Source organism: Neovison vison, chromosome 1, assembly GCF_020171115.1.
Source record: "Neovison vison isolate M4711 chromosome 1, ASM_NN_V1, whole genome shotgun sequence".
NCBI classification, from domain to species: Eukaryota; Metazoa; Chordata; class Mammalia; order Carnivora; family Mustelidae; genus Neogale; species Neogale vison.
The window spans coordinates 118,875,892-118,994,756 of NC_058091.1; the positions used below are offsets into that span (position 1 = coordinate 118,875,892).

Below are 118,865 nucleotides of genomic sequence, written 5' to 3' on the forward strand. Positions count from 1 at the left end.
TGAGGGAATGGATGAAGATTAAAACTACTAGAAGCTCAAGAGTGCCTTGAAATGAATTTGTATTTTGGTAATCACAGATGTGTTCGTGTCCATGTGAGAGGTTATCACACTCTGAGGGTCCTACTGCTCTGGTCTGAGGATGACGCTTGTGGTGGCGTAGGGTTAGGAAGGTCGTGAGGGGCCCGCTGGTGGGAGCCCTTCACCCTTGGCCCCGTGAACCCACACTGCTGAGTCGGCCTCTGGACCCTGTCCACCGGGTGTGAGCTCCAGGGAGGCAGGCCACAGCAGCACAAAGAGTGGAGAGGGCCTCGGATGGGACCCTGGCCCTGAGGCCTTTAGAGGAGAGGGAATGTTCTCTAGCTCCCAAGTGTGCCAGTGGCCTTTGCCATCTCAGCCCCTCAGTTTCTCCACCAGAGATGGGGACTTCAGAAACGGAGATGGGGACTACAGAGCCCGTGACCCCAGGATATGCTTCAGAGGAGCGGCTCGTGTCATACAGGGTGCATTTCTACAGGAAGTCTTTGAGTGCCTGGTTCCAGTGGGATCCCTTGCAACTTCCGGGCTCCCTCCTCTGGACATCCGGCTGTGGGCACGAGGCCGCCAGCCTCACAAACCAGCCCCAAGTCGCAGCGGCCTCTGAGAGCAGAGATGTACCTCTCTGTCAGGCTACACACATATCCAGAACGTTCCAAGGCAGGCCAGGGAGAGAGGATGCAGCAATGGCTTGCCCTCCAGGATCCCACCAGCAGTGGCACAGGGCACTCCATCCGCATATGTCAGTGGAAGCAAGTCATGGGGCTGCGCCTATCCTCCAAGGGCAAGGAAGTGCAATCACACCACATCCCCGCAGGAAAACCCGAGTGTTTGTGAACAGCACCAACAAGGACCACAGTCAGCGAGCTTGTTTCCAGATTACAGGATTTCCTAAGACCAGGTTCATGACGAACTTAGTCTAAGTTAGAGCCGGTAGAAGTCTGATTGGTGGCCTCATCTGCCATCTTGCCTAAAATGCGAGCAGCAGGCTGGAACAGGGGCTTATCTTCTGTATTTCTAATGAACTCGGGTTCAGCCTGGGGCAAAAGATTACATACACACAGATTCTCGGGGAAGAAAAGGTGCCAGCTGTTAGTGATAAGCCAGAGGCATTCATCCACCTCGGCCTGGTGGCCTCTGTCCCTGTGTCTGGCATCACTGATACCATCATCTGTCCCCACTCTGGAAGCCAAACACAACTGCAGGCCCTGCTGTCCGCAACCTTCCTTTCAGACCGGGGGCAAGCTGGCTGTCACCCGGGCCCTGTGGGGCTGCACAGACACAGACAGCACCATGGGGCCTCATTCAACCACCAGCTGGACAGTGGGGCCCATCAGAAATTTCAGCCCTTGAGTCTCCTGGAGTGAGCCCAGAGTTATTTCATTCAGGATACAAGCCAGTGACAGGATAGGATACGGGGACCTGGGCCATTTGTCCTTGACTCCTGGGGAAGGGGGCTTCTAGCTGAGCTCTTCTGGCTGGGGGCATCTCACTCTTTCCCCTCCCTCCCTTGCTCTCTCCCTCTTCTTCCTCCCATGGAACACCAGGGCAGGATGCTGAGTGAGGGTCCAGCTGTGGGGCTATGGAGGGAAGTGTGGGCTGGAGAGCAGACATTTGTCTCCCTCTGACGCACTGAAGGGAGACCAGTGTACTTAGCGAGGGTGTCAGAGGGGGCGTAAGGTCCTGTCTCAGGCAGGCGCCTCACCTGCCTTCCCAGCACCCGAGCTGAGTCAGTCCTGAGAATAACCCACGCAGTGACAAGCCTCGAGGGGTGGGGATGCTTGGGAAAAGGACTCCACAAAGGAATGCTGTGCGTTCTGTCATCTGAGCATCGTGACAAGGCTGTGGCAGTGGGTGGGAAACCAAGACTCAGACGAACATTACCAAGTTCATCCCAGGGGCCTCAGCAAGCTGGTGGGAACACTTGGGAAAGATCTGGGTTCCTGACTCCCTGCCCAGTGCTCTGAGGAAACAGGGCATTGATCAAAGGCCAAGGCCCACACCGATGACAGATGTACCTGTGTGTGGCAAAAGGAAGGTCTGGGTTGAGAAAGATCTCTCTGCTTGAATTATTTATTTGGAACTTAAGGGGGAGGACTGAGAAAAATGGAGGTCTTCCCTAGATCATTCCCATAGAGCAGAAGACTATACCCAGTGACAGAGAGACAACCTTGGGAACAGAAGGTCAGCATCAGTGCCAAGGGGCAGCCACAGAGTGCCTCCATGAGCGGCAGCAGAGCCCACCTGCCTAGCTCAGGTACCGATGCCTCTGCTCCCGCTGCCCCTTCCCGCCGACCCATGTCAGAACTACAGACCACAGAGCTCAGGAGCAGGATGACCCTCAGAGATCACCTCATCTGTACCCTAAGGTGAGCCCTGACAGAAATAGCCTCAGTTTCCTGACCTGCTGGGTATAGACTTTTTTTTTTAAGGAAATTCTTTGCACAACATGGGACTCAGACTCACGACTGCAAGATCAAGGGTCACAAGCTCTACCGACTGAGCCAGCCAGGTGCCCCAAATCTAGATTTATTTTAGAAGTACAAGCTGATTACCCAGCAGACATCCTATCACTACCGACCCACCCTAAGTTTGCATTAGGGAGACAGGAGCATGGGGAAGAAGGGTACGCAGGAGGGCTCGCCTGGGACGCGGCCTGGAGGTGTCAGCACGGGTAAGCAGTCCTGGCAAGGCCACGCCTGGTTGGTTGGTGCTGGGCCACCTGGGCTTTTCTCTCCTACCTTCCTTCTTGCCTTCACCACATCTGCCAAGTAGGACTGGGTTTGCCAAGCAACTGGGCTACCTTGTCCTGTATCAGCTTGTCCCTGCACTGGTTTCAGATTTGCCTCTGCATCTAGATGCCTCCTACTGACTTCTCAGCTCGTGGAACAGGCTCCAAGTGGGGCTCCCTCCGTGCTATCTGGGAGCAGACCCAGGGGGGAGGCCGAGCCTGCTGCGTCAGCACAGCCCCTTGCCATCAGGCCTCAGGCTCCCCTTGCCATCAGGCCTCAGGCTCCCCCTGCCCTGGCCGCCTGGCCCGGCCACCCTAACCTCCCCAGTCCTGCTCTGGCCACACATGCAGCTCTCAGAAGCCTCGTCCTGCACCCAGCAGAGCAAATGCACACACCAGACAGAACACCTCCCCCTTCCTAGAGGGGCACTCTGTGGCCTGAAAAACAGTAGCCAGTGAGAGAGAGAGAGAGAGAGAGAGAGAAACCCCTGGGGGGCAGCAGGGGGTCTCTCTGAGCTGGGATCCTGAACAAACTGATAGGCACTCCACGCATGGAGTCGGCTGGCCATGCTCATGGTCTGCACTGAAGGTCGTTTAGAGCGTTAATCATGTCCAGGGCTGCCTAGCTTGGTGGCATCTTTGGCCGGGAGTCCAGCGGAGGAGAGAGTATTAATAACTTGGCGGTGATGGGCACCCCTGTGGGAATATCCTCTCAGACGGGACAGGACAAATGTGGCCAGAAGATCCTCCTCTCACAGTGTCTCCTTGGGCACTAAGACAAAGTCAGGGTGTCTTTCGGGGCTGTATTCCCAGCCCAGAGTTCCAGCAAGCCTGCCCTTAGGGAGGAAAAGGGAGCAGAAGTTCGTAAGGAATAAGGCCCCAAGACCAGCAGTCCCCACTTCCTCCTTTCTTGCCCCTGGCCTGCACCAGAGCCCAGTCAAGGCACTGCAGGCCCCACTTCCCTTTTGTGCAAAGTGCCGGTGAGAAACACGGCCTTCCTTCCAACCCAGAGCTGTTGGAAAAATATGATCACCAAGGCAATAAGGCTAGAAATAATTACAACAAATCACATTTATTGAGGACTTAGCTCTGGGCCCTCAGCCAACCTTTTCATGGGCTTTATCTCAATATTGTCCTATGTCCATAAAGTATCCTTACTATTTCACTTTACAGATGGGGAAACTGAGGCCCAAAGAGGTTTGGTAACTTCTTAGAGTCACATGGCAATTATGTCTTGAAGATGTGATGCAGACGGGTGTGCACAGCTGTGCTGACAAAACCAAAGCTTTGCTGTGCCCCCAGGCCCCTGCGAGAGACCAAGCACCCTGACAGCAGAAACTTTGCTCTCTCCTTGGGCCTGCAACCAACGTTCCCAAAAGCAGGCAGGAAACACGATATGAGGAGTTAAACACAATCTCGGCACTCTGGAAGCCTACGGTTGTGTGTGTTATTTGATTTTTCAAAAATGCTAAACAGGATGGGGTTCAGAGAAGTCTATCTCTCATCCTGGCTCCCCAGAGCAACCACAGTACCAGTTTCTTGTAATGGATTATTCTAGAAGTGACGGAAGCCTCTGTACAGTCTGTTCAACTACCAGTGGGTCATGGCTGGGAACTGTGTGTCCTTCCACTCCTCCCAGGACCCTGTCTCCCTCACACCATTTCCACCTTCCTCCTCTGCTTTCCAGGGGCCCCCTCCCAGGCCAACAGACAGAGGGACAGCTGTGCTATGACGGGGATCAAGGCCACTAAGGAGACAGCTGAGCCCCACTGACGGCCCCACCCCCTGTACCGGAGCTGCCCAGGCCTTCCTCTCGTGGACACATGGTTGTGCAGGACAGCACAGATGCTGGGGAGGCCAGAGTGGGCGTGCGGCTAGAGCCCTTCCTGCACCAGGTCGGGGGGCACCTGAGCGTGATGAAGTACGATGAGCACACCGTGTGCAAGCCTCTCATCTCCCAGGAGCAGAGGTTCTACGAGTCTCTGCCTCTGGCCATGAAGCGCTTCACCCCGCAGTACAAAGGTGAGTGTCCCCGGCAGCCGGCTGCAGCTCTGTGTGCCATCGTGGCGCCATTGTGCCGCCATCGCAGGCCAGGCTCCTGGACGACCCCCCAACCCCCACCGCCTCCCCAGGTTGCCATGGAGACAGGCCCCCTCCCCACAGTCTGGCTGGCCCTCGCTGTCCTAGTTTCTCTGAACTCTTCAAGCCTCCAGGCCTGGAGTCTAATACCATTTGGCATCCCTACAAACGAGCTCAAGGCACTAGGCTTCGAGGAATCGAGCGTGGGGTGAAATGATACCCCGGCCCCACCCTGCTCTGCTAGGGAGTCTGCTCTGTGGTTCAGGGGTGCCATGGCTGGGTCCTGTGACTGGGGCTGGGGAAGACAGGGCGGGCCACGGCCTCTTGTCCCTCCATCTGGAGACCCAGGTGGATGGATGGAGCCTCAGGCCTGGGTCAGGGCGTGAAGGAGCAGGGACCTGACATGTTTAAGAGACAAGAATTCCTCATTCTCACCTAGTGGCCAAGCCGGGGCCATGGGCTGCCTTCCAGGTAGAGCTGGGGAAGCGGGGCACAGAGCTGTGTGTGTTCTAGATCTGAGTGCAAGGTGGGTTCAGGAGGGTGAAGGCTGGCTGGGGAGGGCCGCCATCTGTGGGCCTCCAGGCAGAGGCCCTCTGGGCAGCTGGCCAGCATCCACGAGGCAGGCCTTTTGTCCACACCCAGCCTTCAGTAAATGCGGCTCACAGGGCTCAGGGCAAGATTGCCTGCCTTGAACCCCTCAATGGGACGAGTCCCCAGAGAAAAGATCTCTTTTAAAGGTTTTAAATGTTGTGACTACAAGCTTCTGCCCTCAAATAGGCATCTGCAGTAAAAGTAATGATAATATCCAAACAAGTCAGTCAAAAACTTACTTGCATTTCAATGATCAAAATAACAAGGAAAAATGGGGCCTAGCTCTGTGGGTGTTTCTTAGAGTGTGCTCTGGGACTGACCAAGGCTGGTATAGGGGTTCACATGCAGATTCCCAGGCTCCTATGAACCAGAACCCTACTCCTATGAACCAGAACCCCTGAGGGCAGGGCCCAAGAATCTGTATCCAGCATTCAGACTGAGACCCACTGTTGGGAGCCAAGGCCTTGAGCCCAAGCACCGCTTCAGTGCCGGCTTGCGAAGACCTTCTGAGAGTCTGAAATGAGGCCTGTGAGCACCACATGCTGGGAGAGAGGGGGGCGGGTGGCTGGTGCGCGGCCTGTGCAGGCCTCCCCTGGGGCCTCTGGGGCCACAGGCCGGGGTTGCCCATCCGTTGTGGGTCACTGCCCATGTTGTCAGAGCACCCACTGGAATGAATGTCTGTCCTTTCACAACGGAACTCAACCTACCAAAGGGGTGGCAGGACCCCGCGTGGGGGGGCCTCCTGCCCACAGCATTTCACGCCTGTTGGACATGGCTCTGGAGCTGAGGCAGATGGCCGGGGCAGCCACAGGCAGAGCAGGAAAGTGAAAGAGGCTGCTTGGTCTCCAGGACCCCATTCCAGGACCCCAGCCCTCCCTGGGTCCTGTCTACAAGTGCCCATTCCTCTGAGGGAGGAGGGGCACCCCTCCAGGGCACTCTCGGGCACTAGTCTACTGTCCAGACCCCTACTCTAGCCTGCCTCCCAAGCTAGGTCAGGGGGTCATCTAGCCCAATAAGGAGGGGATGTGCCTTACCCAGAGTCACTCAATGAGTGACCTCGGGTCAGGGGGACTTGAATGCCCACAAGCCTGCCACAGGGGGTTTCCCCCAGAGAGGGGCTGTTTCTGTAGTGGCCACTGTGTGCCATGGAGCACAGCCTCTCCCTTCTCATTGCTCTGCACTGTGATGAAATCAGAGAGCGCTGGGCAGGGACATCACTCCCAAGGCTAGCCTCCCCATGCCAGGAGCTTGCCCAGACCTTTTGCTGGGCTCCTTGGGCAGGACAACATTTTGGACCTGCATCTCTCTGCCTCCCAGTGTACCTGTCAGCTTTGGGTGAGCAAAGACATACTCCTAAGTCTGGCTGGTTAACAGACGAGCCAGATTCATATTATACACGCCGGCAAATAAATGCTCTCATGAGCTTAAAAATAAATACATGACAGAACATTCCCGGAGGCTGGGGAAGCTGCTTGGCCAAGCCGAAATTGCTGAGATGCTCTGGGCATGGCAATTGTGGCAGTAAGCACTCTTGTCTGCCCGGCTGGCGTGACTGCAGGCAAAGCTCTGGCTGTCCCCCACTTACCCCCAGCCAGGCAGAGGCGGCAGAGTGTGGGGGGCCCATGTCCCTCTGGGCCTAGCTCCCATGGACACACAAAGCAAGCCAGAAGCCAGGCTGGGACCAGCACAATCTTGACTAAAAACCAAGCCAAGCCCCAACGCGTCTGGATTCCAATGACCGGCTGCTTCGGTTTAGAGAAGCAACCTGAGATCATCTGCAAGGCAGCAATCGGCTATGCATCTCGGGCTTCAGAGCAAAGTCTGGGCTGAGCTGGAGAGAGATGTGGGAGAGGGAAGAAGACAGGTGGAGACACAGAACCAGAGGCGTGCAGGAAGACGGAGAGGCAGGGACACGAAGTCTGGCTGGGTAGCTCTGACAATATGAGAAATAGAAATGATTTTTGGATTTTATTGGTTTTGGGTTATTTTGCACCTCTCCTCGCCTCCATTTATTGAGGCAGTCAGATCTGATGAGATCAGACAAGAGCTGGAGCCTAGAGAAGCAGGAGAAGGTCACGTTTCTTGTCCTTCCAGGGAGGCCTTCTGGGCTGGGGCTCCCCAAGACAGTGGTTTCTGGTGAGCATGTCCCAATCCCACAGTCCCACAGCAGAAAAGGCCAGAGGGTGAGCCGAACTTTACAAAAGACCCAAAAGGGCCATGCCCTTGGCTGGCCCACCGTCCTGGACTCCCCAGCAGCCACGAGGCTCCAAGCTCCCCAAGGACAAGCTCAGAGGCTAGCGCGCTCTCCTTTCCCCACGGTGGAGGGGTGGGCTCTGGGGCCAGCGCCAGCTTCCAGGTTGGCCCTCCCTGGAGCAAGCAGAGTGGCCCTCCTGCCTGAAGAAAGAGGAACGGCAAGAGAAACGCCGCGTCCTTAGGCTTCTTGGCACTCCCACCCCTCTGAACCAATGACCTTCTCAAAACAGGTTTCTCTGTTCGCTCCCATGGAACAGAAGGGCCGAACCAAATGCGATGAGGACACAGCAGGAGCGTTCCTCATCCACACACAAGTAAACACAGCATGACAACACTGGAGTTTCCCAATAAAGTCCTTGGCTCCGTGTTACAGCTTGTTCCCTCTTCCATAGCCATGTCTGCTGTGGCCCTTCTCAGAGCTCCGCCCCTTACTGTGTGACCCTGGGCAAGTCATTCCATCTCCCCGAGTCCCCGTGACCACAGGCAAGGGCCTCGCAGGCTTGCTGTCACTCAGTGGTAACAGATGAACACGGCACTGATTAGCATGACTGCAGTTCCTTCCCCGACCTGCCATCAGCCCCCCATTCTCCCAGGTGGAACCCCTGGGTTCAGGTAAACGACAAAATGCCAGGTTCAAGGATAGTATTATTAGTTGTATCATTATTAATTCACAAGATTCAGGGGCCTGAGATGAGCTGAGGCAACGCAGAATTTTTTTAAGGAGCTGGAAAGAACTGAATGTCACTCTCGGGCTGCGAAATTAGGGCACTGGGAATCTGAGATGACAGGACTAGCCCAGAGAGGCCGCTGAGCTAGGCACAGATGGCCCTGAAGAGCGACTTGCTGAATTAGAGAGCAGCCCTGGAAATGAGCGTCTGCACTGACCAGCCTGGGCAGGGACGCAAGCAGGGAAATCAGCTGCCTTGAGCGCTGGTTCAGCAAAAATTACCACTCGCGCTGAGAAAGTGACCAAGTGGCAGGGGAGAAAATAAAGACCTGAGAGGGACCTGATCACATGCAGCCCCACCCAGGTCAGAGTCCCAGCAGGCAATAAGCGGAGTGCCAAACGGGCTTTAAATGAAGAGAGTTTTCAAAAGGATGGCTCGTAGACATGCACATGGGATTAAGGGAACTGGGGGTGATGAGGCACGCAGGGACCAGCACCCCTGAAAGGCTGTGACCACCCCTAGGCCTGAAGGGAATGGGGTCACCGACCCAGTGAGAGGGAGGCCGCAGAAGGACAGGACCATGCTGTGGCAGGAAGGAAACCAGGAAGATAAACACCTCGATCTTTCTCTGGCCCCAGTCCATCTCCTGCCGATGTCCTTCGTTGGCCCAGCCCCTGGGAAATCAGGGGCACTGAAACCACTGGTGCACTTCACAGGGTCAGCCTGCCAGGCACAGAGCAGGGTGGAGCCAGGTGCCGGGTGGCCTGGAGGGAGAAGGAGCCACTGGAACAGTCAGGGATCAGCTGCAGGAAGAACAGGGAACCGAGGACTCCAAAGCTACCTGTGGGGCTATCTCCCTGCCACCGCCAAGAGCATAGCTCCACCTCCAGCAGAACTCGGGCGAGACTGGGCACCCATTTAGAGCAGATGCTGAGCCCCATGGGGGAAGGCCTGGACTGTGCCGCCAGAGCAAGAAATCCAACAGGGGTGACCATGGAGCCGCTGACACGCATGCCAGACCTAATTACCCAACCTGGCCCCTGTCCCGGAGAAGCCAATTAGCATGTTTGTTCACTGGGTCTCCTCACACTCTCCACGCTCACAAGCAGCCACCAGAGCGGGCTCCTATGCCTTGATTACAAACTCGATGGGCAGGAGTTACCGTAGCTGGAGAAATCCCAGCAGCCTCCTGTTTTCTATCAGAGAACCATGTTCTGTCAGTAATATTCATAGGCTGTGGGTCTAAATGAAGGAGATGGCGGGCATCCGTGTTGAAGCCAGGATGGTGGATATGGGAGAGGTCTAAAGGATGGGGACAAAGAGGCCAAGCCCAGGAAGGGTGTCTGAGGCAGGCTTCCTGGAAGAAGCTGGTCAGACAGAATGGGAAGGGAGAGAGAAAGGATGATGAAGGAGGCACAGGGAAGTTATGGGATGGGCCCCAACTTCCCTCACGGCCTCCCTGAGGCTCAGGGGCCCTCTTGGCGGAAGACCGGCTCCAATGACCCTGGGTTGGGCCCCACTGGAACAGCTCTGTTGTGCCTGGGAAGGTGCCAGTGTGCACCAAGGAACCAGAAGGTGAGAACAAAATGTACGGGGCTGGCTTTGTTCAAAGCTCAAAAGGGCAGAGAGATACAGGGAAGGAGAGCTAACGCCCTGTCCAGCCCAAGGCTATTTTCTGCAGGCTCCGCGGCCCTGGGCTCATTTTGGAACAGTCCCTGTAGCTCTTCCTTGAGAAAGCAGTTAGGGAAGGGGGGGGTGTTGATCAGTGCCCTTAAACTGCAATTCAGAAGGATGTCACGCCTTGCAACATGTCCACCAGGTAAATTCCATCTGGTTTCCCCCTTCCCCTCCCTCTGTGTGCTCTGCAGGCACCATCACGGTGCACCTCCAAAAAGACAGCCGAGGCCATCTCAGCCTGGTGGCCACCCCGCTGAAGGAGAACCGGGGGCCCTTCAAGGTCTCCACGGAATCGGCGGCAGTGGCAATATGGCAGACGCTCCAGCAGACCACCGGCAGCAGTGGTGGCGCCCACCCCCTCGTCCAGTGGCAGCTGGCGCACTCGCTCGAGGAGAGGTGAGGGCCACATGGCAGGATGACAGCTAACCTAGCAGGGACCAGCTCTGCTCCCACCTGCGCCAAGGCCCACAGCTTCCCAACAGGGCCGAGGAAGTGACACATTCCCAGGAATCTCCTTCTAGAAACATCCAGGCGACCAAAGGAAGGCATGAGTTTTCCTTTATGTGGTTTCAGAGGGGGGACTCCACAATGTATTTATCTCAGAAGCTGCCACATACACAGGGTCCTATACGGAACAGGCATTTCAGCACATACTTGTTTAATTAAATACTTATTTTACGGAGACCGTGCAGTATCTCCGGGTGGGGGTGGGGGGAATACAGAAACCCAGAGAAGTTGACGCAAGGGAGAAATGGCTAATGGCAGTCCGAAGTCACCATTCCCCAGCAGTCAGGAAGGGACTAGGAGAGAGGTCAACACAATCCCCCTGCACCCCTCACCCCCACCGTGGGATCTCAGAGACCAGGCAGCTCAGGGCACCCAAGTTCCCAGAGAAGTCTCCAAAACCTCTCTGATAATGTTAGCTGACCTTTCTCAGATGAAAAGGACCCCTGGGGACTTACAAAACATTTATAGGAAACAAAAGGGAGCTAATACAATGAAAGTGCCTCCTTTCCCCCAAGGAGCACAGCAGATCTAATTACGTTCTCTTGGCTCAGAATCAGGAAGCCGGTACATATTATCACCATTTCACAGATGGGGAAGCCGAGATGCAGAGGACTAGAGAGAGGGCAGACCAAAGATGCAGGATTCCCGGCCCTAAGGGCATTTTGAGGTCTCAAGGAAATAGTGCCACAACACACTCACAGCCTAAAACCCCAGCCTTCTGATTCCAGGAAGGGTTGCGGTCCCCACACTGCATCACCTCGAGAGTGCAAGAGGAATTCAGATCACTTATGAGTGAACTTAAACCACCTCAGCCCTCTGAGGAGGCTCCAGGCTCTAATGAATTCTTCTGGGGTTCGGAGAGACGCCTGCCAGGGCTGCAATGTGGCCCGATCTGGTGCCCAAGGCCTGAATGGGGCAGCAGGGGCACTCTGAGGCCCTGTAGGCAGCGTGGAGAGCAGCTAGGGGCTGTCTGCATCAGAGCCCAGCCCAGGAGAGCCCTGTCCGAGGGACGGGCACCTACACCCAGCCCTCCGGCCACGGCTGCTGGCCATGGCTGCTCTGACTGCCGTGTGCTTCCCTCTCCCACAGACCCGCCACGTCGCTCTTGAGGTCCGAGTTCCATCTCAATGCCCCAGTCTCCACAGTCATGGAAGACGCTAAAGGGAACCAGGCTGAGAGGAGGAGCTTTAACCCATGGGGACTGCAGTGCCACCAGGCCCACCTGACCCGCCTGTGCACCGAGTACCCGGAGAACCAGCGGCACCGTATCCTTGCCGGCACTCCCTGCTGCCTGTCAGAGGCCAGGGCGGCGGGAGGAAGGGGGTGACAAAGACAGGCAGACAGGGGAGCAGGGCCGGGAGGGGGAGACACAGACATGGGTGCCAGGATGGGGGGGGCAGGGAGAGACAAGTTCAAGGGAGACATCGAGGCACAAGCCCTCAAATCTGGGACCTAGAAGATATCTAATCCCTCCAAAAAATAAAAAAAGAAAGAAAAAAGAAAAAGAAAATCAGAGATTATGGGGGAAGTCGGACTGGGAATTAAGCTGAACACAATGCCCATGGCCAGGCCGCTGGCTGTGTCGCTGCTCCCACCTGGGCAGAGGGGCTGGGCTGAGGGTGTCTGTTGGCAGACAGGAACTACGACAGCCATGCTGGGCGGGGGTGGCAGGGGGCTCAGAGGGCTGGGTGGGTTCCCCACACCCCAGCCTCCCTTCTAGCGCTCCAAATTCTCCCGGCAGATGTCTCCCTGTGGAGCTGATGGGGTGTGGGGGTGCAGTGCCCCCTCAGGGCAGTGCCCGAGAGGGAGACTCTTAGGGGAGGCACTCCCCACTACCACCTCAGGCTGCCATGTTCTCAGTGAGTACATTTAGGCTTGAAATACCCCTTTGTCAATGCTGGGCTCCTTCCTGCAAACGGGTGACTGGTTCCACAGTATTTACTAAGACACATCTGCAACCCTAATCCCTAAGAAGCTTTTGCAGGATAATTACTCTGCTGAAATTAATATTCCTGCAACTCATCTCCAAAGCTAACATCAACCCACTTCTCCCAAAAGGTACTGGCCCATTCAGTGACTCAAGGTTTTAGCCTTATGATTTTCTGCCGTAAAATGTAAATTGGGCATGGCCTGCCAGGGATTTCACGCCTGCATTTAAATTTCAACCTCGGAGCAGAAAGGAAAAGGAGAAGAAGCTCCCGGAGTCATAAACTCCCCCTAAATAAATGGACTTCTTAAAGCAGCCTGCTAGGCTAATACTTTGCATTCTTAAGAGGGGTGATGGGCTTGTCCGTGCGAAGCAGGGGGAGAAGGAATGGCACTCTGATAAGGGGGTCCCGGGCAGTCATGGGGCCGTGCGAACTGCCTCCATAGGGGCCACAGCTTTCCAGTCCACAGAGCCTTCCTGAACTTAGCCTGACCAGGGTTTCTGCTGCTGGAAAATGTCGTGTCACAGTACAAGCACCCCTGTATCCTGGACCTGAAGATGGGGACCCGGCAGCACGGGGATGACGCATCTGAGGAGAAAAAGGCTCGTCACATGCACAAGTGCGCGCAGAGCACCTCGGCCTGCCTGGGTGTGCGCATCTGTGGGATGCAGGTAGGCGGCAGAGGGCCCGTCGTGGGGCTGGGGGTCCTGGTGTGTCCACTGCGACACCACCGCCCACAAAGCCAGCCACACAGGAGGGTTTGCGGTAGGTGGAATTTCCCAGGGGCCACGTGGGGCCTGTCCACATGGACAGCAGACCTCTGGTGACAGTGTGTGAGCAGGGGCTGGGGAGAGAACAGAAAAAGAGCTTCTCTGTGCACTCCGTGGCTTCCTTGGTCTCTGGAAGGGTAGAGCTGAACACTCTCCTTCTCAGGGGCCATAAGGCACTCTGCTCTTCGAATTCCTACTCCTTGTCTTCTGGGGGTTTTTTGCTGTCTGTTCTGGTTAAAGAAGTGAGAAGGTCGTGGCCTGCTCAGCTGAGGCAAAGGAACAGTTAATTTTTTTTATTGCCCAGACTCTACCCCATTTTTGCAGCTGACGTGGCTCATGGCAGGGGCTGCAGAACCGGAAGAAATCAACTTTCCCCCACTCGTTTGCTCTTACCGTCTATCTCCTCAAAGCAAAACCAGACACTGATTTGATGGTACACGTTGAGGCTTTCCTTAATTGAAACTGCCACCCCTTGAAGCTGGAAGTGGAGTCTATAAATTTGTTGCACAGATGTCCCTCGGAAGGCTTGGAATGCAGTCCTCAAGAGAATGGAGTGTGATGATTTGGGGTGTAAACGGAATCTCTCTCCGGACCTCCAATCTTCTGAAAACGATCTGATTTATTTAGATAGTGACAAGTGTCATGTGTTTATGATGGCTAATTTAACAGCCCATCTCCCGCCCTCCAAAGCAAGTCTAGCATAGCCTTCTGATTTTTTTTTTTCCCTACACTGGTTTTCCATACACATACCACGTAATCTGAAGGCGGGAAAGACTTGAGAAACTGTCTTGGCCACATATGGGCTGCCCTTTCCAGGTGTGCCAGACAGAAGTAAGCCAAGTCATGGCCACGCCAGCCACTGGCCTCAGTACAGCCTCTGAATGAATGGGAGCAGCTGCCACTGTCCCCCCATCAGCATCTTCTCCATCTGCTTCCTTCTGGTGGCCAAGACATGACGGGGGGGGGGGGGGAGGAGCTGGTGCCAAGTAGGAGCCACCAGCCCTGCAGAGCTGCTACGAACCTCTTCCCCGTTCCATCCAGGTTCTCCTCAGCAGCACTGGCTGCTGGAAAACCCCATCCCTTCCTCATCCAGCCTATCTTCTTATCATTTTATCTTCAGTCAACCCTGCTCTACCCCAAAAGCCGTGACGGTTTCCTTAGAATCTGCAGAGAAAGGACTTTACAAACTTTACTGCGGAAAATTGAATCTAGTTGGCTTTCCAAGGCCATTGGCTGCGATCTCAGATTCCTGCTAAAGCGTTCTAGCTTGGGTTTGCTAATATTTGAATTGAAGAAGGCCAGGAGCCAGGGTTTAAATCACGATTTGGATGACACTAGAAATTTACAGCAAAGGCGATCCAGAGCTTTTTGTTACGGGTGGAGGGTCACCTTCATGGGGTGAAGGATATGTAGACCTTGGATTCTTATTAAGGGCTTGCAGAGAAAGCATTTTAAAATGTGAAAGTTCCCCTGGCGCTTGATGGAAGATCATCCTTCCATTCATTTCAGCCATTCCTGCCCTGCATCTCCCGGAAATCTGTTTATATATCAAGCTAGCTTGTAACCCTGCAACCACAGCAGTGGCAAGCTTTCTCTTGAGTTGGCAATTCTTCACGTTTTCTTTCTTTTTTTATTATCAGGTTTATCAAGTTGATAAGAAGCACTTTCTCTGCAAAGACAAGTACTATGGAAGAAAACTCTCTGTCGAGGGCTTCCGACAGGCCCTCCATCAGTTCCTGCATGACGGAACCCGCCTCCGGATGGAGCTCCTGGAGCCCATCCAGTGCCAGCTCCGTGCCCTCCTCTCGGTCATTAGGAGCCAGAGTTCCTACCGGTTCTACTCCAGCTCTCTCCTCATCATCTATGATGGGCAGGAGCCACCAGAAAGGACGGTCCACGGCAGCTCTTCTGGAGGTGTCAGCAAAGTTGACATCCGGATGATCGACTTTGCCCACACAACATACAAAGGCTCCTGGGACGAGCGCACCTCTTACGACGGACCAGATCCAGGCTATATTTTTGGCCTAGAGAACCTCATCCAGATCCTGCAGGACATTCAAGACGGAGAATGAGGCTTGTTGGGCCTATCCAGATTTTTCTAGAGTATAGTTCTCACAAGGGACCTACTGGTATCCAGGGTACTCCAGACACGGTCAGATGTCTTTTTGTGATAATGCTAGCCACATTCAAGAGCCACACAGGGCAGAGGATATTAATGGCTGCTACAGAAACTAGCTCTGGAGGTAAGTTCACATCCTCTGGCATCTTCTGCTAATGCCGGTTATCCAAGGCTGGACAGCCAGAGTGGAATGGCACCATCATGGAGTACACTGGAGGGCTGTGGCATGAGGGAGAAGCCAGCGTTACAGTAAGATTCTAGAGAATTTGCGTTGAAAAATGCTTTTTTGTTGTTGTGCTGACGTCTTGGCAAGCTATGAGGCAAAAAACTCTACTTGAAGAAGACCAGAAGAGTGAGGTCACGAGTGAATGGTTTTTTCTGCTCACACAGGCAGCCCACCCCAAGAGCAGACAGAGCTCACGAATGACTGTCTCTTACCTTCCTAGGAGGCATTTCGGTGGGGCAGGAACACATGGGACTGATCTGCCCGTCTCGCCAGCTTCCTACCCAGGGTCTGAATGGGCAAGAGCAAACCACACAGTCCTGGCAAATCGAGCCCTTGGGTTCTCCATTTCTGCCTGAGGAGATGAGGGTCTCTTTCTAGACTTCTGGGTACCTATTGGAAGTGATGCCTCTGTGCAGTTCTGGCCACAAACCAGCTCATAAACCGCAGTTCTGGTGGCAGGGGGGCTGCCGAAAGGATGAGCAATGCTGTTAAATCACACTATCCGCTTTCTATTTATTTATTTTGGGGGCGGGGTGGGGAGTCGGGAGAGAGAAGCCTGAAGGGCCAAGCAATCCAGGCGCAATGTTTACAAGACTGGTGGACAAGTGTAAATACGGAACAAAGAGCAAACAGTTCTAATTAATTCCTTCTTCTGCCTCGTGGAAACCTATTACAATGCCCTTGAGTCGAGCACGAAGATACGTTACCCAATTAGGGAAATAAATTTGTTAATAAAATTGCTGAGGTCACCAGTGATTATTTGGTGTACCTTATTACTCTTTCTGTTTGTTTATTCTGATGATCACACTGTATGGCATTTCCACTTTATGGGTAACTAGAACAGTTCACCGATCTCCTGCAATCCTTTGGGGCTCCCAGGGGGGAAATGGGAGCTAATCAAATATTTCCATGTATCTACAAGGCACGTACCAGACCTCATAAGTTGTCCTTTTATCTAAACTTTCTACAATGCAAAGTCAAATAATTTTTATATTCTCCTGGCTAATTACAATCAACCTTCAAAAAAGCCACACTCACAGAAGGAAAGAGTCCTGGATTAAAAAATATATATATATATTTTTGTTGTTGTTTAATTGTAGGATACATTATATGGATTTCGAAGCAAGTTAACTTCCCTAATTATGTTTGGCTGAGGTAACGACATGATTAATTTGCATTTTCTGCACCCATGGTGGGAGAATTGAGTCAAAGTACATTGGGTGGCAAAAAGGAAGTCAGCCGAAAACTAAATATTTGCTAATGACAAAATGGAGCCCTAAATATTGCTTTTACTATGCCACTTCCTTGCTTGAAAATCTGCTTCAACTAAGTCCAAAACTTCTGCTTCCTGGCCCCGTTCTCAGCCCTGGGCGCTGTGGGACCTACCTGAGGATGGGGGTCGGGGGGGCAGCAGGGGGCAAGGACGAGCGTCAGCTAGAATGGAAGTCTTTTAGGGCTGGTTGGCCCATGTCCGTAACTGTGCCACACTCACCCATCCATGTGACCCATCTTCCCTCAGTTCCTCCTTTATCCAACAACGCCCTTCACAGGAGCCCTTCTCCCCACTCTGCCAATCCCTCCAGGTCCAGACCAAACCCCCACATGCCCCAGAGGATGTAGCCAACAAAAGTGCAGTTTGCTACGAGGCGCAAAGCTGGTTCCAGGCTGTGCTTCCCAGACCCCCGGGCTCAGAGGGGTTGCTGCTGTCTGGAAATGTGCACAAGGTTTTCCTGACTCAGCTGAATGAGTCCACCCAAGCACTGCAAACCCAGGCCAAGAACAGAGAGGTACGAGAAGAGAAGATGGCAGGCATGGATATATTTGATCGTCAGAGAGAGTTCACGTTCAAATGGCAAAAGAGGTGAGGGGGCCCTAAATATCCAGTACCCGGCAAGTATACACCAAACTAGGCAGCTCTCCCCTGCTGATCTTTTTGCCAAGCACTGGCGAAGATCCAGCACTTGGGAGTGAAGATTCTAGGCAAGGAGGCAAAGGTTCTGCACATGATCTGATAACAAACCATACAGAGACAGTACCCTGGGATACAGAGGACTCATCTGTGTGGTACAGAGGATCAGTCCTACACGCTGAAGAGGTCAGCCCACAGCCAACAGAGAAATACACATCACCTGACAGCCGACCCTCATCACAAAAACTGTCTGTGGAGGTTTCTGAAGGAGGTGAGACTTCACTTAGGCCCTGAACAGTGACAAGAATGGATAAGGGGCTGGCTGAGCGGAGGGAAGGAGAAGACCAGCCTGCTCAGTAGACTGTGGACAGACCAACCCATCCAGAACGGGGGTTTGGTGGCTGGGAGTAGTAGAGCAAAGAAGAGAGAAACGGAGTGAGCCCAGAGGGTGGAGACACTTGACAATCTGGCTGAGGAGCTCATGTGTTTGTGATTACATTAATCTGTCCTTCCTTCCCTCCATTCATCCAACCAAGGAATATTCTCCGAGCACGCGGTACATATGGCCCAGTGCTGGGACCTAGGCAAGAAAAAAGGAAGGGTGAGGGTCAGGTCATTATCCTGAAAAAACCTTATGACTTAATGAGAAGATGAAGACCCTCATGTGAAAATATCAGGAGTGCTTCAACAAGGCCTGGGAGCCGTTTGCTCAGCCATCCAGAGTGCTGGCCAGGAGAGACAGTGAGGTCTCAGTGCCACATGGGGAGATGACAGAGGTGGTGTCTGAGCTGTGCCTTGAAAGGGAGGCAAGACTGAGAGGTGATCAAGAAGGCAAGCATTAGGGACAAACAAAGCAAAAGTAATCAAGCATTTTGCTCAGGGAACGGCAGGGTCGGGACTGGCTGCAGGGTTGATGTGAAGGCACCAGGAGAGATTAAGATGAAAATGGAGAAAGCCCAGCACTGAGGACAGTCAGGGACCTCCAAACCTTCTGCTTCTACCACTCCCTCTTGTCCAGAAGCCTGGAAGGGCATCCTCCCGCCTGGCCTTCCCTCCCCCAAACTGGGGAGCTCTCTTCTGAATTAAGAAACACAGGGGTGTTAGTCAGGTTGGACTAACTGTTACAACAAACAATCCCCAAGCAACAGTAGCTTTGCATTCCAGTTGGGTTTGGTCAGCAGAGAAAGGGCCTCAGCTCTGCACGGTCACCCACGAACCTTCCATCTCGTAACTCCAGCACCTCCAGTCGACCATGAGGCCTGAAAGTCAGACGGCACCCAGGAGGCACACCCCCATTCTAGAGGCAAGAACCAGCCATGGACCCTGCCCAGATGCCAGCAGGCTGAGATGTCGTTTAACCATATGCCTGGAAAAGGAACTGGGTTTGATGAGAAGCTAGCCAGTCTGTTATGACCTCCAAAATCCTCAAGTCGAATTGATACCTAATTTAAGGAGGGAGAAGGAGAGACATAAAGAATGAGTGAGGACGTGGAGGGGCAGAAGCAAGGGCCTGCCGGTGCCAGGGCTGTGGGCTCTGACGCAGATCCTTCCCCTTCAGCTGCATCCTCCGACCTGAGTCCAGAGAGCTGACAGACTTCTTCCCGTCTCCCCACCTCAGTTGCCCCATCTGCCCCCCAGAAACTCTCACTTGGTCCCTAAGACAGGTGCTGAAGAGCGGCAACCACTCTTGCCCTCCCCAGCAGGGAGGCCAAGGACAGCCAGGGAGATAGTCACCCAGGCCTGCCTCCTCCCTCTGGTGCTCCCCGTGCAATGGAAGAGGAGGCTGAAGAGCAGAATGTTATTACAGCTTTTCCATGATGCAATGTCATCAGGAAGCCCTGGGCCTCTGGGCAGCACCCTGGCAGGTCCCATCACTCTTCCCAGCTGCACAGAGCCTTGTAGCCCATGCTGGAAAGGGCAGGAAGCGGGCTCATAAAACAAATGGCAAGGCAGGACCACTCATCAGCAGCTCTTCAAAATGATCTAAACTTCTGACTTTTGATTTAAATCTGCATTCACTGTGGCCAAAAACATAAAACAGAAGATGAGGGAAAGAACCAGAATGAAGGCTTGGGTGCCAAGAACTAGAGGGGAGGGAGGGAGGCATAGACAGCCCTGGGACAATATCAAGTTGAGTGCCAGCCAGGCGGGCTGACTTGCAGCCAGGTTGGGTCCTTTTCATTATGCATCACTCAGAACTTCTCCCTTCTGTTATGAGTCTGCCGTAAAATGGGACAGGAGCTTCGAGAGCTAATCTGAGGACCAAATCCAGACATCTACCTGCTGCTGATGTGCCCTTCACCTTTCTCCCTCAGACCTCTAGAGAGGAGTGTCTCACGGGGGCAGGTGGGGAGACCCGGGTCCAGACTCTGACGTGACCTGTTCTCTTCAGAGGCATTTAGTGGGAGAGCCTCTGTCTGAACCTGTTGTCAGAGAGTGGCTAGTGTTCTACAGGGACCCAGAGTGGCAGGGCCACTCCTTGAAATGGGCGACAGGGAAGGCCTCTCTGAAGGGACATCCACTAGAGCGAAAGGAGCGAGGCAGGGCCTAAGGTAGATGACAGATGTCTCCAACAAGTGGTGGGGCTTTGGGTACGCTGGGCTGAGCTTTAGGCCACTGTGAGCCTACCCTGGAATACCGTGAACACCTCTGAGTCTTGAAAAACAGTTCCCCTCCAGACAAAGGCAGCTATCTCCCACTGGCCTGCCCCTTCCGGTTCAACTTTATGCGGGGGCAGGAACCTAACTTCTCCCTTGCAAGTCCATGCCCATTTTTTATGGTAACAGCTGGAATGGGCAGCCGATCATTTCCTCCGGTTGAATAAGTTGAAAGAAGAAAAATCAGGCAGTCATGCCCCACAATACAGCTAAGTATTTAATTCGTTTTGAATGTTTACATTATTAACACCAGCATTACAAAACGGTATTTTTACTTTCAATGTGCAATGATTTAAATGTGCAATTCAGTGTCTCAATTACTGGGATCGTTAGAACTTGAAACACTGAAGCCGTGCTCCCTCCCTGAGGTGCCTGTTCCTATAAAGAGCTACCAGAGGACAACGCGGAGCTGAAATACCCGCCCCATTCCAAATGGATCCGGAGGTACAGCCCTGGTGGGGGACTTCAAGAAGCCAGGGGAGCTTACATTCAGTGTAGAATGAGTGACAGTCAGCAGGTGGGTGTTAAATGGTCATCAACTCCCTGGGGACTGGCCCTGCCAAGTCATATTCCAGGCGGTGCCTATAAATGTGTCCAGAAGGGCACTGGGTGACTGACAAGCCAGTGGGCCCGGACTCTGGTTCCAAACACCCACACACATGAGAAGGCGGGGGCGGGGCGGGGCACAGGTAACACAAGACTGGAGAGGGCCCTAGAGCCCCTTAGGAAACTATAATGCATCCCGAAAGACGCCATTCACGCAGCTCCTGTGAGGATACTGAAGGGGCATCCTGATGGCGAGGGTGAGAGTGTAGGCTCTGGAGTCAGTTGGCTGGGGTTCGAGTCTAGGTTCCGTCACTTACCACCCAGTGACGTTGGCAAGTCCGCATCCTCTCTTTACCTGAGTCATCACCTCTGTAAAATGGGGATAATAGCAGTCCTTCTCTCTGAGAGCCATATCAAGCACGAATGAGTCACTACTGTATGAGGCATTTAGAACAGAGTCTGACACAGAGCAAATAGTCAGGTGTCACTTTATCATTAGAATGCCTGTTTTTTTAAGACGAAGAACTGAAGATCAGAGAGATTAAATAACCTATCATATGCTGGCTGTTCTGAAGGCTTCTGTGCTCCCTCTGCCAGGAAGCCACTCTTGCTCCTTCTGTGACTAGGGTCTCTCTCATACACAGGCCTCCTCCAGACCACCCAGACCCACCCCTGCCCCAATCGCTGTGGACCCAGCACCCTGCTTTGAATCTCTCCCTAGCACTTATTGTATCTGAAATTATCTTACTCACTTACTAAATGACTTAATATATATAAAACACTGTTATTATCATTATTATATGTCTGTTCAGTTGTTGTCTGTCTCCGCCCACTTACATGTAAACCCCACGGGATCAGGGCCCTCGCCTGTCCTGTCCACCACCGGGAAGGAGCTCAGGGGCTGCTTCATGGGTGTGTAACCTCTGCAGTCACACAGTGCTCTGAACTCCAAAGAGCCCCACACTTGGCTTAATGCTCCATGGTTACTGTCTCAAAATTCCTTTTTTTTTTTTTTTAAGAGATTTTATTTATTTGAGAGAGAGCATGCAAGAAAGCACAAGTGGGGGGGGGTGCACAAAGGAAGAGGGAGAGGGAGTAGCAGACTCCCCGCTGACAAGGGAGCTCTACACAGGGCTCAATCCCAGGACACCAAGATCATGACCTGAGCCAAAGGCAAATGTTTAACTGACCAAGTCATCCAGGTGCCCCTGTCTTGAAATTCTTACTATTTTAATAAGGACCTTTCTATTTTCACCTTCCACTGGGCCTCCACAAATTACACAGATAGTGTAATCAATGAATGGATGAAGGAATGAATGGGCAAGCCCACATTCCAACCCAGGTCTGTAAGACTCCAAGGCCTCACTCCTGAACCACCAAACCGAACAAGCCTCCAGTGGAGGTAAGAGAGGTGGGCAGGGCAGTCTGAACTGGGAACAAGCACAACCCACCTAGAAGAAGCTGTGCTGGGGAGGGGAGAGCCTTAGAAGGAGGCACTGACTTGAGTTTCCCGGATGTCTAGTTGTTCTTCTCAACCTTCATTCCACTTGTGCCTCAAGTGGAGTAAAGACCATATGCTGCTACCTCACGATACTCCTCCTCTCACTGAAGAGAGAGGGACCTCAGTCCCTGCGTCCTAGGGACACTGTCAGGCAACAAGGTGCTCTTCAAAGCCACAGCTGTGGTCAGGCCTCAAGCAGAATGACAAGGCCTCTAGGCACCCAGCACAGCCCTAGGCGCCTGGAACTTGACAGTAAACATGTATAATCCTTGACCTTTAGGTCTCATGGCAGCCATCAAACCTTCGCGGCTGGGGTGCCTGGGTGGCTCAGTGGGTTAAAGCCTCTGCCTTCGGCTCAGGTCATGATCCCAGGTCCTGGGATCGAGTCCCCGCATCGGGTTCTCTGCTCAGCAGAGAGCCTGCTTCCCTTCCTCTCTCTCTGCCTGCCTCTCTGCCTACTTGTGATCTCTGTCTGTCAAATAAATAAATAAAATCTTTAAAAAAAAAATACTTCACAGCTAAACAGCCAGCTGATGAGGAAGATAGAGCTGGGAGGTACTGCTGGACTGGGAAGGAAGGCGGGGTGCCCCCCAAAAGCCTCATTTTCTACTCCTCCTGAGCTCTCCTAACCTCAGGCAGGTACTACCTGAACTCATTTACCTCAAGTGGACATTGCACACCCCAGATCCCCAGAGGTTCTCATTCAATAATAGGTCTTTACTCTTATGGCCTTCAGAACACTTCAAAGCTGATCCTTGTTAAAACCACCCATTTATCTTTCCTCAGATTAAACCCGTTCCTCCTCTTCTCTCTCCCATTCCTCCCCCAGGCCTGGCTCTTGCTGCTCAAGAACCTTTCATTCCCTCTTATCCAGATCCTAACCATCCTTCATGGTCTGGCCCAAATGCCATCTCCTGCAGAAGCCATCTCCCATCTTTCTTCCCTTATTCCCCTGAACATCTAGAAGTAGTATTTCTTTCTCCAAACTCCCCAGCATTCTCTGACACTTCCATTAAAGTCCCTGTCACTTTGAACTTGTATTCGGGTTGTCTATCCACTACTCAACAGTCCACTCCTTGAAGACAAGAGTCTCCTGGATTTACCTTTACAAAGTAGGCGGGTAAGAAGGAAGAGGTTTGGGGAAAGCTGGGTGTTGTATGCATTGGATGGTCCTGGCTCAATGCAGGATAGTGAAGACAGAGCCCGACTCAGCTTAAGGAAACTGGTGGGGGTATCTTGAAAAGAAAAATGAGGACATCCCACATGATGCTGCAGCTGGAGATGTATAAGAAAAGAATTGGTAAAACAAGTTTCCCAGGCTGAATCAACCCAGCTGACTTTGCTCAAGCTGGGAAATCTGTGCCTCCCAGGGACACGTGCCCAGTGTGGGGAGGGGAGCTCTGAAACGATACTGAAGGGCTGGGGACAGAGGAACTAGAGCTAAGAAGCAGTACCTAGTGGTAATGACAAGCACAGAGGCTGCGACAGGAGAGATTGGGAGGCGAACAACTTGCGCGTGCTATGTGATTAAATTTATACACATCTTCATCGAATAACAACCTGTATTTACATGCAAATGTATTCGTTTATGCAAATTAGCAGAGGTCTCGGAGGAAGTTTGTTAGTCTGGAGCTTGTGCAAGCACTGAAAAAAGAGAAGCAAACCTGTCCCTGGGGTACACCGTGTCTGACGGGGCCCCTGGGAGCTGAGCCGGTTCCAGAAGGAGTAACTGAATTAGCTCGGCTCGCAGAGACAGGAGAGCAGCGCCCCTCTCCGGAGAGCGCGCGGGCGCCCGCGAACTCACGCATGCTCACTCCTCCTTTCCTGACCCCCGCCCGGGAAACTGGCGAGCCTATGTGCGCAAGCGCCAACTTTCGCTCCGACTCCTCCCTCAAAGGGCGGGGACAAACGGGGCCCAAAATGGCGGCCAGCCGTTATCGGCGTTTCCTTAAGCTCTGTGAGGAATGGCCAGTGGACGAGACCAAACGGGGCCGGGACTTGGGCGCTTACCTGCGGCAGCGGGTAGCACAGGCCTTTCGGGAGGGAGAGAACACCCAGGTGACCGGACTGTGGGGTCCGCCTGCAGCGGGGTGGCGGTTGGGGCGAGGGGCGGAAAGGACGAGGCACGGGCGGGGCTGACGAGCGGGCAAGCAGTGGGGTCCACGCATGCGCGAGCCTTCCCTCCCTGGCCGCACGTGCGCGCGGACCCTCCTGTACCCCCCACCCCCCACCCCTCCCGGAACTTCAGAGAGCGACGACCCAGCCTTTTATTCAGTGTTCTGCTCTGGCTGCACTGTGGAATTACTGAAGACGCTTTTAAAAAATATAGGTGTCCGGAACCGTACAGCCTTATTGAATTAGAACCTCTGGGGTTGGGGCCTTGGCCTCAATATTTGGTAACTTTCACCAGATGATTCTGGGTGCAGCCAGAGTTAAGATGGTGTCTGTCGCAGGCTTAGAGCTTCCCTGACATGGTGCTGTTACCTCGCAGTGTTGTGCAGTGACTGAGCCGAACCTCAAGGTCCTCTGCAGGGCCCCAGCTAAGCCTTTGTATGCTCTCTGGGCCCCTGTAAGTCCATGCAGCAGGTTTGGACCTCAACCCCCGCCCCTGTGTGAGTCATAGACCCTACCTTCTCGCTCTCCAGGTTGGTGCTAGGGCGGCTGTGGGGCTCATTCATACAGGGCTCATACTCATCGATCACCTGCCATGTGCTGGGAACTGTGCTAGGTGCTGGGGGAGACAGCAGTGAATTAATTAGAAGAGGTCGTGTCCTCTTCTGTCCTCTTCAGCTTCAACTGAAGTGAAGTTTACGTTCTCGTCTGGGACACAGTAAGCAAGTAGACAATGGTAAGAGAGTCCAGATCAGTCCTGTGTTGGATGTCAAATAGAGTAGCATGATAAAAGAGTAATACTGGTTCAGATACAGAAGGCCTGCCCCAGAAGGTGACACATAGATGACACATGAAGAAGATGAGCTGGCTGTACACTTGGTGGGAAGGGCATTCCAGGCAAAGGTCCTAGGCAGGAAGCAGACTGGCATGTTAAGGAACAGAAAGGAAGCCAGAGTGGCTGAAGGGGAGTGAGTGAGATGGAGTTGCTAAGAGTTGAGGTCAGAGGAGGACAAGAGCCAGGCGCAATAGGGTGTTAACAGGCTCTGGTTAGGAGTTGGATTTTATCATAAGGACAGTGAGAAGCCATTGGGGAGGTTTGTGAAAACTGACGTGACCCAATTTATTTGTTTTAAAAGATCATTCTGGTTGCATGTGGTGAATGGATTATAGCGGGCAAGGATAGGAACAAGGCAGCTGGAGAAAAGGCTACTCTGGCAAGAAATAATGGTGGTTTGGATGAAGGAGGCAGCACAGGAGACGGAGTGGTACACTGTGAAGGTTGCTTCAGTGAGACTTGCTAATATAGTGGATGTGACGTAAAGGGGTAAAGAAACCAATGAGAACACCTAGATTTTTTTGGCCTGAGCAGCTGGGTGGGAGGAGGTGCCGTTTACTGGGACGAGAAAGACTAGATGAGGAGCAGGTGTGGGAAGAACGTCTTGAGTTCGGTGTTAGACATGTTAAATTTGAGATGCCAAGTGGACTTACCTCCAAGTGGAAATGTCAAGGAGGCAGTGAGATATTTGAGCCTGGGGCTCAGACAAGAGGTCAGAGGTAGGAAATATGATACATAAACACACAACCTGAAGAAATGACTTTTGCCAAAGTTGGCCACTACCTGTCAAAGCAGGAACATGTTTTTTTGCAGCTTAGCCCCAACAAAGAGCCAAGCCAGACCACCTCCAGGAGCAAGAACATGCCCAGTGGTGTCACTGAAACCAAAGTTCAGACTTGGGGGAGGGCATGGATGAAGTGCCTGGCTATGGGCTTGGGGGAAGGAGTGAGGGGCCACTATGCTGACACACCTTTTACACTGGTCTTCACTGTTCTGACATAAATCAAGATCTTGAAGGCAAGAATTGTTATCTAGTTCCAACTTTACAAACTTTTCTAGGGCTTTGCTCCCTACGTATTTTTAGTGTGCGCCTCCTGGGAATAGAGAGGGTGCCATTTATTTTCTCCCCCCGCCCCAGTGTCTAGCATGGTTCTTGGCACATAAAGGACAACCAGTAAATGTCTGGATGAACAGATTGAATAAGTGATCGGTTATGACTCATGATACAAAAATCATTTGAATACAGTTGCAGGTGTGGCAGAGCTAGGTGGAGAGAAATAGCGAAGAGTGAGAAGGAATAGTTCTGTGTCCTGAGTGGTGAGAATTTGAAAGCTTGCTGTGTGCGGGGACTCCAGAAGGGGGACAGAGCCTGGTCCTTACCGTCAAGAAACTTACCAGTCAGGTAGACATGCAATTTACTGGACTGAGATTCAGGTGGTGATAGCAGCCAGCAGGGAGGCAGACAGAGACCAGAGGAGGTGAGAGAGTGTGACGTTTGCCTACTTGACTTAGTGTTAGAGGACCCAGAAAAGCTTTCTCTTTTGGAGTTGTCATCTTTTGTCATCACCTGGGGAGATAGTTCTAATCAGCCGAAGGCCCACCCAGATTGGAGTCATAGTTTTAAATGCAAGTCATGGCTTTGTCGATGGTTCTGGAGCCGCTGATGAATGCATCCCTAGTAAAGCGAACCAGTATATGATGGGGGCAGCAAGCCCATTACTCAGGACCATTGTCATGGTACCTCATCCTCGTGGCACCTGAAAATGCTCCTGGGCTTAGTAAATCTTGGTGATAATTTGTAGAGGGAGCAGCCCCTTGCCAGAACGGAGAACAGCACTGTGAGTCACTCCCACTGACACCCCGGATCATTTATAAAGCTTGAGAAAGAAAGGAGGTTCTGGTAAACTCTTCATGAAGCTGGCAGCCGGCAGCGAGCATTAGACCTAGCTGGCCGATGGGTGGGGAGCTCCTCCTTGGTTATGCCAGTTGCCAGAAAGATCGGACTAGAGGTGGATGCAGCTCTACTCCCCAGCCTCCTTGTTCCTGTCGAGGAGAGAGGCAGGCAGTCCTGTCGACCTCCTGGCTTCCTGCATGTTAACAGTACCACTGAACACATGGCCTGGCATGCTTTTGCAGGCATATTCTCATTTAATTTAATCCTCAGTGCAGCTGAGGAAGGTGGCCATCACTTAATTCCCATTTTGCAGACAAGGAAACAAAATCAGAAACCTAAAACAACTTACTCAGGGTCCTCGGGGAGTCAGTGGCGAGACAAGTAAGCAACAGAGCCAGCTGTGCCAGTCCTGATCCGGCGTTGCCTCCTTGGTGCCTCCTCTCTCCTCAGCTGCCTTTTCACGCGAGTTCTTTCTTGCTGAAAAGACCCTTTGTTCCGTGAACATGAAGCCACCCCTTTTCCCTCATGCCTTCTTCAAGCCAATGACAGTTTTACCAAAGAAGTAAATATCTCCTGCTTGTTTACCTACCTGCTTTGCTTTGCCCCAGCCACGAACCCCCTCGTGCAGATTGGAAGAAAGATGACCCTCAGGTAGGATATCAGTGCAGAAGGGCCGGACTCACTAGAAAGCAAATCAGTCATTCAGACTTGAATGCAGAGTACAAAAACCTCCGCCTCCATTAATACCACTTCACTTTGCCCTTTGGGGAGCCTCACGGTCCACCCAGAACCCACCAAGAAGGAGGCGATGGTGGGAAGCAGGAACACACTTAACACCTCTTACACCCTTGGGCCTTTTGTGCAGTATTTTGAAAGTTAATGGTTATGGGTTTTGCCCCCTCTGAATGCAGTTTCTTCAAGGAAACATGTCCCCTGCAGCACCAAGTGCTCAATAAAAGAATCACGATGTGGGGGCAGGTGGAAAACAACTCTGATTGTTGACTTAAGTACAGGGAAAGGGGCCAGTCCTTCTCGTGAGTTCTTTAGGCGCACAGGCAGCTTCCTGAAAGATCCCTGACTGCACACCCACACCCACTAATCTAGCATGGGGCATGGCTCTGGGGAACAGCCTGGAAACATGGCCACCCAGGAAGGGGCTCACCCACCATTGAGTTCGTGCATCATACCTTTAAATCCTATCAGCTTCGTTTGAGAAAAGTTGAACGGTGTCTTGGGTTTGCAGTAATGTAAGTGATAGTTTCAGGTCTCAGGGGAGAGTGTAAAGGTTGTATGTAATTCTATAGTCTCGGTCACCCGGCGGAGCCCTGGACTCTGGCTTTCCTCAGTGTGGCAGGGAGCCAGCTCCATCCACCATTGCCTGGCCGGTGCTGGTTGCGGGGACAGCACCTCAGCCATGCCCATGCCCATGCCCCGCTCTGTGGGGCCCCAGAAGGCCAGTGTCCGAGGCATGGCCTAAGGACAGATGGTGCTATTTTTAGCTACAATCTGGAACCCACTGCAAAACTGGAGTTGTGAGGAGACTCATCTGTGAGAGGGAATGCAGACGTCTCCATCTTTTTCCTCCTCTCCCAGTTCCAGGCAGAGCTAGAGCGACCCAAGGTAGTGTTTAGGCTACGGGATGGCAACTTTCTGTGCTCAGTTAAAGATACAGGTGCTCGTTCTCCTAGAGGCATAAATTAGGGACCACTTTAGGTGGGTCCCTGCTTTACTTGGAGCTCTGTGGGTCTGCCTGTTGCCTCCCCGATGAGTGACAGGCAGGTATGTGAGGTCTTCACTGTCCTCTGATCATTCGTGCCAGCCCGTGTTCTGCTTCTCACCACACGGCAGCCTGTGACCTGGCCTCCATTGCCTCCCAAATGGGCTGCCATGCAAGTGGTTCTTAACCTCAGAATCTAGTGCACCGTGGACACCACCCCCCAAAATGCACAAGGCTTGCCAAGATTTGCTTCCCCTGCCCCAACCCCGGCCCTTGAAGCACTCCTTGGCACAGCTTAAGAAGCTGCTTTGCCTAAAACATCCTTGTCCCCTGCTTTTTCACACGTCCTCCAGCCATTCCTCTGATCCCCATTCCACCTACCCCCAGCTCCTTGCCTCTGCGCACTGTGGGACTCTGGCTCTCCCTCTGAACTGTCACTGCGCTGAAACTCAAGACCCCTGTCAGCCAGGCCTGGTGACCTGCTCCCACCCCTGATGTCCTGTATCCTGGTGCTCAGTTACACGCTACCCCTGGGGCCATGTTTGATATTTAACGCATGCCTGACTTGTCTCCTCTGCTTGATTTCCAATTTCTCCAAGGCCGAGGCTGGGTCTTTATTGTCCCCTCGCAGCCCCCCAGCAGAGCACTCTGCCTAGTAGGTGCTCAAGAAATAGATTTGCACTAGAATTGAAGGGGGCAGGCTCCCATAACGGAATGAACTCATTTCAGAAGTTCATTACCAAGCCATGAAAACCTTTTTCATAGATCCTCCTGGACCGAATCCAGCTCTACCTTAATTAGCAAAGCAATTTGCAACACCCTTTCCCAAAAGTGCTTATGCGTCCCTTTGTGTGACTAGAATCCCGGCCGCTGTGTGGACCGATTGCAGTCACCACCCAAAATTCAATTTTGAAAATCGAAATCAGTGCCTGCGGCACTGATGTAGATTTGTATGTATAAAAGTTTAATATGGTAAAGAGAAATTTACTGACGACTGAGCAGGGGAAATGCAAAAGGAGCAAAAATAGAGCTATAAAGGACACTATGTCAGTTGAACATCTATTTCATTCACATTTAGGGAGCAGAGCTGAATTTTTCATAATGTCCCACGGCTGCCTTCTTCAAACCCACAGCTGCTATTAGTTCTAAAATGTCCGTAATCTCATTAGGTGTGAATGCAAAATCAGGTAATTTAAAGCTTGTATATAAGAATATTTCTAAAAGTGCACAGAACATTTCATCAGGCAAACTGTATATTTCCAAATTCAGAAACATTTGTGCTGGAGTCTGTGAATAAAGTGTAGGATGTAGGAGTGTGGCAAGGCTTCTGGAATCAGACAGATATTTCTACCGATAATCCTTTTAAATGGTAAATAAGACTTTTTTCTGTGGGGAGCTTGGGTTGGATGTGCCCGGGACTGGAATTGGCTGGAGCCGCATCTGCCCTTAGGCAGTCACACCTGGCCAGAGATGAGCACTCCGGCCTTATCACCTCCTCATCACCTCCTTGGAGCTGCTCTTACAGCCTCATACACACACCTTCTGGCCTCAGATAAGAGGTTGGGTGACCAATTCATTTTTTGGTGTTTGGTTCTTGTTAGGTGTTTGGTTCCTTCTCAGATTGTTAATGGAGCACGGGGCATTATATAAAATATCTAGGAGGCTGTGTCGTAAATACTGAAGGAATTTTAAGAGGTTGAGGGAGCTCAGACCATCCCATTGTTTTTGCATTCAGACCCTATGCTCTTTGCCCTCCTGGGAGCAGTGCTCTACAGGGGTGACCCCGGCCTCCCTCTGTGCCCCTACAGAGACGGGAAGGAAGAGGACACCTCATTCTCAAGGCTTTAGTAGAAGGTTGCCAAGTTGCCCCACGGTCACCATTAGAGAAGTTGGAGGAGAAGCAGGAGGGGAACTTGCGTGGAGTGATCTCCCATGCCTCCATTACTTCCATGCCTAGCCACACCCCGGTGGTCACATCGGTGAGGGCAACACTGATCTGCGGAGGACACCCTCACTGCCTCATCCCCCCCAGGGTGTGTGCTTTCCAGCCGACCCCCTGCCTGCAGAGCCCCCGCTTCCTTCAGGTAGCCCCTGCTCGTCCTCAGCCATGACCCTCCTGCTGGCCAGTCTCCCCTGGCAGTGTCCACAGCAGTCCTCATTGCACTGCCACCAGGATTACCTGTCCCCAGGGCTGTCCCGAACACTTCCGCTCTTCCCCTTGTAGTCCGTGAGGTGGAGACCGGCATTGCCTGCCAGAACTGTTCACTACCACTAACACTAAGAAAAGCGAATCACTCACATTGATCAGCGTCCCAGGCCCCAACTTCAGAGCAATCCAGGCATCGCCTCGTTTTTCCTCACACCGCCCTCAGAAATAGGGACTATTATTATCTTTCCTTTTAAAAGGTTAAGTTGGCGGGTATGCTTCAAAAATGTCAGTGCTTGAAAGACAAAAGGCCGGGGAACCGTCCCGGCTGAAAGGAGAAAGCTACATGACAGATAAATGCCGTTGGTGATCCTGGGCCAAAAGGAAATTTTTTTTTTTTTTTAATGTAAGGATTATAATGGAAACAGTGGACAGAACTGGAATATGGCTGATGAACTAGATAAAAGTGTTGCATCAATGTCAGGTGTCCTGAATTTGATCACTGAACCGTGGTTATGTAAGAGAAATGCCCTTGTTCTCAGGAAACCCACGGAAATATTATGGCACGAAGGAGCGTCACGCTCCAACTTACTCTCAAATGGATCAGAAGGAAAATACGTATATATAGAGAGAGTGATAAAGCAAATGTGGCAGGTTTTTTCTAAAGTGTGGGGGACGGGGAGATTGCATGATTTGCCCAGCATCCTGGGTCTGATAAGTGAAGGAGCCAAGATTCCAAGGCAGGAGGTGTGACTCCACTGCTCTTCACAGCCACGGAGACCTGCTCATACACAGGGCCGAGCACACTGCAGGTTCTTGGTGTATGGTTTTTTTTTGTTTTTTTTTTTTAAGATTTTCTCTCTTTCCTTTTTTTTTTTTTTTTAAAGATTTTATTTATTTGACAGATCACAAGCAGGTGGGGAAGCAGGCTCCTACTGAGCAGAGAGCCCGATGCAGGGCTTGATCCCAGGACCCTGAGACCATGACCTGAGCTGAAGGCAGAGGCTCAACCCACTGAGCCACCCAGGCGCCCCTTGGTGCCTTATTTTTAAATTTGTAAGTGAGCCCATCCACATAAGAAGACCACAGGCAAAAGATGAAATGGCACGATTTTCTTTTGATAATTGACATAATATTTAAAACTTGGTGCTGGCGTTATTCTGTTTGCTTTTGTGTCTCGCACACTCTTTTCCCCCCTCCCTGTTAGCTCGTGGGTTATGCACGTTCCGCTGAAACCACAATGTTTGAAATGCTTTCCTCTGAAGTGTGTGCTGCGGAATTCAGTTCCAGCTGGACTTCCCCTCTCCCCCGCCCCAAGAACGCTCCCCTGCAGGGCTCAGGACCCAGTCCCATAGGTTTTTCCATCCCTTCCTTTTGTTCAGCCCTCTGTGCCAGTCCACCCAAGTAATGCCTTTGATTATTACTCAGCGAACCCTGGCTACCTCCTCAGCCCCAAATCCTCTCTCTTCTGATGTGGCTACCTGGGCCTTGTCGTGGTGAGTGGCCTGAACCCGGGGATGGATCAGGTAAAATTACATGATGGATTGTCTTTTTTTGTTGGCTGTGAAGGGGGGGACCTCATTTGACACGTGCACAGAGGCAGAAACAGAGCGACCTTATTAAAACACTTAACTACTGGGGCGCCTGGATGGCTCAGTGGGTTAAGCCGCTGCCTTCGGTTCAGGTCATGATCTCAGGGTCCTGGGATCGAGGCCCGCATTGGGCTCTCTGCTCAGCAGGGGGCCTGCTTCCCTTCCCTTCTCTCTGCCTGCCTCTCTGTCTACTGTGATCTCTCTCTGTCAAATAAATAAATAAAATCTTTAAAAAAAAAAACACTTAACTACTGATTTATTTATGCTTTGCCTTCTTCGAGAAAGGATTTAAGTTGGAAAAATCCATCATTTGAATTCTAGGGAAAAACATAAACGAGAAAGTTTTTTTTTTCAGGGGAACTTTCAGAATTCTTGGAATCGTGCAAGGAACCATAGGTAAAAATAATAGTGAGGGCAGAAGGAAGGGAAAACTAAAAAGTGGGATGAACAGGGGCAAACCACCTCACATCTACACGTGTCCATGTTTCTTGCAGTTTCCAGCAAGGGCACTAGGGTGTCCTGATTTTTCTCCCTCTATTTGCAAGGCCTCAGTGTTTGCGCCTTCTCCTTTCTAGCAGGACCTAATTGGACTCTCCCTCTGGATTCTCAATTCAACTATCTCATCTTTAACTACTGCCTTCATCATGTTTCTTTCCTTGTAAAATTGTAATGGCTCACCATAGATGAAAGCTCAGACGATTTTTTTTTTTTTGCCTTTCATAAAAGAGTATTTAATACATTTCATATTGAAGGTTTAACTCAAAAAACTCTCGCTCTTTCTTCCATCCAAGCTCTTACTGCATATTCAGGCCATCAGCCCGACTGATCTGGTGTGAAACATAGACAGCATCCAGGTCTCTTGCTCACACCATCCCTCCACCTAGAAGGCCTCGCCGCTCTCGCTTCTGCTCCCCAACTCCTATGCATCCTTCAGAACCCAGCTCAGTCTTACTCTCACCATACGCTGAGCCTGTGAATCACCCTTCGCCCCCCCACCCCGGTTGCTTCTCACACCACCATGAGGTTCACCCTTCTGATACTATATTTTCATTGCCGTGGCACCCACTGCCGCTGGTGTGGTCGTCCACTAGTCACAGATGCTCAACAAACATTTATTTGCCAGTTGATGGAGTTTTTCCGCAGGCTGGGGAGCGGATGAGGTCGAGCCATCACGGAAAGGTGATTTCTAATAGCTTTCTCATCACTGGAGCTGGAGGCCAAGTTGGCTTCCCACGGAGGGGAGAAGCTGGTGCTAAGCGGCAGGCTGCTTCATTTGCATTGTGGAAGCAGGGTCCTTCCTGGAGGTGCAGAGGCAGGGTGGAAGGGTGGAAGACGGCTTGTTTGCTTACTTCCTTGGGGGGCTCTTTGTTTTTCAGATTGCAGAGCCTGAGGCCTGTGATCAGATGTATGAGAGCCTAGCACGACTTCATTCAAACTATTACAAACACAAGGTGAGTGGGCCAGTCTTTTTTATATCCCCAGCCCTCGGACTGGAAATGACCAATGAGAGTGAGTGAAAAATCTGATTATATGGTGCTTTGTAAAGAAGTGTGGTTTTGCGCCTTTTAAATGCAACCAGTAATTTCAACCAAGCCAACAAGGGCGCCTGGTAGAGGCTTTTAGGTCACCTAAATAAAAGCTGTTTATAATTTTGAGTAACAGCCATGTGTTTTATAGACCAGTGTGTGCTCAGGGTGTATCTGACGCCTGTTGGGCCTTACCCGTTATTTTCCCATCTTCTCTGATGGAGCTGGCATTTCCCCACATTCGTGATAAAGATGGGTGCTTCGGGAACGTCCTGTCAGACAAAGCTGGGCTTTTCCTCAGCCCTGATGTGATTACTGTCAAATTCCGTTCAGCGTGCTTTTCCCCAGACTGGAACAATGTGTTCAGTAACTCTATAGAGATACACACACCCAAATGCCTAGCCTACAGGGAAAAGGGATTTCTTCTAAATCCTCGCAACTCAGAGTGGGGTCTGTGAGCAACCATGCACGCATCTCCCTGCCCCTGCCCCCAACTGGTTAGAAATGCAGAATTGGGGGGACCACACCCAGACTTCCTAAATCACACAGGCTTTTCCCCCCTGGCTTCTTGGATCCGTTCAGGCGAGGCCAAGTTTTTGACCTCTAGGTGGCGCCGCTCTTCTAGCCGGACCCCTGGCTAAGAGTAAGGCTTCTCAAGGATCATCAGGTCTCTGACGTTGTGCTGCAGAACTAATCTCTCCCCCACCTTCTCTGTCCTCTCTGCCCCGTGTGACCAGTACCCTCGGCCCAGAGACACAAGCTTCAGTGGCCTCTCTGTGGAAGAGTACAAGCTGATCCTGTCCACAGGTATTGACAGCCCCGCTGCCCTGTCTGGTCGGTTTGCAACTGATTCTTCGAGTTCGAGCAGCCAAGGGGAATTGTCTAATAAGACGACGCTGCATGATGGAAAGTCTTGTGGAATAGCCTAGAGGAAAATCTGAAGCTTGAGGGCTCATGCTTTTTGGCCATGGAATATGAAGAAGGTCAAAGGCATTATTTTAAAAAAGAAAATCCATCTTTAGAGCTTTTAAATTCAAGCCTGGGCAGCAGGGAACAGGGGAATTCATATTTGCCAAATGGAAGTAGTTGAAATCAGGATGGAAGGAAAATAATTTTATTTTTATGGTCCTAAGGGGGCCTTATAAACAATGAGGGTTTTAATTAAAACAAAAAGCCATTCAATAAACTTGTATGGGGATATCCGTTGAAGAGTTATCTGACCCAGGGGACGTGGTTTGTGGGTTAGATATGGGTTTAACTAGGTACATTTGGGAGTTGTTGACAAACCTCAATTAACAGGAAAGGAAATACCTTGCCTAGCCGTCCCCTCCTTACTTCCCCATCTCCATTGTCACCAAAAGGGGAGTTGAGGGTAGTGGCAAGGGGAGCCTGGGTAGAAGTAGGCAGGGTCTGGAAAATTACTATTTTTATTGCCAAGGATACCATATACAAAAATAGGCTAACCTTTTCTGCAAGGGCACGGCCCTGAAACATTTGCCTTCTGGTACCCTAGAAACTTCTCTTTCCTATTCCTCTGGCAGCCTTTCAGTGACTAAGTTTTGGGGATTTGGCCTTCTAGAGAACGCTTAACCTTCTGAACAGAAGTGGTATCACCTGCTATCGTATGTCAGCTCTGATCCTATTTTTGTTACAGTACTCTGGAAAACTGGGGTAAAGATATTTTGGCCAGGCAGAATTACTTTATCGACAGTTTTTAAAAATACGTACATAAATGTATTCCCCTGTCCCTAGGCCCATGCAGTAACCAGCATTGATGTACTGTGTCACTCTGAGGGCTCCAGAGGGTTTGAACAAAGTTTGAACTTGAAATTAGAATGGAAATAAGTTCCAGAGGCCCAGCCTCCGCCCTTAGCCCCTGGACACATCTGCAAGTGGGGCGGGAGGTGAGGAAGGGGCGACAGACTTTGCAGCAAAGGACGGGGATTTAGAAGACTTCCACCACTGACCTGTGGTTCCAACTTGTTGTGGCTGGGAGCTCGGCTCTGGGAAATTTGCTGATAATTTGTTTTCACAGTAAGCCTCATATATTTTTGTTGCAACTGTTTGGCATAAGCTCCTGATTGTTTCTTCTAACAAGGCAAGAATACACACCTTACAGTGTTTGAGGGCCTGGCGAGTCCGAAATGTGGCCAAGGTCTCGGGCCCAAGTGTGTTCCCCTGGGCTTGGGGTCAGGGTAGACTCTGAGAGAGTCCTCGTGGCTCGCAAGTGGGCGGGGACCCCTCGGCCTCCCACTTTGTGCCCACAAGACAACCTAGACTTCTGGAAAGATTTCAGTATGGGATGTTGGGCTCATGGCTGAGGTAGAGCATATGTCCTCATTTAGTCAAGAGCCCATCGACCATAAATGTAAGTTGCCTTTTTGTTCAGAAAAGCTCTTCTTTTTCTTCTCCAGAAGTTTTGTTAACCAAGGAAAATCTAGGCTATGAAATTAAAACAATACTATGTGAAAATCTAAATTTAAAGTACAGATAAAATTAGGCAGCATAGAACTTTAGCCCTAGAGAGCCTTTAGACGGGTTGTTGGTTGGGGTGGGGGGGTTGCAAATCTGCCACATGGCTGTGTGACGATGTCTGGAGACATTTTTAGATGTCCCAGCTCAGGGCCTGGTAGGGGGGCTGCTACTGACATCTAGTGGGGAGAGGCCAAGTTGCTGCTAAACGTCTTAGAGTGAGCAGGTCAGCCCCACAACAAAGGGCTTGGTGACCCAAAAGGTCAGTAGCACCGAGACTGAGAAAGCTGGTTTTGGGGTCTCTGGGATATGTGTGTGTATGTGTGTGTGTTGTGTGTGTGTCCAACAAGGGCCCCACTAGTTCTCACTGACCAGCTCCCTGCCACCTTCATAGCTGAGAAGATGGCCAGCTTTTCCTGAGTGCAGGCCAAGCGCCAAGCAGATTTTCCTCTTAATTTCTTTAGTCCACAACTTTGGAGGCAGGTGTTTTGACCTCCACCTTACAGATGAGGATTCTGAGGCTAACAGGGTTGAATCATTTGTTGCCCAGTGAGGAGATGATTGGTGGGGATCCCGGGTCCATCTCCCGCTGCCCCCTGCCCTGGGCCTGCTCAAGCCCACAGCATATGGTGGGCCCACTCTGCCCGGCTTCATGTCCCAGCTCTGCCGCTTCTGAGCTGTGTGACCTTAGCAAGTTACCTGGCCTCCCTCAGCCTTAATTTCCACATCTGAGAAGTGGAGACGGTAAGGCCTGCCAAGTTTTAAGAGGAGGCCTCTGGGCCCATGGGATGTGTCACTGATGGGATGGTGCCATTCCTTTGCTGGTCCTGTGGAACTGGGCAGCGGGGGGGGTGTGTAGATGTAGGCAAAGGGCACAGTAAGGCACAGGGTGCTTCGTGTGGGCCTGCTACGCAGATACTCCCTCTCACAGATCACAGTGTAAAAATCAAGGTGTGCTCAAATGGCAAGAGCCCGTGGGGCCAATTTACATAATCATATTGCTGACTTCAGTCTATTTCTTGTGTTCCCCTCTTGCAGACACCTTGGAAGAGTTTAAGGAAATGAATAAAGGCATGTGGAAGAAACTGCAGGAGAAGTTTGCCCCCAGGAATCCCGAGGAGAAGCAGAAGGCCTGGGCTCGGCCCTTATCTCGCCCGCGCACCTAAGTGTGGAGTCTTGTACATTGTCATCATAAATAAAACTGCCCTAATTTCCCCATCGTCACAGTTTGGGAATCTCCTCAGCCTCACAAGGAAGGAAGCCCTTGCTGCTCTAAAGAAAGCTGCCTGAGAAGGGATGCCGTCGAGCGTCCGCCCTGCCCGCCGGTCAGGGTGGGGAAGTCTCCAGAAGAGAGGAAATGTGGGTCTCTGTCTGGGCCGGAGAAGGGAAGGTGCCGGGACCTCTGGGCAAGGTGCTTCCTGCGCAGCCAGGGGAGCCCCACCTGCCAGCGGGGGTCTGGCTGGCTCCTGGCGAAAATCTCAGGCTCGCTTTTATTGTAAGAGCTCCTGGGGGAGAGCCAGAAATAGTGGTAAATCTCGAAGAAGGCATCCTGTTGCCAGCAGAGAGCAGCAGGAGGTGGTGTCACGGAATGATGAGAAGAGCCAGCTTGGCCCTCGTTCCCACTGACGGACTCAGAAGGACGGAGCCCAGTCCTCTGCTCCTGACCTTGCAGAAAACCCATGTTCCTGGTTGGCTTAAGGGCCAGAGTAAAGCTATGGACGGGCTTTGGCCAGGTGGGGCCTCAGATCACTGGGCTTAAGCCCTCTGGGCAGGTTGTGTGGGAGGTCACAGGACAAAAACCCCTGGGGCCGGAGCCACACGGGGTCACCTTATTATTCCACAGAACCTTAGCTCTTCCGTAAATGTTCATGTTCCCCAATTGAGCTTTCTTCTGTAAAGCACAGAGCTGAGAGAAGGGATAGGGCAGGGGCTGATGGCACCCCTCATGGGGAAGAAGTGAACATGAGCTCTTAACCCCATCTGTACCTAGACTCCTCAGTGTGTGCTGAAGTACAGACAATAAAATACACCCAGTTCTCCTGCAACACAGTTCTCCGGCAGTGCTGCAAGATGGGATGCACTCAGGTATCTACCAAGAGCCCGAGGTGAGGCTGGGTTGGTGGGCAAGGGCTCATATTCTGTCTCCTGCCCGTGTGCCGCAGAAACCCGCACAGCCCCCGTGGAGCATAGGAATCAGCATCCTTTCCCCACAGCCTGGAGTTCTATTAATTTATTTAAGGCAATTAACATATTAGTTCTTAGGCCAAAGGATTTGTAAAATGTTACACCAAGAGATAAAACAAGCAGTCCAAAACCAGCCACTCAAACACACCCAGGCCCTGTCATGTGGGCCAGCGACTGTTGTCAGCAGGCCTACTAGGAAGGGGCAGGTCCCAGGAGCAAGGCTCTTCGTTCTCAGGTCAGTCTCCTGGGGGCAGAGCCAGAGGGGTGGCCTGAACGATGAGGTCTTCGTGCTGTCCACAGCAGATCCGAGGCCCAGGCATGGCCCCCTTTGAATAAGTTAAATACCAGCACTAAAATCACTAGCAACGACAGCATTACGGCACCTCCCTGGGGCGCGGGCAGAGGCCAAAATGTAGTGCTTAGAACAGAGAGGGGACCCCACTCCTAATGACCCCCACAAGGAGGAACACAGGAATGTCAGTTACTGCTTTAAGGGACAAAGCGATTGTCTTTCAAGACGGCTTCTCTTCCTCTAAGGCATTAAGGTAAGCGGAGTCCCAGGGAGTTCTGAGTTGTCTCTAACGGCTCTAGGCAGGACTGGCAGCCCCATGGCCCCCCACACTGCACCGGCCAGAGCCTGGGATGGCTCGGGGGTGTCCAGCAGAGTGGGATCTGGAGGCTGAGAGGGCCCCTGGCCTGGAGAGGCTGGCAGACTGGCCGGGCCCCCTGACCCACAGGAAGGGGCAGCATTCCAGTTGCCACTGTGTGATGACCATCCCCCATCGGGGCTTCCAGCGGCTCTCAGCGGCTCATGCAGTTCTGGACGTCCACGAAGCCCAGGCGTTGCCTGCGTTTCCGCTGCTCTGTCATCTAGGATTAAACAGGCCCACGCATCCGGTCAGGGAGCCTGGCACTCACTCCCCCCATGGGCACCGGGGAGGGGCCAGTGCCCGCCCCCCACCCCCTGCCTAGTGGGCCCAGCTGCTGTTCAGCGCTGGCAGCAAGCCAAGGCCCCCCCAGGGTGCACTGAGGATGTCAGCCCCAAACCCTTGTCCTCAATTAGTGCATCACGAACCCCTAATGTGGTGCAGCTGGGGAACCACCCCACCTAAAAGAGGGGCTGCCTAACCTCATTTAGCCACTGCCAGATGGCAAGGAGGATGCTCTGGCAAGAGGGGACCTTGACAAGTGGAAGGATGCCCTGACCTCCCTGATCACCAGTGAGCCCTTCAGACAGCCTCCCTAGCAGCTGCCAGGGGTGAGGGGGGGGAGTGAGGGGGAAAGACCTCTCACACCTCTACCAAGTGTCCACTTGGCCCTTTCTTTCAGGGGCTCACAGACAGGAGCTGCCAACCTCAAGTCTGGTTTTCCATGGGGGAGAGAGTGTCTCTGAAACCTGTCTTCCACCCCAGACCCAAGAAGGAAAGGAAGGGGTGTGAAGGCCCCAGCACCCTCCCCCTCTCCCCCGTGGCAGGCTGGGCTGTGACCCCACCTCCAGTGAGGCTCTGAAGCTGGGGACCCCAAGGATGGGACTGGGTACACACCTGCTCCTTGAGCTCGTTGAGCTGGGCAGTGAGGTGGGACACAAGCTTCATGGTGGAGTTGAGCTTGTCCTGAAGAATCCGGATCTCATTCTGCTCCCCTTCCCCCTCATTGCACACTAGGGACATGGCCCTCATCCGGGGGAACCAGTCCAGGTTCTTGTTCTGAAAAAGGTCCCCCACGGGATGAGCAAGCTGGGCCCAGCCTAGGAAGGCCTCGTTTAGAAAGGCAGTAAGGGAGGGGAGCCTGCTGTCATACCCTGGACAAATCACTCCCCGGGGACTTGTCAGGGGAAAATCTGAACCGACTGGGGTTTTCTCTGACCCTGAGCAGGGCGTAGAGAGGCCAGTGCCCTAGGACAGGCTAACTTCCGTTCCACAGCCTTACGTCTCACGGCTATCAGCACCGTCTGTTTACTCTCCTGACACCCCACGAGAGGAGGAGGGGGGCCTCTGCACCAGACCCCGAAGCTCCTTCCTTCCGCCCTGCCCCACCTGCCCCTCATGCTCCACACCCCAGGAAGATTCGAGTCAGACACATGGCTCATCGAGCAAGGGGAGGGTCTGCCGAGGACAGCTGGCATCTGATGTGTCTGAGAGGCAAGGCCACATTTCCCGGGATGGGGGAGGAGGGGAAGGGGGCACCAGGTGTCTGGCTCCTTGTCACAAGCTGGGAGTTCTCAGACCATCAGATAAACCTGTACTCAAAGATCAAATTATAGACTTAAGAAATAGTAGAACTCCCCCATTTCTCCCCGACTAAATAGGTCTTTCCTTTTAGCCTGCAATTTATCCATTGTGCGGTGATTAGAAGCTGTACTACATCTGATGGAATGGACGGGCTTCCTTTTCCCGAAACACTATGAGACCTTTTTTTAATTATTATTATTTTTCACTGCCCTCACTGCCTCCCTCACTACAGAAATTGGACAGATTATCTCTGATTCCTCCTAGATCTGATAGTTGCAAGTTATCCCAGCCTCCCTCTCAGCCTAGACCATCCAAAGCTTTTGGGAAGCTGCCATTCCTCTCGCTGAGCTGGAAAAGGCCCCTTGAGAACGTCCACAGAGCAGCAGCCGGGTGGAATCCCCTGATTCCTCAGTATCGGGCACCCACGGGCCTGGGGAACCCCATGCATGTCCTTTGGGGCTGACGGGTTTCCTGTGGGCATTTCCCAGACAACTGAGCCTGTGCAGGAGAGCTCAGAGGCCTCTCCAGCCTTCCCACAAGTGTTCCCAGCTGTCCCACCCCAGTGGCCATGGTTGCTCGTCTCCAGGGCCACACCTTGATCATCTGGGCCACGTAGCTCTCAGGCCCCGTGTAGTCTGTCTTGTTTTTCACACGGACTAGCACGATGAAGTACAGGTAGTTCCACATGTTGTGCTCGAACTTGATGTGCTCCTCAAAGGACACCGTCTTGTTATCAAACTTGTCTCTCTCCAACCCTGAGGGTGTGGGGGGTGAGGATGAGACCGTCAGCCTCCCACAGCCATCACGGGGCTCCCTGGTCGAGCAGACACCGCCTCTGGGTGCGGTGGGGGGGCATCTGGTCTCAGGCTGATGGGTCTGGTAAACACATGTGACAGCACACCCCGGCCTATGTAGATCACTTCTATTTAAGGCTCTAGTCACTTAGCCGTGGAGAGCCCCACCCCCTCCCCCCACCCACCGCCGCCACAGCTGCAGCCCTCCACAGGCCAAGGACTGAGGCAGCCAGCATTCCCAGCCTTGGGGAGGAAACGGATAGCTGAGAAGGAATCTTGTCCCGCAGGTGCCACTGGCTCCTCCGCCTGGGGTGAGGGGACTAGCACCTCAAACCACGAGTGGGAAAAGCTCTGGACAGAGACCAGAGAGCTTCGGTTTCCTCTGAAGCTCTTTCCCACTCCCTTCTATTACCCCAAGCTCAGACAGGGTCCTGTTCTCCCCAGGGATAGGAGGAGCAACCCGCCATCAAGCTGTCAGCTCCCCGGGGACCGTGGGAACCAGGGAAGGGCCCAACTGAGGCCGCCCCAGCCCCGCCTCGGCCCCCGGAGGGGCAGGAGCAGGGCCTCACCACAGATGAAGCACGTGGTCTTGAGAATCTCTTCCTTCTTCTGCTTCTCGCTGCGCAGATCGGCGAAGGTGTCGATGATCACTCCGAAGATGAGGTTCAGCACGATGATGATGACGATGAAGAAGAACAGGAGGTCGTAGACCACCCGGGCTGGGAAGAGAGACTCCTGCAGGGGGTGGGCAGGGCCCAGTTCACCCAAGCAGGCCAGTGGGGGGGGGGCAGAGCTTGGCGTGGGGCACTAAGGTTGCAGGTGGAGGCTTGTCTCTGCCCCCGCGATTTTTGCATGGGGGCAGAGCCAGCTCCGAACTCCTCTGCCCTGCCCTGGGGATGCCTGGCCTCACACATTCTAGAACTTTCGCCAGGAAGCGGCTTTTCGCCCCCACGTGACTGGGGCAGACTGGCTACTGGTAATGCCTGGCTGCCTGAGTCAAACCCTGAGGCCTCCTCATGGAGCCGACTCAGCTTCCCCGCCCTGCCCACCCCCCTGTGGGTGAGGGCTCTGCCTCACAGATGAAGCCAGTGTAGCCGGGGATCCGCCTGACATCTGACTCACACCTTCCCTAGCCTGGGCAAAGCTTGATTGCCAAGGTCTCTCCTGAGAGCAACCATGGGATGTGGGAGCAGAGGGGGGCGTTTCTCAACATCCACGTGACTGCGCGCTGACTGGTGGGAGAGCAGGGAAAGTGGACGCCTGACGGGGGCTTAAGACACTGACTGGGTGGCTTCGGGGACCAAGCTGCTCTGCCAGGCCATGACCCGATGGCAGGACCTCACCGTGGCTGACTGGGCCAGGGCTTGGGCCACATGGATCTGGGAGTAGGGCAAGGGATGCTCACGTCTTTGGAGGGCTTTCGGAGAATGTCGCCCACGCCGCCACCATTGCGCAGCCCGTGATTCATGACAGTGACGATGCACATCAGCAAAGTGTCACAGGCCCGCTCCGTGCTCTCCAGCTCTCCATTCCCTACACACGGAGCGTGTGCTCAGACCCAGGCCGAGCCCCCTGCCTCTGTGCCCCCTTCCCCAGGCTCCTGAAACACACCACTCTCACCTTCCGGGACCTCAGGCACCGAGACCCCCGAGACACAGTTCAGCTTATCCCCACTGCATGTGCCCATGAGCGTGGCAGCTCCATGTGGCATCCCCAGGGGACTGGCTAGAAAAGACACAGAGGAGGTCACCAGGATGAGGACACAGCAGGCCTTACCATTCCCCTGGTTGTGTCCCCAGCATCATACCCTCCACGAACCCTTCCATCCTGTGAGCTCTCAACTCTGCCAGACGACAAGGGAAGGGTCTTTGTGCCCTTGCCCCCACTGGGCTGTGCACAAAGGGCAGAAAAGGGGGTCTGCACCCCTGAGCCTGGCACATAAGCAGTCCCAGCAAATACCGAGTTGAACATGAACGCCGGGGTCTGTAAGAGGCTCCTAAGGGAGCCGAAGCCCGAGGCTCTCCTACCCCCTCAGTCTGTGCCAGGCAAGAGGGAGGCAGAATGGTGTGAGCCAGACCTCCCTGGAACCCAAGAGGAGAAACTGAGGCACAGAGCCTGGTGGAGAAGCACTCCCAGGGCCTGGGCCTGACATAGGTCATTCGTGGACCCCACCCCCCCAAGCCCCCACCCCCACCAAGGAGAGGAGCCGTCAGACCTCCAGAGTGATTGCCCGGCAGCCGGTCGACCTCGAGGATGAAGTCGTCCTTGAGGAAGAGGAAGCCAACGATGGAGAAGAGGTAGACAAGGATGAGGGCCAGTAGGGCAGTCAGCAGGATGGAGCGGCCATTGCGAGTCACGCTCTTGATGACGTTGAACAGTGTCTCCTCACGGTAGATGAGGTCAAAGAGCTGCCGGGCAGGGACAGGGCCATGGGACCTGGGCCTGTGGGACCGCAGGTGCCGCTGGATCCCAGGGCTGCCCTGCTCCCACTGGTTTCCCACAGGCTCTTCCAGAAGCTTGAGGGGAGCCCCCCGATCACTCCCACACCCCTGCCAGTACCTTCCCCCAGCAGGCTCACCAGGATACTGTAGAAGAGCTCGTGGACAAAGAGGCCCAGGACACTAGTCAGGATGTAGCCCACATGGTAGAGGAACTCCATGTCCATGACCATGGCCTTATAGCCCCGGATGAAGGTACCGCGGTTGCCCACGAAGCTCACCACAAAGACAATCTTGTTGGTCAGCTGGGGGCATGGACAGGGCAGTGGGATCAGTGTCCCACCACCCACCCCGGATCTCCACTTCCTGCTGCTGGGCCTGCCCAGTGCCCAGCTCTGAGGCTGGCCCTTCCATGGAGCAGATCTGAGCTGGTCCTGCTCAGCCTGACGGGCTCGGCATTAATGAAAATGCTTCTAGAAATGTATCTGGGCTCCTGGGATAGAAGAAGGGAGAAGCCCCTGGGGTATGGGCTCCAGGAAGAAAGTGAGATACAGGTAACAGAGGATGGAGTCGGACAGACCAACCTTGGCCCTGATGGTGACTTGGTAAGTTAGAGAAAGTTGCCTGCCCCTCACCCCCTGCCAGCCTGCCTTGCTCCAAGTATGCTTTATTTCCAGCTGCCAGGAACTGTCATCACATTACAAATCTTTGACATCTACGGTGTGAACAGTGCCTCTGGGCAGTGCTCCACTAACCCCATGTACACAGCAGCCCTGGAGCTGGGGCCCCACAGTGACTCCCACCATGACTCCCCACAACTGGCTCAGAGTGTCAGTTGCCCCAGTTGATCACGGGTGACGGAGGAGACTCAGAACAGCCCTACCCATGGGTCTTTAACAAACTTGGCCCCATTCACAGGGACGGGGTGGGGGGTAGGGCAGAGCAGTGGACTGTGGGGAGGCAGACAGCCAGCATGAAGTCCTACCACCCCGTGAGCGCAGGGGTGGGGTGGGGTGGGGGCTCCCTCCAGCACTCACATTGAGGGCGCCCAGGATGTTGAGTGTGGGCCCAATGCCCAGGTAGTAGATGGAGCGCAGGATGAGTGCCACAATGAGGGGGCGGACGCTGTAGCGCTTGGTGAACAGAGCCGCGATGGAGAAACAGATGAGGATCCAGAACAGCAGTGAGATGAGTGGGGAGCCCAGCACGCCTGGGGGCCGGGATGCAAGGGTGAGCCCTGGGCAGTGAAGCCCAGCATAGCCCCAGCCCCAACACATCCCAAGAAGCCACCTCCTCCTGGAAGCCTTCCCTCTAACGTTCTTGGTCACCTGGTTTTAGGCACCCCCCCCCCATCACACCTGCCCATCCAGGCTTAAGGCAGGAGGTCCTGTTCAGCTGCTGCTACCCTGTCTGATCTCTGGTTCATGTTTGTGCGTTAGAGAGACGGCAAGAGACATGCACTGTCTCCAGAGATTAAAGAAGCTGTCCATCCCACGGGACCATGACTGTGTCTCCCACAGGTGCAGAGCCCAAAGGGCAGTGCAGGGTGATGTTCCCCACTCTGCATCTGGTCCCAGCAGAGCCTGGCCGGCACCGAGGCTCTGCCCAAGCCCAGGGAGGGGGCATGGTGGACTCTGAGGCCTCAGTCTGCCACCCTTGGGTCCCCACCTGTGGATGCGCCCTCCATGTAGGGGTAGAAGAAGGCAATGATGATGTTGATAAACACCGCCAGGTTGAAGGAAATGCTGCCCCACAGGGTCATGCGGCGGGAGAACCAGTAGATCAGTGGCATGCCTGGGGGAGGAGGGGGGCAGCAGGCTGGCATGAGAGGTTTCTCACCTTCATATTGTTCTCCCACCCACAGGGGCCCCTAGGCGCCAGCACAAGCTCCAGGTCCCACTTGAGCAGCCATGACCTGAGCCCTCCTAGCGGTGGGGCGGAGGTGGGGGCGGAGTGTGGCAACCAGCAGCAGGCTGGGGGAGGGGGGACTCAAGGGGGCAGCACTAAGCAGCTCCAGCCCTGCCTCCCTGTCCGGCCCCGCCCAGTCCTCACTGCGGAGCTTGCGCTGCCATTCCATTTCGTTGTGCAGGAAGGAGGATTGGTCGAAGAAATCGCTCACTTTGCTGCCCTGCTCATCCTGCTCGGTGGTGGTGAAGAGCCGATGCTTGGTCTCCTCTGTCAGGAACTGGCAGATGCCGGGCACGGGGAACACGATCTGCTCCATGCTGCGGTCCTGCCTCACGATCTGGGCGCGCACAGGCACCGGGTCACAACTAAGCCACTGCCACTAAGGGTCAGGGTCACAGCCCTCACCCACAGTGCCCCTACTGCCCTCTGGCCCTACCTCTATCTGGGACGTGTGGTTCTCGTAGTAGGCCAGGGGGTCCTCCTCCTCCTCCTGGGCGGGTGCTGAGGACTTGAGCATCTGGGACAGCTGCTTGTTGTTGAGGCTGAGCTGGGAGTAGAGTGGCCGGGCCACTGAGGTCAGGCCCCACAATTTCCCGCGGCTAGGCCCGCCACCCAGCCCTACCTGCGCGAGGGTTCCCCACCCAGACCAGATGCAGCCCAGCCCAACTAGGGTGCAGCTCCAAATTAAGAAGTGGGTAGTGGGAGAGCAATGTCCAGACAATAAATAGGACATAAACCGTCCTCCGCTGTCCTGCTCTAGGCTTCCAGAACAGCCCCAGAGCTTCACTCCCACTTGTACGTCTAGGTTTCACCTAGGCCACCGGTGTGGCTCTTCCAGCCCTGAGCCCCGCCCTCCACCCCCCAATTCCAGCTCTTTACTCAGGCTCAGGCCACGCCCCCAGCCGCACGCGCCGAGGCTCATCCCAATTCCCACGGGCCTTTAGATCTTTGCTCCGCGCTCTTTCCGGCCTTCCCTCCCTAGCCTTGCCCCCAAATACCAGCCCATCGAAACTCTCGCCCCGCCCGCCCCTAGATCTAAGCCCCGACCCGCACCCAGCCTTGTCCCGGGGCCCCCACCATGGAAGAGATGCCCTCGGCCTCTTCCTCCTGGATGCGCTTCACCGGCTTCAGCAGGTGCTGCAGCTGTTTGTTGTGCCTGGAGAGCTGCGGGAGAGGGCGGTGCGGAGTCACGGGGCGTGGTCACGGGGAGGCGGGGAATAGGGGGCGGGGCCACGGGGCGGGGCTGGTACCTGCAGCGCCAGGATGTAGATGTTGTGGCCCACTTCCCGTGGGCTCACCTCTGAGTTCTCCCGCTCCTCCTCCTGCAGGTAGGCTTTCTTGATGACGTCCACCTGGCGGGGCACTGCCTGTCTGAACGCCGTTTTCCCGGGGCGTAGGGAATGCCCCAATCCCCCCTCCACACCACACCAATCACTCCTTCCCAACCTGACCCCGGGCCCAGTCTCACCAGCTCTTGGGGCCGCAGGCTGATGAGGATTCGCTCCGCGTTCTCACTGTCGTGCCGGCTCTCCATCAGAGCCAAGAGCAGCTTGGACGCATTGTCCTGCGGGGAGGTGGGAAAGGGGGACAGGTCACAGTCTGAGGGCCCCCACCATGCCCCACAACAACCCCCTGTACTCCACAACAGCCTCTCCTGGCCTGGAAGATATGCCAGGGCCTTCCCATTCCCCACTATCCCCCAGGACTCTTTGAGAAGCGTCCGGCAAATCCAGACCACCCCCCACCCCTCCCATTGCCTTCACCCCCACCCTACAGTGGGCGCACACAATCCCCCAGAGAGCAGACACACACATAGGAGACCCCGGGGGAAACCCAGAATCCACTTGCTCCTGGAGTGTACGTGCACCACATTTGCTCACACACTCATCTGTGTGTGCATGTTAAACCCCCCCAGCATGCCTCAGGACGCATGCTCAGCACACACGCACACCCTTTGCACGCACATACCCGTGGTCTGCCATGGGCCCCACCTTGAGCTGCAGCACCAGGTCCATACGGTACTTGCACAGGGGACTGATGTCATTGAGAATCAGTGCCGTGATGATGTCGATGCCGTTGGACTCGTGCGTCACGATGCAAGTCTGGCAGGGGGCAGTGGGGGGGGACGTGGGGCCCAGGCCCTTCAGACCTCTGGTGGCTCCCAATGCCCCTGGCTCTCCCCTGCCCACTCTGCTCCCTGCACCCACATGTCCACACTCCCTATCGGCCATGGGCACCGCTGTGACCGCTCACCTGGTTCTCATGGCAGGGGCCTTGGCAGTACTCGGTGAGGGTCTCCAGGGTCTGGATGACAAGGCCCACGTTGTCCTCATTGATGTAAAGGCCCAGCAGCCCCAGGCCACCGGTGGTGCTGCCGCACATGATGTCCAGAAACTGGAGTGTCTCGCACACCAGGTTGTAGTTGGTCTTGTTGTTCTGAGAGCGCAGGAAGTTCTGCATGGCACAGGAGGGCGGGCATGGCGAGGCTCTCACAGGGGCTAGAGGCCAGGCTTGGGCGGCCCTGCCCTGTGTAGGTACAGAGCAGTGGCCTGCGGGCAGGCAGCAAGGGTGGGGATCCACGCACTGGCCAGGGGGGTGGGGGCAGGGCCAGCACACACCTGCAGGTCCCGGTTGTGATTCTCACACAGCAGCTGCAGGAAGCGCAGGATGGGCTGCATGATGAGTACGGACGTGCCCATCTCGTTGCTCTGTACGCGCTCGCCCACCTCGTGGCCCCCGCGCAGGCTGGGGCCCAGCGAATAGCGGGACGGGGAGCCCGGCATCGAGAAGGAAGCTACACGGCCTGCAGGGGGAGGCCTGCTGAGGCTTGGGGCTGCCGGGAGGGACCAGACCCTCACCCTCACCCTGCACCCTCTGATCCGGGCCCGGCACCCCCATCCTCTATGGCCATGACCTCTGACCTTTGGTGGTAGGGTCTGCCGGCTCCCGGTCCTCCCGTGGCTGGCTGCCCAGGTCGTTCATGTTGACAGCCACTGTGGACTTGGTCTCCTGCTGGGCCCGCTTCATGCGGTCGTGCAACACTTTGAAGAAGCGCTCTGACTTCTTGTCACTCGTCATCAGGTTGTAGAAGGATTTCTGGGCAAGAGGATGGGGGACAGCCTCAGCACAGAGTCAGGTGCTAAGCAGTCCTCGGTGAGTCCCTGGAGGGCTCTCTCCCATGGTTCAGGGACAAGGTTGGGCTGCAGACAGGTCCCTGGACATGCCCTGGGACTATGACTGGGGCAGGGGCGGTCAGGATTGTCAGAGGCGGAGGGGAAGTGTCCATAACTGCTGTCACTGTGATGCTAGGGGCCTGCACAAGTGTCCTCACACCATCTACATCTGCTCTTGCTCCTCTACCAGCCCCCGACACAGCCGCAGAGGTGCCCTTGGAAGTCTAAATCTCATCCCTCCTCTGCCCACAGTGGCCCCATCTCACCCACAGGAGAAGCCCCACCTCCCAGCGCCCATGAGGCCATCTGACGGCATGCCACCCTCTTGGCACCAGTTGCCTGCTCTGCCTGGTGCAGCCCGCCCCTCCTGTCCACAGGCTTACCTCGGGGCTCTCGCTGCACTGGCCCCTCTTCAGGAGCCTTCCCCCATCCCTGCCCTGGCACCCCCAGACCCCTCGCTGGCATTAGCACTATCCAACACTCTCCACACCATGTAGGGGTTACAGTCATGGGCTGTTATACCACTAGGCTATAGGACCAATTCAGAGTATATGTGGATTTTTTTTTTTTTTTAAAGATTTTATTTATTTACCTGACAGACAGAGATCACAAGTAGGCAGAGAGGCAGGCAGAGAGAGAGGAAGGGAAACAGGCTCTCCACCGAGCAGAGAGCCCGATGCGGGGCTCGATCCCAGGACACTGGGATCCTGACCTGAGCCGAAGGCAGAGGCTTAACCCACTGAGCCACCCAGGCGCCCCGGATATGTGGATTTTGTCTTTTCTGTTCACGGCTAAAATCTTAGTGCCTAGGCACATGGAAAACACTAAGTGCAGACTTATTAAAACAGGGCACGAGGGGGGCACTTGGGTGGCTCAGTGGGTTAAGCCTCTGCCTTCAGCTTAGGTCATGATCTCAGGGTCCTGGGATTGAGTCCCCCATCCGGCTCTCTGCTCAGCAGGGAGCCTGCTTCTCCCTCTCTCTCTGCCTGCCTCTCAGACTACTTGTGATCTCTGTCAAATAAATAAAATCTTAAACAAACAAACAAACAAAAAAACAGGGCGTGAGGGGCACCTGGGTGGCTCAGTCGGCTAAGTGTCCAACTCTTGGTTTCGGGGTTTCAGCTCAGGTCATGATCTTAGGGTTGTGAGTTCAAGCCTCGGATTGGGTCCTGCATCTAGTACAGAGTCACCTTAAGACCCTTTCTCCTTCTCCCTCTGACTCTCCCAGACTCTCTCACTCTCAAATAAATAAATCTTAAAAAAAGAATAACAAAAAACACAAGTCATGAATGAAAGAATGGGGATAAGGCAATCACAGGGGACTTTTCAGAGGAGGCAGTTCTTCGACTGGGCACCAAAGGCTGAGGAGGATGGGGGAGAGGAGGGAAGGAAGCCTGAGCAGAGACCAAGAGGCAGGAATGATGGACGCAGTGTGGGCAGTGTGGTAGGGAGTCAGGCTCAGTCCTGGCTTGAGCAGAATAGTCTGCGTGGGCAGAAAGAAGCCACATGACACGGGGGAAGGTAGACGCGCCCACATGTAGCAGGACTCGTGCAGGCCACCAGCACCTGGCACGGCAGCCTCAGCAACGTGCTGCCCCATACCTTCTCCCAAGCACAAGGCACCCCCCCCCAGAAGAGGAGCACCCCCAGCCCCTACACACCTGGATCTCGGTGTTGCCGCCATCCAGCAGGCGGATGGCCAGGCCGATGCTCTCCTGGAAGATCTTCTCATTCTTGGTGCTGGTGATCAGGTCGCATACCAGTTTGGTGGCCCCCTCCTTGTCCAGCCGGCACTGGGTGGCCGCAATGGCTGACCAGTCTTGGTCCAGGCCTAGAGTTGGGGAACCCACATTGAAGGGAGCCAGGGGGAGGGGGAGGCAGGCGAACAGAAGGGCAGGCCCAGGGCCTAGGCACATGGGCCACAGAGAGGCACAGTGGCGGCAGGGAAATGGTACTGACCAGCGCCCACGGGGTCTGGAAGGTCCCCCCTCGAGCTAGACTTCCGGTTCTGGAGGTAGTTCTGTAGCAGCATCTTGCGCAGCTGGTTGCCCTGCGGGGGAAGGTGTGAGGCCCCACAGTGGCACAGTTTACCATCAGACCGACCACAGGCCAGCCCGCACTGGCTCCGAACCCCGGGCCCCCACCGGCCAGTCTTGCAGGGCGTCCGGCTTGCCCCGGACACTCACCCGGTCCCCGTACTTGGTCTTCTTGAGCAGCATCTGCTGCAGGGTCCGCAGCACCTTGACACACAGCTTCTCCTCTGACTCCATGAGGTCCTTGGTGTGCTGGATCAGCCTGGCCCGTGAGGGAAGAGGGAATGCTGGGGCCAGCCACGGCCACCTCCTTCCAGCCACCTACCCTGTCCCAGCTCCCTGCCCTGTGGGCTATCCGGTCCGGCCCTGTCCCCAACAGCCTCACCCCGGCCACCGCCCCCTGCCCGGGCCTGGCGTCCGGCTCACTTGGACAGGAAACCCCCGCTCTCGCAGCGCTGGTAGGCCTCACTGCCCTCCAGGAAGAGCAGCTCGGGCCAGTGCAGGACGTCCACCAGCACCGACAGCTCCGCTTGTACCAGGGGCCTCAGCCGCTCCTCCAGGGCTGTGATAATGTCCTGGGGTGGTTACAGAAAAGTCACTACAGGGCCAGATGCGGGCCACCCGGGCCCAAGAGATGAGTGGGGCTGGACTGCCAATCGGCCCGCCCCAACACTAACACCAAATGGCCCTGTGGATTTCTCCGAGCCTGTCTGAGGGGCCCTGCACCCACAGAACCACCCTGAACCATGCAGGTCATCTGCCTGCTTAGAGCACCTGGCGGGTAGCCACAAGCCAGGGCTTCTCTCCCAGCCCCTCTCTAGCTGTGTGACCTGGGGCAAGCTCTTCTCCCTCTCTGAGCCTTGGTCTCCTGCCATGTGGGTGTAGTGAGCCACCGCATCCCCCTCAGAAGTGTGTGATAGTGGCCAAGAGCGTGTCACATAAACAGGAACGTGCTCTCAGGACTGAGAGGTGTTCTGATCCCCTTCATGAGCACCGACTCTACCTAGCGGAGGCCTGGGTTCTCCTGGCTTCCCCTGGAATGAGGCCTCTCAGTCCCCTGCCCAGGGCCTGCCCTAAGCAGGGGCCTCTTTCCCGGAAAGTCAAGGCAGCATGGGGAGGCGGGCTTCCCTGTCGTGGCAGACGCCGGGCAGCCCCGCACCCACCTGCAGCTTCTCGATGATGTTCTTGTAGTCCCACTGGTTGGCGGTGGGCGTGACACGGGGGAAGGCCCGTGTGGTCGCCTTGTAGTTGGAGGCGTTGCGCTGGGCAGCGGCTATACAGCTGGTCCCACTGCTGAGCAGCGAGCTGATATGTGCATCCAGGTCCATGGGCAGTGAGATAGCCCGGCCTTTAGCTGGAGGGGAGAGACAACGGGGTGCTCGAGGGCAGGTGGGGGTTGGGGGAGCTCGGCCAGCCAGAGCAGTCAGGCTCCAGGCTGCTGAACTGGAAGACAGGGTGAACTCCCCAAGATTCTCGGGTATGTGTTGGCCCCCACTGGGACTAGGGTGCCCCCTTCCACTTTTGGAATAAAAAGAGGGAGTTTCTGCCTCTCTGATTCTACCCTGGCTCCACCCTGAGCCCTCTCCTCTCTTTCCCACCTGCTCTCTCCTCTTCCCCGATGCTCCCTAACCACCTCCAGGCCTCCTTTCTGCCTGCAACCATTTGCAAGCGTAAGAAACTTTGGTTGGGGGATGTCCCCCGGCTTTACCGTCTGGGGAAATGACTCAAAGCTCAAAGGAGAAAACAGCTTCTCTCAATTGCTAAGATGCCAGTGAGACACCAAGAAGGACTTACTGGGAACAACCTGGGAGCAGATGATGGGCAAGCTTAGGAATAAGGTGTTTGTGTTGAGGGCAGGTGGCCCTGCGGCAAAGGGAAGGGAGGGGTAGTTGGCGCTAACCAGTGCCCCTGGCACACTCACCCACCATGGCGAGGGTCCGGATGCAGGCCTCCACGGAGCCCTTGTGCTGCTGCTGCAGCCACGGACACTCAAGCAGCCGTGTGGTAGACTGCAGCAGCTGCACCACGATCGTCTGATGTGTCTGCAAAAGCAACATGCCTACTGCTATAGCCTGGCCCACCCTCCACCCCAGGTAGCCCCAAGCCCAGTGACCAGGGCCCCCTGAGGATGGGCAAGGTGGAGGAACAAGGCTTCCAAGAACTACCATGTATCTTTGTGCCAACTGGAAAAAGGCACTGCCTTTCCTCTCAGCACTGCGCAACCTGCCCAACCATACAGTGGGAGAACTCCCCAAAGTTCAGACCGGGGCTTATAATCCTGTATTGCTAATCCTTTCCTTCCTTTAAAAATTTTTTTAAAATAAATTAATATTGTGAAAAGGTGATATAGTTCCATGGTTCAAAAACTGAAATATGCTATAGAAAGGTAGGCTTTGAGAAGTCTCACTCCAGCCTTGATCCCATCAGCCCATTCTCCCACCTCTGTCCTGGGACTGATGAAAGGTGGGAAAAGCTTACACAAATTACTCATAGTCTCAGAGAAGTCCCAGGGCCCAAATGCCTGTGTGTCAAAATGAACCCACCCTTGCTGAGACCAGGACCCACTCTGCCCCCAGTTCCTCTACCTATAAGTAACCCCTTTGTTGGGCTCTTGTGTCCATCCAGTGATTTATGGTATTATGGTTTAGGTATTGCCTCAGGCTCCCTCCTCCAGGAAGTCTGCTTCTCTTGCCTTCAAGGGGGTCTGGGCTAGGAAGTCTGGGAATCTGGGAATTGACTGAGTGTCCAGGACTCTTTAGTGATTTAAGACCAACTTCTGTTTCCTAGCGTAGAGCTTCTCTGCTGTAGTAGGACTTCAGTCCTAAGGGCACCTGACTGATTAAGCTGACACCAAAGCTCTCTGGGCCTTGGAACCTCTGGATTACTGCTCGGGCTCTGCTAACCACTGTGGTACGCATGACTGTCTTGTCTTCAGGAAGTAAGGGCTGCCAGCCGTCCCCTGCCACCCTAGGACCCGTCACACCAAGTCAATTTAGGAATTCCCGTTCTATGGTACTGTCCCCACAGTAATTCCCGACTTACAGAAGTACTAGGAGAATAAACGTTTGTTGTTTTAAACCGCTAACTTTGGGGGTAATTTGTTACACAGCATATGTAACTAACACACTTGTCTATGTCCCTCCACTATGTCTCTATGCACCACAAGCAAACAGGAATATATGTTCTCCTTCCCTCCTTCCCCGCACAAGAACTGCGCACGCAGGACAAGCGCACCTGCAGGGAGGTGCTGTTCTCAGAGAATGGGGAGCTGAAGAACGCATTGATGGTGTCCAGCACGACGGTCAGCACGTACTTCTCCAGTGTGGGGTCAGCCAGACGCTTCTCCCGCTTACTGCACACCTGGGGCAGGAGAGAGCGATGCCTTGGGGGCCCCTCCACGCCCAGTCCTTGGCAGGCTAACTGAGCTCCCAACCACATTTGTGCCCATCACGGTGCACCCACAAGCCCACAGCCTCCCGGCGGACAGACCCGAGCCATATCCAGGGTGAAGTTCTCAAAGAGCGTCCAGATGTGGTTGCTGGTATAGATCTCCTTCATCTCCACCTCTGTGTCCACATAGCAGTGATTCACGAAGTTCACGTATGCCATTTTCACCTGAGCAGCCGGGAGCAAGGTCAGGGGCGCGAGCCAGACCACCAGCCCAGGCTCTCCTTCTCTGTGCTCCGCCGATCTCCTGACCTCCACCTGTTCCTCTGCCCACACCTTCCATTCCCCCTCCTTTTCTTACCTACCCCTTCCTGCCCCACCATGCAAGACTGACAGCTGCCCCGGCCTGGCTCCACCTGCCCTTACACCCCGTCCCCCCACTCCCGCCAGCTCTCCCAAACCCCAGACCTCGGTGATACAGTCCTCATGTGTCACCACAGACACCACGTCCTCCAGGGGTAGCAGGGAGGTGCACTTGATCTCCGTGTAGACGTTTTTGCCCTCAGCACAGGCAGCTAGCAAGTCCACCAGGGAGATATGGTACATGAGGGGGCTGTGGTCCTCCACGCCATCCCGAGCAGCCTTCATCATGTCCAGCAGGTGGGCCAGCGAGGCCTTGTCATTGTAGAACACCACCACGTCATCACCCGCATTGGTCAGCTGCAGGGAGGAGGGGTGCCCGATCAGACGCCCCCTGTCAGCAGGGAGAGATTGGGACTCTGACCCCAGCCCTCACCTGACACTCAGAAAGCCCTCCCCTGCCTGGCCCTTGGGGCCATAGGCTGATGTCTCAGGCCACCTGCCATCAGGGCCAATCCCTGGACCAACAAAAAGAGACTCCTCCTTCCCCTAAGGAAAAAAAAAAATCCCACACTCAGCCTTATTTCACAGGTGCTTCCTCCGGGAAGCCCTTTCTAATCCCATGCCTGCCTGCCTCATCCCCTGCCTCCCCTGTGCTCCCACCATGGACCTTAAAGCCTCCCAGAGCACTTGTTGCACCCTCTCGTGTCAGTGATTATGTTATTCATGGTAATAATAATAACAGCAATTAATAATTCGGCCTATAGGGCACTACCGGTACCCCATTTGTCAGGTCCCTCATCTCCATTTACTGTGCTACCCACCCCCCCTCACACACACACACACCCCTCCGGGGCAGAGACCGCCTCTGTTCTGGATTTAGACTCAGCCCTTCCTCCTTCATGCCTTCGGCTAACAGGCCTACCAGGCACCTACAGTGCACCAGACGCTGGGGCCCATGCAGAAGCACACAGGATGTGCTCCCTGCCCTGAGAGTACACCCCACCCATGTACCCTGGGGTACACGTGCTCCTTGGCCCCCAGCGGGTGCCTCGTGGTTTTGAAATGCGTGAGAATACAAGGATAAATAGTGCGACGGGGCCGTGAGTTCCGCCTCTGTAGCCTCTGTCCTCTCTCCACAGGCCAGGCCCCTCTCACGACTCTCTGACTCGTCTTCACTCTGAGTCCCGCTGCCTGAGCCCCCGGCGCCCCCCTGGCCCCGGCCCCGTCCTCACCTCGGTCATGATCATGTCCTGGCACTTCTTGACGTACTTGCCCTCGGCCTTGATGACGGTGTGCAGGAAGTCCAGGTACTGCACGTGGCGCCCGTGGGTGGCCAGCAGGTGCACGAAGTGCTGCAGCACCGGCTCGCTGATCTCCGAGCACAGCTGGTAGTTGTTCAGGAAGATATGCTGCATGGTCTCGGCCTCCAGAAGCTGCAGGAGGGCGGGCAGCCGTCATGCGGAGGGATCCCGGCCCGCCCCGCCCCACTGCTGCCAGCCCCATACCGCCACCCCCACCCCCACCCCACCCGGCCTCACGCCCTTACCCCCGGCGTGAGGAAGAGGTGCAGGTGCTTATGCAGCAGGGCCTGGTTGCCCGGGTTCCCCGCGCAGAACTTCTGCAGGAACTGGTGGGTGTAGCGCAGAATCTCCATCATCTTGGCATCACCCTGGGCATCCGGATGGGAGGAGGAAGGTGACGCCGGGCCTCGAGCCTGAGCTCCAGCGGGCATGGCCCGAAGGAGGGGGCAGGGCTTGGGACTGGGACCATGGGGAGGCCATGTTCAAGGTGAAAGAGGGCCTCCAGGTCAAGATAAGAAAATGTGTCTTGGGCGCCGGGGTGGCTCAGCCAAGTTAAGCGTCTGAGTTCGACTCAGGTTATGATCCTGGGGTCCTGAGATGGAGTCCCGCATCAGGCTCCCTGCTCAGTTGGGGGTGGAGGGGATGCTTCTCTCCCTCTGTCCCTTCCCCTGCTGTGCTCTTTCTCTCTCTCAAAATAAATAAATAGGAAATATGTAAAGGGCTGAGGGGCAGAGGCTGATGGGAGGCCAGCTTGGGGGAGCTAGGCTGAGGGGTGAGGTGTCAGGGTCAGGTGAATGCTGGGTGTCATGCTCAAAAGCCAGTGTGAGGCTTGAGACATATCAAGATCATGGTCAGGTGAGGCAAGGTGTGGAAGATCAAAGGTTGAAATGATGCTAAATTTGGAGTCCAGGACCAGGATGTGCCCTGGGAACAGGTCAAGGTAAGAGGTCAGAGTGAGGCTAGAGTGTGAAATCAAAGTCAGGGGTCAGTATGAGGTCCCAGTTGACATCAAGAGTCAAAAAGAGGCAGGGGTCAGTTAAGGTTTAACATGGATCAAGATAAGGAGGAGACAGGGCACCTGGGTGGTTCAGTCAGTTAAGCGTCTGCCTTTGCCTCTGGTCCTGATCCCAGGGTCCTGGGATGGAGCCTCACATAGACCTCCCTGCTCAGCAGGGAGTCTGCTTCTCCCTCTACCCCTCCCCTCTGCTTGTGATATCTCTCTCTCTCTCTCTCTCAAGCTCTGTCTCTGTCAAATAAATAAAATCTTAAAAAAAAAAAAAAAAGACAAAGATGAGGAGGCAACAGTCAGAGTTTACAATGAAGCTAAGATAATTAGGATGAGGCCAGAGAGGGCAACAGAAACTGGGGTCAGGGTGAGGCTGGGTTAGGTCAGCGATGGGGATTAGTGCATGGTTTGGCTTGGGCCAGGGTTAGGGGGAAGTCAGAGGTCAGAAGTCAGAGGTCACCTTGTCATAGGGGATCTGCAGCAGATCCAGCATGACCTTGTGGGCATCCATGTTCTTGAGCAGCCTCTGCTGCTTCTTCCTCATCTGCTCGCCAACGCCGCACATCTTGTTCAGCCGTTCCAGGATCTGGGGAGCGTGGGGGGTGAGCCCAGAGCCCCTGCCCCTTCCCTCCTCCTCCAGCTGCCCCGCCGCCTCCCTCAGGCTGGTGGGAGTCCCTGGCCAAGCCCAGCCAAGCCCCAGCTCACATCGGGGACAGGAAGGGGGAGGAGGCCACGCTCACTGAGTCATATCACCACAACAAGGCAGGCAAGCACTAAAAACCCAATCCTGCCCCATAAAAGTAAATAGAACAATATGACTGTGAAATGGAATTTCATTAAATTCCTTCAGCTTTAAAATAATTCCATCTGGACCTGGGCAGGATTGTCTTTAATGTGCAGGCAAGGCCAGAAAATGTGTATTTTGAAGGCAAGTGGCCAGCAGAATGGGGAGGCAGGAGAGGCCAGGCCCCAGAGCCTCCAGCTGGGGGGGGGGGGCGGGGGCAGGGTGTGGGGAGTTGCCTCAGGGCCCCAGGCCACTCACGCCCTTAACGATCTGGTAGTTCTCACTGCTCTTCTCCCCGGGTTGGTGCAGAAAGCCCTCCTCGTCGGTGGGCCGCTGGGGACACAGGGAAGGGGGCGGGGGTCAGCTGGGCCCAGCCCTTGCTGGCAGCCCTGGCCTCCCAGCTCCCTGCCACCCTACTCACCTCCTTCTTGTCTTTAGAAGCACCTGTGTCCACCTCCTCACCCTTGCTGCTACCCTTCTTGTCCACCCATAGTTCCGACTTCTCTACCATGGTCCGCAGCCGGTCCAGCTCCGACTTGATCACCTTGTAGTTCTCCACATCCTGAGCCGAGATCAGCAGCTGCACCTGAAGGTTGACCGTGGCCATGCCAGGTGAGATGAGCACTCCCGGTCCACTGCCTCACGGAGACCCCCGGTGCCTGCCCTGTTCCAGGCCTCTGCTCCTCCTCAATGCTGGCTATGGTCCGTCACCTCTAGGAAGCCTTCCCTGATGGCCAAAGGCCTCTCTGCACTGCCTGTCATGAGCTGCCCCATCAGCGGGCTTCGGTTGCTCATTGACTGGTGCTGCTAAGGCTGTCAGGGCAGGACAAAGAATCCTGGCAGCACTGATTCCCCGTGGCAGGACAGCCTCGGCTCCTACCACACTCACTTTGGTCAGGGTAAGGCAGGAAAGCTTCCCAGGCCTTAAGGCTCCCCCCAACCCAATAAGACAAGGCCAAGGCTCTGCGCCTGGCATGTGCTCATTAGACGGCAGGCGTGTTTCACAGGGTGCTGTCGACACCATGCGACATCATGGTCACAGAACCAGTCCCCTCAGTGCAGGCTGACTGTGTGCCAGGCATGATCTGAAGCCCTTAGCAAAGGTGCACATGGTATCATTTATGAAACCCTCGAGTCTGTCCGCCTCATGAAAAGTGACAAGCCTTGAGTCAGGCAGAGAGGTCCTAAAGGTGGCCAACACTTGGCCTTCACCTTTCAGGAGCTCGGCCAGGCCAGGCAGAAAACCCCTAAACCAGCCTCTTGAGCTCCCCTGAGCAGCAAGCTCCACCCCCCCCCATGGTTAACCCCAGTTAACCCCCCAGTGCCCAGCACAGGCCGAAGCCCGGCCAGGATACCAACCCACTCAGGTTCTGGGCCAGATGGTCCTCAGAGTCCCCCACCCACACACCCTGGAAGCCCCCTGGGGCCTCTACCCCGCTCCCCAAGGCCTGTCCGGGGGCTCAGGCAAGAGCAGCACCTGCTTGAAGGTGTGCACGGCCTCCTGGCGCTGGCTGAAGTGCTTGAAGAGCAGCTGCAAGGCCCCCGAGACCAGCGGCGCGTAGTCGTGCATGGTGAGGTGAATGAGCACGCGCAGGAACGTGCGGCCGCCCTCGTCGTCCACCTCCAGCATGCTGCTGGTCTTCCTGCGGCGCCAGGGACAGTCATGCTGGGCGCTGGGCACCGGGCTCCCCACCGCCCATCCTGCCACCCACCAGCAGACGCCACACCCCATGGAATTCGCACTCGGGATAGTGACCCCAGCCACATCCCGAAACTCCAAGGGAGCCCCGTGTTCCCTGAGATCCCGCAGGACTCCCCTTGATCACACAGCTGAAGCGGGGACTCTGCAGGGGACCCGACCCACAGGACTCCCTCCACCAAAGGGTTCGTGGAGATGGGCTGAGGGTCGGGAACGGAGGTGGGGAAAATTCCCGTCAGTTGTACCGATCTCTAAGTAAAATGCAGCCTTTCCTTCAGTGAGGAGAAGCTGGGGTACCGGCGATTCTGTCACCAGTGACAGTCACAGATGTTCGTGCATCGCCTTACAGTGGTTACAGAAATTGTGAATCCCGTTCACATGCACTGTTCCTTCGAAATCACGGTACTAATTACCCCCCCCAGCTCAGCTGGTTACTTAATGTGTTAATAAAGATCCACAGATCTGTCACTTCAAATTTGTTTTCTTCAATATTTTGATAACTGCGTCTCAAAGCTCTTGGTTTCCTTTGTAACTGATGTGCTTTATTTTATGAATTTAAAAATGTCCTTCTGATTCGGGGTTCCTGGGCTTCACTAAATGCCAAGGGCACAGCACAGAGACGGTGCTGCCCCCAGCTCCCAGGCGACCTCTCCCCACCCCAGCACTGTGTACAGCGGGCTGTCCCCTACGCCTCCCCCTGCTCCCCTCCAGCTACCTGGGCCAAGTCCCAATGTAGATAGAGCCACGACTGCTCTGGGTAAGGGCAGGGGAATGACCGAGGTGACACGAGGGCCCAAGTGGCCCCTATGTCCCTGGGGCTAGGTAGGCATGAGAGGGCAAAAGCACACAGCCAAGGAGACTCCCGCCCCAGAGCCCAGTAAAGGTCCTGCAGACCCAGGAGGAGGGGCCGCTTGGAGAACCCCAAGGAGGGGAGTTTGCACAACTGTGTCAGCATCATCCACCCAACCCCACACACCAGCCCCCAACTGAACCCTGGCCTCACCCCACTCCGAACATGGCCTCCGCCTGCTCCCCGATGCGGTCCAGGTTCATGTTGGCGGCTGTGGGGAGCAAGGGTGAGTGGATGGGGGCAGGTGGCAGGTCCGTGCCCAGGAAATATGGGGAACACAGGGGTGAGGGAGCAGGGAGGCACCCGAACCACCTGCTCCCTGCACTGGTTGGGTGGCAGCCGCACCTTCATGCTCCTTCCCAGGGTGGGGGTGGAAGCCAGCCGCGGCGGGGACCAGAGCAGCCCCACTACCCTGCAGGGCCCAGCAGAGTTCTGAGCTGGACACCAGGGGACCTGGGTCCTGCTCTGGTTCAGCACCTGACAGCGTGACCTCAGGCAAGTCCCCACCTCTCTCTGGGCCTCAATTTCTCCATTTAGGAGATGGAGAGAATGATGTTTGCCTCTGCCTCTCACCATGGCAATTAAATGGGCTGGGTGGGAAACAGAGGCAGGGCTGGGGAGCTGGACCCGAGGTGTCCCCCAGCCCCCATCCCACTAATGTGTACCCCTGGGTGAGTCACACAACTTTAGCCTGAAGGTGGGGGAAGGCAAGGGTCAAGGCTCACTTGTGGAGTCGAAGGCCGGAGCTGTTCCGTCAGCCCCACTGTCCTGCATGGGAAACACTTCCACAAACTCCTTCTTGAAGACGGACAGCAGGTAGGAGATGCGGTAGTCCAGGCGGACGTTGAGGATGAACTGGAGAAGCGGGGAGGGATGGGGTGAGGACTGGGATGCAGTCAGAAGGCCAGCCGCACCCCAGGAAGGGGGAAGGGGTACCCCGAATGAGCTCTAGCACTCAGGGATCTCGGCATAGATGTTCCAGCTACCCTAGGACATCACAAGCTAAAAAATCAAGACTCCTCTCCCCGGGGAGGCCCGGAGTGCCCTCTGCTCCTCTCCTGCCCCAGTGATGAGGGATGACACCTATTCTCCAAATGAGGCATAGATCACTCGTCCCTCCTTCCCAGGGAGGATGCTGACAGGAAAGAAAATGAAGCTCCCTGGACCCAGAGGCCAGCTCTCATCCTCCTCCCCTGCTCTGCCCGGGGCTGAAGGGCAGGGGAGTGTGGAACTAAAGACTAGCAGGGAGCAGGAGAGGCCAGTTTGGGGTGGGTGGGGTGGTGAGGACAGAGGGTTTACAGACACCCCTTACTGGCCTCTATCCTTTGGCCACACCCCAGGACGGTAGATCCGGAAGCCCTTAGTTCCTAGAATGAACCAGAACCCTCCAACTCCTTGACCAGGCCCTGCCCAGACTGGGTCCCCATGGTGGTCACTGCATTAGCCCTCCCATCTTCTGGTGGAAGCAAGGCAAAAGCAGGCATTCTGACCACCCCCAGGGTCCTACCAGCCCCTTCTCCCAGCGTTGCTAGGGGGTCTCAGATAAGACCCAGAACAGGAAAGACCGTGTCCGCCTCACCAGGGAATGAACCCTCAAAGCTCTACTTCTGCTCTAAAATCTCTGTAGGAAGGCAGTTAATCCCCTCCCCCCCTTCCCTTCCTCATCTGTACAGTGGAGGGACAGAGCTAGGCTTTAGTGCCCCCCAGAATCACCTGGGAGGCCAATGACAGCACAGTGAGCCTGCCTCGGATGCCTCTGATCAGTATGTGGGTCTGGGACGGGGCCCAAGAACACGCATTATTGAGTTCCCCGGTAAGGCCCATGCTGCTGCTGGTCCAAGCGCCACGCTTTGGAAACCACTGAGCTACATAGCCAATCACTGCAGAGCCCCCACTACTGGATACTGTGATCTGAGCAGGGGTTCACCAACCCCAACCTCCTTGTCCCAGGCCCCAACTCTCCTGCTCTATTCCCAACACTCTCCACCACTGTCCTGGCCCAGCCACCTGCAAGATTTCCAAGATCTTCAGCTTGGTCTCCATCACCACAATGTCCTCATTGTCCTCGAACTTGCTTCTGTCCAGTGGCTCAGTGGCACCAGCGCCGGCAGACAGGCTGGGGGCCCCAAAGACAGACTGCTTGCGGTTCAGCACCATGGTGGACATCATGTGGCCCACGCCCTGGATGGACCGACGCACGTTCTTGCCTGCGGAGCGAGAAGCACCAGAGGGTTGCAGGGTGCCCATCAGGAGCCCTGGCTCTGGCTTTGGCTCTGGCTCTGTCAGAGGCAGGGCTAACCCAGAAAGGCTTTCTGTGGGAGGTGAGCTTTAAGCCAAACCTGGGTAAAGAGGTTTGGTCAGGGCAAAGGTTAACTGTGTGGGGAGAGCAGTGAGGATTCTTTCATGGGGCATCCTGAGAGCTGCTACAGAGCCTGGGGGACACAAGGGACACCGTGCATGGAGCAGGATGCACCAGGTGTCAGACAACGCACTTTTTGATTAGAGGTTTTTGTGCCACCCCTGGGCGTGTCCCTGAGAGCCGGGCTGTGTCTGTGGTCACATGTCTCCCGCCCACTCCCCTGTCTGACTGGGAGCTCCTTGGGCAGGGCCTGTGTCTCCCCTCCTTCTGCATTATCTCCCCTCTGGACCAAGCTGTGTTGGAAGACAACTGCCCAGGGCCCCAGAGTCTCCACGGCGCCGGGACAGGGGCCCCTCTGGTCCAGCAGAAGCCAGGAGGCAGGCTGCACAGGGGGCTGATCAGAGTGGACTGTGGTGCTAGGAGGAGAAGGAGGAAGGCCCAGGCTGGGTGAGGGCGGGGATGTGTGGCCCTGGCCACTAGGTCTCACCGCCTGAGTCATCGTAGGCCTGCAGCATGGCCGGGGGGCCCTGCACGCAGTCGATGATGCCCAGCAGCGTGCGAGTGAGCCGCAGCAGCTCACTGAAGCTGTAGAAGCCGAAGTAGATGAGGTTGTGCGCCAGGCTGACTACCTGCGGGGTGGGGGGGAGGAGGCAGGGCCTGAGGTGAGCAGGGGCGGGGCCTCGCAAGGGGCGGGGCCAGGATGGGAAAGCAGGGCTGAGCCCCTGTCAGGAGGGTGTGACGGGAGGTTGTGATGAAGTTCCTTGGAAAAGGCAGGACCTCTGGGGGCATGGGTCCGAGAGGACCGCAGCTAACCCCAGTGGGCTACTGAGGAAGCGAGGCCTGCAAGGAAAGCTACTGGGGGGTTGGGGGGAAAGAGAAGAAAGGCAGGAAGGTGGGGTGATCCTCGCAGGGGCCTGCAGGGGTGAATGGAGGGCCCCCGCACAAGTCCTCTCTCAGGTGGCCGGGGAGAAGCTTCCCCCTTGGGGAGCCCCGGCGGTCTATGTGGGCTCCCTGAACTGGCTGGGGCACGGTGGCAAGTTAGGTCATGGAGCCCTCAAAGCACCCCTGGGGGCAGCTGAGGCCTAGAGCCCTCCCCCCCAACGCCAACCCCTTGCCGCCCCCCCGCCCTGCAACCTCGAAGGTGAGCTTGTTCTTCTCCTCGTTGGCAAAGGGCACGGCCTCGCTGACCACATTGTTGAGGTAGTCCTCCACGAAGTCCATGGTGCTGGCAAACTTGTTCTTCTTGTCATCGCGAGAGGCATTGAGGTTGGAGTCGTAGCTGGGGGTCGGGGGAGGCAGTGAGGTATAAGGGTCGCTGAGATCCCCCCAGCCCAGCCTTGCCTGGCCCACCCTCTGCCCCCCATCTCACTCCTTGATGGTGATGGCTGTGGGGATCTCAGTCCAGAGGCGGGCGAACTTGACTGGCGTGACCAGCTCCTGGGGGTCCCTGTCCACGTGCACGTGCAGCATCAGGTGGCAGAAGGAGGCGCGCAGATCAAAGGGCAGCATCTCATCTGCCATGCACAGGAAGATGAGCTCAACGCCCAGCTGCTGGGAGATCTCATCGATGGCCAGGTACTGGCGGTCCAGGCACATGCGGGCAAAGAGCTTCAGCTGGTACCTGCAGGGCAGGGTGGAGGGTGAGCCTTCGGCAGGCAGGTGCCGGTGAAGGCCACCAGCACTTGGGCTCAGGCCGGGCGGAGGCCTTGGGAGAATGGCAGAGGGACTTAGGTCAAACCAGGCACCCACCAGCGTCACAGAAAAGACACAATTCTGAGCGAGCGTTTGCAGCGCTCCCCTTCCTTTCGAAGAAAGAAACCACTTCTGGCTCAGCCAGGACAGGTGTTCACGGGAGGAGAGCTGGCTGATCGAGAGGCTGGGAGAGGCAGGGGAGGGAAGCGCAGCAGGGGGACAGGCCTCCGCAGAGCAGCGGGTACAGAGCCCCGACAGGAGATCGGCTGAAAGGAGGCCTGCAAATGGCCCTGCTCTGCATGGGGTGCTGGCCTGCCCTCAGCTTTCTGCTCAGAGCCCTGCCTTATCCGCCGTGGCCCTGGCACCAGATGGCCTGGGTTTGAACCATGGCCCCTTATGAAGGAAGTGTGACCTTGGGCAAGTCCTTTCACCTCCTGTGCCTATCTCCCCAACTCTGAGGGTGACAGTAGTCATGGGGCTGCGGTGAGGCTTTCGTGAGTGGCCAGGGGAAACACTTTGAATTATGGCAGGCACTGGCTAAGTGGTTATCTAGTAATCTTATTTTTTAAATAAATATGCGTGTACACAGGTTCAGGTTCATTCAGGCCCCGTCCCTGGACTGAGCTCTTTGGGCGACATTCAGCCTCCCCAGGGAAGGCCACACAGCTGCGGGAGCTCATCCCTCAGCCGGGATTGGCTGCCGGCCTTCCGAGAAGGCCCAAGGGCAGCAGAAGCGCTGAGGACGGGGAAGGAGCTGGGCCCCCAGAGGCACCTGTAGTAGCTAAGCACGTTCTCGTCGTGAGCATTGCCCGCCCGTGCCTCCTGCGCCAGCTGCCTCACGCTCTTCTCGTGGTGCTCGTTATTCTTGTCCGTCCACGTGAGCCACACCTCCTCCTCTGAATACTCGATGCTCAGGTACTCGTGGGACTGAGCCATCTCCTTCACTGGCCGAAGCCTGCGAACCAGGGCCGTGCGTCACAGCGAGTGGGGGCGGTGGGGGGCCGGGGGAGAAGGGTGGCTAGGATGCCAGGCCAGAGCGCCCCCACATGCGTGCCCAGCTGCACAGACCCCCTCCTGGAGTTTGGCCGAGTGCCAGCTCAAATAAACACACTCCTCAGACCACGAGCTTCTCAAGGACAGAGGATCTGGCTCAGTCCCCGAGGCGTCCTTGCTCTCACAGTGCAGGCACAGAGCATAGACAGCCAGAGGGATGGTTCCAGTCTGCACGCGCCCGGGGCCCGAGTTCTAAAGGGCCTGAGGAGCAGGGCAGGGAAGAGGCGGGGCTGTAGGCAGGGGACAGCGCAATGGCTCACTCGGTCTGGATGAGAATGTCGCTGTTCTTGGGGTCCAGCACGCACTTGCAGATGAGCTCTTGGGTGACGGGGATGGCGATGTGGTTGGACACACACAGGTCAGAGAGGTAGTCCAGGAACCTGGGGTGGGGACCGTGGGGGTGAGGAGGGAGCTCAGACACCAGTCCCTGGTGGGGATGCACCCCACTCTCCTCCAAAATATTGCACAACTGGTTCAATACAGGCATCAATCCTCTGGTTTTGAGATTGGGCCACAATCAGGAGGGGTCCCCAGGGAAGGGCTGCAGAGGCTAAGGCCTCAGACATGAGGCACTTTACCAGTGGAGGCAAGGGTCTTTCACTGTTTGAACGATCACAGTCAGCGCCCGCCACCCCTATACCCTGGGAGAAAGGGGGCGGGTGCAGCGTGGGAGGTGGGCTGGTGGGCTCACCGGGGCTCCCGGTTCTTGCGCACGAGGCTGACGAAGGTCTCCACCTCGGTCTTGGTGATGTGCTTCTCCAGCAGTTTACGATTGTTGTGCAGCAGGGCGGTGATGGTGTCCTCCGCCAGGATGTCGTAGCCAATCTGAGATTGCATCATCCCAAACTGCTTGGCGATGTGCTCCTGGAGAACAGATGAGCTGAGTGGCAGGGGGCCCGGCTCTGCTCCCGCAAGCCCCCCCGCCCCAGGGCCTGGGGACTCCCACTAGCAAGGCAGAGGTCCGGGGGAGGAAACCCGCTCTGAGCAGCAGACTGGGTTTGCCTAACAGACTTCTTCAGCTCACACAGCCTATCTCCCGACCAGAGCAAAGCCTCCGTGAGGGGGGAACTGCCTTGTGGGACTGGCTGCATTATCTGTGGGGCCCGGGGCAAAATGAAACAGCAGAACCCTTCTTCGAACATCGGGACTTTCAAGATGGCCACAGCAGAGCATCGAACCCAGCTCGAGGCCCTTCTGGGTACGGAGACTGACTGCATAAAGCGGGCCCTACTGTCTGGGTCCCTAATGTATCCCCAGAGCCTAAAGCAGCGCCTGGTATATAGCAGGTGTGCACTCTGCAGCAACTACCTGCGGGGCGGGGGGGGGGGGGCAGGAGGGAGCAAGCCGGCGAGCAGGTGAGCATGAGCAGGGCCACCCCAGCCGGGAAGGCTCAGGCCAGGTGTGGCAGCACACCTGGTTCTTGCGGTAATCCTCCTGGGAATGCCGCAGCACCCGGTAGCAGAGACGGAACATGTGCTGGTAGGGGGCGTTCTTCTGGTCCGACAGCTCTTCCAGTCGCACCAGGGGGCCCTCACCCCCCTTTTCACGGAAAGGGGCCTTCAGAATGCCAAAGATCTGGGGGAGTAGAGAATATAAGGAGTGATCCCCCTACACCTGTCTGCATCCCTCATTATCCCAGGAACCCTTGGCCCCAAAGTCACCCTGCCCCAAAGCCACACTGACAGGAACCCCTAGCTGATTCTAAGCTGGATGGAGAACCGAGCCCACCCACCATCAGCCCCACTTCCAGCCCCCACTCCCTTCTTCTGGCTGGGATGTCACTGCTGGCCTCAGCCCACCCATCCCCACGTGACGAATGCCAACTCAGATCCTGGGCCTGGCTCAGAGTCTGGGGGAAGAGCTCAGGGCTGCCAAAGCTCATGGGTCTGAGGTTAAGAGAAAAGGCAGGCGGGTGTGGCCAGAGCCTAAGAGACAAGCTGCAAGCCAACCTCATTAAAAAAAAAAAAAAAAAAAAAATCATGTAGGGCACCAAGGTGGCTCAGTTGTTAATCGTCTGCCTTGGGCTCAAGTCATGATCCTAGAGTCCCAGGATCAATTCCCAAGGCAGGCTCCCTGCTCAGCAGGGAGTCTGCTTTCCCTTCTGACCCCCCCCCCACCTCAAATAAGTAAAATCTTTTAAAAAATGTTAATGTAGGACGCCTGGGTGGCTCAGTTGTTAAGCGTCTGCCTTTGGTTCAGGTCATGATCCCAGCATCCTGGGATCAAGCCCCACATCCAGCTCCTTGCTCCGCAAGAAGCCTGCTTCTCCCTCTCCCACTCCCCCTGCTTGTGTTCCCTTTCTGGCTGTCTCTCTGTCAAATAAATAAAATTAAAAAAAAAAAAAAAACACCACTAATTCTTTTTTTAAAAATGTTAATGTAATCAATAAATTTTAAAAGCAAAGATTGGGTGAGTGTGAAAAACTTTTCTAGAAACCAAAGAAATACAACCAAATGGAGTAAGAAAAACTTCGTGGGATCCTGGGTCAAAAAACAAGCATTAAAAAACACTTTGGGTAAAGTAGAAGAATCTGATATGGTATCATTACTAATTTTCTTATTGTGCTGACAGTATTGTGCTTACGGAGGACAATACCCTTATTCCAGGAGATGAACACTGAAAAACGTAAGGGTGAGGCTCACCCCATTTGGAAATCCACAGATGCACAGTTACATCAAGCCAAACCGGCAAAATGGTAACAAGTGGATTCGGGCCGTGTTTGTACAGTGTTCACTGTACTATTCTTGCATTACTTTCTCAATATTTGAAAAGTTTCACAATCCGGGGCACATGCGTGGGTGCCTCAGTAGGTTAAGTGTCTGTCTGCCTTTGGCTTGGGTCATGATCCCAGCGTTCTGGGATCAAGCCCCACATCAGGTTCCCTGCTCCGTGGGAAACCTGCTTCTCCCTCTCCCACTCCCCCTGCTTGTGTTCCCTCTCCCTCTGTCAAATAAATAAATAAATATCTAAAGGAAAACTTTAACTTAATTTAAAAGAGAGATAAAAGTTTTACAATCAAAACTTAGAAAAAAATATTTTTTTAAATTATCCCCACACCCAGTGTGGGACTCGAACCCACGACCCCGAGATCAAGAGTCACATGCCATGGACTGGCTCAGCCAGCCAGGTGCCTCAGAAATAGTATTTTTTTAAGGATATTATTTATTTATTTGAGAGAGAGAGAGGGAGAGACAGCGGGAGCTGCAGGGAGTGGCAGAGGGAGAGGAAAAAGCAGACTCCCTACGGATTGGGGAGCCCGATGTGGGGCTCAATCCCAGAACCCCAAGATCATGACCTGAGCCAAAGGCAGACACTTAACAACTGAGCCACCCAGGTGCCCCCCTTTTTTTAAAGCACAAGTTCTGGGGGCTCCTGGCTGGATCAATCTGCAGAGCATTCGACTGTTGATCTCCAGGCTGTGAGTTCAGGCCCCACACTGGACGTAGACCTTACTTAAAAAAAAAAGAAAGAAAGAAAGAAAAAAAAAAAAAGCACAAGTTCCAGAGCAGACATCCTGAGTTCAGATCCTGACCCTGCTGCTTTCTAGCTGCAGACTCTCAGTCAAGTCGTTCCAACCTCCACGTGTCGGTCTCCTCACAGGTAACATGGGATAATAATAGTATCTCCCCCAGGTGGACAGGATCAACCAAGCCAATAGGTGTAGGGCACTTAGGGCAGTGTCTGGGGCATGTGGCCCAGGGCTCAACAAATACTCATTTTCCAAAAAGGGGTGAAGAGAAGCTGCAGAGAGACCAAAGCTCCACTGCGGATGGGAAAAGGTTCCTCTTCTGGACACCCAGCCCCTCCCCCAAGGCCCAGACCCGCCCCTCCCGTTTGAGGATGCACACACCTGTTTGAGGATGTTCTGTTCTCTCATCAGCTTCTGCCGCTCCCGGTTGGGCTTGGTGACCATGATGTCCAGCACATTCTGCCCATTGTTGGGGACGTCGCTGACGAAGAACACCAGGTCCTCCAGCAGCTGGATGACAAACCTTCATGAAGGGACAGCAGGGATGACAAGTGTGAGGCACCGACCTAGGGAAACACCCCCAGGACCCAGGGGGCCACACGCCCCTCACAGGCAACTAGCTCTGCCCCAAACATGCTCTCATCAAGCCACTCGCCTGCCCTGCTATCCAGAGCACAAAGCCCATCATCGGCTTTCAACTTTGCTCCCCAGCTTCACCCCAAAAGGCTCTCAAAACACACCCCTCACTCCACCCACCCTGGATTCCAAAGTGCCCCCGGGACAAAGAATCTCAGTGTACTCGGATCTGGAAAGGAACAACAGGGCACAAGGTGTCTGGGGTGAAGGGCCCTGCATTTCTGTCCAGATCCTGCCACTTACTAGCTTTGTGACCATAGACAAGTCTCTTAACTTCTCTGAGTCTGAACCCTTCATCAGGGTTAGTTCTGGGAGCACATGAGCTGTGAGGCAAGAGCCAGGGGCCACCAGAACTTGTAGGAACCAGTCCCCACCTCTGTCTCCCCAACCCCAGCCAGCCAAGACTGCCCGGCTTCTGCTTTGTGACTTCTTGGTTCATGAAATGCAGACCCTTCGAGGACCCAGCCGTGCGGCCCACCTGCGGTCATTTTGGCTGATGAAGCCCTCATTGAGTTTCTCCACAGCACTGGCCAGCATGGAGCTGGCATCGTTGGCGAAGTCCAGGTCTCGGATCTCAGACACGGGCACGGACACGATGGCAAAGGCCTCCTTGTCCTCCTTGGTGGGGCAGGTGCCCAGCTAAAGGGAGAGAGGTCAGCCGGGCACTGAGGGACAAGCCAAGGCCCCTGCCCCAGTCTCCCAGTACCAGCCCCGCAACCCCGGGCGGCTCGCACCATGAGCCGAATGGGCCGCTCCTCCTCAATGTCAATGGGCACGTTAGTGCTCTGGATCCACGTGTTGGTGCAGAGGTGCCGCAGCCGGACATAGGAGTTCCTGGAGGCGGGGCCGGGGGCAGGCCTCAGAGTGAGTCCCAGAAGCCCGCCCCGCCCCACAAGGGCGCCACATCTCCACATGACTCCATGGGGCCATGAGACAAGGGAGACCAGTCCCCTCCCAGGAGAAGCCCAAGCCAGAGAAGAGTGGCCAGCAAATGGCCCCAGGCCCTGTGCTGCTCCTCCGCACGTGCCTCGCCTGCAGCCCCAAACCCAGAGCGTTCCAAAAGCTGGAGCTTGTTTGTAAACTTGAAACCAAGATTCATTTGGACAAATGAGACTACTTAGATATTTATCCCACTTCACGGCAAGATGCGTGCGTCTCAGAGCAGAAACATTCTTGTCTGATTACGAAATGTAATTACCTTTCTGAAATGAAAAACAATCTGAATCTCAAAACGCACCTGGCCCCAAGAGCTTCAGGTGAGGGCTGGTTGGCCTACAGTGAGGGACACCATTACGTCTCGCGTCAGCCCTGTTTTGGGTACACTTGATACACCTACTGTCAGATCAGGCAGTCAGGGCAAAGGGCCTGAGGTCAGACACCTAGTAAATGCCAAAGCCTGACTGACACCTGGGGAGTTTCTTGACATTATGTCCTAGCATCTAGGGTTGGGGGGCCTTAAAGATCGGGGATCCCGGTCCCCCCCTGCCTCCCACCCCGTGGACAAACTTGTGCAGCCTGTGCTTGAGTGTGCAGAGAGTGAGGGGGGCAGGTGGCTGATGAAGAACACCGAAGAGAAGGCATTTTGATGAAGCAGCCAGCACAAGGCAGCACCGCCTGTGACCAGAACCCAGGGCCGGGCACACGACATGCGTTAAGTAAAGGATAGATGCCTACCGCTCTAAAAGCTTGGTCCCCAGAGGGGCAGGACAGGCAGGTCCTGAGGCCAGAGCTCAGGAGGACAGAGGAGCGTGGGATACAGGGAGCCCAGAGACAGGACGGCACAGCCTGGGCACCCCCGTCAGCCCCCAGGCACACAGCACCTACTTACCGGGGCACAAAGGAGTCAGTTTTCTGCAGCGTAGTGGGGTCCAGCTCAAAGAGGGAGGCGATGTCATTGCCATGGGGCACAGCCACCAGGCGGTACTTGATCTTCTCTCCAGCGTTCCGGCGACCTACACGACTCTGAGCACCCTGGGATGAGGACCCCAGCTCAGACAGAAGCCCCTCCCTGCTCTCAGGCCCCCCCAAAACCATCTGGGATCCCACCCAAGAGGCCTTCTCCCTCCAGCTCGCCTCCCAGGGTTTCCTGGCTAACCCCCACGGTCCCTCCCCACCGCGGGCCCTGGAGCCCTGCTCAGGTCCTCACCATTCCTGCTGCCTTGGGATCACAGGCCTCACCCTTGTAGCTGGGGTTCTCCTGGACAGACACAAAGGATGGGCACAGCTACTGGATATGGAGCTACGCTCACATGACCCCCACCCCAAAACAAGGTCCACATAGGGCCCTATGTTGGGGCAGACGGTCCCTCACCCTCCTGGAGGTGCCCACCCCAGTGCTAAAGCCCAAATCACTCCTGAGGAAGCCACTAATGAGAGCTCCCAGGCCCTGCCCTTCTCGCCCTTTTCATGGACCTGCAGATGAGAACACACACACATACAAACACACACATGCAAACGCCCCAGTATACACAAGCCTGCATATTATGGACAGACATACATGTGGACTGTAAGTCATATGAGGAGTGGGAACCTGGCTTGCTGGGGACTCCCCAGTGCCCAGAGGAGCTCCTGGCACAGAGCAGAGGCACAGTAATATTCAACGGACTTATTTGCAGTCACACACTTATTTGATAGTATTTGTTAAAAGCAAGGGTGCAGCTAAGCCAAGGTCCACAGACACGTGTGTCCATGCGTGCAGACGTGAGCCCGACTTCCAGGCTCACACGCGCCCATGTGCCCACACAGCCTGAGCTCCCAGGCGCCCTCTCCCACCCCGCTCACCTCGGCAGCCAGGTAGTTGCCCGTGGCCAGGTGCTTGAAGCGGTAGAGGCCGTTCCAGTGGCCAGCTCCTCCACGGCAGGGGTCGTGGTGGACCACCTTGGAGGGGCACAGGGGTGAGGCAAGGAAGAGAGACTGGTGGCCAGGGAGGGGTACTCAGACCCCAGGGAGGCCTGGAGAGCTCTGGGTAAGTGGCACCCGGACCCCCACGCCGGGCTCTACATGTCCTACCCTCCAGGGTGATGGGGGGGAAAGGGGCGGGGCCCACGGCTGGCGAGGAGGGCTGGGTCCTGGGTAAAAGGCAAGCTCTGACCTCCACTTCCCAGAGGGCATTGGAGCTGGTGGCCGAGGTGGCGGACTGACGCAGTGTGGTACGCAGAAACACCTGCAGCTTGCCCTTGTACTCGTCACACGTCAGGAACTTCTCCTGCTCCGCGTGGAACAGTCGCACCACATCTCCCTGCAGCCATGGGCCATGGGCTCAGGATGGACCAGGACCTCCCTGGGGGCCAGCCCCCCCTTCCCCACCCCACCTCAGATGTGGGCGCAGCTGGCACGGCCCCTTGTGCTCCTTGCAGAGCCAGCAAGCAAAGGGCCGGACGTGAGCCAAGCCCCCCAGAAGGGTTGCTAGGGCCAGGGGCCGGACTCTTAGCCAGGCACTCTTCCCAGACCCCAGATTGAGACCCTCCAGGGCAGGGCATGCTCTTATCCAGAAGCTTCCCCAGCTTCCTATGTCAAGCCCACCGTTGACTGTCTCCTTCCCTGATTTGCATCTCTAGGGACCCCACCTGACCTCTAAGGGCCAATCTCGAGTCACCCTCTCTATTAAGGCTGGAGGGATATCACCTCCTGGGGTCCTCCCAGACCCACGGCTGCACCTCCCTAGGTGAATATGGGTAATTCTTGCCCATTTCTTCTGCTCCCATGGGCCTGAAACAGCTGGAGTGCAGAGACTATGGCCTATTCATCTCCAGAGCTCTGGACACAGAGATCAAGTCTGGACCCTGGTTCTGCTTCCCAAGCTGTGTGACCTTGGATAAATCCCTTAAGATCTCGGAGCCTCGGTTTCCTCTCGTGCAAAATGGGGATATTAGGACCTCCTTGCAGAAATTGTGAGGGCCATGATTTGTATGATGAAGAAACCCTGCCCATTTCCCACGTGCCAGCTGCCACGTGAGCCCTTTACAGGGACTTCCTCACCCCATCCTCACCCAAAGTGCCTGGATACCTATATCATTATCCCCATTTTACAGGTGGAGAGACTCAGGCAGAGAAGGTAAGTAAGTGTCCTGCCGAGGGTCACACAGCTAGTGGTGAAGCTGTGGTGCAGCTTCGGAACCCCCACCTTTCCCGTTCCTCCGGCAGCGGGCCTGCAACTGGCAGGCTCTCAGGGCATGGCTGCCACCCCTGTTCCTGTTCCTAATGACATTCTCTGGCTTCCCTACCCAGCACCTAGCTGTGCGCGTGAACGCGCCAGGGAGCGAGCAGGTGAAGATACACAGATTAAACCCGTTACTTTGGCAGAGCGTCAGGACTTCTGTATGCACACGGTACAGGGCAAAAGCCAAAAACGGGATGGGCTCTGTGAACTAGGCTGCCTGACCTCCAATATCCAAGCCGTGACCGGTTCACCGAAACCATGGGGTTCAGCCCAGTGATGCTTCACTGTCTAAAGGCCATACACAGATTTGGGGGCAGGAATGTGTAATCAGAGAAGGCTTCTGGGAAGAGGTGGCACACAGGCTGAGGCTTGGTTGATATGTGGATGATGTACAGGCTTAAGGGAGGGAGAGAAAGGCCTTTGGGGGCGCCTGGGTGGCTCAGGTGGTTAGGCGACTGCCTTGGGCTCAGGTCAGGATCCTGGAGTCCTGGGATTGAGTCCCACATGGGGCTCTCTGCTCAGCGGGGAGTCTGCTTCTCCTTCTGACCCGCCCCCTCTCTTGCTCCTCTCTCTCTCAAATAAAAAAATCTTTAAATAAAAATCTTTTTAAAAAATAAAAAAGAGGGACGCCTGGGTGGCGCAGTTGGTTAAATGACTGCCTCCGGCTCAGGGCGTGATCCTGGAGTCCCGGGATCGAGTCCCACATCAGGCTCCCAGCTCCATGGGGAGTCTGCTTCTCCCTCTGACCTTCTCCTCGCTCATGCTCTCTCTCACTGTCTCTCTCTCTCAAATAAATAAAATAAAATCTTAAAAAAAAAAAAATTAAAAAAAAAAAAATAAAAAAAAAAAATAAAAAAGAAAGTTATTTGGACAGAGCATGGGTAGAGGGGGGAGGGGGAGGTGCTGAGCCCCTCGGCGCCTGCCAACCCCTATGCCCCAGCACCCATGCTAGCGGGTCTGGAACCAGGGCACAGGCCCTGACTCAGCAACCTCAGGCCCTTGCCTAAGAGGGCACAGGGCAAAGGGCAGGGTGCCTAGCCTGGCTCCACAGAGCCAGCGTGGGGGAGGGGACAGGGTGCTCAAAGGATCTGGGCCCCATGGTGAGGGGATGGGGACCCCTAGTCCTCTGGCACACCCTTAGCAAGAGAAAAAAACGGAGGCTAGCAGGGACCCAGAAAGGATGCAGAGGGAGGCTCTGAGTCCAGAGACAGAAAAGGGTGGTCCAGCTTGTGGGGGGAGCGGGGGTTTGGGGTGCTGTGTGGAGGAAGGCTGAAGAGGGTGCAGAGCCTGAGAAGGGGGCACATAGAGGAGGAGAGTCAGACAAGGAGCAGAGCTGGGCAGGGGGAGGTAGGGGAAGGGGGCCCCCGGCAGGTGGCAACGGGGGTGGGGGAGGTGGGGGGCGGCAGTTCTTACCCCTTTCAACACCTCCTCCAGGTGGTCTCGGAACTGCATGAACAGGTTGATCTTCCAGCTGGTGTTGCAGTTCACGGAGTTGACCTGAGGAAGGGCAGAGAGAACACTGACTGACACCAGGTGGACCCCCAGCAGATGGAGGATGGGGTGCGGAAAGGCCCAGAGTGAGGGGGTTGGGGGCGGACCAGCCCAGCTCCCGTCAGAGCAGAAGGAGGAAGTGCTATCTCTCAGCCAGAGTCCACCCCCCACCCCGAGGTCCCAGCCCAGCTGCACTGGGGCTGCTGGCCTGGAGGGTGAAGAATGGGGCAGAGGAGCGGCAGCAGGCCAAGGCAGGACTGGAGGCCGAGAGCAGGGTAAGGAGGGGATGTCTATGCCCTCAGGGCCCCCCCAGCCACTCACCTCCTTGCAGCCCACGTTGTCACTGAGCTCGTAACTGCTGGCATGCAGAGGCTGCCCGGCATTGACAGGGTTCAGGATCACCTTGTCCCCCACCACTACCTATGGGCACGGGAGCAACAGGGGGCAGGTGGGAAGGGCATCTCTCTGATCTCAGTCTGTCCCTCTAAGAAATGGGCACAACCTCCCCCAGTGCCCCCATCGGAGGCCCCATAGAAGCCCCTCTGGAGCTGTGGCCTGCATCTCCCACCGGGCCCCTCCAGCCCTGGCCGGTCCTTACGTTGTCCCCATTGCTCCGCAGCTTCCAGAAGGGCTGGATGAAGAGCCAGGAGCCCTCATTGCCTGTCGCATCCAGCGTCACGCGCATGGCGTTCTTCTCCAGCAGCGCCGGCAGCCGCTTATTCACGGTCAGGTACTTGTTGCTCTTCATATGCAGGAGCTAGGGGGCAGGCGGGGTGCAAGTGAGGGTGCTGGGCCCCAGGAGGCCAGCCCCACAGGGAGGGGGGCTCTTGGGACCCAATGGACATTGGTCACAGCTGGACACACATACGGTGTCAGATACACAGACGTAAACACCCAACCTGAGAGACATGCAGCCATGCACACGAACACACGCCCCCCGTCCGGCACCTGCGTGATCACAAAAGAAGCCAGCATTTCTAAACACTCTCTGTGTGTTCGCTCATGTAATCTTACAACGACCAAAAGGGAAGCGCTATCACTGGCCTGATTTTACAGATGGGGAAACAGAGGCACTGGAAAGTTAAGGAACTTGCCCCCGAGTTCCCAGAGCCAAGACTGGAACTCAGATTCCAGCATCTGCGCTGGTGACCGGTGAGCAGAGAAGCCACCCATGGGCACAGTTCCTCAGGCCATGCCGTAGGAGGCACGATATGCAGTCTCAGAGACAGTGCCGGGGCCACCCGCTGGGGACACAGCACCCCCCGCCGCCGCCCCAGGACACATCAGCCACCAGCCACCCCATCACCGGCCCAGTGTCTCCAGGGGGCAATGCGGTCTCACCTGGATCACGCTGCCGTACTTCACCACGTCCCCATGCACCTTCTTGTTCTCTGTGTCGTTCTGCTTCTGCTCCATCTGGGCCGCATGCTGCTTGGACACATGCAGAGGTGGACAACAGGCTCAGAAGCCTGCTCCTGTGGGGCCACATCCCCGACCCGCACACACATGTGTGCACGGATGCACATAAACACAAACACACACATGCACAGCTCCTGGCACTGTACCCAGAGTGACCCCCCAGAGACCATCTGGCCCATTCCCTCCATCTGAGAAGGGACTGATCCTCAGAGTGTGGAGGGGCAGCCTGAAGTCAGAGAGCAGGAGGCCCAGGAGAACTGAACCCTGATCCCCTGCCCCCTCCCCCCACCTCCTCTGGAGGGGACAGGCCAACAGGCCCGGGAGCTCCCTATGCTCTCAGACAACCTAAGCTATACCTCACTGCCCCCATCTTAGCAGAGTCCCGATGCCCCCAACATGGGACACCTGCCCAGCCCTAACCCTGACAGATGCGCCTAGTGCTCCTTCCTCCTCCTTCTTCTCCTCCTCCTCCACCCCTCTCCTCCGTGACCCTCCCTCCCAAAACTGTATGTGCTCCTAGCCACTGCCTCCAGGGAGCCCCCACTATTGGGCCACATCCAGCTCTGACAGATCCAACCCCAGTGGCCCTCAGGATTTGGTTGGCTTCCCACTAGGACCCTTTTTAGGCACTTCTGTCACTTTAACCAGGAAGCTGCCTAAGGATAGACTGACTCTATCTCCTCCATCAGATTGGGGGTTTCTGGAGACAGGGCTCTGTCTCCTCCATCAGACTGGCATTCCCTGAAAGCACTGGCCCCTCCGTGCCTTGCTTCTCCTCAGTCCCACTCTTTAGGCCTCATGACTGAGGAGGGGGCCAGGGTGGCTATGAGGGAAACTGGCCATGTACCACGTGACTTCCCACAAACCTACAATGTGTGATGACATGACTGTGTGTGTGTGTGCGTGTGTGTGTGTATGCGTGTGTGTGTGTCTGTGTGTGTCTGTGTGCATGCACATGGAAATGCCCTATACCCGGCCAGATCCCCAGTTCAGCCGCAGGAAGGATGCCGTTGACAGCCCCCAACCCAGGAAGAAAGATGGGATATTTATGACAGAGCTCTGGCAGCCCACCCCTGAACCCCCTCTTTCCAGCCCAGTTCATAGCTGTGGGGTGAGGCCCATCCTTCCCCATTTCATATCCACCTCCTCAGGGAAGCTGAAATCTAGTCCACCTTTCACTCACTGACCCATGTGCCCTGGACAGAGGGCCACACCAGCCCGGAGGAAGGAGCACCTCCTTCTAACTGGCACAAAGGGTCATACAGACAAGTGGATCACTGGGAAGGCACGCTACTTCCCCTCTTTCACCGCATTCGCATCCACGTATACCACTCTCTTGCATGCTGGGCTTCTGGACTCAGCCACCGGGCCCCTTTGTCTCTGATGAACAACATCCAACACCCGACATCCACGTGTGCCCAGCTCCCGTCAGGGAGCTCAGGCGCTCTGCTGCGCGCAAACCCACCTGCAACTTCTGGAGCAACACCACGTCGGCGATCTTCTCCTTGTCCTGCTTGGTCTGCTTGGCCTTCCAGTACTGCTTCTGGGCTGAGTAGCGGTTCATGGGACACACCTTGAAGAGGCAGTCTGTGGGAGGGCGGGCAAGGGCAGCGGGAGATCAGTTCATGCAGGGCTCGGCCTGCCACCCGACCCCCAAATCCCACCTCCACTCTACCCATCCCTCCTCACCCTCCTGCCCCACTAGGGCAGAGAGGTAGTGGTTGGAAGAACCCCAAAGAACGTGGAGAAGGTGCGAGGGCAGGATCTCACTTGGGAAGCAGACACATGCCCTCCTCCCTGTGGCGGATTTATCAGAGGCCCTTGAGTCCCGACCCCATGCCCATTCTGTGCCCACTTTTGTGGACATTGGTGGCTGACAGCTAATACCTACATCCTTCTCTGACTCACTGCCATCTTGCCCACAGATGCCTGGGAAGTTATATCCCATGCCATCCCTGACCCCCGCCCCCAAGAGCAGCTCACTCCGAGCTGCTGACACAGAATCATCGGGCCTCTGGAGGTGACCTGTGTGGGGGTCTGGTCATTCCCCAGCTCCCTGCAGTATCGCCCTGGAACCACATCCTTGCCTGGGACTTCCCTGGCCCTAAATGAGGAAGGCTCCCTCACTTTCTCCTCCTGAGACCCCTCCTCCATAGGCTCTGCTTCCAGAGAACTAGACCTAAGACCAAGCCACTCAAAACTCCATGAACATGTTCACTGTTCCAATTTTTATTTTGGAAAGCAGACAAAACAACTTTGATTTTCGCAAGCCCAAACTCCAGAGAGGGAGCCAATGTTTCTACTCATCTGAAAGAAGCAGGAGTTGGAAGATCCTATTCTGAAGTGTGGCAGGAGGGGATGGAGGATTATGGGTCAGGGTCAAGTGATGGCTCAGTGGCTGGGCTGGGTTGCCAGTGGCATGGGTTACACTCCCAGGCAGTGAGTTCCCCGTCACAGGAGGGAATCACAGCCTGGACAAGGGACTGGCCTCTAAGATGCTCTCATGCTACAGGCTGGGCCTCCATGACTGCATAGGCCCCAGCGGCATGGCGCCCAGGAGCTGGGATGGCTGTGTTGGAGCGTCCCTCCTTCAAGTCCTTTTCATCTGCCCTCCAAAGGAAGGCTAGGTGCCCATTGTAGTCAAGGCTGGTCATCCAGCCCCCAAAAACTAAAAAGCAAAACTGGGTGCTCCTGGGTGGCTCAGTCAGTGAAGCGCCTGCCTTCAGCTCAGGTCATGATTTCAGGGTCCAGGGATCGAGCCCCGCATTGGGCTCTCTGCTCAGCGAGGAGTCTGCTTCTTCCTCTCCCTCTGACCCTCCTCCCCACTTGTGCCCCCTCTCTCTCTGTCTCAAATCAATCTTTAAAAAGAAGCAGCAGCAGAAGCAGCAGCAAAACTGGATTTTCTAACTAGTCCATGAGCACGCAGCCCCCTGGTGCCATCCGGAAGAGAGACTGAGCGAATCGAAGTTCAGAGAAGACAGAACTTCCTTAAAGGGAGAGGGGGAAACAGCAGTTCTATAAGTGGGTAGAGTCACCAAGGCCTGCCCTGCCTGGTCCACCTTGACACCACCAGCAGGAGCGGGCACTGCTTCTAGAAACAAGCACTCAGTTTGTTGGACAGAGTAGGTCTTTACAAGGATCTGCTTAGCCCTCAAGAATCAGCTCAGGTGTCACCTCCTCCAAGAAGTCTTCCTGCTTCTTCAGGCTGGGCTGGAGTTCTCAGGGCTCCCCAGACCCCCAGCTTACCACACCGATTTCACTGCCTTGTTAGAAGCCACCAGTTCCCAGCCAAAGTCAGAGCAGTGACCCAAGCCAGGGATTGTCTGGCAAAGTGGGGGGAGGAGGTGTCCCAAGAGAGGTAACAGCTTGCATTTGGTGGCCAGGGCAGGGATGCTGGACATCGGCACCATAAAGATCGTCCAGCACAACTCCTGCCGAGAACATTCTGCCACACACTTGTGGATGGACTGCTGCGGGCAGTGCTCTGGATCCAGAGTGGCACACAAAAACACAAAGGATTTTTTGCCTGGTTTCAGCAATCAGTGAATTTTTCAAGAATGCAACTCAGATATAAGCTGAGGGAATCTGTGTTGTCCTTTGTGTTGTTCAAACTTTACCAGGAGTTGTTTTTTTTTTTGGCTGTTTCAGAGAATGCATCACTCCTGGCCATGCCAAATGCTTGCATTTGTGGCTGCCCTAGTCATGATTCACAGGCAAGCTCTGACTGCGTCCTTGGGCCTTCTAGTTGTGCCCGACATTGACTTCTAAAGTGCCTATTACTTCATTAGAAATCGCTTTCCCTTTACGTCTCTTTTTGCTCACACTTAGGACATTACATTGGCCTCATTCCCTGCCCCCCGCCAGCTCCAGGCTCCCTCAGACCCTGGCCCTGCCCCCCCCATTTAATATGATATAAATATAGATATGCATCTGTTGTATTACTTTTGAATTCCACTTAAAAATATCAAAGCATGCTCTGGTTCTGACAGGCTAATCTGCAGGTGGGCAGGGCCACATGGAGCTCATCATCACCTTGTCGCCAGCGCCTAGCCTGGGGCTCAGCAAATACTTGCCAGATGAACGCATGAATCTAGAAATGACTCTTTCATGCGGATGAGATGGGACCTGAATTTATAGCCGAGAAAAGAGGAAAGGGATGAGGCACTGCAAGTGGAGGGAAGGACCAGAGGGCACCACGTGGAGGGGGCAGTGAAGTGATAGCAGCCAGTCACTTTGGATCTGGTGAGCTGGGATGGGAGGGGCCAGGCCAGGACCCTGAACGTGAGTGAGCCTGGAGCCCACAGGCCTTGGCGATCATGAACTCTCTGGTCTCCCTACACCTCCACTCTCCCCCTCTTACCCCACCACTCCCAATCCAGAAAGGAGAACAGAAGGAAAGAGAGAGGTGGCCCCAGGTTGCCCTAGAGCAGAGGTTCTCAAGCTTTTCTGAACTGACTCCTCGAGGAAAGATATTTTTGGGTCACCATTTCATGAAACAACATGGGGGGCTTCCGCCCCTGGTAAGCGGGGCAGGCTCTGACGGGGCTGAGAACCGTGGTTATAATATCTTTTGGACCAACCCAACCAGAAAACAACTAACACAACCAGATTTTTCAAATGGGTATTATTTTAAGACTTCTGAAAGAGCTGACAAACTAGCGAAGAATTATTGGGCCCGAGCAGAGGATCAAAGGGAAGTTAGAAAGCTATAGAGACACCCAAGTTTTCACCCTGAGAATAGTCACTGATTCCAGAAAACGGGCTTTTTATGTGGATGGCTTCATCAGGGGAAGGGGGTGGGGTGCAGAAATCCAAGCCCAGGCCCATGGAAGGTAGAAGTCTAACAGGAGACACCCCGCTCAATAAGCTGGGACCCCAAAGGGTTACACTCCCAAGTGAAGGCTGAACCCGAAACAGAACAGATCCTTCCAGGAACTAGAACCCTGTTGGAATCCCCTGGATGGTTCAGGAAACCCCAAATCTGAGCCTGGCCTCAGGCAGCCTTGGACAGATGGAGTCCCAGGAGTCTGGTAATAGGATATGTAAACCCCCTCCTGGTCTACAACCACTTGTACCAAATTCTTCAGATGCAATGGCTAGCATACAGTCAAAGCCAGCCAGGAACTTTCGAGAACTAGCTGTTGTGAGAGAGAACCAACCCACCAAACAGACAGTAGAAACAGACTCGAAGAGACTCCAGACACAGATGTCAGTAGAACAGATATGCCTACTCTGCTTAAATCCACGAAAGCCCGAGGATCCCCGCAGAGAAGAGGAAACTGTAAAGAGTAACATCACAGTCTGAAAAAGAACCAAATGGAATCTCTATAAATAAGAAAGCTTCAACAACCACATTTAAAACTCATCGAAGGGGCACCTCAGTGGCTCAGGGAGTTAAGCCTCTACCTTCAGCCCAGGTCATGATCTCGGGGTCCTGGGATCAAGTCCCGCACGGGGCTCTCTGCTCAGCAGGGAGCCTGCTTGCTCCTCTCTCTCTGCCTGCCTCTCTGCCTACTTGTGATCTGTCTGTCAAATAAATAAATAAATAAATAAAACTCATCGAACGCATTTAACAAGAAGGAAGGAGCTGAAGGAAGAATGAATGAAACAGGAAGGACCCCTACTATCATCATGCATTCGGATTCCATTGTGTCCAGGTCTTTAAAGGATGGTGGAGCCCCCCGAAAGGGACTTTGCACAGCCAGAAATGGGTCAGAGCCTGTGTCTGAATGAATCACTGCTCCGGAGTGTCCCAGGAGGGGGAAGAAAACCAGACGTGATCTCTCCCTGCTCCTGACTCTTCTGTCTTTGTCTGGGAAATGGACTCCCTAGCACTTGTCAAACTTTTCTTTTTCTCTCTCACACAGATCATCCCTTAGAGCCTGGTCCATAGTGCATGTCGGGAAACGCTTGTTGAATGAATAAATGACTTGAGTCCTCTCCAATATCTGTGGCACACCTCCAGGCTTTTACAGGGCTGTTGGCCTAACGGCAGCACTGTCAGAACCCCAGAAGGGGCTGGAAACTTTCTTCTCCCCAAACCCCAGGGCAGGAGGGCAGGATGGGAGGAAGAAAGATGGAAGGTGACCAAGAGACCGGGCTCACACAGGAACAGCAGCAGCAAAGGCCAAGAGAAAAGTATGGGTCCGGGGAGGTTTCCAACAGTCAGAACGGTGTGTGTTGGGGGACATGCACTCATGGCTAAGGGGGTCCAGAGCCTGTGGGGCGACAGACAAGAGGATATTCACGTAGTAAACAAAGTCTAGCGACATTCCCTGAAACTAAAGTTCCTAACAGTTCAAAAAGCCACTGCCACTGGGGAGCTATAAAAATCACAAAGTCCTGAGGCACCAGGGTGGCTCAGTTGGCTCAGGTCATGATCTCAGGGTCGTGAGATGGAGCCCCCGGTGAGGCTCCATGCTTAGCAGGGGCAGGGGGATCTGCTTGAGATGCTCTCTCCCTCTCCCCGTCCCCCTCCCCAACTCCTTGTGTTCTTTCTCTTTAAAATAAATTAATTAATTCAATCTTTTAAAAAAAAAATACAAACTCCTAGGTTCTGCATCAATTCAGCAGGCTGGAGCAAGGCCGGGCGAGGTGGGGGGGCGGGCGGGTGATACGCATATATAAAGGCACCCTGAACCCTAAATAGTTCTGCCGCTCCAACAAGGTTGAAAAGCAACAGTGCCCAGGACTGGAGGTGAGAACGCAGCACAGGAATAAAATTCTACAGCCACGGTAATGTCCAAGCTCTGTGTAAATCGTGTAAACATCTGCTTCTAATTATTTTCAACATTTAGACTCTACCTACTGAACAAAACATAAAAGACTTCATTGCGGTTCCAGAAGAGAAGGCAAGGTTATTCGGTCTTGATGTAAAACTGAATGTGCGTCTGGCAGCAGAGGGAAGGGGCGTGGGGCAGTGCAGGGGCTGCTGGCCTGCTGGGGAAACCAAGGTGGAACCATGCCCCTCTCCCCGGGGTTTATAGCAGGTGACAACAGAGAATCGAGACAGGCTGCCCCCGAGACAGGCTGCCCTCAGGAGGACAGGGCAGAGGAAGCGGAAGAGTGGTCCAGGGGAGCTGAATTCTCCTGGAATAAGCAACACAGGGCGAGGCCTGGGAGCAAACAGAACAAACAATGAAGAGCTTGAAGGGACCGCCTTCTCCTATGACATTGATCCCGCCCCCCCACCTCCACCGGCTCCCTCCAGCGGGCAACCTCGCAGCTGGTCTAACCTTCCGGGAGCACACCTGTGTTTGTTCAAAATGTCAAGGGACAAGGGTCTTCGCTGCAGCACTGTCTGGAAAGATGGAGATTAGGAAGAGCTCAAGTGTCCATCAGAGGGGACTGGTTAAATACATTCCAACCGATCCAAATAATGGAATGTTCTGCAGCCGTAAGAGGGAGAGGTCAGAAATTCCCACACGTGCTACATGTGAGTAAACCTTGAGGCCTTTATGCTAAGTGAGAGAAGCCAGTCACAAAAGGACAAATACTGGATGACTGCACTCGTGTGGGTACTTAGAACAGTCAAATTGACCGAGGTGAATGTAGCATGGTGGTTGGAGAGGGGGGCTGCAGCGGTAACTATTCAATGGGTTTAGAGTTTCAGTGTTGTAGGAAGACGAAAGTTCCATGGCTGGATGGTGGCGGTGGCTGCCTATCGGTGACAATGTGCTTAATGCCCCGAACCATACACCTAAAAATGGTTAAAGATGGGAAACTCTGGGGGCGCCTGGGTGGCTCAGTGGCTTAAGCCGCTGCCTTCGGCTCAGGTCATGATCTCAGGGTCCTGGGATCGAGTCCCTCATCGGGCTCTGTGCTCAGCAGGGAGCCTGCTTCCCTCTCTCTCTCTCTGCCTGCCTCTCTGCCTACTTGTGATCTCTCTCTGTCGAATAAATAAATAAAATCTTAAAAAAAAAAAAAAGATGGGAAACTCTGTGTTAGAGATCTTTACCACAGTTTAAAGATAAATAAATATTTCCTAAATGTTTCAAAGCAGCTAAGTTGTAGAAACACTATTTTCACACAGTTGTCCAGGACATAGAACAGAAATAGTGTCTAAATGAAAAAAACAAAAACAAAACAGAGTTCAAGATCTCTATATGCTAATATGAAAAGGTCTCCAGTAGGATCTGTAGTAAAATTTATAAAGTCAAAACAAAACAAAAAAACAGAAGAATGTATAGAGAATGCTACCTTTGTGTAAGACAAGGAGGAGGGACTCCGAATATATGTCTGTATTTGCAAACACTGGAGGATGCATAAGGAATTCAGGAAAGTGGTCTCCTGAAGGGATGATCATAGAGGAGGGGAGTGGGGGGACCAGCAGGTGGGAGCAGACCCTGTCCCCCTATCTGTACAATGTTTTGATATTTTAATCATATGAATAAATTACCTAGTCTGTTTTTCTATATGGTTGCCCCCAGGAAGGGGGGACAGAAGGTCTGAGAGAGTGAGGTGGGACACCACGGCTTTCACCTTGAACCTCAAGTTTGTATTTGCATTACTTTTATAAAACGGGGTTGGGGGGGTGATGAGAACAAAATTTTAAGGGGCCAATAAACATAGAAAAGATGCTCCATCTCACTAGTCCTCAGAGGAATGCAAATTAAAACCACAGTGAGATGCCATTTCACACCCAGCAGGCTGGAAGATATTTAAGTGGGACAGACCCAAGTGTGGCAAGAATGCAGGTGGAAGCGGTGGGGGGGGGGGACACACCCACAGTCTGTGGGGGGTGAGCACGCACAGCCCCATGGGAAGGCTCAGAAGAGCTTCCTCACAGCAGGACTCCCCGTCCCTGGGAACACACCCAGGAAACTCTTGCCCGGAGCCCAAGGACGTGTATGGGACCACTCACCACAGCATGGCTGGCAACGGCCAGAAGCTGGAGATGACCTAAGTGGCCATCAGCCGGAGAACCGATAAAAGGCTTGCTGCTTATTCACCCAATGGAATATTGTTTAAGTTGACGAGATGAACTAGACCCACATGTGTCAATGTGCAGAAATCTCACAAACGATGCAGAATGAAAAACGTGCAGAAAGATTTTAATATACAGGGTTATAAAAACGGGAAATAATACCCTGTATCACTCGTGAATATAGCCCAGTGGATTAATAGCAAAAGTATAAGAAAAGGCTCCTGAAATATACACAAACTTCTGATGAGGATTTGCCTCTGGAGAGGGAGGGAGAGGAAAAGGATCAGGGAGAAGACCCGGAGGGCTTTCACTACAGGCATAAGAGGCTTTAAAAAAGACAGGGTCTGGGGGCACCTGGGTGGCTCAGCGGGTTAAGGCCTCTGCCTTCGGCTCAGGTCATGATCCCAGGGTCCTGGGATCGAGCCCCGCATTGGGCTCTCTGCTCAGCAGGGAGCCTGCTTCTTCCTCTCTCTGCCTGCCTCTCTGACTACTTGTGATTTCTGTCTGTCAAATGAATAAATAAAATCGTTAAAAAAAAAAAAAAAGACAGGGTCTGGGGCGCCTGGGTGACTTGGTCAGTTGAGCATCGGACTATTGGTTTTGTCTCAGGTCGTGATCTCAGGATGGTGGGATGTGGGACTGAGCCCCACATCAGGCTCTGGGCTCAGCGCAGGGTCAGCTGGAGATGGTGTCCCTCTCCCTCCCCCCCGCCCCGTGCCTGCACCTGCGGGCTCTCTATCTCTAAGGGAAATAAATAAAATCTTTAAAAAAAAATGACAAGGTTTGAAATGAACATGGCAAAAAGGATTTTGACAGAGCTCTCTTTACTTCTGTGTAGAGTTGAAATATGTCTTAATCATAACAAAAAAATAAATACATAAACAGGGCTCGGAAGGTGGGACAGGTAGAGCAGAAGCACAGGCTTGGGGGAGGTGAGGGCACCCAGCCCTATAAATACAGAGAGGGCACCTTCCCCAGCACTGTCCCTCCCCTACACCAGTCTGGCCCCTGCATACACTCCTGGGGTCATTGTAGCTGGGAGTAAGGTTGACTGGGAGGCGAAAGCTGTCCAAGCCCTTCACTGGGTTTCCCCGGGCTCCGCATGGAAGAGGAGATAGAAATAGGGCTCATGGGAGGGAACATGCCCAGACCCCAGGGCCTGACCAGCAGCTCACAACTCAGAGCAGCCATAACCCCAAGATTCCTATGGTGAAGCAGAGGTTAGAGATGGTGGGCTAAACTGGGTTATCCCAAGCATTGGGGAACCAGTAGCCTGGGCCTCCCCAGGCCCTGCACACTCTGGAAAGAATTCCCAGAACATGTCGGGGCTTGGAATGGCCTTAGAGGATGGCTAGAGCTGAAACCACAAACGAGAAGCCAATCAGGGGCTTATAGGTTGGCTGGGATCGTCCCCGGGCTTTGCCAGCTCAGCTTGGGGGTCTCCAGAGTCAGTGGGTGAGAACAACCAAGCTGCAGGGGGAGAGAGGGAGAGACCAGGGTTCGCAACAATAGCTGGGCCCACCCAAGGATGGCAGGACAGCACTCAGGGGCCCTTAGGACACAGCCATCCCTGATAACTTCTAGCCCACTTCTAACATGCCTCCCACGGCCGCCGTGCCCTTGCCGGGACCTCCTTCCAGTGCTAGGGTATTTACAGGAGGGAACCGGGACTCCCAGGTAGGAGGCCAAACTCTGCTTTTCTTTTTCTCCTCTGCCTCAAAATGAAGAAGTTGGAGGCCATGTCTCTTTGTCCCAAATTCTAATCCTCCGGCTGTACCCACAACCCCTGGGCTGCACAGAGACCTCGTCCTGTCCCAGAAGGTCGGCTCTTCTAAGGTCCAAATAGGGCCCCAGGGAGTTCAGAAGGGCCTCTGCCTGCCTCCCCCAGACACCACAGGCCAGGACCTGGGGTAGAAGGGCAGGGAGCAGGCTGGAAGCTCTCTGAGTTGGCTGGGCGCAGGGAGGCCCCTCCCTCAGGAGCCTCAAAGCTCTCGTACTTCGGGCTCCAGGAGAGGCCCATGCGCCGTCTCCACCTTCAGGACCCGGAGAGCACTCAGACCTGGGCCAACAAGAGGGAGGCCCGCACGAGTGCCCTGAAACCCCTAAAGCCTGGGCCCAATGCCTTGGAGGCTGGGTCTGACTGAGGGACTCTGGGACAGGTCACATCAATGGAACTAGAGCAGCCAGGCCTGAGAGAGGCAGCAGGGGCGGGAGGAAGCCTGAGGAGGGGCCGATGCCTGCCTTTACTCCTCAGCTGTGTAGCAGACCCCCACTCTGTGGCAGACACCACACAGAAAACAGTGAACAAAACAACCAGAATGGAGGTGAGAGAGGCAGCGGGGCCCGATGGCAGGGCTGAGGGGTCCACGGTGGTAAGGGAGGGAAGTCCAGGGGCAAGGCCCGACCTAAGACCCCCAAGCAGAGCCCGTGACAGAAGCAGAACAACAGGTGTGGGGCCCCTCTGCGGGCTGGGGGGCCCCCCTCCCTCTCCTCCACCCTCCCATGGATGGGCAAGGCCCTGGCAGACAGATGAAGGCTGGGGATGCCACAGGATTATCTTAAACCCCGCTTCCCTCCCAGCATCCCCCCTCAAGGACAATCCCGGCTAATCTCTCCCCAGAGGAGCAGCCCCGTGGGCAGACAAGGCAGCAGCTGCCTGGCATGTTCCTGCCTGCTCCCACCCTGCCCACCACACCCGGGATCTGTCTGATTGTCTGTCTCAGCTTCGCAGGGCATCACAACAATAACACCTTGCCTCAGCTGGGCACAGTGACAGCAGGAGAGCATTTAATTCCCTGGGCGCCCCTGTGCCTGCAGGGTGGGGCTGAGGGGCCCCCCCCTTGCCCAAGGCCCCTCAGCAGAGCCAGGCCGGGGCTCCACCAACTCCCCTAGGGCTGGAGTCATCCACGGCCTGGGCCTGGGGACACAGTGGGACAGGGATCACGGGTTCCAATCCCCACACCACCCCTATGGGAGCACATCGAAGAGCTCTCCACCCCCCACCCCCGAGACCTCCCAAAGCCTGAGAAAATTCTCCCTCCCCTGCTCCCTCCGAAAATGCCCCATCGTGCAGACAGAGAAGGCCTTGTGGCTGGTGGGGAGTTGTGGGGGCGAACGGCTCCCAGCCAAAAGTGGGTGTGCCCCTGAGGAGTGGGGGCAGCCCCCAGAAAATGAAGGCAGAGGCCGTCTGTGCCAAGATGGCAGTGGAAGCCAATGGGGGGGTTCCCACCGACAGTAGTGTGAGGACTGCCGGGCAGTGCCTCATCTGACCCGGCCATGGGCACTGGACGGGGTCAAATGGGTTCTGTCCCTGGTCCAGGACTCTGCAGCCTGGGAGGAAGGCTGGTGTGGAGGTGGGGGTCTTACCTCGGAACTTCTTAGGTGGGTTGTCCAGGTCCCCCGCAGCGGGCTCCACCACACAGCGGTCATCTACCAACCTGGGTGAAAAGGTAGCCCAGTCAGGGGGAGAGGAGAGACCATCTCCCCAGGTGTCCCTCCTTAGGGGCAAGGGATTCAGGGCACCAGGGAGGCCTCCCCAAAAACCCCTCTCCATCACTGTCCAACTCCCAATCCCTCAAGTCTTTCCCTTTCCTGGCACCACTGTTAAAAGGGATGGAGGAGTCCTAGGAAAAGCCCAGAGACACACCCAACCCACTCCCAACCCCCGCCCTCTGCCGGACGGAGGGAGCTAGAGCTGTCCTTTGAGGGGGTCTGCCTCCAGTCTGGGCTCCCACGCACTGTGGATATAAGGCTCATGAAAGCCCTGAGACCCTGCTGCCCAGACCTGAAAGGGCAGTGGGCAATGCAAGAAGGAAAGGGAAGAGGACTAAGAGAAACAGACAAAATAAGAGAGACTCAGAGAGGGTGGAGGGGAGACACAGAGAGAGCAGAAGAGAAAAGAAAGACAGAAAAATAAGTAGGATACAAACAGAGGCACAGAAAGACTGGAGACAGGTGGACAGATGGGAGAAGCTTATGAAACATCAAACTAGGGGGACCATCCTCTGGTCCCAAAGACCAGACAATAAACCTAACACCTTCTCAACCCCAGTCAGGCCCCATTCCACACCCTCCTTTTTGAACTACCCTAGGGCCCCAAAACCCCCTCTTAAGCCACAACTGGAATTAATCCTGAATCTCTGGAGGACAACCATCCACCCACCCAGCCACCCATCCATCCATCCATCCATCTACCCACTCATCCATCCAGCCACCAATCCATCCATCCATCCATCCATCCATCCATTCCTGCATTTAAGTATTTAATGCCATCCCAGGCGCTAGGATACCATGATGATCATCCACCCTTTCAGAGGCCAAGTCTATCTCAGCACTTCACAGCTGTTCCCTCTGAATTCTCACCAACTTCCCCACAGGGTCTAGTTATTAACACCATTTTTTACAGAAGAGGAAACTGAGTTTGAAGGTGAGTCACTGAGCTGATTCCAAAACCCCCTCCTCTCCTCTTTGGGTTGGCTAACAAGGTCTTTTGTGATCTGACCTCTACCCACTCCCCCCAGCTAGCCTCACAACTTCCTGCGCAAGCCATGTTAAACCCTGCATTGATTCCAAGGTCCCTGGAGCTCTCATCCCTACCGAGGTGACCACCTCTGCAGTGGCAGTCCGTGATGCCCTTCATGCCCAGTCCACCCTGGCTCCCCACCAAGACCCAAGCCTAGCAGATCTCATTTATTCTTCAGCCCTCAGCCCCTTTTTCTACCCTATGAAACCTCCCCTGGCCAGTGCCCTCCCTCCCACTGGGCCCCCTTCCCCCGTGTTCCCACAGCACTTGGTCCTGGCCTCTCCTGCTGCCGTGTCTCTTCCTACTACCACTATTTGCCATATCTACACTCTGGGTTCCTTGAGGACAGGCCGCTGGTTTTTCCTTGGGCATCACCAGCACTTAGCTCAATGTGATCCATAAGAATAACAAAAGCAAGCAGGATTTTGAGTCTAATGTTTTCATATATTGTTATTTAATTTTCTAAATCTATTTTGTTGTTGTTGTTGCTGTTGTTTTAAAGATTTTATTTGACAGAGAAAGACACAGCTAGAGAAGGAACACAAGCAGGGGAGCAGCAGGCAGACAGAGAAGCAGGCTTCTTGCTGAGCAGGGAGCCTGATGCGGGGCTGGATCCCAGGACCCTGGGATCATGACCTGAGCCCAAGGCAGATGCTTAACGACTGAGCCACCCAGGCGCCCCTAAATCTATTTTGTTATTATTGTTATTATTTCCATTGTTACTATTTCCATTCTCTGCCCCACATTTGGGCAGAGAAGCCCAAGTCCAGAGAGGTAAACCATCTGGCCAGGGACACACAGTCAGCAAGAAGGGCTGGGTTTTGAAGTCAGGCTGAGCAGCGTCAGAGTGGATGTTGGGCAGGACTTCACAATGATGGGGAGGGGAAAGGCAGCTTGCTCTTCGAGGAATCCCCCCCCCCACCTTGGTCTCTTTCCCTTTCCCCGGCCCCCAGTACCAAATCAGCACTTGGCCCTCTGCCCCATTCCATCTGCTCACACTCCCTTAGGCATCTCAGCCACACTCGTGGTTCAAAGGACTGCTTTAGACACTGACCAATGCCTCCGACAGCCACCTCCCCCAAAAACTCCAGACCGCAGCTCTAAACACCTCCACCTGGATGTCCACAGGCATCTCGGACTCGGCAGGTTCAAAACTGAGTTCCTGATCTACCACTTAAATGTGCTCCACTTGAAGCTCTCTCCATCTCAGCTGACAGCAATTTCATTCTTCTCATTGCTTAGGCCAAAAACCTTGGGCCAATCTTTGGCTCCTCTTCCATCTGCTTCTCACACCCCATCTGTGAGGCAACCCTGTGGGCTCTATCTTCACCATATGTGCGGAATCCTACCCCTTCTCATCTTTGCCACCAGCACTTGGCCAGCTGTCCCCTGGATGTGGGTAACCACCTTCTCATCGATCTCCAGATGTCCCCCTTATCTCCATAAGACCCATTCTCTACACAGTGTGCATACCTTTCCTTTAAAAGGTGAGTCAGATCAGGGCAGTCCTCTGCTCAGAACCCTCCAGAACTACCCATCTCCGTATAAAAGCCAAGAATTCACAATGGCCTGAACCCACATGATCCAGCCCTCACCTCTCTGACCTTATCTCCCTCCCCTGCCCCTTTGTCCACTCTGCTCCAGCCCACAGCCCTCCTCCTCCAGGCTCCTCAAACCTTCGAAGACACTTGGTGCTGCTGCTTTTGTCTGCCCCCAGTCACCCTCCTGGCTCCCTCCCTCCCTCCCTTACTTCCTTCAGATCCGCTGCTCAAAAGACCCACCACCCCGAACGCCCTCCTTTTTAAAACTTGGAACTGCTCCTTCTCACACTCCTTAGGGTCCTCCCTGCCTCACTGTTCCCATAGTACTTCTCACCACCTGGCCTGCTGTACTTTTTACTTCTTTATTTTGGTCACACACCCCCAGCCCCGACTTGGTATGGAAGAGCCATGAGGACAGGGATGGATCCGTTTTGCTTCCTGCAGTATCCTCAGACCTAGACCACTGCCTGGCATAGAGCACACATACGGAACACACAGTGAGTGAATTAATTCACTTTACCAGCTTCTAAGAAAAGTAGATGAAAAGCAAAAGGTAAGGCCCCTGCCTCGGGGAGTTTCAAATCTCATTGGGAAGACAACTCACACGCTCAGAAGAGTTTATGATATAAAGAATATGTATGAGTGCCAACTGGTGGTACCAGCTGTGGATTTTGTCCGAATCCAGGGAAGGAACAGGTCAGAGCTTGGCCAATCAGAGGAAGTGTGAAAGAAGAGCCAGGAGCTGTACTGAGCCTTGAATAATTCATAGAATTTCCTGTAAGACATTGGTGAATCAGATTAGCTGCTCGTCTCTTAGCAAGGCCCTGAAGGGAGGAGACACTGGATGGATGCGTTTTGACGGGGGAAGGGAGGAAGCACAGGCCCTGGCCTGGGCCCCTACACTGCCAGGGGTGCTGGACAGCCACAGGGCATCATGGAAGTCAGTGTGGCTGAGGACAGGCTGGGGCCATCTCCAACAGCCCCTATTAACAGCACTCAAGGCCTTGGGGGAGGCCACCTCCTTAAGACTCTCTGAGGAAAAACCCATTTTCACCCTGATCCCACCACGGCTCCCCTGGGAGCTCCTCGTCTGGGCCACACGTGCAGGAAAAACACACACAAATTCGGATGCCTGGCGTGCTTTTCCTAATCCCCCTGGCACAAATCTGCCGGGTCATTATGCGGATGTCCATCTGTCCCCTCCCACTCTAACACAGCTTCTGAAGCCCTGATGTCTCCAACTCAGCCCCCCCCCCATTGCCCCAGCATGCAAAGCAGGGCACATATTGGGAGTGTGAGCTGAGACAACACAGGGAAAGGGAAGGACTGATTAGGAGGGGAAGACGGCCTCCAAGAAAACTTCAGACAAAGTTGAAAAGAAAAACACTCTCAACCTGCAGGCTGAGAGGGGACAGGAACGGTCGAGGGACCAGAGCAAAGAAGCAAGCCAGGCAGGAGGAGAAAAGAGGCAGGGGTGTTTCCCGAAGGTATCAGAGGAACAAGGTCAGTTGATCGGACTTTCGGAGGTTCTCCTGGCTCTAACATTTCACACCCTCCGTCCTCCAGGTGTGGGTCCCGGCCTAGCAGAATCAACATCGCCCACGAACGCTGGGCTACATTCCGTGCATCCTCCCAGAAACGTCTGAGGGGTGGCACCTTGCCCTACTCGTCGTTTTATTTCCCACCTGGTGCTTAGGGCAGCTCCCCACCTAGCCCATAAGCAAAGAAGGCATCGGCAGGGTGTTCAAAGTCCCAAATGTCCCCAAGCGCCCCCGCGAGAGCCTCCCTCCCTTCCTGTGCGTGTACTCATGAGGACTGAGGCAACCCAGGAAGGTGCTCTGGGGCGGGAGGGGCGGGAGGGGTGTCTCGAGAAACCATTAATAGATAAGCAGGGAAACGATTATCAGATGGGCTGCAGGGAGACCTGAGGCCAGAAGGAGGCCCAAGATGACAGGTTAAGTTCTTATGGAGGCGGCGCCTCAGGGGGCAGCCCAAGTCGGGCAGCTACGGTGGTCGCCCAGCGCGGGCTCCCCAAGGAGCCCTGCGCTCTCACCCACCAGGCCCCGGCCGGCCCCGCCCCCCGCCTCCAGGCCCCGCCTCTTCCCCCGCCCCCGCCGCCAGGCCCCGCCCCTGCCCCGCCCCCGCCGCCCAACGAAACTCGCCACCCCTCGTGCAGCCGTCGCCCCGCCTCGCCGCCTCGCCCCTGCCTGTCTCGACTGCAGGCGCGCGCGGGGGCGGGAGGGTGACGTGCGCCGAGTCCGCGCTTTCCTCCCCTTCGCGACTCAACCTGTTCCCCCCCACGTGGCACCCACGTCCCGGGCTGTACCCCTCACTCTCCCGCACGGGGACATCTGGGTTTATAAAACTAGCCGGACACGGGTCACAGGTGCTTCGGGTAAGCACCTGGCGCTGTAACCAGAGCCGAGCTCTGCGGGCGGGGGGAAGTAGCCTCGTCGCTGCACTCCACCCGGACCCCTCCCCTCCAGAGCGCCTCCGTCTCCTCCCTAGGTCCGGGGAAGGGCCGACTCCCACCCTCTGCCAGCCCGCTGATCTCATCGTCCCCACCTCCAGGCGTTTGCACACCAGAAACCCTGTCCCAAGTCCTGCCAAGTCCTGCCACCTTCAGGGCCGCGCTTAGGCTCCTGCAGAGTTCCCCGCCTGGTGCCACCACCGACACCGCCCCTCATCTAAAAGCAGGTACCAGCCGATACACGTCCACAGTAGAAAAACCAACTTTCCAGAGTGCTAAACGTGTTTTAATTTATAAGCTGTTTTTACATCCAATACCTAATTCTATTCTTCCTACAGTTCAGTGTGAGGTTCACTGAGTAAAATTAAAGGCGGCCTCTGCCTCCCCCATCTCAGCCCACAGAGTTGGTGAGTTGATGACACATGTACAAGCCAGGTCTCCATCCATTCAACAAAAACTTACAGGGAAGCCATTATGTGCTTGGGTGGGGTCAGGAAGCTCATACCCACCATGCTGAGTGCCCTAAGGACAGGAGCCATATCCTAGAGGGCCAGCCCAGAGACTGCTAGGAGATGTATCTGCTGGGAGGCACAAAGCCAGTTTGAGCCTGGACTTGCATGGCCCAACAGGGCGTGGGCAGAGTGGGCAGTGGGATGAGGATTAGTGGGGAGGGGTCTAGCAGGAGGCCTGTGGGCAGGGCTGCCCTGGACCCTTTGAAGAGGAGATGGTTGACAATTCTCTACAAAGTTGTGAAGGAGGGTGCTGTCCCTGAAATGCCCATAGGGTCTGCACCCCAAGACCTTAGTCAGAGGGAAAAGAAGAGAGCAGATGTGTCCAGGGACCTGCATGGCCCCATTCTGCCCTGACTGGACTTTGAGATCCAGGTAGGAATAAAAGAAAAGGTAGTGGGGCGGGTCGCTGCCTTCTGGAAAGATTAGATAAGGGAGAGGAAGAAGGGAACTAGAAATGGCGCAAGTGACTATCAGAAGAGCTTGAATCAAAGCCTGCACCCACCATCAGAGCAGGCACAAGACTGGGAACCCTGGACTGGGGAATGCCTGAGGGATTCTAGACATTCCCTCCCCAAGCCAGCTTGGAAACTGAGGCATGGAGGGAAAACTGACCGACTCAGGTCACACAAGTTAAAGGAACATCCAGTTCCAGACCCCAGGTCTCTGACTCCCAGCCCAGGACACTGGCCACCACCTCACAAATCTAGGCCAGACCCAAGAACAGCCACTCCCAATGTGGGCACTGTTAGAATACTGGGATTGGCAGGTGGTTCACATAGGCCTTGGAGTCTCTTTTGCCAAATACCAAAGTCACACCCACTAGATGGGGGTGGGGAGGGATATTGGGACAGGAACCCTGGTTCATTGGTAGGGATCCCTTCTCATCAGAGAAAAGAAATTCATTTCTGCATCCCTGAAAACCATCCATTTACTTAATTAACCTCTACATATCTTTCTGTACCAAAGATCCACCACTAGCCACCAGAGGGACCAGTATACAGAACAAGCCTGGATGACTAAATGTTTGTTGAATGACTTCATGAAGTCTCATGAAGGCTAAGAGAGATAGACTCTCTGGACCAAGGGGCAGGCAGGTAGGCTTCCTCTTCAGAGAGCTTACGTCTAAAAAGAACAGTAAGCCACACACTCAGAGAACCTCGAGAATCTCCCTACTGAGGCATGGTGGTGGCAAAAATGAATGAATTTTGGGCCCACTACAAATAAAGATCCCTGGTTAATGTGCATGGCTTCAGGACGCTGCCTCTGCCCACAGGCCTGGGTTTTTGGCTCTCAGGATTAGTGGGCTCTGGCAAGTGCTGGTGTCTCAACAGAGCTGCTGGGTGCACGGGGAAGCGCACCCATTAGGCTAAGAAGAGGGACTGGGAGCTGGAGAGACAAGAGGGAAAGCTGAGGAGGGACAAAGAATGTGAAAGCAGGGGCCATCCAGCTGGCCGGCCCTCACCTCACCCACAGGCCTTGCCCAGCCTAGGCCTTTCTCCTGCTCTCCATAACCCGGAACTGGACTCAGCCTGTCCTGCAAGACAGTGTAACTCAGGCCTCAGGACTCCTCAGAGCAGGCCCTGAGGCCCAGCCCACCCGGCTCCAGACTGCCGCAGAGCTCTCTGGAAAACAGCAGCAAAAGCTGCCCTGACAAATCCAGAAAGTGAGACCGTCTGTAGCATAACCAGCCCTGTCTTGTCAGGAACTCAGTATCATCGCAGGAAAGAAAGAGGTGGGGGCCTAAGAAGCAAATGGGACATGTGAACCTTGACTGGACCCTGAACTAAAGAAACCATTGGCTGAAGACAGTGGTTTCCCCTGAGAGAGGAATCTGGATGGCTCGGAGGGTTAAGCACCTGCCTTCAGCCCAGGTCATGATTCCAGGGTCCCAGGATCGAGCCCCGCATCGGACTCCCTGCTCAGTGGGGCGCGTTGGTCTCCCTCTCCCTCTCCCTTTCTCTCTGGCTGACCTTGGCCCTGCTTATGCTCTCTTTCTCTGGCTATCAAATAAATAAATAAAATCTTTTGAAAAAAAGAACAAAGAAAGAAAGACTGAGGACAAGGGAGCACATCTGTGTACAGACAGGGTATTGGATGCCATTAGGAAGTTATTAAAGGGTGGGATGAAGGTACTGTGGTTACCCAGGAACATATCCTTATTCCTTACAGCTGTGTAATGAAGTATTGAGAGGTAAAAACGTGCAGTTATATAATTTACCATAAAATACTTCAGCAAAAATATAGATACATCACGTATGGCAAAATGTGGGCAATCATGAAGTCTAAGTAGTAGGCAAGGCATATGGGTATTCTAAACAGTTCTTTCTACTTTCCTTGGATTATATATGGCGAGGGGCCACAGTGACATGTAAAGGCGAGAGCCACCCACCATAAAAGCTCAGTGACGTCTACCCATTGTGGCAGCAGCCGCAGCATCTCTGAGACACAGACTTAATTCTGCCTACCATGACCTAGATCCCCCGTCACCCATTTCTAAGCTCACAGCCTGGAGAGGACAGCACTCCTGCAGGCTGGAGAAAGGGGTGCTAGCTGGCTGGCTGAGGGGAGGAAGAGATTTGCGAACCAAATACACACAGGTGTCTCCCCAGCACCTGCAGCTGCCCAGCACCTGCACCTCGGGGTGGCGGTGGTGGGGGAGGGGGCCTCCAGGGCTGAGATTTCTGTTCACTGCCTCCTCAGGCTCTGCCCACCTGCCAGCCCCCAAAATACCTACATTCATGTGCCACCACTAGGGTCATTTGAGTCCCCTGCCGAGTCCCTCCAGCCTGTCTCTCCAAGTGTCCCCACCTACACCCTGGGCTCTCTGTGCTGTCAAGGCCTAGACTCATCTCTGCGCCCACCATCGCTGGTGTGAAGGGCCCTGCAGCCCCTGCTATGTGATCCCGGGCAAGTCCTTTAAGCCTCGCTACACCAGCGGTGTCCACTGCAGGGAACTGTAAGTGTAGGTGCCAATGCCAGGGGCCACCGCCGGCAGGACCAACATGACACACTCACGGTGGCTCAGAGCTCACTCCCAGAGGCCTGTGATGAATTTACCATAGATTTGGGCTCTGCCCTCCTCCCCTCTCCCAGACCTCCTCCCTTCCTCTCTCACAGCCCCTGCTTCCAGGGAGGAGCCCCCCAGTTCCAAATAGGGGGCGAGGAAGCATGGACCACAGGTCCCGGGAAGACTACAGGGCCTCCGAGGCACCGGCTCAGGGACAATGGAAACCCAGACCCCTCCCCTTAAGCAGAGAGCAGAAAGCTGGTGTGGCCCCACCCGAAAATCCAGCACAGCGCCCCACCCACCCCACAGTCCCATCAGGCCAAGTCGGGGAGGGGAGGTAGGGTCAGGAATGTAGGGCAGGGCAGAGTGGGAGCAAGTGACTACAGCAACATTCTTTAGGGCTGGGGAGGGGATGCAGCCTCGGTCCCTGGGTCCCATGGTGGAAGCCTGGGGCTCACTGTGTCCTCAGCCAACCCCCACCCAGCTCCTCTCCCCCCTCTCCATCATAGTCACCAAGCCTAACTTCAAAGGCGGAGGCTGGTCTTTCTTCCCACACCCCCTCGGCCAACACTCTCACAACACTCTCAAACTGAGGATAGGAAGCGGAGTCAGGCCCCCTGGGACGCAGGGTCACCTCAGCAGGTCACCTCTACCACCAGAGAAACTAGTAGAGTCCAAGCCTGTGAGGAAAACAGGGTTCTGCTTCTGGGAGTTTAGCCTGAGAGGGTAATTGGACAAGTGTCCGGGCATGTATGGACTCGGATGTTCTGGGCAGATTGTTTATAATGCAGAAATTCAGAAACAACCTGAATGCCCAATACCAGAGTCGCTTGAATAAATGAGGATACATCCTACCGTACCGTGGGATGCTATGCGGCTGTAACAATGGCCTGTCTGGTGTAGGAAAATAGAGCCTAATGTATCTCCCCAAAATGACAGGATACAAAGCCGTATTTGCCATCTGACATCATTTGTAAATGTTTGTGTAGATAAAACTAAAAACACACCAAAAAAAACAAAAAACCACCCCAGGACATCCACATAAATAATGTCCATATATGATGAGTGCTGTGAAGTGTGTAAACATGGCGATTCACAGACCTGTACCCCTGGGGATAAAAATACATTGTATGTTTTTTAAATAATTAAAAAATAAAAAAAATTTTTTTAAAAAGAATGTCCATATAAGTCACAGCAGTATCAAATAATTTTTTATTTGCATTTTTCCAGTTTTCTCCATGGGACACACATTATTTTTGACCAAAAAAAAAACACTTTTTTTTTTTAAGTGTGTGTTTTTTGGTTTTGTGTTCAAGCCCTGGGGCTTGAACTCACCACCCTGATATCAAGACCTGAGCTGAGTGAAGAGTCAAACACTCAACTGACAGAGCCACCCAGGCGCCCCTCCAAAATATGTATTTTTAAAGATTTTATTTATTTTTTTGACAGAGATCACAAGTAGGCAGAGAGGCAGGCAGAGAGAGGGAGAAGCAGGCTCCCTGCTGAACAGAGAGCCCAATGCGGGGTTCGATCCCAGGACCCTGAGATCATGACCTGAGCTGAAGGTAGAGGCTTTAACCCTCTGAGCCACCTAGGTGCTCCCAAATATGTATTTTTTAAAAAAAAAAAACGAGTTGTGTAACTAGGCCTAGCTGCGGTCAAGACCCTGCCTTAGGGCACAGGACAGCGGGAGTTCCAGCCTCTCCAGGAAAATCACAATGAAAAGAAAGCCAAGGACAAGTCTGAAATTTGCCCCAGGAATGCAGTCTGCACCGAGGGTCAGTGCCTTTCCCCACACCCCCACACCACAGGGATTTTATGTATCTCAGGGACTTCAGACTCAAAGGGCCCTTACAGACCTCCTCACCCAGCTCCCCTGTGTAGAGACTAGAACGGGCTGGAACTCTATCTTGGTTACTCCGGATTCCCCCATGACTAGAAAGGTGCCTGGCACAAAGTAGGTGCTCAGTTAATGTTTGTTGAATGACTTACTGAAGTCTGATGAGGGCTAAAAGATGGGCTCTCTGGACCAAGGGACGGGTGGATCTAACAGGTAGGCCTCCTCACAGCCTGTCAGCCACCGAGGGCCCTTAGATCAGCAAGCGCCACCCCAGGTAAAATCACCGGGGAGCTTTTAAGAAACCCAACCCTCAGAGCCCTAGAAATACTGATGCAGTTGGTCAGACCTGGGATTCAGAAGCTGAAATTTTTTTAAAGATCCCAGGGGGTTCTCGGTGCAAACAGAGCACCTCTAGAGGACATCCAGGCTGAGGGAAACACACTCTGAGAAGGCAGGGCCTTGCCAAAATCACCCAGCAAGTTAGTGACAAAGCAGCAGAGAGCCTCACCCCTGGGACTACTAGCTCAAGGGTTCTGACCCTGGGGACCCAAGGCTTCGTCTACATTTACCACATTTCCCTTCTTGGGTGCTGGCCTCCAGGGCCCACCCTCCTGAGGAAGTGAATCAGGCTGGAAGGTGGACAGGGAAGCCCAAGGAGGAGGGGACCCTTCTGATCTTATGCTCTGTGATCACCCAACCCTTGGAGATACAGGCCCGGAAGGCCCGAGAGCCTCCAGATGGTGCTCCGAGGCACTCTGACAAATGTTGGGAGCTCAGCCTCAAAACCCAGGTCCCCTACACTCCCCAACTTACACACTATGGGCTGGGGCCCACCCCTCTCTCCGCGAGAGAGGCCTTGAAGAGAAATCTTCAAAGAACTGGGTATCAGACTCTGAGGGGCCCAGGCCACATATTGCACACAGATGTGGCCAGGAGCCACACGGAATCCTCCACCTTTCCCTGGCCCCAATCAGTCACTCCAGCCCTGGCCTCTACTGCCTTCCACCCAGGGTGAGGTGTGAGCCAGTGGCCCTGGCCACACTCTCCTGCCAAGAACAGGCGTGGGCCTGCTTTCCCTTCCCCGCCGAGGTCTCGACCTGCTCCAGGATCTACTGCCCAGACCCTCCCACCCTTCCAACCCAGAGTTAATGTACAATCTTCCCCAGGAGCTCGAATTATTCAGGCAGGTCAAACTGGCCTCCTCTGCTTCTCCCCGTAGAGTCTGGCCAGAGTCTGAAGGCTGCTTCAGATTCCCTGCTCCACCAACAACCCCCTTTCCATCTCCCAGCTGACCAGCCCCTCTGCCCGCCAAGGCCACCCCACGGTCTTCAACACATTCATTTCATCCAGCCCTTAATGGGCACCTCTTGGACACCAAGTATTGGGCTAGCCTGGGACCTCAGTCAAATCAGCCTCTAGGGTTAACAGACATGAGCCGGATGAAGGCCAATGGGGACCAGAGTTAAGGATAGAGGCAGAAAGATTCTGGTGAGTGGGGCACCTGGGTGGCTCAGTCAGTTAAGCGTCTGACTTCAGCTCGGGTCATGATTCCAGAGCCTAGGACTGAACCCCACATTAGGCTCTCTGCTCGGTGGGAAGTCTGCTTTTCCCTCTCCCTCTGCCCCTCCCCCTGCTTGGGCCAAGGCTCGCTGGCTCTCAAAAATCAAGGAAGGGAGGGAGGGAGGAAAAGGAGAGGAGAGGAGGGAAGAGGAGAGGGAAGGGAAGGGAAGAGGAGGAAAGGGAAGGAAGGGAGACAGATGCTGGCAAGGATGGGGCACAGAGTTGACTTAGAGCAAAGCAGCTCACACTTTAAGGCACCAAATCCCACAGGGATCAGTGTGCGGTTCTGAGGGATGGGCACAGGTCTGAGATCCTGTCTATCCAGCAAGCTTCTAGGGAATGGCGATGCTGCTGGACTGCGGACCACCCTTCGAGTAACAAAGACTCAGCAGGGCTTAGAAATCATTCTCTCATTGACTCTAAGTTCCAAGAAGGTGGGACACACTGCTCCCTCAGTCGCCACCAAGTCCTCAGTGCCCAGTACACTGGCTGTGGACACGCTGAGTGGATGAACGATGTAATAAATTAGTTAATCCTGGCAAATGGCCCAGCATTGGACGGCCCTACAGAGAAATCTGCAACTAACTGTAAAAAAACACAATACCAGAGAGAAATCTGTGCAAAGCTGTGCAAAGCACAGAAGAAGAAGGGTTAACTGCCGTGTTGTGAGAGGAGGAGCTGGATCTCTCAAAAGAGGTCACTTAGACTAGGTCTTAGAGGGTGGGTCAGATTTACCCAGGTGGAGGCTGGCTGAAGGGCGGGGGCAACACAGGAGCAAAGGTAAAGAGACCTAGAGCCTGGGGTAGGTTCCGGGAATCAGAGTAGCCTCACGCACCTAGAGCTTCAGAGGCTGTGAAAGGGAAGGTGGGGGGAAAAAATAGAAAATTAAGTTAGTGTGCTAGAACTCTAAGCTGGGAGACGGGCATCCTTCAGTGGAAAGTCAGGAGCTGTCAGAGGTGTTTGCACAGGGAACAGGCACCCCGGAAAGAAGCCCTCTCAGGGGTCACCAGGTCCTGCCCCAGGGTCAAAATGGACCGGAGGAAGCAGCTTCCGGGGGCAGGAAGGGCCAAGGCAGGAAGAAGCTACGTTGAGAGACGACAGAATCTCCCGTGCGTCTCCGGATGCTAACAGATCTCACGCGTACTTTAAAAATCACCCACTTTGTGCTCAGCCCTGACCCAGGCTCTAAGCAACAGAGAAGCTGATCATTTCCCAAAAGCTGCCAGTGCCGTTCAGACACTAGGAGGGAGGGCGGCTTCCACCATCTCCCCCCATTTCCCCCACAGCCTCCCACCCCACCCCCCGCTTCCCTCGGCATCATCAGGGGGGTTACTGTGTGCCTACTGTGTGCCTGGAAGCGGGACACCCTGGTCAGCGCTCTGTGGGAGGCCTGCACAGATGCTGGCCCACATGTGGTTCCAGCCCAGTCCTCTGCGGAAATGAGCCAGATCAGTCAAATCTAATGGGGTGCGGGGGATGACCTGTGGCTGGGGATTCCACATCTGAATAGGGAGGGGAATGAGAGAGTCAAAAAGGATGCTGAGATAAGGAGAGCAGGTATGCTGGAATTCCCAGTCAGAATCCCCTGCTGGCAGAGCCAGCCCTCCAACCCCCACTGGCCAGCTGGACTCCCTTTCCATCAGGACTAGAACCAAACTCCCAACAACCCTGGGAGAGACCGAGAGCCAGGTGACTCCCACTTCTCAGGCTCAGGGTGAGGCCCGGCCAGGTCCAGAGTCAGACTTTTGGTCCTCCAAAGCACCCCCACCCCCAAGAGAACACACCTTGTGACTGGCTGGTGTCCTGATGAGTAGGGGGAACAGAAGAGGGTGGGTTTATCCCAAAGGACAGCTGGGTGTGGTGGGGATGAGACAATTTAATCCAAGTCCCCAGACTGAAAATGGGACAAAGGCAGCAGGCTGTGCCCTGGAGGTTGGCTGGAAAGGTAATGAAAGCACTCTACCCCCACCCCCAGCCACTCACCCAACTGCTCCTTTGAAGATAAACCTATTCGCTCAGCCTAATTCCTTTCCTGCCCTAGGCCTGCTTCAGGCCTAGCCCTCTCCGGGGACTTGAATAAATTCCCTGCTAGCCAGACCCTGGGGGGTGACGGCCAGAGTTAATTAATGTTTGTAAAGTGCTCGCTAGATCCTGGGACCGGGGACCCAGGGGCGCCAGATGAGCCGCGCAGGAAATTGACAGGGAGAGGCGGGGAGAGGAGCAGCGGGCCAGGACCTGGGACTCCTGCTTGGGGAGGGCCAGAGAAGGCACTCCTACTGAAGAGGGGGCAGGGCAGCAAAGAGCTAAAAGGGAAAGAAAGGTGCGACCCTTCAAAGGTGTGACGGGCCAGACCATAACTTGAGGATTCCGGGCTCCGTGGTGAGCCTGCCTTCCCCCACTGCTCCGCCCCACCCCCAGAGCCAGTCACGTCCAGGCCCGGATGCCTTTCCCCAACTCAGGCCCCAGCCGCCCACCTGCCCCGCCCCGGGACCACCTGCAGAGGAAGTCTCGGCCTCTCCTCCAGCTCGGAAGAAGGGCGAGCGCATGAGGGTGAAGGCTTCGCGGAGGGGTGTCCCCTACCAACTCCCGCAGGGTCCCCGACTTCTACCTGGGCAAACACTGAACTTCCTTTCTCTAAAAAACGGAGGCGAGCCGTTACCCCGCTCCTTGAAGTTGGGGACTTCCAGGTTCTCTATGGGGGGGCGGCGGCAGGACGCACGCAAGTGGCACCAGGGCCCACGGCGCCCCCTCCCTGCCCCCGCCCCCCCCCCCGAACCCGGCTCACTCACCCCAAAGTGCTGATGAAGCCATTGACGGAGCCCTCGGCGTACAGGGAGACGATGTCCCCGATGTGGAGAAAGCTGGACATCTCGCTCATGACTGCGGCCCGCCGGGGACCCGGGGCGGTGAGGGCGCCAAGGGGCGCGCGGCCAGGCTCGGTGCAGAGGACGGAGATGACCGCGGAGGCCGGAGGGGCGCGCCCCCACCCGCGAGCAGGACGCTCCGCGCGGCCGGGACGGGCTAGCGGCCACCGGGGCGGAAGGCGGCGCGGGGCGGCCCGGGAGCCGCTGGTGGCGTCCGGGTGAAGAGGTGCCCGCGTCTCGGCTCGCCCGCCGCCAGCCCGCCCGGCCCGGCCCGCGCGTACCTGCAGCGTAGAAGGAGCAGGAAGTCTGGGGCCGCCACACACACATGCAAATCCCGCCCGGGAGGCGGGGAAGCCACACCCCGGCCCCCCCGCACCCCGCCACAGCCGGCCCGCCGGCACCCATGTGCGCCTGCCCGCCTCCCTGTGCGCTGCGCCCCTCGTGGGTCCAGGGCCAGGCCTCCCGTGCACGGACGGGCCTCCTGACCCGCGCGACTCCGAGGAGCCCTGGGGCTCCTGCGGGCTCCCCGGTTCAGAGTTCCAGCTCCAGCGAGTTCCCAAACAGACTCGCGGAACCGCCATCCCCAGGAAACCCAGCCGTGGCTGGGGGCTTTCTGGGCTCTCGGGGTTCCCTGGGCTGTCTACTCCTCTGCCCTCGGGTCGGTGAGAGCCGGTGCGCGGTGCGGGGTCCGGCGCCCCCGCAGGCGCTCCCTCCCGCCGCGCGCGGAAGACCCGAGAGCGTCCCAGCTGAGAGCCGTCTCGCACCGAGAGGCGCGCTCATGCCTTCGCAGCGCAAATCGGGATTCATTTTTCTTAACGTGAAAAAGCCTTTTCATTGCACAATAGAAAGCGCTGGGGCTTGGAGGGGAAATGAAGCAATGGGGTGGGTTTTGTTTTTTCTCTCCGCATTCCTGTGTACAAAGAGATCCAACTTCCGAATCAGTTCAGCCGCTCCCTCTCCAGGAGTTGGCTCCAAAACTCTTGGCTCCTTCTATCTTTCTTTTAAAGCCGGGGCGGGGGGGTGGCGAAAGAGAAAGCTACCTTCGCTAGTTAATAGCGAACCGAGTGCCAACAATGACAAGGCCGGTACTGGCCCTCTGGGAGTGACCCGCTGCGGTGTCGCCGACGAGCAGTGGCTCACGAAGTCCTGCCCTCCAACCCACGTCCCCAGCTCGCCTACTTTCCGTTCTGTCCCCCGGGTGCTTGGGTGTTTCTTTTTAGTCCTTTTATCTTAACTCCTGAGACAGAGTGCCCACGGCCACCCGGACTGGATCACGTTCACTGTCTTCAGAAACCCCCACCCGGACTTCCTGGGAAGGGGGTGGGGGTGGGGGAGTTGTCCCTGGGAGAAAGGGAGGAGGGGATTGGATTGAGGCAGGAAGAAGAGAGACCCAGGGACGGGTGGAGGCCGCTGAGAGCCAAGAGACAGCTGCTGACCCAAGGGAATGAAAAGACCCTGGGTGTGTGGCTCTTTCACAGAGACCCCTAGACGGTGGGAGTGGGGCCACCTCCGGGATAGATGAGCTCCATGTTTTACAGTTTCTTACCAGGACCCACAGGAATAAATACATGTTACAATAGTTGCACAAAACAATGCTTACCCTTATGACCTGCAGGCAATGCACTCTGATATTTTCTGTTCTATTTCTGTATTTTGTTTGGTTTTTCAATACTGATTGTGACCCATTTGATTGCTTTTTTAAATGTGCCAAACATTTAACTGCAGTCTGAAAAACCTCATCCAGATTTGTCTGCCAAAAAGAAATGACAAAAGCCTAGAGAAGGTGCACCAAACCTCAAGGTCACACTGTATATTCACCTCATGGGGAGTCAGGAGCCCAGCCCAGGACTGGCAGCCCAGTACTCTCCCCAGTACTCCCACACCACACTGGAGCTGGCTGTATCCATCCCTGGAGCCCTATGGGAACAGCTTCTCTTGCTCCCAAAAGTTAGGCCTCCACTGATAGAAGGGAACAATCGGCATCTGGGCCCTCTGCGAGCACCAGGCTCTGATGGAGCTGCAGCCATGGCCCAGTTGCCTTTCCCCCTACCCCACACAGCAAGGATGGAGAGGAATGTGCTAGAAGCACCCTCTCCAGGGGCCACACTCGGGACATGTGCCTTCCTTGCCCCAGCTACATCCAGGAACCCATGTCTCTCCCCTCCTGAGATTCAGATAGATGGTTCCATAATTTAGCCAAGGTCTCACAGCCAGGAAGTGGAGGTCAGGCCTGTCTCCCCCGCATGCACATGCCACTGGTTTTCCCTCCATATCCAGCCTGGGAGTGCTCAGTACCTCTGTCCCTCCACCAACTAGGAGGACTGGGGGGAAGAGGGAGGAGAACCCAACTCTCATCCATCTGAGGAGGGACACCTCTGCCAGCCTCTTGCCACACACACTGCTTCTAGGTATTTTTCTGGAACGTGGCATCCATGCCATGTTCCCAGAGGAGCCCTCTCTGGGCTCTAGGCCCCTGTCACCTGCTTCTGCCAAATCGACCCCACTGTAAGCTCTTTTATTTATTTATTTTTATTTTTAAAATGTTTTTTATTAAGATTTTATTTATTTATTTGAGAGGGAAGGAGAGAGAGAGAGAGCACAAGTGGGGAGGGGGTGGAGGGAGAGGGAGATGCAGACTCCCCGCTGAGCAGGGAGCCCAGTGCAGGGCTCCATCCCAGGACCCTGAGATCATGACTCTGAACCAAAGGCAGATGCCCTACCGACTGAGCCACCCAGGTGCCTGGCACTGTGAGCTCCTTTAGATTCTGAGTTGAGTTAGAGTTTGTTTAAAGACAGGTTTGGATGCTGTAGCTACAGCATGACTCCCTTGTTCCCCTGCTTGAAATCCTCCTGAACCTCCTCATCATTGACAGAATCCAGTCTACACATCACAGCTCCTGCCTGTCTCCACCCCTCCCCACCCCTGCACTCTGGGCAGACACAAAGCTTGCTCCTTGAGGAGGAACCGCGCTCAAGAACACAGGCTCTGACTCACAGGCCTGGGTTCAAGTCCCAGCCTCTGTTTCCATCTGTTAAATAGGGAAGGTGTGGTGCCAACATGGGAAGGAAGTGGGATAAAGCCATCAGCATGGTGTCCCCAGTTAGGAAGGACTCAGTGTTCATTCTCATTACCCAGGACCTCACCCACTCCCAGCCCTGTGCCTGGGCTCATGGGCTTCCCTCTACATTCCCCCATCTCTATTCATACAGTCAGAAGAAAGTCTCCTTCCCAGATGTTCTGGAACATCAGTCCCCTAAGTATTATTATGCAATAGTTTAAGAAATAAAAAAATAAAATAATACATTAAAAATATTGTCAGTGCCAGGTACCTTTCCTCCAGCTTTGTCAAATGCTCATATTTTGCAAAATTTAGTTCCAATATATATTTTTTAAAGAACTGAACCCTAAGGGGCACCTGGGTGGCTCGATCGGCTAAGTGTCTGCCTTCAGCTCAGATGGTAATCTCGGGGTCCTGGGATGGAGCCACATTGCTCAGCTGGAAGTCTGCTTTGTCCGCTCCCTCTGCCCCTCGCCCCTCCCTTGGCCCCCGCCACACACCTGTGCTCGCTCACTCTCTCACACAAATAAATAAATAGAATAATTTTTTTTTAGATTTTATTTATTTATTTGACAGAGAGAGTCAGTGAGAGAGGGAATACAAGCAAGGGGGCGTGGATGAGGGGAACAGGCTTCCTGCCGAGCAGGGAGCTCAGTGCGGGGATCAATCCCAGGAGTCTGGGATCATGACCTGAAGCTGAAGGCAGACGCTTTAACGATTGAGCCACTCAGGCGCCCCAAATAAATAGAATTTAAAAAAAAAAAAAAAAGGACAGAACCTTAAAGCTTGAGTTGCAATTCCTTATACAACACCCCCACCAGCCCCATTCCCATTCAGGATAGATAACCCCTATCCTGACGTGGGTATCATTTTGTGCAGGATTACACTTACGCCACTTCAGGATGTAGTCATTAATAATATGGGCGTATAAGAACCATAATGATAATATGCCACCATTCTGACAGGAGCTTTCCGTCCAAGATGGATCTAGACAGTGTCCCCATGTGTGTATCACAGCATGATAGTCCACTTCCTGACCAAGTCACAATTTCTTTATCCATTCTGCTGGTAATCACGAAAGCCCCATTTCAGTTTTTGCTGTGACAACAATGTTGCAGTAAGCTTTCTTGTCTCCTGTGCATGCACGTGGGAGCACGGTTCCCAGGCTTGAGACCTAGCAGCGGGTCAAATCGATTTAGCGGATGAAGGTGAGCATTTTAAAAACTCAGAACTGATTCGAAAATAATGTGCCTCACACGTCCTCAGGGTAACTGTCAGAGTGGGAGTTGTATCAGTTGTGAGCGTGCGGTGTATGCTTACTGAGGATACTGTCAAAAATTTTGAAATATTCTACTTGAGAGTGAGGACTTAGAAAGTGAGTGAAATTGTTGGATCACAGAGAAGATCTTCCTAGACTTGCCGAATTACTCTCCAAAGTGGCTGTTCTAACTCACCCTTGCACCAGCCACTGAAAGTGTGCCCACTGAACCACGTGCTCACCAACACCGGCATTGTCAGATTCTTTTTTTAAAATTTATTTATTTGACACACACACAGAGGAGAGAGAGATCACAAGTAGGCGGGGGGGGGGGAGCAGGTTCCCCACTGAGCAGAGAGCCAGATGCAGGGCTCCATCCCAAGACCCTGAGATCATGACCTGAGCTGAAGGCAGGGGCTTCACCTGCTGAGCCACACAGGCACCCCTGTCAGATTATTTAATGTGGGATTTAGAATACCCAACTCCCACCAAGGTGCATGGGCTATCTGGAGCTGGAATGATGACTCTCCTTTCTGGCCTCCCCCAGGCCACTGTGAGCTCTTCACTGGAGTGGGCATGTCCCCTTCACTTGGTGTCCCCAGGTCAGCTCAGGCACACAGTAAGTGCTTAACAGGTCCATGTGGGGTTTGTTGTTGTTGTTGTTAAGTAAGCTCTGCACCCAGCGTGGGACTTGAACTCACGACTCTGAGATCAGAGTTGCCTGCACTGCCAACTGAGCCAGCCAGGCGTCCTAAGTCCATGGAGATTTGAACTGTCAAGGAGAAAGAAAGAGGTTGGCAAAAGTATATGAATTGCATCAGGAGATAAAAGGATACTGGGGTAGCCCCAGCTCAGGGTGTCAGGTGCCTGGGTCCCCTCGGTGGAGGGCAGGGAGCTTCCAGGGATGTGGCTCTAAGCAGTGGAAAAGGAGAAGCAATGGGCCCCACCCCTCCTGAGTGGCTCAAGCAGGATGCTGTCAAGCTGGGGCCAAGTTCAGACCCAGGAAAGAGTTAACCACCATCCCAAGGCAAATGGGTGCCTGGTCCAGGCCCAAACATCAATGGCTGGGCATGTCCTTGTACCCACCTCCCACCGGAGCCTCTCCTAGAGGGAAAACAGAAGAGATGGGAAGCTCTGACTCAGGATTCACAGGGAGTCAGTGATCACGGGGGCCTCTAGAAGGTGGAGCAGGGTGTGGGGTATGGGCTGCGTTGGGGGGAAATTACCTTTTGCCATCTCTTTCCTTAACTTTTTAATTTTGACTATGTGAATATATAGCCTATAACCCAAAATAAATAAAAACGAAGTTGTTCAAAGCATCACCCCCAAGTTCCAAGATCCAGCAGGAAGACTTCCAGGAAACCCACCTCCATTTACCATCTGACCTGGGCCTGAAGAGGTGAGGGAAGAAAGGGTGGTGGTACCCAGACCCTCTCCCTGGACTAGAGGGAGCACCAAGGAGTGGGGGGACAGGCAGGCAAATGGACATAGGAGAGACTACCAGCTGTGAAGCCCAGGCCTCCTTCGCAGGACGCCCCCACCCACACCTCAGCTGCCTCCTGGCCACTCGTTCCAGCTCTGCTGTGTGACTTTGCTCAGAGTACAGACCTCTCTGGGCTGTACAGACCATCTGAGCTGAAGGCAGACACTTAGCTGATTGCCTACAAGCCAGGCGCCCCTTGTAAACAGAGTTCCCAACCCCCTCCCAGATTTCACTCTTGGCTCTGACTGCTCTTTAACCTTTTTCTGGCCCTCCATAACTGCAGCTGGGAGGGGTAGGAATACCACCCCCACGCTTGCTGTGTCATCCTGTGGTTTGAAGCAAATAACAGGTAGTTCTGAAGGGCTTCCTCAGCCCCTCACTCCTGACAGGGCAACAGAACCCGGAGAGGAGGGACAGAGTCGGGCCAGAAGGTCTGACTCAGTGTAGCAACCACCCAGCTGGGTCACCCGCCGTGGGTGGGGTGCCAGCCCAGGCCCTCTGGGGTTCCCAGAGAATTCCTTCCCCATGCCATAAGCTGCCCTGGGCGGGCACCCCAGCCCACAGTAACCACTTAGCCGCCACCAGCGCTGCCGCCCCAGAAACCATCACTCACACTTGCACTCTCCCTCACACACACCACTACTCCCCTCACACATGCACTTACAGTCACACACTCTCACTCACGCATTCATACCAACACTCTCCTCACATACTCACAAATGCCACAGTCACACACTCTCTCTCACAAAACCACACTCTCCCTCACACACCCACACCAACACTCTCCCTCATATACTCATGTCCTCTCCCTCACACACACCAACACCCACCTCACACACACACACTCACAGGGACACACTTTCCCTCACACATTCACACCAACACTCTCCTCATATACTCACACATGCCACAGTCACACACTCTCCCTCACAAACCCACGCTCTCCCTCACACAACCATCCCAACTCTCCCTCATATACTCATGTACACTCCCTCACACGTGCTCTCCTACACACTCTCACACATTCTCCCTCTCACACTGTCTCACATACTCACTCTCTGTCACACACACACTCACACCAGCTCTCTCCTACACATTCACATACTCTACCTCACACTGTCACACACTCACACCAACTCTCTCGCACATTCTCTCTCACACACCGACACACTCTCCCTCACACATTCACACTCTCACTCCTATACTCTCATCCACACCCTCCCACAACACTCACCCTCTCAGGAAGCCTGAAAGGAAACAATACTTGTTCTGTTTGCCTTCGCCCCACCCCCACGCCCCAGTCATCGATGCCATATCTATTTATTTCAGACATGGCTGACCATCTTCACATGCAAGGGACCAAAGATGAAACGGACTGTAAGAATGTGGCCCCCTAACTTTAACACGTGCTTCTGGTCTGGTGAGGAGGGAGAGAAAAGAATCTTCTGGGATACCCTCTTGTCACAGAGGGAAGGGTGATTCCTTCTAATTTTGACCTCTTGAGAGAAGAGCGCCCTGGCTCTGGAGTCCTGAAATGGGGCGGGGGGCTACCCCAGGTCTTCCCTCCTCCTGCGCCCTGAGGTGTGCAGGCAGGAAAAGTGGGACCCCCTCTGCAGACACCTCCACAAACAGAAGTGGAAAGCAGAAGTCCTAGAGCAGGACCACTGGAGTCCTAGCTCTGCACACTTGCCAGCTGTGTGGAGAAGCTGCCCAGCCCTCTGGCCATCCATGTTCTTGGGTGGAAAATAAGGATGCAGGACTGTACTAGTGAGATCCTGGCAGGAAACTGCCAACACATCCCCAGCGAGGGACTAAAGAGAGGTTAACAAGTGGGTCCCCCCACAGAGGTGCAGGCAGGGTCAAGGGCCCAGAAAAGGGATGGTACAGAGACCTGGAGCCATCAACTACAGAGAGCTGTTATTACTCCAAGCTTGAAAAGTAGCCAATGGAACAACCCCCCACACCTGTCTCTCCTCCTGCCCTCCAGTCTTACTAGTGCCTCTCGTTGCTCAGAGGCCGAGGGAGACAAGAACTTCAGGCCACAGAGATCAGCTTCCCAGAGCCCAGAGCAAACGCAGAAGAGTAGGACAGTGGACCTGGAAGGGTGAGTGAAGAATGTCTAGGATCAGGAACTACTTTGTAAAGTCCTTAGAACTGTCAGCAAAACAACTGTCTTTATTTGCATAGTCCTGAGGGGTCTGAATAAAGAGAAGGGCTTGTGGATCCAAAGAAATGACAATCTAACGGTGGATTTTGTTTTATGGAATGGCCAAGGAGGGAACATTGATTAGGCAGAAGGTTTTATCAAGCTCTCCACAAATCAAGCTCGAGTCCCCTCCCCAGCTGAACAATCAATGGTTGAATGCCCATTACACACACTGGCCAGGAGGAGGAAGTACAGGAGCCTGGACTGAGCTGCAAAACCCCCTGAATTCTGAGTCAGAGTCAGGAACGATGGAGGTTACAGTGGAAGCTGAGTACAGTTCCTGGTCACTCTGCGAGGCCTCCCCATCCTTCTATCCAGGTCAGCACGGTGGAGACCCCCAAGACAGGGGCAGGCCTCTGGCAGTTCTGCCTCTTTCCAGATTTTGCGAAAGGGCCTCTGCACTTCACCTGCCAACAAGGGAGGCCTGTTAGAAGGAGAGGGGACATCATCCCAGGGATCCTCTTGGGAAAGGGGACCAGCATGGAAAATCTCCCCGGGGCCAGGGCCAGCCTTGCCTGGCAGGAGACCAAGACGATGACATCAAGTCCACCTGGGCTGGGTCCTGGCCTCCTAGCCAGGCCCCACGCCCACCTTGGCAGGACTGGGTCCCGTGAACCGGTCCTTGTCTGGGCTGCTGGGCCAAAGCTGGCAATGGCTAAAATATAGGGGTTTGTCCACCAAACAGGACCTGCTCCTCTGCCAGCTTTGCCAGCCTCTGTTTCTGGATCATTCAGAAGGAAGAGGTCCTGCAGCACGGGGTGGGCCATGCCCTTCCAAGGGGGCAGGGAAGGGTCACAGCTGAGGCACTCTGGAGAGGAGAGGGAGAGAAAGGCCTGCTGTTAGCCCAAGAGCCGACAGACACTAGGGCCCTTGTCCTGGGGCAGCGGGGGAGGCTTCTGGCCAGATGGAGAGCAGCAGAGGGAGAGGAGGGACTCCCGGGCTGAGCAGTCAGCCTCTTCCTCCCACACCCCCACCGAGCTCCTCCTGGGGCTCTCTTCCTCTCCAGCCCAAGATGAAGAGAGGAGCCCGACCAAGGCCTGGTGAAGCCTGGCCCCCAATCCCACCCCAACCTCAGAAGCTCTGGAGGCAATCCCAGAGTACTCAGAAACACCCCAAGTTGTTGAGTAAGGCGCTGCCTTCCTGAAGCCCCAGTGGCATAAAACCCTCCGGGTCTGGGCCATCAAAGCTGGACAGGCTTTCCTCTGGAAAGGGCGCTCCTGGTCTGCGGTGAACAAGCCTAGCCTCAGATCTCTAGGGCCATCTGGTGAGGAGGGCTGCGTTCAGCCGTTTGGCAGATAGTACTGAGTCTGCGCTGTGTGCTGGCCAGTCTGTCTTGGCAGCAGGAAGAGATGTCCCTGAGGGCCTCAGCCTCCTGGTGGCCAGGGCACCCAGCTCCGGCCCAGCCCCTGACCCACAGTAGACTTTGACAAACACGGGTTGGGCCAAACTGGACCTTAGCAGCTCCTTCTTTGGTCGGTGCTGCTGTAATTCTCTAACCTCTTTCTAACTTAGCCACACCCAGGAGCGGCCCCCAGCACCTCAGCCAGCCCTCAGGACTGTCCAGGGTTCAGTGGGGGAACAAACAGGAAGGCTCTGCAAGCACCTGGAGCAGGAGTGGGGAAGGGAAAACTATTCATGACCCATCACGGCCAATACCTGCCATCCACCCCTAGGTGGTGCTGTGGCTGCATCTGCGCACTCAGTCAGGCCTCAGCCCCGCCCCATTGTACAGAAGAGAAAACCGAGGCTTGCACAGCAGAGGGGATTTGAAGGCCATCAAAGGGCTTATGGATCATTCCCATGCTACGGATGGAGTGGAAATCAGCTATCTAACAGGGTGGTGAAGATCATACAGCTAGTACCGTGTTCCCATTTTGCGGATAAAGAAATCTCAGGGAGGCGAAGGGACTTATTCAGTGCCACACAGCTAATAAATGACAGAACTGGGACCCGAACTCAGGCCTGCCTGACCCCACAGAGCCTGCTGGCTTAATCTTCCCTCTGCAGAAGTTTTGCAGACAGGGCATCTGGAAGGGGAATGGGCTCACCCACGAGTTATGTCCCCCAGAGGGCGGTTCCTTTGCTTTCACAGACGCTGCCTAGAACTCCTGTCAGGGAGGGCTGGGAGGAGACTCTCGCCATTGTGACAGGGCCTGTGCCTCCAGCCTCCATCTAGATCTTTCCTCTGACTTCAGCTGCTGTGGGCCTGGCCTTGCTCCCTCTATCCTGAGCTGGGTAGGCCTCCACGCCCAGGATGGGTTTGCTCTGGGTACCAGAGCCTGTGGGCCACACGCAGGGTGCTGCTGCCCTGATCCCTGCAGACCAACCAGTGCCAACCACCATGATTCGTCAGTCCTCCTTTGCTCTCCGCAGACAAAATGCACAGCAGGAGGAAAATGAGACAGCAGGGAGGACTTCCAGGTTGTCGGGGTTGGAAGATGCCTGGATGAGATGACAGAGGTTGTGGGGGTTCTTTTTTTTTTTTTTTTTTTTTTTTAAGATTTTATTTGTTTATTTGACAGAGAGAGAGATCACAAGTAAGCAGAGAGGCAGGCAGAAAAAAAGAGGGAAGCAGGGTCCCCGCTGAGCAGAGAGCCCGACAGGGGGCTCGATCCCAAAACCCTGGGATCATGACCTGAACCAAAGGCAGAGGCTTAACCCACTGAGCCACCCGGGCCCTGTGGCATTCTTTAAAAGAGGAATAAGCCAGGCCACAGGAGTAAAAATCCAAGTTGGGGGGGGGGGTCCAAACTAATTAGCGTCCTTTGGTTTTTCCAGCTCCCTCCCCTCGGGCCTGAGTGCTGGGAGTGGGAGCTGGAAGGCTGCCTCCAGATTCTGTTCAGAACCCCCACCGGGACACACCCAGCTGCTCACGCTGTTCCCATTCAGAGCTGAGAAGAATGAGCATTTCCTGAACCTTTCCACAGTCCTTCCAGGTCTCTATCAAAGCATCGAAACTTCAAACGGCCCTATGGCAATGGCGCAGCTATTCCTCACTTGCAAGGTGAGGAAACCAAGACCCACAGCCTTTTCCAGGACTCTCCATCTTCCCTATGTCTGCTCATCAAGGCTCGGCTTCTGGGTCCCGTCCTGCCAGCAGGTCACACTGAGGACCTGTGCTCTCTGCGGGGCAGTCTGGGCACAGGGACCACCACTGGACTCTCTGAGGCAACCTGACACTTCCTAGTGCTTCACCTTGAATAAACAACTTCCCTAACCCTCACCTCCCTTATCTGCCACCAGCCCTAGGGGATGGGGCTGAGTATCCAGTGAGATGACAGACATCTCCAAGGCACCCTCCACACACCAGTCAGTCGTTCTAGCACTGACTCCTGTCCAAGGCCCCAGCTTCCTGCAGCTCTGAGCTCTGGCGACCGGCTCTCTTATCTTCATCCAGCTCCAGCCTTGTTCGGCCAACAGACTGGGGATCAGGAGGCCGGCCTCAGAGACACGGAGCACCAGGGGCTGAGGGCAGGGCCTGGGTGAGGACCAACACAGGCACAGAGGTCCCCATCCAGGGACCAGGGTGGAGATGCTACCCAGCAGCTCATCCGTCGAGGGCTTGGCTGATCACCAGCATCAGGGTAAGCCCAGCGGTTCCTATTCACCCCCCCGGGGCCAGAGGGAGGGTGGGCATCCTGTCCCAGCTTTCCCCACGGCATTCTGGGAACCCAGGGAGCCACCTCCTGGCTTTGGGTCTAGTGGAGGAGGCGTTCAGTCTGGAAGACAAGGTGGGAAGGGGACCAAGAGAGGGATCAGAAACAGTTTGTGGGTAATGTTTGGATTACTATTGCCGCATAACAAGTCATCCAAAACTTTGTAGTGTGAAACAACAACCATTTTATTCCGCTCAGAATTTTAGGAGTCAGGAATTATGGAAGGACCCACTAGGCAGCTGTCACCTGGGGTCTCATACGAATGCTGCCTACTGTCGCCTGGGGCAGAAGGCATCTGAAAGGCTTCAGGGACTAGATGTCCAAGACAGCTCCCTCCCATGGCTGGGAACTCAGCTGAGATCACCTCCTTGTGGCCTCTCCAGCTTGGCAATCTTAAGGTGGTCTGACTCCTCACGTGGGGGCTGGCTTATCCCAAAGCCCCTGTCCTACAAGAAGCAAGAGGAAGCTATGTGGCCTTTTCTAACTTAGCCTCCATGGTCACATAGCATCACTTCCACTGTATTTTACTGATGGAAGCAGCCACTGCCTCCCAGATTAAGGCGAGAAGAATATGATCCCACCCCTGCCCTAGAAAGAGTGCCAAAGGATATTAGGACCAGGCTCTTAAACTACTGCAGGTAGCATTGAGGAACGGGTCTCTCCCCATGCTAACTGGGACCTCACAGGTTGTAGGCCTGAGGGAAACCAAGAGACCTTAAGCCATCACCTATCCTACAGATTTAAAGACAGGGGTCCCCCCGAGAGTGCTGAGCTTGGCTCTCAGCACCTGCCTCTGCCCCATCCTGCCTGTCCTAGACAGTGAAGGCTGAGGAGTCCTCAGGCTGTGAGGCCCAGGGCCGGTCAGCGACTTGGAGAGGTATGTGGGGGGATGCGTAGACCCAAGGACTATTTGTTCGTGCACGTGTTCAAGCAAAACACTGTGCCCCATTACCAAAGTCCCCTCTTGTAGGACACAGATTCTGCAATGTGGTGGGAAAGTTGAGGCAGGACCATAGGGAGGATAGGAGCCAAGTGAAGAGTGTGTACTGAGCCAGAAACAGGTCTATGGGGGTTGGAGGGGCTAGGACCCTAGGCTTGGGGTCTTGGGGTTTAGGGCTCCTAAGAAACAACTTCATCAGCATTAGCAACAGCTAATTATCAGAAACCATTGACAGTTTCCCCCGCAGCACAGGGAAACACCTGTAGAGGAGGGGGGGACGGTGGAGACTTGAAGGGTCAGGGAGGCCTGGAGAAATTCAGGGTCCTCAGTCCCCACCTTGAGGCCAAAAGACACCTCTTCAGCACCCTGCCCATCCCAACTGTCCCCGAAGCTGCTCTAGGCCTCCGGCCCAACCTCACAGCACAGTAGCAAGGGCAAGGCAGGCGAGGCAGGCCAGTGTCCCAGTGCTTGGCAGCCTTCACCCCATCTCCCTCATCCCCTGCAGGGGCGGGAACTTGGTCCCAGCCACATTCGGACAGGCTCTCAGTAGAGCTTTGTTGAATGAATGAGGAGTGACTGCAGGTTGGAGTGGGTGGTGGGCTGAGGCTGGGTCCTTGCTTCTCTGCTCAGCCTCCAGGTAGAGGGGCTACTGATGGCCTGTGTCCCCTCCAGAGGTCCACCCAGGCCCTCAGGTACTTCCTGAGCCACAGTACATTTCCTGTTCTGTGTGCCCCTGGAGGGAGGCAGCTTATCAGAGGGGAAAGGACACTTTGTTCAGGCCTGGCCATCTGCCTGGGCTGAGGGTGCCCTGCCCGGGGCCTGGCAGACAGAGTAGGCCACTGCCTGCAGGAAGATCCCAGCGAGCAGATGAGGATGGAAGGCCTGGGGGAGGGCAGATGAGCAAGGCTCTGTGTCCCGGTCCATGCCAGGATCTTGGGTCCCTCTCAGAGGTCCACTCAGGCCCTCCTTTCCCCTCCACCATTTTACCTTCTCTCCATTCGTCTCACACCTCTCTGACTTCTGATGGGGTTTTTCGCTCACTCACTCCGTTTATTCATTTAAGCAATATAGAAGGAACACTTGGAATGTGCTAGTAAGGTTCTAGGCCCTGGGGATGCAGCAGCAAGCAAAATAGGCAACAGTGCCTACCCTCATGAAGCTCATGTCCCAGCTGAGAGACAGTAAGCACATAAGAAAATGAAATAGGTGCTATGTTAGATGATGAAAGTGCTCTGAAGAAAATAAAACAGAGCGGGAGCACAGGGACAGAGCCAGCACAGAGGATGAAAGGGAAGAGATTATTTTTCCCCCCAACATATACAGTGGCTAAGAAACATCCCCTGAGAAGGTGACAGCTAAGCAAAGATCTCAAGGAGGTCAGGAAGGGAATCACAAAATTCCTAGAGGCAGAGCCTCAAAGGCCCTGAGGCAGGAGTGGGAGGAGTGTGCAAGGAAGAGCAAAGAGGCTAGTGAGGCCAGAGCACACAGAGGAAGAAGGACGGCAGCAGTAGATGGGGGCAAAGACGAGAGGCAGCTGGACAAGGTGGGGCCTTGTCAGCCCTTGGAAGGACTCGGTCACACTTACGTGATGCGGAAGCCAGTGCAGGGCTCTGAACAGAGGATTTATGTTTAAAATAACAGTAGGTCATGTTACATAGTTTTTAACATGTATCAGCCATTTTTCTAAATACTGAACATGTACTAACCCGTTTAATCCTTCTAATAGCCTTTATTAAAGATGATGAAACTGACTAGAGAAGTCTCTACATACTAGACATTAGTAGCAACCTCCCCTAACTTGTGACACCAAAAATGTCTCCAGCCATTGCCAAATGGCTCCTGGCAGACAGACTAGCCCCCCGTTGAGAACCACTACCCAAGTGTCCTCCAGTCTACCCCATCCGCCTCTGTCCCAGCTTAGGCCTACACCCCTCTCACTATGACAGTTGTGACAGCCTCCGAATTGGCCAATCGGCCCCCTGTCCTCTCTACTCCACCCTCCACGGTGCCTCTGACCAGGCCACTCTCCTAGCTTTGAGCACTCTGTGGCTCCGGGGGCCCTGGGAAGAAATGTGAAACCATTTACAACGATCTGAGTGGTCC

The 118,865-nt window shown here is 54.8% G+C and overlaps 3 protein-coding genes across 4 annotated transcripts; 2 read left to right on the plus strand and 1 right to left on the minus strand.

The window, feature by feature from the left end:
* Positions 1-4,515: 4,515 nt before the first annotated feature.
* IP6K3 (inositol hexakisphosphate kinase 3) lies at positions 4,516-16,313 on the plus strand. Its single transcript, XM_044255136.1, has 5 exons — positions 4,516-4,786; positions 10,224-10,428; positions 11,629-11,804; positions 12,963-13,138; positions 14,878-16,313. Exons 1-5 carry the CDS (start codon positions 4,588-4,590, stop codon positions 15,307-15,309), a joined length of 1,188 nt encoding a protein of 395 aa, XP_044111071.1. The 5' UTR covers positions 4,516-4,587; the 3' UTR covers positions 15,310-16,313.
* A 7,774-nt stretch (positions 16,314-24,087) lies between these two features.
* LOC122910521 (ubiquinol-cytochrome-c reductase complex assembly factor 2) lies at positions 24,088-37,713 on the plus strand. The gene is made up of 4 exons (XM_044255145.1): positions 24,088-24,253; positions 33,868-33,942; positions 34,755-34,824; positions 37,528-37,713. Exons 1-4 carry the CDS (start codon positions 24,116-24,118, stop codon positions 37,653-37,655), a joined length of 411 nt encoding a protein of 136 aa, XP_044111080.1. The 5' UTR covers positions 24,088-24,115; the 3' UTR covers positions 37,656-37,713.
* Positions 37,714-38,704: 991 nt separating this feature from the next.
* On the minus strand, positions 38,705-104,429 carry ITPR3 (inositol 1,4,5-trisphosphate receptor type 3). 2 transcript variants are annotated; one of them, XM_044255162.1, is made up of 58 exons: positions 104,086-104,429; positions 89,211-89,281; positions 78,384-78,505; positions 76,841-76,927; positions 76,098-76,256; positions 75,821-75,919; positions 75,422-75,505; positions 72,941-73,087; positions 72,631-72,726; positions 71,996-72,046; positions 71,678-71,811; positions 70,584-70,683; positions 70,328-70,488; positions 69,595-69,736; positions 67,158-67,319; positions 66,436-66,608; positions 66,005-66,124; positions 65,464-65,646; positions 64,369-64,620; positions 64,134-64,278; positions 63,487-63,628; positions 62,648-62,847; positions 61,366-61,495; positions 60,794-60,851; positions 59,569-59,734; positions 58,513-58,677; positions 58,350-58,424; positions 57,768-57,893; positions 56,547-56,669; positions 56,233-56,433; positions 55,106-55,357; positions 54,740-54,865; positions 54,485-54,610; positions 53,172-53,292; positions 52,414-52,604; positions 51,677-51,825; positions 51,404-51,512; positions 51,177-51,267; positions 50,879-51,048; positions 48,966-49,140; positions 48,663-48,847; positions 48,298-48,498; positions 48,036-48,146; positions 47,513-47,608; positions 47,295-47,396; positions 47,122-47,208; positions 46,481-46,591; positions 46,189-46,381; positions 45,805-45,930; positions 45,174-45,346; positions 44,277-44,441; positions 43,914-44,106; positions 43,319-43,423; positions 43,104-43,231; positions 42,268-42,433; positions 41,499-41,659; positions 40,218-40,379; positions 38,705-39,543 (listed from the first exon to the last, which is right to left on the minus strand). In XM_044255162.1, exons 1-58 carry the CDS (start codon positions 104,172-104,174, stop codon positions 39,475-39,477), a joined length of 8,007 nt encoding a protein of 2,668 aa, XP_044111097.1. In that variant the 5' UTR covers positions 104,175-104,429; the 3' UTR covers positions 38,705-39,474. The 2 variants fall into 2 exon arrangements, with proteins under 2 accessions (XP_044111097.1, XP_044111090.1); XM_044255155.1 differs by having other exon boundaries at positions 71,678-71,820.
* Positions 104,430-118,865: the final 14,436 nt, after the last annotated feature.

What these genes read in the sequence shown, in the direction of transcription:
- IP6K3 (XM_044255136.1), top strand. Translation starts at nt 4,588, where the DNA reads ATGGTTGTGCAGGACAGCACAGATGCTGGGGAGGCCAGAGTGGGCGTG. An exon ending in CTTCACCCCGCAGTACAAAG is followed by an intron (nt 4,787 to 10,223) that starts GTGAGTGTCCCC and finishes TGTGCTCTGCAG; the next exon opens with GCACCATCACGGTGCACCTC. An exon ending in TGCGCATCTGTGGGATGCAG is followed by an intron (nt 13,139 to 14,877) that starts GTAGGCGGCAGA and finishes TTTTATTATCAG; the next exon opens with GTTTATCAAGTTGATAAGAA.
- LOC122910521 (XM_044255145.1), top strand. Translation starts at nt 24,116, where the DNA reads ATGGCGGCCAGCCGTTATCGGCGTTTCCTTAAGCTCTGTGAGGAATGG. An exon ending in GGGAGGGAGAGAACACCCAG is followed by an intron (nt 24,254 to 33,867) that starts GTGACCGGACTG and finishes TTTGTTTTTCAG; the next exon opens with ATTGCAGAGCCTGAGGCCTG. An exon ending in CAAGCTGATCCTGTCCACAG is followed by an intron (nt 34,825 to 37,527) that starts GTATTGACAGCC and finishes CCCCTCTTGCAG; the next exon opens with ACACCTTGGAAGAGTTTAAG.
- ITPR3 (XM_044255155.1), bottom strand. Translation starts at nt 104,174, where the DNA reads ATGAGCGAGATGTCCAGCTTTCTCCACATCGGGGACATCGTCTCCCTG. An exon ending in CGCAAGAACCGGGAGCCCCG is followed by an intron (nt 66,125 to 66,435) that starts GTGAGCCCACCA and finishes TCCCCACCCCAG; the next exon opens with GTTCCTGGACTACCTCTCTG. An exon ending in GCGGCAACACCGAGATCCAG is followed by an intron (nt 49,141 to 50,878) that starts GTGTGTAGGGGC and finishes CCTCTTGCCCAG; the next exon opens with AAATCCTTCTACAACCTGAT.